Source organism: Phragmites australis, chromosome 9 (assembly GCF_958298935.1).
Source record: "Phragmites australis chromosome 9, lpPhrAust1.1, whole genome shotgun sequence".
NCBI classification, from domain to species: Eukaryota; Viridiplantae; Streptophyta; class Magnoliopsida; order Poales; family Poaceae; genus Phragmites; species Phragmites australis.
This window is the reverse complement of record NC_084929.1, coordinates 23,086,045-23,230,223: the sequence shown is the minus strand read 5'-3', so window position 1 is coordinate 23,230,223 and position 144,179 is coordinate 23,086,045. Positions and strand designations below refer to the sequence as shown.

At 44.9% G+C, this 144,179-nt stretch overlaps 5 protein-coding genes and 2 pseudogenes across 6 annotated transcripts; 3 read left to right on the top strand and 4 right to left on the bottom strand.

Annotated features, from left to right (window-relative positions):
- Nucleotides 1-20,390: 20,390 nt before the first annotated feature.
- LOC133928830 (protein ROLLING AND ERECT LEAF 2-like) lies at nucleotides 20,391-27,747 on the bottom strand. Its single transcript, XM_062375327.1, has 4 exons — nucleotides 26,475-27,747; nucleotides 23,998-24,173; nucleotides 21,858-22,081; nucleotides 20,391-21,454 (listed from the first exon to the last, which is right to left on the bottom strand). The coding sequence occupies exons 1-4, from the start codon at nucleotides 27,595-27,597 to the stop codon at nucleotides 20,662-20,664; spliced, it is 2,316 nt and encodes a 771-aa protein (XP_062231311.1). The 5' UTR covers nucleotides 27,598-27,747; the 3' UTR covers nucleotides 20,391-20,661.
- A 24,501-nt stretch (nucleotides 27,748-52,248) lies between these two features.
- LOC133928074 (glutathione S-transferase T3-like) lies at nucleotides 52,249-82,155 on the top strand. The gene is made up of 3 exons (XM_062374356.1): nucleotides 52,249-52,320; nucleotides 81,077-81,511; nucleotides 81,589-82,155. Exons 1-3 carry the CDS (start codon nucleotides 52,249-52,251, stop codon nucleotides 82,153-82,155), a joined length of 1,074 nt encoding a protein of 357 aa, XP_062230340.1.
- A 3,211-nt stretch (nucleotides 82,156-85,366) lies between these two features.
- Nucleotides 85,367-87,004, top strand: LOC133928073 (pentatricopeptide repeat-containing protein At3g22470, mitochondrial-like). Its single transcript, XM_062374355.1, has one exon. It carries the CDS (start codon nucleotides 85,367-85,369, stop codon nucleotides 87,002-87,004), a length of 1,638 nt encoding a protein of 545 aa, XP_062230339.1.
- A 626-nt stretch (nucleotides 87,005-87,630) lies between these two features.
- On the bottom strand, nucleotides 87,631-94,305 carry LOC133928829 (CSC1-like protein At4g02900; annotated as a pseudogene).
- A 9,096-nt stretch (nucleotides 94,306-103,401) lies between these two features.
- On the top strand, nucleotides 103,402-106,410 carry LOC133928828 (isoamylase 2, chloroplastic-like). Its single transcript, XM_062375326.1, has one exon. The coding sequence runs from the start codon at nucleotides 103,789-103,791 to the stop codon at nucleotides 106,171-106,173; it is 2,385 nt and encodes a 794-aa protein (XP_062231310.1). The 5' UTR covers nucleotides 103,402-103,788; the 3' UTR covers nucleotides 106,174-106,410.
- Nucleotides 106,411-132,219: 25,809 nt separating this feature from the next.
- Nucleotides 132,220-135,036, bottom strand: LOC133929784 (acyl transferase 5-like; annotated as a pseudogene).
- Nucleotides 135,037-135,623: 587 nt separating this feature from the next.
- LOC133928827 (protein PALE CRESS, chloroplastic) lies at nucleotides 135,624-139,393 on the bottom strand. 2 transcript variants are annotated; one of them, XM_062375323.1, is made up of 7 exons: nucleotides 139,030-139,390; nucleotides 138,835-138,914; nucleotides 138,332-138,526; nucleotides 137,415-137,501; nucleotides 136,943-136,993; nucleotides 136,619-136,798; nucleotides 135,624-136,099 (listed from the first exon to the last, which is right to left on the bottom strand). In XM_062375323.1, the coding sequence occupies exons 1-7, from the start codon at nucleotides 139,190-139,192 to the stop codon at nucleotides 135,866-135,868; spliced, it is 990 nt and encodes a 329-aa protein (XP_062231307.1). In that variant the 5' UTR covers nucleotides 139,193-139,390; the 3' UTR covers nucleotides 135,624-135,865. The 2 variants fall into 2 exon arrangements, with proteins under 2 accessions (XP_062231307.1, XP_062231308.1); XM_062375324.1 differs by lacking the exon at nucleotides 136,619-136,798 and having other exon boundaries at nucleotides 139,030-139,393.
- Between the last annotated feature and the right edge of the window lie 4,786 nt (nucleotides 139,394-144,179).

The window sequence follows — 144,179 nt, the reverse complement described above, 5'->3', positions numbered from 1 at the left end:
ATCTCCCTACGACAAGGAAAGCACTTGAGTGGATGTCAAAAAAAGCGTCTGGACAGGTTGTGTCAGATCCAGCCCTGCGACCAGTGAGGCCGGTCGCAGGTTTATGCGATGGTGTAGGGAGATTGGTTGCATATGCCTTGTACTAGTCGCGGGAACCAAACCCTGGTTGCGCGACTAACCTGTTTTAGGAAATATATGCCTCTGGCTGTTATATCCCTCACGGGGCCCATTTGCAGGGTACCCCTTTACTCAATACACCGACAGTATGTTTGCCTATTGCCATTGTTGTCATAGAAATCGATAGGTACACCACTATTTTTGTTGGGCTCTTTTCATCGTGTGCTTTCGTATAAAATGTATATCCATTGATGTCATATCCTTTTTATGTCAATTGTCGTTAAAGGTCCATGAGCATACAGTTTCAACTTGGCATCCTATGCATCCTTACCCATCATGTGTCTACATAACCAATCAATGAAATGATCTCAGTGCTCTCTCGCGATCCAATCCTCTAACTTTGTCAGGTTTTTGGTGCGTAGCATGTTCAGATGCATATTGACATATGGGCCCACTACAACTGATTGTTGCAGAACTGTGAAGTGTTCTTGAGTGAAGGAAACACAATCGGTTGTACAGACTAATTTCGTACCTATCATCCCTATCCTCTGCAGCTGTCACATCCCAAATCCGTCAACATGACATTAAACATAACCATGCATCATGAGCATGATGTTTATTGGCTAAGCATTTTATGAGTGCATGTTAATTCTAATGGTGATTTAATAATTGCTATGTGTTTTGAAAATACTCGATGTTAGAGTTTTCGTTAGTTTTTATTCCACATAGGTGTTGTGGGTGAATCCAATTTAAATTTGGGTTCATCTCGTTTTGTAATCGCAGCCCATAGATCCTAGAATTATTGGAGCACTAGAGCACCTCATGTTGTATTTTAAAATCAAGAGAGAGGGAAATGTTTTTCAGCTATTTTAGCTTGTCTCTCTAGCATGTGTGTCGGTGTAAAGAATAGTGGGGTCCCCTCGTGGGTGGACCCACGCCGGTAAGATATTAGCAGGTGTTGTATGCCACGTTTGTCCGGAACCGTGGTCACCCCGCGCGACCAGTCAGCGACCATGCGACTAGCCAGTGACCACGCAACGAGGCTCTCTGACCAAGCTTCGCGACCAGTCACCAGGTCGCAGGAGCAAACCCCGCGACCAGTCTTCTCTGGTCGAGGGACAGGTATGTGTCTAAACAGTCTAATCACAGTAAATATTTTTTCACTCAAGTATTTCCCTTCCCTGGGTCCTCTTTCTGGTCGACCAAGGAGTGGTCGGCGTAGAGCTGCTGTGTCTTGTCCCATAGCATTAGACGCTACGGGACGGCCTCACAGGCATGTCAGGAGGTTTTTTGCAGGTGAGCAGGCGGCGCGTGGGGACAAGACAGGGCAGTCCAGGCGATCGGGATGACGCAAGCAGTGGAGCGATGGGACAGGCTCTGTAGTGCCGTAGAGCAAGTGGGATACGTCTGCTCTTAGTGATGATAGGCCTAGGTGGGAAGCTCTAGCTAGGCCTAGGTTTATGTCTTGACTCACGTGTAAATCCTCTCTCCCTCTGATATATAAAGGGGGGAGTATCAGGCTGAGAAGAAAACCGGGCAAGAACATCATCTGTAACCAACTTAGACCACAAGAAAAGAATACACAAGATGTAGGGCTATTACCCTAAGGGGTGCATGAACCTGGATAATCCTCGGGGTTCTTGAGTTGCACATACACAAACAAATTCAGTAGGCACTCCCCAAACAAAGATCACGCACCCGTCGTCCAATACACTCCGGAATCATTGTCTAGGATTTTTTTCCCCTGACATTTGGCGCGCCAGGTAGGGGGTGCGTTTCCGAGTTCAGGATTCGAGTTTCTGTGACGTGTTCTTCATTGGGTATGACCTAGACGGAGCCGATATGTCCCAAACTCTGGACATTGGATCAGGATCTGAAGGCTTCGGGAGGCGACGAGAGGCAACAGAGGCATCCATGCTCCCAGCGCCAAGGAGAGCTCACGGACTGCAAGCTCTGGGGGAACGGGCTTCTTCGGTGGCAGCCCCACCCAGAAGAGTGCTCACCGCGCCGGGACTACCACGCCCCAGCCCGTGACGTGAACCGAAATCATCGGGCAGGTATGATTCGATCCAGCAAAAGAGTATCAAGGAACTAATCGCGTGTGTCATTTCTCCAAGTAGGTTCAACCCAAAGACTAACAAAAGGGTCTACACCTCAAACTTTTGGCATGAGTAACGACCACTCCCCGTTGGGTACTAGTAAGGAAGGTAGCTTACCAGAATCTTAGAAAGGTAACCCTCTCCTTTCTCGATGCTGACCACCTTTTGATTAGAAGGGGGAATCCTTGTCCTACCTTGCAGGATTTCAAAGGGCCACGAACGCAGTATTGGTTGCTAAGCAAGGTAGGCTTTCCCTTGACCAGGAAGGAATGAGCACATGACCATGCATCGCCAGGTACATGGTTCAATTCTGTTTTTTTCCAATTATTAAATGCGAAGCGGAGTATGAGAGCCTGTTAACTAGAACACGAGCATCACCTGCGCAAGGGAAAAACGCCTACTAGCGATGAGGGACACGCTACTAGGTATAACCCAATCGCCGAGGGGTTTTTAGTACTCGGACCAGACGATGGCGACATACCTCTCCGAAGTGAGAAAACTAGAGCAACGCTCCGTCGGCCTGGAAGTCACACACGTCCCTCGCAAGGATTTCTTCCCTAGCCCACGGGCTAGCCCGTCTAGCCTCTTCTTGCAAACCTATCCCGGTCGGAGTCTTTGAGAAAAAGACTCACACAACCAACCGCTATGGTCTCGGGCTGGCGCGGAAGGGATGCTCCGCTTAGAAACAGAACACCAGAGGCAACACCTTTGGAGGCAACGCCTCCCTTGGTTCCATCGACCTCGGGTGGCCATCATGTGGTCGCCCTGCTCGATTCGAGTACGACCTGGATGGATCAGATCTCGGACTACCTTCAGAATCAAGCAATCCTTGACGATGATGTGTTAGCAGAAAAGGTCACATGGGCTAACCGCAAGAATCCTCCTTGGTAGAGGGACACCTCTACCACCAAGGGAGCAATGACCCTTTACTGAAATACATTGCTCAGGATGGGGGGAGCACAGCGCTCCCTAACATCCTCGAAGATAGACGTGGAGGTCGAACCTCCCACCACCCTCTAGGATGCTCTCGAGCATGTGAAAAGGTGCGAGTCGTGCCAGCACCATGACCGGAATACCAACCTACCAGCCCGGGCACTGCAAACCATACCACTCTCTCGATTTTTCGTTGTCTAGGGGCTGGACATCGTGGGACCATTATCTAAAGCCCATGTAGTCCTAAATTCCTACCCTCAGGCACGACGGTGATCACCACGCACAAAACTGGTCGCATGTCACTGGCGACCTCCAGTTTCCCAGCCTCATGCTGTCGGGTTTGCTAGGGTGGTCGGCCGCCGATCATACTGCTCGTGGAGCACCAGCTCTGTGTATGAGGCTGCTCGGAGACGAGCCTATTTGTCTATTTTGCAGGACCTTCCGGACGAGCGTGGACATGACTTGTAAGTTTTTCCAAATCCAAGTAATCGAACTCTCTATGTTGCAAGACTCCACGGACAAACGCGGTCTCCCGCCAAATTCCAAGATTTGTTTAGCCCGCTCGCTCGTGTTGATGGGATGAGATCTAAAGCTAACCCACTCGCATGATGACAGGGTAAAGGTGTCCGAGGGTTAATGACCACAAGGCCGCAAGTCCTCAATAGGGTCGAGCGCTGGTCGCCACAGAAAGGCTCATCATTCTAAGGGTCTCCCTCAGCACCAGGAATGTTGCTCGCGAGCGGTTTGATGTGATCCTCCCTAAGTGATACAGGCACTCCGAAGGCTGTTCATCATCAAAACACGGAAAGACCCACATAAAGGCTAATGCCTGTCATTACAAAGCCCGAGGACTGGTTCCAGACAAACCTACGATATTCTTCCTAGGACCCAAAAATACCCCTGAGAGGGTCAAACCAGACGGTCCAAAGATAGGAATGAACGGCATACAAAAATGAATCAGCCCGGACGCTGAGTTCCTCCGTGGTCATCTGAGTACCCTCAAAACTGGCGCCAACTGCCGGTAAGAGGTCCAGGTCGGGGAAGTGGTCGTGGACGTAGGCAAGGGCAAGGCAGGTGCTGGAGACTCCGACCTCCAAAAGATGGTCTCCGACGGTCTCACGAATCCTCTGCTCGAGGCCACCTACCTCCTCGGAGGCCGCCAAAAACCACTCGATATGACCGGTCACAGTGTTCCCAGGGGTCGAATGAACTTGAACACCGGCAGACCGAAGCAATGAGTCAAAAGGGGTAAAAGCTCGGCTGAGTTGGTCGTAGAACGCCACTCGTCGCTCGTTGATCTCCTTGGTCAACCGCCTGAGTTCTTTTCGCACCGCATGCATATCTTCCAGGCAGCGGTGAAGGTGGTCATAGAACTCCTCTCTCTGCTGGGTGCTTTCCCTGGTCACCCATTCCAGGTCCCTCTGCGCCCCGAGTAACTCCTCCCAATAGGCTAGTCAAAAAAACAGAGCGTAAGCCACACCGGTGTCAGTCGGTCGAATCCTACATGTGTAACCTAGGACCATCATGTGATGCGAGTGGTCGGTGCAACGCACCTTGAAGGTCGCTCGACGTACTCGCCCGCTCAGCCACAGATCCACACACACATCTGGCCGCCGCCTCCAAGGAATGTCGGTCGGAAGGGTGCTCGACGGATATGGTCGGGGATTTGATGAGGGCTGGGGGTCAATCAACGTAGGCAGGGGATCAGTTCGGGTAGAAGGCTCAGACACTCCAGGAACTCTACGACCACAACGACACAAACTTGTCAGGAAACAAAGGCGTGGGGGCTCCATTAAAAAATGTTACATAACAAAGGTTACAATCGAGTTTTCTACTCCTCGGCGGCCTCCACCTGAAAGATGGACGTCATGTAGTCCACCGCCCCCTGGCACTCCCGCTGAAGTCTCTCCTCGGCTTCGGGTCCAGCAACCACGACCTCTTCTCAGACCAAGTCCAGGTTGAACTTAGGGTCACGACTACGGAAGCACTGAAAGATATACTCCACGGTCGCCCTCACCGCTTGCGAGACATCTTCTGCGACCCTCAATGCCAGGGTGGCTGGGAGCTCATAGAAGTGCTCCGCAAGGACCCGGAGGGCATAGGCCCAGGCTCGGGTGATGCGGTCATCTTTTGGCTCGATCACCCCCAGCCCGAGGCTACCCAGGGGATCCGCCAGCACTCCGAAGGCTTTTCGGAGGATGCTGAGGGTAGTGCGTTCATCCTTCTTGAGTTGAGAGCGCTCGGCATACAACGCAGCCTTCTCTTGGGAGAGCTCACCACACCTCCACTGTAGCTCATCCAGCTGCTTCTCCAGTTCATCGCATCTGCTGGTCGCCGTCTCCTTCTCTTTGACCAGCTGGTGGATGACAGTCGGAAAACATCCGACCCATGAGAGCAATTCAAGAGTCAAAATGGACTCCTCGACCGAGCCCGTGGGGCCTGGAGTAGCCGTCGGTGCATCAAGGGTCAAAGCCAATGCCAGTAGAGGGGCCGGGGCACCGTCGGAGGGGTTGTCATGGTGCTTGCCGAGGGCCTACGACAAACGAGCAAAGTTACGGAATCAAGAAGAAAAGAGCAATTCAAAGTATCTACATCGGCCCAGAAAAGCTTATCTCAGTGACGGAGGACGGAGTACCAGCTTGGCCCTCACGAAACCGCCAGATCGACCGGTCGGAGAGGACAACCCCGCGAGTAGGCCGCCGGCGCCCAGGGTCCCGTGGGGATGTTTTGACACCTCCGCATCCGACGATCCTTCCGCTGCCCTCTTCCCATGCTGTGAGGATGCTAGGCCCGCGGCGGTGGGGTCAGACCGTGCTTGGTCGGTATCGATTTGGTCGCGGGACGCCTAGTCGATCCCGGTCTGGTTACGGGACACTGGGTCGGTCCTGGACCAGTCATGGGGCATCTGGTTGGCCTCCTGCTGACTGGCATCACTCACGAGACCACCTCCCTCGACCACCACCTGACCCTGAGGAGATTAGCTGCCTCCCGGCCCTGTTAGGTGCGAAGCGCAACCAGGATGGGGGACGTCTGGGGCGGGGGCAGACACTTCCCGATTGATCTCCCGGATGGCCTCATTGACCTCGTCAATTATTGGCCTCAGGGCATCGACCTCGGGAAGATGCTGAAGATTGCTCAAAAAATAAAACTCTGACCAAGGAAAAAACTTGAATAGGAAATTTTGGGAAAATACTAAACATACCACCCTAACCCGGGCCCTCTCCACCAGAGGGAGCTAGCATAGAGGGACACACAGAGGACCTCCTTTCCTGGTGGCCGCTGCCATCAGCGATCTAACCCGTAGGTCGATGACCTCATCAGGAAGATCTGAAAATAATGATAGTAAAACAACACTCGATCAAGCCTCTCGAGGCAAGAGGATGGCTGTAATATTACCTGCAGAGCTCTCCCGGGTATCATCATCGCTTCTATGTACAGGTAGGCCAGGCGCGCCCTTTGCAGTAAGGGGCAGAGCCGGCACTTGATGAAGTTCCGGACGACATCTGACCCCAACAGACCGGCTTTCGCTAGTGCCCTGACCCGATCGGTGAGGGATAGTAGCTCGGCGGTCGGCGTGGGAGAGCTTGCCCAACTCTCTACAAGGCGCGCCGGTGCTTCAGGCATGCAAAGGTTATCGAAGGAGTCATCGATCGTGAGGTAGAACCACTCCTCCATCCAATCCGACCACGACGATTTAAGATTCATCTCCAAATAGGAGCTGGCAACACCATCTCAGAGACGAAAACCGCAGCTCCTAGTGGCCGGCCCTGGCTGCAGCCGGGCCACATAGAAAAACCTGAAGAGATCAAGACATGGCTCGACCCCGATGAAGTTCTCGCACATGTGAGCGAAGACGCTCAGTATGATGATGGAATTGGGGTTCAGATGAAGATGGCGGATGTCATAGAAGGAAATGACGGTGCAGAAAAACTCGAAGAAGGAGGGGACGAGACCCACCAAGAAAAACAAAGCGAAGATTACAATCTTCCCCTGGCGGGGAGTAGGAACTTTTCCACCAGGGCGGTACCCGGAGAACAAACAATGCGAAAGCAGTCGATTCTCGTATATCTGCTTCAGCTTTGCGGCAGTGCATTTGGACTTAGGGAAGTCAGCCTCCTTTCCGGTGCGCGGCGCCATGGGGATGCAGTGGTGGTTGTTTGAAAGACTCTGGAGGCGATGATCTCTAGCGCAAGGGCTCGGATGGCGGAGAGATTTCTGGGGCTTTCTATCCTCCCATTTATAGGATCGATTCGGTTCCGCCGCCCCGGCTCTCGAGGATCCATCTGGGGAACTAAAACTCCCTCGAAATCCAGCGTCCATTAAGGTTTCTCTCTCACACGATTCTCTCCCTTGCGCACGCTTCCCTATTTTCTCTCTCCCACTATCCTTTTTCTATGGACGATTAACCTCCCCTCGAGATACGGTTTTCTGAGCTAAACATGAAAGTGGACCGTATTGCTGACCACTCCCCGGGTGAACTCATGTTTACAAGGGGCCCATGTGGTTCGACTAGGTCTAGCCATGACCAATTGACAAATTGCTTAGCCTACCGCATCCACGAGGGGGCTTGGGGGCTACTGTCAGTGTAAAGAATAGTGGGGTCCCCTCGCAGGTGGACCCACACCGGTAAGATATCAGTAGGTGTTGTATGCCACATTTGTCTGAAATTGTGGTCACCCCGCGCGACCAGCCAGCGACCACGCAACCAGGCTCTCTGACCAAGCTCCACGACTAGTCACCAGGTCGCAGGAGCAAACCCCACAACCAGTCTCCTCTGGTCGTGGGGTAGGTATGTGTCTAAATAGTCTAATCACAGTAAATATTTTTTCACTCGAGTATTTCCCTTCCCTGGGTCCTCTTTCTGATCGACCAAGGCGTGGTCGGCGCAGAGCTGCCGTGTCCCGTCCTGTAGCATTAGACGCTACGGGACGGCCTGACGGTATGTCAGGAGGTTTTTTGCAAGTGTGCAGGCGGCACGTGGAGACGGGATAGGGCAGTCTAGGTGACCGGGATGACACAGGCGGTGGAGCGATGGGACAGGCTCTGTAGTGCCGTAGAGCAAGTGGGATACGTCTGCTCTTAGTAATAATGGGCCTAGGTGGGAAGCTCTAGCTAGGTCTCGGTCTATGTCTTGACTCACGTGTAAATCCTCTCTCCCTCTGATATATAAAGGGAGGAGTACGAAGTCGAGAAGAAGGCTGGGCAAGAACATCATCTGTAACCAACTTAGACCACAAGAAAAGAATACACATGATGTAGGGCTATTACCCTAAGGGGGGCCTGAACCTGGATAATCCTCGGTGTTCTTGAGTTGCACATACACAAACAAATTTAGTAGGCACTCCCCGAACAAAGATCACGCACCCGTCGTCCAATATACCCTGGAATCGTTGTCTGGGATTTTTCCCCCGATAATGTGGGACCCACTAGCTAGCACCACCACCTCACCCCTCCCTCTCACTCAGTTGCACTCCACCAGCAGCTCCCTCTCCCTCACTCCATCTCACTCACTCTCTTCTCTCCCCAACCGGACAGCACAAGGGGCAAGAACAGCTATCACCCCTCCTCCCTCAAGCTCTCTCCATTCTCCACCCAAATCCTACTTCTAGAAGCAAAAGAAAGGTATGCATGTGTTGTCATGATGTTCTCCACCTCTCTAGCTCTCCATCCATCCTAGAATTTTGTGCATGCATGAAGATTTGGAGGATTTGCAAATCATTTTCGTCGCCCCTCTCTTCTTTGAAATTTGCAGCACCTTGGCCTCTCTACCACAAGCCTTTTTCCATCTAATTTCTCCTTCGCCGACGGTCATTAACCTTGTCAAAGAACCTTGGGTAAGTCCCTAGGGTTTCCATAGAAGCAATGCACGTTCTTAGTTCGGTTTTGGATAGGTTTGTGGGCTGCCGTTGAGGAATGGTGAAGAACCATCGTGTTCTTGAGGCAATAAAGCTAGAAGGAATGTTTGGATGAGTAGAGAAAGTGATTTATTTTTGTGGAGTGAGTAAATTAGGTTTAGAACCAACGCTTTAGTGCCTATACATGCTTATGTGGGTTGGATCGAGACATGCAAATTGAATCAGCCCTGGTTCCTTCATGAAGTTAGGCAATCTGGGGGGATCAGAAGTTCTGATTTTTGTATCAGAACTTCCAGTTAAACTCGAGTTAACCCAACCGAGAGCCTCATTTTTGTATTAGTCTGGAGTATCCAACCAACACCGGAAGTTTCGACCCTAATACCAGAATTTCTGATTTAAGTAGAATTTGCCAACTTAAGAACCTATGTACATAAGGAAACCCGGAGAAGCTGACCAGATTGGAAGTTCTGGTCTTTTATATCATAACTTCCAATTAAATCAAAATTGCTAACCGAGAGCCCATATTTTCAAAGGTTTGAAAGGTCCGACTGATCGGAAGTTCTGACTTCCACGTCGGAAGTTACAATTTAAGTCGAAAGTCTTGACCGTCAGTCAAAAGTTCCGATATTACCCAGATCGTAAACTTCTTTGTTCTTTCGTGTGCTATTGTACTCTTAGCTTATTATACTGCATCATAATTCTTTACGCATCATGTGACATATCTCATTGCACCTCATTAATGGTCATCGTATTGCATACGCTTTTCTTTAGAGAATGAAGGACCGAAGCGTGATGTGGGCATGATTGAGGACTGTCACACCCGGTTTTAACGGCCAAAACCAGATGCGGCTTATGTGTGCCCAGGATGTTCAACACACATAAGGACGTCATAGGTGAAGTAACAAAAGCAATACTTTTATTAAATAAACGTTAAACTCTTACTGCAATTGACATATATTGTCTTCTATGAAGATATCTACAGCGGAACAGAAGCACTGGTGCCCAACAACACCGCAGGCAACCGACCGGGAGACACGCGCCTAGAACGTCACAACCTCATCTTGATAGTCTTCAACATCTTCACTCACTGAGCAACATCACACATGTCGCATGGTATAGGGAAAATAGCAAGTGTGAGCACATGACGCGCTCAGCAAGTGTGGGAAGATAATGATATGTAAGCTTGTATCAAGAATAGGCTAACACATGGTATATTTGCGTAAATGCGAGTAATGAAAACATATTTGGACTCAAAAGCATTAAGCAATTACTAAGTGAATGTAACTCATATAGTGCAATACCCAGCATACAAGGCTCCTCACCTTGCATACGGTAACCATATAGTATTCTCTGTACTATAACCAAAACCACAACCATCTAGTACTCAATGTACCAGAACCATAACCACAACCAAACTCATAACCACAACCATCTAATATTCCCTGTACCAGAACCATAACCACAACCATCTAATCATGTGAGGATCCAACTCTCTCATAACCGTGAACACGGCTGTTATAACAGTTTTTACACTCTGCAGAGGTTGTCCAGCTTTCCCCACAAGTCGTGATTTCTATATTGCTGTGTTAGCTAGACACTTAACACACGCTAGTGGTGTGTCGCCCGGAAAGCCACTACAAAGTCGTTACAAAGTTTCATCCAATATGTGCATGCCCGCTAGGTTTCACCGCCGTCAAAGTGGCATTCACACCACCCAGAAGCCCCCTTTTGCGCCTTGTAGCTCCGAAAAGTTTTCACCATTCCCTTCCACTACACATCTCATACCACTAAGCAAATGGTTCGGGCCTTTGCCGTCCCCACACATCCACTCTTCCGTTTGGCACACACAAAAACTGGACTCCACTAATTAATATGCTAGGCCTGTCCCATACCAGGTCTCATGGTTGGTACGATATTTCTTGGGTTGTCGCTCTATGAACGGGTCCTTACTTACGTCACTTGAGCAAACACTAAACCAATATCATAATCATGACAACCATCAAAACCACTTTGCTCAAGGCCTAAGGTTCCATGTTGCTAGACCATTAATACATAAACGACCATTGTTGCATAAGTTCATTAATCAAGTATATGACACTTCTCAATATCCCAAAAGCATAGCTAAGCAATCTACCCACCAAAGATACCTAACCATAAACCATCTAGGTTTCAAGGGATGATAAGGGAAAATCTAGGAAAAACCATAACATAGGTGACAACCCATCATATTGACACACATTGCATGCAATTTTGTAAAACAAAACATTTAAAAACATAGGTTCAAGATGATCAAGGACACTTGCCTTTTACCCAATACTGCTCAGTGTTGTCAAAATCTTGGTCTTGAAGTCCCTCGAACTGCTCCGGAACATTATCGACTAATTGCGAGAACTACCGACAAACAACACAAAGGAAAACACTAAGAATAACATACCAAACATCATTAAAAACATTATAGTTGGATAGGGATGATTTTAGAAACATTTAAACACAAGAATCGCTTAAATTAGAGTTAAGATGAAAAGAGAACGGGCTTTCGCAAGATGGATTCGACTAGAAAGGAAATACTGATATTCCGGAACTATCTTCCTATGGGAAAGTTTTTACCGCACAATCACTGTGTCAGGCTTGACAACATCATTGCGCAAGATTCAAGAAGTGTAGGACAGACTAGACTTCACTGACTAGGCTAAGAAGAATGATGTGGCGCTGACTTGGTATACTATGCAAGTACCATCTTGGATTAAAGAAGGGATACGCTGAGATCTAGTATCTACCACCTATGATGGATCAAAAAGGCCAAAGGTTGCACTTCTAGGTTAAGGATACTACGGGTGACTCTATGTAGCGGTGGTGGTTCGGGTTTCGTCGGAGATGACGATCGGGTACGTGGCCACAAACATCAATGTCGGGCTTCAGTGGTATTTCAGTGAAATGAGGGAAGCACGGCGTAGAACGTGAAAATACTAACTCAACGGTATGGTTGTTTTTGGAAGGGGTCATTCGAGGTAGCAGCAAAACAACAATGACCGCTTCTAGGTTTGGTGGTGACCGCGAACAGATGCAGGAACGAAGACGCTCGCGTTCCAGGAGATTGGCTATGAAATTTGAGAAACCGTTTGAACAAAGATGTTCATATATCCTGGGAACACAATGCTACGGTATAGTTTTGGGTAGATCATCCACTAAGAGGAAGAACGATCAACGGACATGAGACGGGTGATGGCTGCGATGTGCTGTGGTTGGCAATGGCATCCTAGTCGTGTCGCTACACAAACATGGATGGGTTTCTAGGGTCACGTAGAAGACTCCATGGGACACACCGTGACGCAGTTGGTGCATCCATATAGCTTTTGGATTGACTGGGAACGCGAATACAAATCCGGTGCGCACGCAGAACGCGTCCAGAAACCGGACAGCAGGTATGTCGACCTTGATTACGGTGGTTTGGCTACTCTACTGGACGAACTGGTTGGTGAGGGTGTTGGGAACATCATGGGACATGTAGCGGTGAAAGGGCTTGGTGATTTGACCTCTGGTCGGTTAGGAACATTGATGCCAATCAGCTACAGTGCGGCTGTCTCGCGACTGTCCGCGACGGCAACGACCGTGGCTGCGTAGATCGGGCATTGGCCGGGGCTAGGGCTTGGCTAGGGACTTAGTATGATTTTAAAACAGTAGTAAGGGAGGAGAAGAAGCGGTCCTCACCTTACTTTGATGGTCAAAGAAGGAGGATTCACAGAGAAGACGACGTAGCGCATCACAGGAAGCGGCGGCGGCGGCTCTGGCGAACGGCGGCGCTCCGGCGACGCACGGACAGGGCAGCAGTGACTTCTACGGTTTGGAGGCATGAAATAGGGGTAGGAGAGGGCGTGCAACTCATATTTATAGGGCTAGGGGCGGCTGGTTGCGGTGGAGTCCAAACCGAACACGAATCGGATTCGAGTTCGAGTCGGTTACGATTTCCTTTTTCGCAGCTCTCTATTCTGATAATGATATCTCTATCGTCCGTACTCCAAATTAGACGTTTCTTGATTCTAAATTGTAGTACTCAAAAAGATCTACAACTTTTGTAGTCATTGGAAATTCTGAAAACGTTATCTAGATTTCCAAAAATGTGCCACAAGATAAACTGTTTAAACTCGGAATTATCTGCACAGTACTGATTTCGGGGGCCATAACTCCTAGCTCCATTATCCAAAAGAGGACTTCCATATATTCAAATCGAAGCGCTCGATGAGGCCTACAATTTTGGTATTGTCAAGATTTACATTTGAGGTCGTTTTGAACTCCAAAACTTCATGTAAAGAAGATGAGGCTGTACAGGACTCCGCGAAAATTTACAGATTTCATGGATCTTTTGTTGGGCCATCTAGAAGACTTGGCTAAGGGTTTGGACTTAAGCAAGATTGAGCTCAAAGACACTTCAGGTATATCTAAGGTTTATAAAAGAAACTTTTGCAGAGAAATTTGAATAGGGTTTGAATTTGAATTGAGTTTGGAGTGAATTTAAGAGAAACAAAAAATGAGGTTGAACAAGAATAGGAGTAGATAAGAAATTTGAATTTAGATTTGGGTAGAATTTGAGAAAGAGAAGAGATTGGCTTTAAACAAGGATTTGGATAAGATTTGAATTGAACTAGAGAATGATTAGGTATAATCAAGGATTGAATAGATGATGAATTCAAAGATTTTGAATTCCAACCATTAAGATCCTTAACTTATTCACTACTGAGTTTTGTAAAAACCTTTTCAAAAAAATTTCACTCAAAATGCCAAAAAAAAAGAATAACCTATATTGATTGATTGATTAAGAAAATAGGTTTTAAACCTATACTACTGTTGAAGCTATTCAATAATCATGGAAATTTTTAAAAAGTTGTAAATTCTGAAAATCAGGGTGTTACAAGGACGATCCAGAGTTGGTGGTTGTTGATTGTGAATCTGAGCACCAAGGCAAGCATCTAAGTACATTCCACCTTTTATTTTGGATCATGTTGAGTCTAAATGATAAATTATGCTATATGTATGTTATGCATGTTAGCGAATCTGTGTTGGGAGTCGTGTGTAAAACCTATATTACTGCATTACTCCTGCCTTGACTTATTGATGTTTCCATCCTTGCAACCTGGGTCTTACATTGTTACTGTCTAACTTAAAAGAGTATCCGAGATGCTTAACAATGTATAGGTCCTCGGTAGAAGTCAAATGGTGGTTCAATAATTGTTCGGGAGCTTAGGTCTTATTTATTGTTCACAAGGATAATGATGATATTCGGAAGTATGAGTTATGAGGATGAGGCAAGATGTGGGCGGTGCTAGGGGTAGGTCGGGAGAGGAACCCTGATGCCATAGACCGCTTGCATCAATGAAGCACCGACCGTTGTTACAGTTGGCTCTAGCACTTTCCATACTAACCACATATCAGATTATTGAAGGATGAATCGATTGCCTTGTGTAGCTGCGACCCTTTGGCTCTCACGTCTCGGGTGTTGTGGGCATAATAGGCTTGTAGAAGTATCTAGTTTGATCTAGTAGTTCTAGATGACCCCTGCACCTAAAGGCGTCTGCTCAAATGATTTGGGCTTACTTGAAAAGGTTGACACGAGTACCCCCTTGTGTGGACCTGTGTAGTCACACAAGCCGAATGGTCCTCATGATGTATGGGTAAAGGAGTACCCCCTGCAGGGTGTAAGATCAAATTGACTTACCGCGCTCTCGGTTCTGAGCATGCTTCTTTTCATTTTCATCAAATGTAGAATTCGATATCGGGATGTTGTGCTGGTATGTTGGGAAGTAGATGGGGATGTTGATGAAGAGTTGATATGGTTCAAGTTATAGTTATATTATGTTGATGATCTCAGGATGAAAAGGTATATGTGGTTAGGTGTAGATGCTCACACATTTGGGTCAAATACTACTTTGCTTATGGAATCACTTAACCTTGTGGTTTGTAATAAAAACTATCAGTGATAGTACTTATCACTATGGTTCTCAATTTCTCACTGATTGATCAGCGGTTGGACCTTGTGAAGCACCATTGATACCTTATCACTGCAGGTTATTTTTGAACCGACTGTGAGGAGAGGGCATAAATGACCTTTTCTGTAGTAGTGTTGCAACAAAGATATATGCCCAGGGTTCCAATCCTAGCAACTACACACTACTACAAAATCCTTTATACAGACGGTTCAAAATCCCTGTGCGGGACACTTTTTCGAACCACATATAGCAAAGAGTCTATATAAATCAAATTTGTACCAAAGATTTCAAATTAGACCCGTCTTTTCTAATCGGTAAGCACAAACGGTTCTAGTTTGAAACCATATGTACTAATCGATGTGTACATACGGATAACAACTGAAACCGTCTGGACTATTCTATTATCACATACAGCTCCAGTATGAAATCGTTTGTACCGATCCTTTAGGATAGACAGTTCCAGTTTGGACCCGTCTGGACTATTTGATTAGTACAAATGGTTCATGTACTAAATTTACACAACCATACCAAATAGCAGATCAAACATCTTAATTCATTAAGCAATACAACACATATAGAAGTCATATACAGGTTAAACATCTTTATTCAAGAGTCCATACACAGATCTTGCATGTTTCAATAAAAAATCATGATTTTGATCACCAGGCAAAGAAGTCGCCTCAAGGATTTCAATTTCATTTTACAATTTTTTTTGTTCACCGGCGAAAAGACCAAAATTAGTGAAATTTTGGTCATTTTTTGTCATCTTCTCTGTGGGTCCCACATGTCAGTGAAAGAAAATTCTAAAATTAGATATTTTGTTCCCCACCAAAATTCATGGAATTTCACCAAAAATTCAGCAAAATTTTAATCTCTACCTACAACCAGTCTATAACATGTCCACAAGTCAAAACTAAGAACATGTAAGTTAACCAAACTATGAAAAAATGGAGAAATGATTTAGTGTAGCCTTTAAGAAGGTAAATCTTAAAGGGTCGATAGGAGGATTAATTTGGAGCAATGTTCGCTCCTTGAGCAGATCCTAGTTCTTCTATGACTGATTCATGAGCAGCTGCAAGTGCTTCTGTGTAGCGATGGTGATGGTAGTCGACGCCTTATCCACTTATTGATGATGGGAAACTCTCGGCCATCCAAGGCCACAACAGCTGTAGGTAAGGAGTCTCAGGGAGGCGTGCAAATAGCCATGAGCAAATAAAAGAACAATAGGGTTGGAGACCAGTGAACCAGAGAGCAAGGACCAAAGAGGCCAACCATATCGGAACTAGAGGGATCCTCATTAGGCAGCTCTGCACGCTCCAGTTGGTTGGCCACATGCGCCAGCCACAGCTTGATAGTAGAAGCCTCATCCCTGAGAGGGCGCATCCCTTCCTCCAAGCAAGTTGCAATCAGCTGTTGGAGCTTAGAGCATAGTGACTACACTAGAGGTGCAAGAACAGACTGAAGGTCCAGCGTGGTTTGAGCCCTGAGGGGCATGGTAGTAGCATCTGCACCTATCACCCCTTATCACAGCAAACAGAGTCGGTGTCCTTGCCACACCTAGCAAAGGGTCAAGATGAAACCAGCGATGGGGAACGACGTCCATGCTACGAATTCGTAGCCATGATCCCAGCTCTAAGCTAGCTACAATCGGTGAGGTTGGGCGGATGTGTAGGGAGCGTGCGAGTCAAGAGGAGTAATGGATCGAAAGTGGCATTTCCGCTCCCGAAGCCCAGGGCACCGTCAGCAAATGCAATGGAAGATGTCTCGATAGGAACCGACTTGATGCTCACGTGCAAGGCAACGATAACATCAGGCCCGAGCCCATCTTTTGAAAGCAAGACCGTGTTATGATTGAGCTGTGAACAATAGTGGCAACTGTTGATCGGCATGGCGTGGAGAAGGATCCTGTCTAAGGTGACCCTTTGAGCCCACCAACACCCACAGCACCTCAACAAAGTTGGTGGGTAGAGTCGGTGAAGGTGGAGCCAATTGATTTTTTGTCACCGTCAAGATTGAGTTTCGACAATTTGCCACCGTCAACATGCACCACTTCAAATTGCCACTCACTTAATTGCCGCATTGATCATTTGACATTATCACCTATTTTAGTTCATTTCTTTTTCTTTTTCCACTGTGCGAGTTGCCATTTACTCATCTCTTCTCTCCCATCGACAGTTGCCCTATCCCCCTGGTCGTTCTCTCTCCTTCTCCGACCGCCGCCCCATCATTGTTGGCCTTCTCCCCTTCCTCCAACCTCAAGCCTTCTAATCCAGCCTCATGTGAATGATGAGCACGACCTCGTCGGGCATGGCTCACGCGCCATCAAGCATGTCATCAGGGGTCGGAATCCAAAGCCATCCAGCTTGATCTTATCGGATTTGGCCACCGACGACATTGATGTTGGTGGGGCAAAGTGGGTGAGGGGAAGATAAGCGGGGGAGATTGAGAGGAGGAGGATGGCTACCAATGTGATTGGGGACAGAGGCAAACTAGTGGGAGAGAGGTCGACGGTGGTGCAGAGAGGGCAACTATCGACGGGAGGGAAGAGAGAAGGGGTAATTTGGTCCTTTCACATGGCTACAAGTTGAAAAGAAAATAAAATGAATTAAAATATGCCATAATGTCAAATAATCAAAGTGGCAATGAAGCGAGTGGCAATATGAAGTGTTGCATGTTGAGGGTGGTAAATTGTCGAAGCCTAATCTTGGCGATGGCAAAAAATCAATTTTCTCGTGAAGGTGAAGGTGGCGACTTTACTGGCGATGGCAGGGGAGACGACAACAAAGGCGGAGGTACCGCCCACAACTTGAGGGACGCCGAGGAGCCCATGAGAAACCCAGTGGCGCTCAGGGCCCTTAGATCGGCCTATCTAGATCAGTGGTGGATCTAGACGGCGGCAATTTGACCTAATAGCCTTGGCTACTCTAAAAGGAGGTACGACAGCCAGCTTGAGGGCGTGGCCCAATGGGAGGTACGATGGAAAGTCAGCCCTAGCGGTGTGCAGCTCCCTAGCTATTGCTGCTTGGGTGGCTTAAGGCAGCTTGGATCTGTTTAGCGATGATAACATCATGCACGAGTCGGGCAACGATTGATGCCTCAGGGTAGTAACGGCTTGAGGCTGTGTCGGGGCGCGGATTCAGGTGGCGGCGACAGGCTGTATCGCATGAAACTATCACTCCCACATGTGGCCCCCTGTTAGCGTCACGCTCCTAGATCTAGTCTCAATGCCCCTTGAATTCGAGGTAGAGACGGTGGTAGCTCGGGACGGCATGGATCCGAGGCGACGGTGGCTCAAGACAGAGTCAGGGCAGCGGATCCAAGGTGGTGGTTGCTCAGGGTTACGTTGGGTCAACGAATCCGGATGTTAGCAACTTGGTGTGGCGTTGCCTCAAGCAGCATTAGGCCTGATCCTCAACGGCTCGAGACGGTAACGAGGCAGGGGATCCAGGGTTGCGACGGCTCAAGGCTGCGTCAAGGTGGTGACTCCAGACGTTGGCGACTTGGGGCAGTGTCGGGCGACGTCACATGGCTCAAGCTTGTGGAGTTTTGGAAATATCTGGCACTCTTGATATTGTCTTTACCAATAGTTGGGGTTGTTATTAAATCTATGCTCATTTTGTTTTTCTTCAGGCAGATGCAAAATATTCATGGTTTGAATTGAAATAGCTTCCTGTGTTTTGGCAGCAAAAATCAAATTACTTTTCTGAAGGAAGACACCAATTATTTAGAATATGGATGTCGCGTTTGAAAGTTATATTGGAATAGGCCCTTAACGCGAGATGTGGCGACATTGACTTATCAGCTTTTTATCCTTTTTCGCCAGATTCACCGTATGAAATGGCGACAGAGGCTTGTCACCCTTTCATTGGGTGATTTTATAAATAAAGAATCACAAAAAATGTTAAGAAAGAAGTCCATGTGGCCAAACGAAGCAACCAGTCACATGGACGGCACCACCAAATGAAATGGCGACTCGGGGCCTCATCGCCACTGCACCGCCTCGTGAATATTTTTATTTTTATTTTTTGAAAATAAAAAATGCAAAATTAGATGTTTGTTTAAAAAATTATAAAAATAGGCTATTATTGTCGTCCATCCAACGAGCGATAAATTTTAAAAATAAAGATATCGCCCTTTCAACAGACGACAGGTTAAAAAATAAAAAATATTGCGTTCCATTGCTCTTAAATTTGAAACTCTGTTGAAATAGTCATAAAGAATTCTGAAAAAAAATTATGTTATAGAGGATACTATGATCTACGTAAAAAAATTCAGACAGAAATGTAATTTGTATAATGAGAAAAAAAAGAAAAAAATTATTGTACATTTTTTCTTTTTGTAAAAATAATTATTTGAGTAGAAATTTTTTAGAGAGATGGATTATAGCATCCCTCTACAACATATTTTTTTAGAATTTTCTTGATTATATTAATAGTATTTTAAATTTTGAGAGCAATAAAACATACTATTTTTTTACATAGCCTATTTTTGCAAAATCAAATGGATACCTAATTTTACAATTTTTTATTTTCGAAATATAAAAATAAAAAACACTCCCGCCTGGCACCACAGGAATATGGTTTGCGTATTGAGAGTGCCTCGTAGGCAGAGGCAAACGGCCGATAGGGTGGGGCGGACAGAGATCGTCTGACTTCACAGTGGAGTGAAGCCAGATAATTTCGCCCCACCGGCCGTAAGTCGTTGGATGGTGAATGGAGATATCAGATTTGATACTACCATAAACCGACGTCAGAACACGTATCTCTCCACACAATTTGCTGTTCGCCTCTAACTTCGCGTGTGGCCCGTCAGTGGGCAGGGTTAGCGGCCAGTACTGAGAACCATAACTACACTGAAGGCCGCGATGATCCGAAGGCACAACTAGATCAGCTTCAGGCCTCAACTCGTTAAAAGAAAACAATGTGAATACTAGGGCGAAAAGATACAGCCAACATGCAGTTTTACCTCGATGTATATTTTTGAGAACTTTTACAGTACATCTAAATAAGTGTATATCATCCATTTTCTTCATCCGGTGGTTTAGATTAGCTCAATAATACTCTATCGTCCATTAGTATCATGAGTATCATTAAAGAGTATCATGGGTATCATAAGGGTAGGATTAGAAAAAAAAACAATGATAAACTTGTAAATTATATGTTTAATTAGGGAAGATCAAAATGTTAGTTTATTCTTCGGATAAACTTTCACTTATTCTGTTCATTTCATTTATTAGGGTTTTCACCCTCCGTCGGTTGATCGATGATGGATAGCGAAGGTCCGAAGTCCGATCAGTTAATGACGTAATTACCCCTAAGAGTATCAAAATAATTACAATAATACCTACTAAAATAGACGGTTAGATCACAACAATAATACTCTCTACTTACGCACATGTGAAACGAAGAAAACTGCAGATCGGAGAATATCACAACAAAATTTGCCATGGACAGGCTTTCTTCTGCCATCACCACAGGCTATATACCTAACTTCAGCAAGCCAACGATCCATGCCTGAAGAATTCAAAAATAAATAAAGAACAGCCGCCATCCCTAACTGTCCTCATCTAAAGAGCTACACATACCGCAAAGAGGCAGGTTAACAGCATAAGCGTTACAACATTTGAAGAGGGGGGGGGGGGGGTATTACTTCCTAACTCCTGTACATATGCATGAGCTAGTTGTTGCCCTGGTCTTGCATCAACGACATCAACCTCAGCTTCGAGTACATATCGAAAGTAGCATTAGAGAAGTCGGCCAGCCCTCGGAATAGCTCTGGCAGGTGCGCCTTCAGGATCGAAAGGGATTTTTCCCTGACCTGCTTTGATAACTTATTGTGGGTTTCAATCTCATCGTCGAGCTTGCTCTTTAAACTCTCCACCGCGAATTTCCTTTCTGTAACTGCATCCTTGTGGCCTGTTCCCTCACTGCTCTCTGGATCAACATCGAATGATCTGCGCTGTGAATGTTTGTGATACCAATCCTCAAAAGCCCGAGCCTTCCGCGAGTATTCCCTGCGAGTTTGCTCGCAGATCTCCTTCTGTTTCAACTCCTCGTCTTGAACACCTAATATGGTGTCAAGTACTGCTCGGAAACTGACAATGGCAGTCTTGGCAAGATCATCAGGCAGCTTAGTTAGGTGCTCATTCCACGCTTGAAGAACGGCTTTAATATGAGGTTGCTGCATCCTGGGTGGTGATGCTACCTTCTCCTTTAAGCTGCTCTCTATGGGTACAAGGTTCAGCTTCAACCAGCTATAGAGAGCATTTATGTATTCCTTTTGATGACTCATGAGGTCACTAAAGTTTGTGTTCCATTTTTCTACAATATTACGTAGCTGACGTGTGTGGCTGTGATGATAATCACTTGTTTCAATATTGGAATCAGAAATGTCAACTGACTTCAGATTTAAAACAGTTTTCAGCTGGTTTGCATGATGTATGTGCATGTCCTCCCACATTTTTGCCATCCTGAAAAGAGCAGAAAATAAAGATTATAAAAGGTGGTAGCTCTCCCAGATCGCTTCATTTAACAGACCAAAAGCGCATAAACCAAACAAAACCAGCAACAGTATGTAATGCCACTAAATATCATAATTCCTAACCATGCATAGGAAGACAGGTTTAGGCAATAAAACTGTTGATGTTGTGGCCCAAGCCCTACATTGACTGATTACTGAATCGGAAAAGGCTAAAGAAGGGTGCTGCATTCAGGTGTGCCATCAACAGTGCATGCAACCAAATCACAGAACAGGAAAGAATCAATCAGGTAGATCAATCTATTAGTGTTGTAAAACACATCTGAAAAGCCACTTGTCACAGTAATTAGCAATATCACGCATGATTAGAAAAAAAGAATGCAGAGATAAATTACCTGTCAGCAAGATCCAATAGTCTTGGGTAAAGTTGTTTATCACGGAGATGCTGAATTTCTGACACGGTTGAATCCATTGATTGCATATCAACTATGTATCTCGTATGCAAGTGGGTTACAGCAGCTTTTGTTTTCTCCAGGACCTCAATAGCAGCATTGTGTTTCTTTTGTCTATTTAACAAAGCAACCTTCCGCTGATACTCAAGCTTCATAAGCTCACCAGCCTGTGCAAACGGAGACAAATTTTAACAAGGGTCAGGTGGAATCCATACGATTTTAATGCTTCAATTGAAACAAGCATCCATGTCAGGAGTATGACTATATCAGAGTTTGCTATTTACATCTATTTGCCTGATCCTTTTGTAATCAAACATAAATGATTCAGAAAACCTATGCATGCTCACTTTATACAACATTTGTTCTCAAAAAAACTTTGTGATACATTTTGTTTTATATAGTAGGAAGAATGTAAAATAACCATATTAAAGTAACCATGTGGACAAGTACGATGTAGCAATTGCAAACTTGCCAATCTTATGCAAACTTTGAAACAAGCATCCATGTCAGGCGTATGACTATGTCAGAGTTTGCTATTTACATCTATTTGCCTGATCCTTTTGTAATCAAACATAAATGATTCAGAAAACCTATGCATGCTCACTTTATACAACATTTGTTCTCAAAAAAACTTTGTGATACATTTTGTTTTAGATAGTAGGAAGAATGTAAAATAACCATATTAAAGTAACCATGTGGACAAGTACGATGTAGCAATTGCAAACTTGCCAATCTTATGCAAACTTTGAATTTTAAGATTAGAATAGATGCATAGAACTTTGGACAGCAAATCAATATGACAATATGCATTTGATTGACCATATGTTCCATTCATATTGAGATAACAAGTTTTGTTTGCTTCAATTCCCTGCAGTAATTTTTTTCATACTTCAATACTAAAAAGTACACTACTACATATTCCTTGCTCCCATATGGCCATATATGTGTATGCGTAGTTATTACAGCGGTGTGGTGAGGCGCTGCGACCCATCACCTTCATACCTTTATATGGTGCGGCAATGCCATGCACACATCACTCGTTCACACATGTTTTCGAACTTAGTCCACCCGTTCATGTGGAAGCAACCCCGTCCCCCGTTCACCCAATGTCACCTCAAAACAAATGTTGTAGGCATGGTAGTTTTTGGCTTGTCTCTCCATAGATTGGACCAATAATTTTTTATTCTTTCACTGGCCCACAGCCCACCACATCCATCGTCTTCCCTCCCCACCCATCCTTGCCAAAGCTGCAGAGGACAGCTCCGTCCGCATCCAGTTGCGCGCGTGCGCGTGCGCACACACACACACACAGAGAGAGAGAGAGGAAAATGGATAAATAAGGAAGCCCAAGCCCCACCTCCTTTCCTTCCCCTACCTCCGCGCCGGCCACCCAGCGCGCGCCGCCATCGGGGAGCTCAACGGCTATCGCACTCCCCTCCCAGCGCGGATCTGCCGCAACTGCCGTCGGATCTGCTGCTCTCGACCACCGGATCCGGACGGGGAGGCGGACAGGCGAGGCAGACGAAGGGCGACTGTCTCGGCGGCGGTGGCAGCGAAGGTGGCTCAACTAGGCTCGAGCCGTGGCATCGCCGTGGCGAGCCACGATTCACCGCCACACCAATATAGCGTCGTTATGGCGACGATTTCTCGACACCCTAATAACTATGTATGTATGTACTCCATGATTACACATGAAAGATTTTCGCACTAGGTGTTCCTAATAAGGCACCAAGAGGAACCAAAACCAGTACATCCTGGCAACAGCTCACATCATTTCAGCTACTACTATAGTAAAGAAACTCCACTGTCTTGCTAGTTTCCTGTAAAACCATTTTTGCAGGTGTACCAGACCAAACTCTGCATGTTCTTCCATTTTGATAGTAAATATACTTTGAAGTAAATGGGAAGTTTTCTGAACCTCCAACTTTTCATCTCTTTCAGAAAATAGCTAAATAGGTATAGCCTCGACAGCTGTAGAATGAATGTTTCAATAGTATCATCATAAAACTTCTGCAGCACCAGTCAAGAATATAGAAGTTCATGTTGCTAGCTAAAAAAACTAAGAGGAAAGAATGAGATGTACCTTCACTTCATCATAGAGCTTTTTCTCCCATGCTAAGATTTTATCGACTACAGTTGCCAAGGTCTCCAATTCATCATTTTCAAAGTCATCCTTCCCATCATCACCATTTTGCATGCTTTTGAAAGATCTATTCCATGTTATTATTTTCATGACTCTCGCAGAATGATCGATATGCCCTGTAAAAGTAATTGTGGACATGATTAAAAGAGGAAACAAAGTAGTCAGATATTTTACACTTGTGTTTATATATAAGTGCAAGTGAGGCATTGCAGAAAGTTTTTTTATCATTTGAATGATGCCTGAGTAACTTTAAAGCACACAGTGTAACTATTTAATCAGATGGCAAAGTTTTTTTATATAATTAACAAAAGAGGCTAAGTACTCTTAAGAATCACACTTGGATGTAAATTAATAAAAAGACATCTAGTCTTTTGCTGGCAGCAGTGGCATTATTTAGTACATCGGCTCAACATAGGAGAATATGTAATAACATAACCAAAAGGCCTTTCTTACCTATGTAACTTTGGTTTTATTTCTATAAATAATTAATTCTAAGCTAAATTTGACAGTTTTTTAATTCTGTATGCCGATAGAACAATTTTGTATCTACAACTTTTAGTTTCTTCCAAATTTCCTTATGTTTGTTTACATAATGTTTTGGCACTGGGAGTGCAGGGGAACCAAAGGGGGGAAGCAGTGTTCTCTAATCTGCTAGGCAGAAATCAGTTGCTACACAAGAGAGTGGCGCCTAGTGCCTAGGCAGCTAGGCAGCCGACTTTCGAAACAGTCAAAATGTCAAAACAAAGAAAGCACAGGTGGTCCAGATGGCATGCACCACCTTGTGCCCAAAATGCAACAGAAGACAAAAATTGTTACAATATTAGCATCAACAATACCCAGATTGTGTGTACAAAGCATATCATGCAAATTGCATGGAATTTCCATGAAACAAAGGAAGAATTTCCATCTATCCAGCTTATATGAGCTGATAGAAGCCAACCACGGAGGTGCCTTTTGCACATGTGAACCTAAAAATGATGTGATGCCGCATTATGCGGATAATTAAGGAAGCGCCGCTTAGTTACATAATTAAGACACGTATTTTGAATGCCAAGTTTAAACTGATAGTTCTTAACTCTTCCCTGTTAGGGCATGAACGATGCTAGGTGCTTATAGCTAGGTGCTTAAGGAAAGAGAGTGTTAAGCACCTACTAATATAAGCAGTGATGCTTAAGTAAGCACATTGCCCTCCGTCTAAGCACATATGCTACTACAGTTAAGAAAAAAAACCCGGTTTTTTTCCATAAGCACCTCCTCAAAGCGCCCCATTGTACATGCCCTTAGTATGCTAAAAGGAATGCACAGCAGCTTTCCATTCTTGGCTCACAATTAAGAACATATATTTCACATGTTAAGCATAAACAAACCTGTAACCCAATCATTGCTGCTAATATGGTTACTGTCCACAATTCTAAAAATTTTAAAGCACTGGAATCCAGTTGAGAAACTGAACACCCAGGCTCAAACCCGGATGCTCGCAGATTGTGTGAGTACCTCCCTAAAGAGTTCGGTACTCTCCTGTAAAAAGTTCGGTACTCCCCTCTCTTAAGACAAAGCCAGGAGGACGTATTCTCCCCCTGGTCAAGATTTTTTATTCAAATTTAAAACGTATATTTCATTCTTATCAAGTATCAACACAACAATTTCAGAGGTATTTTCATGTTTGTTCAAGAATTTGATGTCTTCTTCAGCAAATATCCCTTGTTTAGTTCTCTTCTTTGTTATCAACTTTAGTAGCACCTCACTTCACCCTTGGCGTAATTTTTTTTATGGGGGGGGGGGGGGGTACATATCAGGACCCTTGGTGTAATCTGGTATTACCAATATGTGCGCTTTGCCATATCATGCGCATTCAATGCAAACCAAGGTTGCAAAGCGAACACAGAATAAACATATCAGAACAATTTAAATTGCAGGTTGAACAGGCTATACATTAGAATCAAGATCGTATTATAAGTCCAGTATGTAGTTAGAACATGCCATCAAATGTGTTCCTTACACCCACATAACCATAATTGATCAAGATATACACCATGTCTAATTTATAATACAAAACAATAATCAAGGTGATGTATTTACAGTCCACACCAATAATTGTGCTGAAAACCTCTTTTAGTGACAGGGGCCTAGTTGCTACAAGAACCTCTGCACCTGCATGTTACCGGTTGGGGTAAATGGGATAGTGGAGTGCGGGGAGCTCTCTTGGCTTTTGTAGCAACCCTACCACCACCAACAACAACCTCTGAGACACTAGTTCTTGACCTCTATCTACCATAGAATCCATCACATCACTGTCGCCATCAGCAAAAAAGATCAAAATTTTATGACAAATCCAAAATAACAAACACAAAAGCCCACCACCTGGAAGCCTAAAATATCCAAAATTGCAAGTATCAAGGCACAATCAAGTCACAGACCTCGGTTGTCGGCGAAGTTGGAGTGGTAATGCATCCTGTTGGCCTCCAGCACCTTGGATACCTCCCCGGCGCTCTCCGACGCCTTCAAGAACCTCTCGTCGATCTCCGCAAGCACCCGGAGAAGGTCCACGCGGGGCATCTCGGCGGGGACCACCTTCCCTGCCTTCCCACCGGCGACTAGCGTTATCGGTGGCGCCGACTCTGTGTGCTGATGGTGCGCCCCCTTCAGCTTCCCTTTCCCCTTCTTCTTCTTGGACGAATGCATCGGGGGCTTTGGCGGCAGCGACGGAGGCGGCGTGACCATCTCCGGCGTCCGCGGCTCCTCCTCAAACTCCTCCGACAGAGGCACTGGAGCTGGTGGAGGAGGGGAGGGAGGCGGCCGCGGTGGCGATGCCGGGACGTACTTCTCCTCTTCCGGCTCCGCCACGATCTCGTCATCGTCGGGGGCGATGGAGGCCATTCCCTCGTCCATGGAGAAGAAATAGTCCCAAGTGTCGATGCCGGGCCTCGGCACCAGCGGGGGCGGAGGAGGAGGCGGGGGCTGAGGAGTCACCGGCGTCTCCGGCGGAGGCGGCGACACGGGCGGCGGAACCGGCAGGCGGTGGCGCAGCAGCTGCCGCCGCCGGTCGTCGAGGTGCCCATCCTCTTCCTCCTCTTCATCCTCCCTCTCCACCTCGTCCTCGTCCTCCTCCCTAATGGAGTCGCTGTGCAGCACGGCAGGACCCTTTGCGGCCGTCGAAGGCGGCAGCGGCATGCTGATGGACCGATGGATCTTCGCCGGCGACGGCGAGAACTCGGGCAGAGGCGGCGGCGGCGGGGGCAGCGAGTCAAGGGGCGGCGGCGGTGGCATTATCGCGTCGGGCCCCGCCGCCGAGGGACCCGCCACTCCGGCCGCAGCCGCGCCGATCCCACCCGACGCGGCCCCGGGCGGCGGCGGGGGCACGCCCTCCCCGTGCGCGAACTCGGAGAGCGCGGCGCCCGTGTCCCTGAGCGAGAAGGCGTAGGCCGAGTGCGCGGCCGCGAAGGCGTTCCTCGCCGCCACGGCCGCCTTCATCAGCTGCCGCCGCTCCTTGCACCGCGCCACCGCCTCCTCGTTCTCGATCCGCGACTGCGCGCACCCCATCTCCTCTCCCCTTTCCCCACCTCACCGTCACCGCATTGCGCAGCAGCAGCCGCCCAAACCCCCAAGCTTAGCAAAGCAAAACAAAGGCAGAGAAGAGCAGAAGAAGGTGGAGTGGCTGAGCGGGCGGGTGGATCTAACAATAGTTGTTGTCTGTCCTGCCCTGCTGGTGCTCGCCCCGAGGCGTGATGGCAGCGAGCGCTCGCTCGGCGTGACGAGGGGCTCGGTGGAGTTCCACCGCTCCCTCCCACTGACATGCGTCCCCTCTTTGATTAGGGCCGGCGCGTCAGTGACAGGTAGGGTGGCATCACGAGGGCCGGATGGGCGCGGTGGACCGTGGTCAGTGGTGGCAGTGCCCCCGCGCGTGCTGCGCCTGTGCTGTGTTTTGTCTCCTCCGTCCTCTCTCTCGCTTTGGGAAGGTGGCGCGGCTGGGCAGTACCGGGAGGGAATTTCCAGTGGCTTTTTCGTTGTTTAGCCGCTCCTTTTTGTTTGCTTCTCTGCTTTTCCGTCGGCCTGTGGGGCCGGCATGTCATCGAGGAAGAGGTAGACGTTGGGGTTCGCTCCGTTGTTATGTTGCGGGACAGCTTTGCTCCCAGGTTGCTATTCCTTTTTTACAGTACCTTCTTTTTTGCTTAGTGTCGTGTGCCTGTGGGGTGGGGTGGGCTGGGCTGGCCCACGTGACAGCCGCTGGCGGGGGCGCGTATTTCTTTGACCCACACGTCATTGCTTCAGGTTTCAAAAGAGAGAGCGGAGGGCGTCCAACAACCTCAACGGCTCGTCGGAGTAGATAGCCCGATGCAACCGCTCGGTGCGGTACACGGCGACCAGTCGGCAATGGGTAGCGGAGGTTTTTCAAAGAACGAGAGCCGGTTGGTGGCAGTGGCGGAGCAGGATTTTATCACTGGATAGGCCGGTTGGACACTCTAAAATTTAAAATCTAATATGTAAGTATAAAATTTGCTAAATATAATATAAATATATCAAAAATTCTCAACATCATAAAATCAATAAATAAGTTTAAATTTTACAAAAACTACAATATAAGTAGTTCAAATATGAAGTAAAGTTTTTATAAATAGAAGATTACAATATTTATTCTATCACTCTATTTTACGCTTTCTCGTGTCCATGTGTTGAGACCGGTTTAAAACACAAATCATTCTCATCCACGTGCTGAGCTAGAAATCAATTGCAACACATAGTGGCTTCATTAATAATAATTATTATAATATTCATACTTTAATCGAATAACTTGTTTTACAAAAGTGACCTTAGAATGTCAAGATCCAAATAAAATTTTATAGCGTAGCTACGTATGCTCGGTCGACGTAAAATGCATCATAAAACGATCCATCCTTAACGAAATATTTGATTCCTTCTTCAAATGAGTGTTTGGTGATAGCAAGAACTTATCGTACTCAGCAAATTGTGAAGAAATAATATGGATATGCAGGATTGACAATGATATAGCAATATGGCTCTTTTGCACAAAACAACATTTAGGTAAAAGCATTTGAAAAAGTAATAGAAATTAAGTAAATCGCTGCAAATAATCATCTACCACAAGATTCCAACTATCTTGACATAACCAACTTTTTAACATCTCAACCAAAATTCTTACCATCAAGGTTGACCAATTACCAAAACCAAATCAACCATAGTTCCCACCACTATGATTGACGACACATCAACTATGGTTCCCACCACTATAATCGACTAAATCATTAAATTCTAATCATGTTAGGTTTTACATGCCACTCATAACCATGAATACGGATAATTAACCAGTTTTACAATCTATAGATGTCATATACTTTACCCACAAGACGTTTCATCCTGTTTTACCGAGCATCTATTGGCCGATGAAAAAGTCTTACACACTTTTGATGTGTGCGCTAAGAATCCACTGCAAAACTTTTATAATATCACTCTCAACAAGTGTCTACTGCTAAGGTTTTCACGGCTGTGGAAGTACACCCTCCACTTTAGAAGCCCCCTCTTGCGCCAATAGAACACCCTAGAAGTACACCTTTCTGTTTCACACAACCGGATAGTCTACACAATACTGAGAGTATTGAAATTAATTGGCTAGACCCGTCCTATACTAGACTTGTGGTTACACTGCTTATAGGGAAAGAACACTCCATGAACCGGTTCTTAGATTTGAGCAAGATTGCCACATTCTAACAGTACAACCTGTACCAGTCTCATCATACCACATGTTCAAATCCCTATATCATATTGCTAAAAAATTATACCATCATCTTTTATCACTGTTGCATAGGACCATTATCAAGTTTTGTAGAGCAATATATATCATGATCACCATACCGAAATAAGGCTAAGCATTATCTACCATAACCCAAACTATAACCATAGCGACAAGGATGATAAGGAAAAACTAGGGTAAAATCTAACTCTTGAGATTCTTGATAAAATATTAGCTTGCATGTTTATAAAATAAAACATTTGTAAAATAGGGATAAATATGTTAAAGAACACAACTTACCTTCACTGTACTCAGTTGGGTCTTCAAAGTCTTGATCCTGCAGTCCTTCTAACTCATCTGGAACGTTGGCATCTTGTAACACCCTACTTTACAACTAAGCCTAATTATTTGAAAATAGAAAATTTTGACAGCATTTCCTCTATAGGACGGTATAACTGACCACAAGAAAAAGATAACAGGCAGACAAAATAAGATATAACCAACATATATAGCAATCCTCACGACGCTACCAGCGTCTCACCACAACATATACCAAAACAAAGGACAGACCACCAAAACCATAACTTATAAACACCGGTTAAGTTATCGACATTGTGATGAGGTAGTGCGTGCAACTACCAAGATCCATCCCCAAAATGCAAGTCAACATCTAAACATACCTGTAAAAGATTTAACAGGGGTGAGACAAGCTCAGCAAGTAACGGCTATGAATATAAACATATCTCACTAGATTAAAGAGTATTTCAGATACAATCATTTTTCTCACCACGAAAAGCCAAAACATATGAGTTTTAAGCCATAACAATCTTGATTCACCTGTCCACGGAAACACAACAACAAACTCCAATATGGTCTCCCATATATCATGGCACTAACCCCTTTCAGATTATGTATTCTTCAAATATTATAATAAATGTATGAATGCCATGATGCAACTCCATTTGAGAGTTTTGCGCTGGACGATGCCAACCTCTCATGCAACTCCATGTACTGGTACGAATCACGCACGATGACAGTGATCGGCCTTTATCACCATATGAAGTGCATAAATGCATATGTATGCATGTGAATTGACGTCAATTCTTATTTTCTTTTGATGATTCTTTTCCATGAGTATCACCACTACTAGCTCATAACATCAACGATATACTCAAAATCAATGAAATGACATTGATTTAATTCGTCAAATGCGACATCATTCATCATATGAATAAATTGAAAAAAATATCAGATATTTCAATTTTATCTGTGAAAGAAGTAAGACATGAATATAAACATAGCATTGAATTACACCCCCCACGTTACTTGCCTTTTACCAAAAGCGACGAAGAAATTTCGATCAAGAACGTCCGAAAATAGTACCACCTGTACAGGTATATTATTAGCACTAAAACACATTAAAACACATAAAATATAAAGCGTCAAACCTACGTCTGAAAACGTTGCAGATACGCCTATATTTCGAAAAACTGAACAGAAAACTGTATCACATGAAATGATACACTATTTCCAATTCAGAGTCGAGCCAAAAATTCTCACTAATTAGACTTCGCTCCGATGAACGAAAATAATACTTCGACTCGGATGTCGTATCTTCGAACCAATAATGATTATCGAAACGAATCAGACTATTGATCACATAAAATGATACGACAGGAATTGATTGATTCGATTCAACCATAAACGTCCAGGAATTACCGAGGAATCACCTTCGAAGGGTTGACGATGAATCCGACAAAATTACAAAATTTCCAACTTTTCCCTTTTCCTTTTTTTTTTTCCTTTTTTTTCTTTCTTTCTTCTTCTTTTTTTTCTTTTTCCTTTTCTTTTCTTTTCTTTTCTCCTTTTTTTTCCTGGCTTCTTTGCTCGGCTGGCAGCTTGCTTGCTTCTTCGGTGCTGGCTGCTGCTTGCTTCTTCACGGCGGCCAGCACAGAGCAGGTGGCGACGGCGCGCACGGCGGCGCGATGGCGGTGGCGCGGCGCACGCGGCAGTGGCGCGCAGGCGCACGACGGCGTGCAGGCGGACGGCAGTGCGGCAGCACGCGGCACGGCGAGACGGCGAGCAGCAACGGCGCGGCGGCGAGGCACGCGGGCGGCGCGTCGGAGAGCAGGCGCACGGCGACGCGGCAGCGGCATGCGGGCGACACGCACAGTGACGAGGAGAGAGAGAGAGAGAGACGAACGCGAGAGGCTCGAAGTGTCTGGATGGATCGGGTTGAGGGCCGATCCATCCGATACTTATCTTTTTTTTTAACAACGAACGGTCTAAATTTATTGGGCTTGCTACGGGTCACAAAGTGCCCGGAACAGACATATGAATAGCAAAATGGGTTCGTCTCAACGAGATGAACGCAACCACGGTCTTCGATCGTCCATACGAGCAACGGATAAAAAGTCAAAATTTTGGTCAAAACTCTTTTTTTTTTCTCAAAAAAATCGGTATTACACATCTACTCGTAAACATAGGTGAAAAGGAAACACATAAACATCAAGATCCAAAAAAAAATCAAATAATACACAATATCACACTTTTTTTTGACAATTCGACGAAAGAACGGGTCAAAACGGAGCTACGGTTAACAAGTTACATCTTTTGAAAGATTAAAATAGGTCCAAAAAGATTATCTACAGATGAAATTATATTGCTAGAAATTTTCTAGAATATTTCCAGAGTCATCTATGATTTTCTAGGATTTTCTATGATTTTTTGGATTTTTATAGTATTTATTTAAATTATAAAATTATATTAAACTATTAAATAGAATTAAATAAATCTATAAAAATTATTGATATTAATAAAATATATTTTCCTAATTATTCCAATTTTTAGAGTTATTTTGCTAAAGAAAAACATTATTTAAACATATATATGGCATCATTATTCCTATTTATGATGTCATTAGATCACAAAATAATTAAAAGAAAAAGAAACGCTAACGAGGCTTGCCAGTTGTGCACATCTGCTGATGTGGCACTGCCACATGAGCGAAACCGTCGACGTGGCCCACTAACATGGCGACTGACGTGGCCTAACGGCGTTAACCGGCCAACTTTGACTGCATCGTTAACGTTTTTTCCCAAGTCGTCCATCTCAGGTTGATCGGTCACTATCTATTGGCTCGAAAGCGTATCGCGAGTTCTAATCTTAACTGTTGAAATTGGATCGGACATCGGTTGCTTACCCCTCTTCACTCTGGCACTCGGGACGATGTCATGCAAAGTTCCCGCAGCGGTGCTCGGCCGAAGACTCACTGGATTGGTGATATGACAAACGAGACACCCCGACGATCGCACGGAAGATGAACGTTAACTCCTTGCGATCTCGTTTATGGCACACGTCGACGTCGGCGAGTTGCGTTGTGAGCTGGCGACGGTCGTGGGTGGTGGAAGCTCTCGGTGCTCGATGCTAGGGGGTCTCGGCGTCGAACCCATAGCTCAAAAGGTGGGGAAACGTTTGGGATGGCTTGGCCAAGGTCGCGTCCCTCCAATTTATACCTAGGGCCAGTAGGAGTCCTGATTTGACATGAATTGGAGTTGCAGTCGGATAGGACGGTGAAACCCTAATCCAAGCTCTATCTCCTCTATTCAAACATCAACTAGCTATAGATAGAGAGGGATTTAGAGGTATAGTCCTTGATTCACCCGAGTCCAGCTTCTAGAAGCTTTATCCTCCGATGATTGTCTCGAATATGGGCACTCTCTCATAGCCATGCCATACTGTGCACAAAGAAGGGGGTGATAGGAGGAAGACGAAGGCAACATAATGGCAAGCGGCGTTTGACTCAGTGGGTTGTTTCGGCTCACACGGGAGAATGGGTTGGGGTGAGACGCGTGCCCAAGAGGAGAGAGTGAGGGAGTAGCCGACTTGGCTGTCGGGCTAGAAAAGAAGAGAGGGGAGAGGACAATGGACGTGGCTACCAACCAGATTTGGCCCGAAAAGATTTTCTCCCTTTTCTATTTCTTTTCTATCCTATTTCTTGTATTACCTTTTATATACTATCTATATATACATATATAGTATATACACTATACATATATCTGTATTAGCTCACATAAGCAATCAGCAAGCAATCAAACAATTATTGATATATATATATATATAGGAAAACTAATCTATACTCTTGGGAGTACATACTTTCGGCTCGATCCATAGTTGATTTTAGTTATAACTAAAGTATATACTACTTTCTGAGATGTATATACTTCTTTATAAGTGAAATATTTTTAAGATGTATATACTACTTTTTAAGATATACATATTCCTTTCTGAACACCCATTAGAAGGGGAGTATGTACACCCGAAAGTACATAATATATATACACACACTTATATTAGAAAATAACTATATATATATATATATGCTTATACTTAAATACACACATACACATATATACATGTATGTATACATATATGCATATATACACTTAGGGTTTACTTAGTTCTGCAACGCTTTGGAATTTACTTTATAAAAATGTTTAGTTCTTTTAGTTTTAGAATTTGTGATGTTACATTATGAAAGTTTCGATTATGTCATCCTCACTCACCTTAGAGAAAACATCACGTTCAATAAATATGACTAAACAATCATTCAATAATTTATCACGCATACTATTTATCAACTTATTCTTCATTAAACTCATTACTGAAAATACTCTTTCAACACTTGTTGTTGCCACTAGTAAGATCAATACCAATTTAAGAAACAAATACACAAAATCATAAAGAACATGCGTATTTTTTGTCCACTAAGTTGAGCAATCAACAATGCAATTCTTAACAATGGGATTCATTTCTTTCTTTACCAAAAGTATTTGATACGTGTTATTGACAATTTACCTTAATTATAGCTTTTAGGATCCTCATGATAAGATCATCAATTGTTAGTCAACTTAACATGCACCATGGATCAATTAGTGATCAAATTGGCCTAATAGATTAGTCCATCCATGACGAACATGGCAGCCAAGTGGCCACATGAGTTATCAAAAAGTCAATCTCGACTCATATGATTACCCAAATTCAATGCAATCTCAAAAGCTAGTCCAAGAACACCTTGGATTGAATAGTGACATTCAACACCAAATTCAACATTTTGAGTTACCCAAAAGTTCTACCGGCTCAATTGTATGAACAATGACATTAAAAAGGAAGTATTATGTGACCCAAAAATATGGAGGTCCATAGATTATTCTCATCAACAAATCCATGATTCTTAAGAGACCAGAATTTTGGTCCCTCACTAGAAAAAGAGAAAGAAAAAAATGGAAAAAGTAGTGAAGTGCGTACCCTCAATGCTCCCATCTTCTCTTCTCCTTATTCATCACCAAGAACTGCGAGATCCCCCAAAAATTTGAGGAGCACAGCGTGTCATGATGCTCTCGTCGCCTCCTACCCCCTTTGTGTGTCTGTCTCGTGCCACTGTGCACTAGCCTACTTGTAAGACCTCGAACCCGGGATTTCTTATGTCTCATGTATCAGTCCATGAATCAAGTAGCTGATACGCATAGTATAACAGTTATAGTATCACAGTTAAACTTCGTACATAAATACTAAGGTTCAAAGTCCAAAAGGTTTACAAACCATACCATATATTACAAACCTAGCAGAACGGCCAACAAAACATAGCGGAAAGCAAAGACCTAAGCCACAAGTAGCTAGGGTGCGAACGTGACTTCTAAGACTATTCTTCATCCTCGCCTTCACCTCCGGCGAAGTCGCCATCGGTTTCCTCATCTGAATGATAGCAAGAGTGAGTACAGAAGGTACTCAGCAAGCCCTATACTACTTCAATGTGTTGATAGATGCATAAAGGGAGGGGGTAATTCAAGGATGATTCTTTACGGTTTAGTTTTAAGCATAAAACAGTTTATGCAGGTATTCAATTGAATCATCTACGATTGACTTTAAAATAGTTTAAATAGTTCAAAACTAGGTAACAAGCTATATTTGGGGGGTTTTGGTCATGGAAGGGACAACACCTCACTTCGCAGTCCCTATCATTACCTCTGATGTACCTCTACTACAACACAGTTTCTAGCGGATTGAGCCAGTAACCTCATCACATGGACATCTCGTCCACATACTCACTCATCAAGACACACGCAACCGAGTCTAGTCAACGCGATTGCTCCTATCACATGTCCATGACCATGGACATAGCTATTTGAATAGGTTTACAATCTGCAGACGTTGTACATTATACCCATGCAATATGCTTAGCCTTCAACTGTTGCGAGCGGAGGATCGAATCATACCGAGACACTCTAATCACCTTTCCTGCCGGGCTTCTCTACGAGATACCGCAAGTACTAGAGTCATTGGACTGAACACTAGATTGGCTATGCCGTCTCTCAAAATATTCAAACAGAGGGATAAATGGTCACCTGACTCCTCACTGCTCCCCAGCCTCCTAGTATGATACCCAATTCGGTCCGGTGAAGGAGAAGTCAAGTCCTGCCCATTCAGGATGCATGGTTGTATGGGGTGGCTAGGCCAGACAGCGCAATAACTCGGTCCTTAAGTGGCCAGACCATGCATCTTCATTGGCAATAAATACCACCAAGTTACTCAAGCCCCCAAGAGCATCCTCCCCAGGGGACCACTCTAATTGCCCTCGCTAAAATAATTTTCAGTCATTTTTAGACATCGCCCTCAATATCCCACACAACATCAAGGATTTCACAACCATCACAGAGTTCACAATCGTCAAGGATTCATGGTATATAAGTTAACATTGATAATAGTAAATTGTTATCTCAGAAAAGATGTATTTTAAATGCGACATCTCTAAGGAGATGTATTCAATCCTAAGCATGCTAGATGTCAATGCGTCGTTCAATATTAATATAGATAACGACAGGTAAATACTAGAGTGATACGTATTCCGGATGATAATATTTAAGGCATGACAAGTGTTTTATAGGAATAACTACCATAAATAGTTTGTAAAAGCGTGATACATAGCACATGTGATAATAAGTCAAGTTTTAGTTGATCATGTGAATTATCTGAAGACATAGGTTCAATATGATCAAGGAGATATGACTTGCCTTCTTTGAGGTTTTCTTCAAGATCTTGGTTGTAGTCAGGATCTTCCTCGCTCCTGACGTTTTGCAGCACTCACAGAATTCTAGCGGTTTTGCAATGTTGACTATGATCATTAATGGGCTATACTAGAGAAAAATCAAATAACACCAAGTGAAAAGCCAAATGACCCCTAATGGATATCACACTATGATATATAGGTAGATCTTGAATTTAGATCAATTTCAGTGAAAGAATCAACGAAATCAGAGACAAAACAAAAAAGTTATGACTCCAGAAGATTTAATATAACGAAATGGCACTATTAATGGGTGGGACCCACATATAACAGTAACATGTGCCCACAAGAACAGAAGCCGAGATTGGGCTGAAATGGGCTTGGACTGGGTCAGGCTTGGGCTTCGACCGCATAGTACTCAGTGCAGTCGGGTTGGGCTGGCCAGTTTAGCGGGCTACAGAGCTGGGTCGGCCCATTGGGGCATGTCCTTTGGGTGGCTGGGTCGGCCTTCCCGGCCAAGCCACGGCCTGCTAAGCCGGCTGCGCGGCACGCGACGGGCCCAACCACGTGCGAGCTTGCACACGGGTGCGCTGGCTGAGGGGAGCGGCAAAAGGGGATTGGCCGGTGGCGAGCAATGGCAATGGTGGCGACACAGTGGTGCAGCGAAGGCGAAGGGGGGAAACAGAGAGAGACCGGGATGCTCTATTTATAGTGGGAGGGGGATGAGGAGAGAGGCGGTGCGAAATCCGTGACATCGCACGGTCGTCGACGAGTAGTGCAGCGGTGAGGTGGCGGGGCAGCGCCACCTTAATTCGGGCGGCATGGCCGCATTGCACCAACCACGGGCGTGTGTAGGTGGGAAGTCGTGGGTGTCAGGCAGGTCGACTGGGCGCAGAGAGAGCAGAGAGACATGATAGAGAGCGAGAGTGCGGAGGCATGGAGAGAAAGTAGCTAGTGCATTGAATGTGTCGGCCGCCACGGTGGTGGGGCGGACAACTCGGTGGCATTGCGTTGGCAAGGGAGAAAGCACGGTGACGGGCCATCGGATGGGCAACGCATGGATGGCGCGGCCCTTGCGAGGGCGCGAACGAGCGGGCTGTCGTGCGCGGGCGAAGCTGGGCCGATGGTGCGTGTGCAGCCCAAGCACTGGAGAGTGGAGAGGAAAAAGAAGTCAGGCTGGTTGGGCCGCAGGTTGGGCTACGCAAAGAGAGAGGGAGAGAGATTTAGCTTGGGTAAGAAAAAGAAAAGGGAAAAGGGAAAATACTTTTGCGATAATTCAAAAGAGATATTTGAATTTGGATTTGACTTTGGACATGGTATACATTCAAATGGGTATATTTGAATTATGACTTGGATTGGACTTGTGATTTGAGAGAGGATTTGAATTCAAATAATTTGAATCTAGTCCAACTTGAGCTAAATGAAAACTAAGAGTAGATTCAAATTTAAGAGATATTAAAATTCAAACCTCCACTCAAAGAACCATAAGAACAATAAACAAAGCACACGAATCAATTTAATGCAGGGGTTACTTTTGGAAATAATTGCATTTTGGAATACCTAGCCAACTGAATATATTTGAATATGTATTTTTTTCTTGATTTTAGTTGGCTTAATTAATTACAATTTTTTTTTTAATTTAGAGTGAACTTTGCAATTAATTAGTATGCTAAAACTCATGATGTTACACTATTCGCCCGCCATCGCCAGAGGAAGAGGGATGATAGACAAGGGTTACAAAAGGTTATGGAGATTTTTTTTCTTCTTGTTTTGTTTTCTTCTCATTTGTAATTGGCTTGGGACTTGGGCTACATAGTTAGGATTTTTTGACCAAAATTCAATATAGTTCTAGGCTTATCCAGACTACCCTTTGAATCTGTCCATGTTTGGTAACATCTAGATTCTTCCAGTTTCGGTTCTTCATTCTCTCAAATATTCTCTGGTAAATAAGAATCACACTAAAAATCATTTGGCTAGCTGGTTGGATTCGGTTTCTTGAAAGAGATTATAGTTATGCAATTGACTATTTTAACCACGTCCTCATTTGCTTTTCTTCAATGAGTATTTCATGGTGTAACCAATAATCCCATTTTGCCTTTTTTGGGTTAAATTGAATACTAAACACTCTAAATATTTTTTGCACAGGAGAAAACCTAGCCATAAAGATGAAAGTGGGCCAGGCCATGGCCATGGATGTACAGTAGCATAGAGGCATGGATGGCAATGTGCGGTCCTGTATTTTTTAATATTACATTTTTTACGGATATTACAAAAATAATACCGAAAATGAGGAAACTCTAAAAATAATACCCGTTCGCCCAACGGTTTGGTGAAAACTTGTTTTCTCCCTCCTGTATGGCGAAAACACTATTTTTGCCATACCGTATGGTGAAAATAGGTGACATGGAACTGACAGCAGTTTAGGGGTGTACGGCTGCGGCATTGAGGCAATTTTCGCCAAACCGTTTAGCGAAATTAAATTTTCGCCAAACCGTATGGTGAAAAATAAATTTCGCTAAACCGTTGAACGAAAAAAATCCCGAGCATGGACTGTACCTCCTACGTGCGCCCGTGAACCCTGTCTCCTGTGTCGAAATGGCCGAAATTTTTTCTTCTGTCGACAAAATATTGCATCGCTTTTTTATTTTGCAATTGAATTTATTTCTGGAACAGAATGGAAAGATATAAAATAAATCATAGAATCATTTGTCTGACAATGGGAGGTAGCTGATAGATATTACATTGTAGGCTACAAGTAGAACCCGGTAAAGAGGTTACATAAGCTGATGAACATTACATGTGATATGCGGTTTTTTATCGTAACGCGAATAGACCCTAACCATAAAGACGTGCCGACAACAAACATTGGTATGTACGGTATGTCTAAAGAGTAACCGAACATCGTGTCACTACTAAATCAAACATGCCTTAGGGAATGGAAATAGGTTGGGGTACAATAGATGCTCTCTACTGAGTGCACCTAGTATATTTGCTCTTTATTTGGCATCGGGTCCCACCGTCTTAGCACGATGGGGCCTCTCTCGCTTCCTTTCCCTCTTTGTTTCACTTGCTTGAGCCACGACGCGCTCCTTCGTAGCGTTCCTGATGCGCTCCTCCTCCTGTTGCTTCATCCGTAGTTCCTCTTGACGTCACTCGTACTTTCGGCGTTGGTAAACTTCCCTCCTCCACCACATCTCCATCTCCACCCACCGCTTCTGGCCCTCATTTTACTCCATGTCGAGTTATTTCCCGAAGTCGCAGATAGGTGGAGGAGACTGGGTAAAAGAAACAAGATGAGAGATTAGTAAGTGAGTACATGAAATCATATGAAAATGCCTACATGAGTGATCTATGTCGCTATACCGGTGGGTACTCGTATGATCCATATTGAGGCATGTCGTACTTGTAGTTGGCACACATGAAGAAGTGTAAGCCATAGGTGTAGGATATGTCCAGGGACTCGCGAAGCCTACAAGGGTGGCCACACCATTGGTGGTTCAACCCCCTAGGGGATGAAAATCCTCCAATGTTTCTTTAGTGGATTTGGTGGAGCTGAGAAAGACATTTCGGTTGAGGGAGTTGAGGAAGGAGTGGTCTATCCGTGGATGATGGTGGGGTTATTTATAATAAATGGGGGCTGGTGCATGGACTGAGTGCACATGCTTGGCTGTGGGGTGGAGCATAGGATGCCATGTGGAAGCTGAAAAAGTTATGGCATTAATGTGTGGCAGAGATTCCCTTTGGTGCCTCTTGCTTAGTGTGGTCATTTCTGTCGGTGGATCAGGAACCAGGGGTCCCCGAATCCCGAGGCCAGGCCAGTAATCCGCCACGTGGCACCTTCCCACGGGGTTCATCTCCGCGAGGTACGAAAAGACTAAGTCCCGGGAGAGGGCGCTCGGGGCCACAAGTAGTGGTCTCCGAGTACCCGGGTTCCCCGATGACCTGCGAAGACTAAGTGACCGGGAAGAGAGTGCTCGGGGAGGTGAACAGTGACCTCCGAGCACCCAAGTCCCCCGACGACTAGGACAGCCGAGTAACGGGAAGGGTGTGCCCGGGGCCGCGAGCAGTGGCCCCCGAGCACCCGAGTCTCCCGAGGACCCAACGAAGGTAGTTCCGGGAGAGAGTGCTCGGGGCTGCGAGCAGCAGCCCCCGAGCACTCGGTTCCCCGAGGACTCGAACAGTCAAATCCGGGAGAGAGTGCTCGGGGAGGTGAACAGTGACCCCCGAGCACTCGGTTCCCCGAGGACCAAGAGAGGGCGTTTTCAGGAGAGAGTGCCCGGGGAGGTGAACAGTGACCCCAAAACACTCGGTTCCCCGACGGCCCAGGAAGCCCCCCGTCAGTGGCCCCCACAGGGGTCCAGCGATGAGATGTCAGCCAGTGAATGGTCCGATGCCGCATTTAAGGGCGCACGTGGCCTGTCACCTCCAACTGCTCCCGCCACGATCAGTGTCAGTCCCTGCCATACTCTGGCAGAAGGGCGTGGGAACATTTAATGCACAGGTCCCATCCCGCGCCATTCGGCGCGCCTCGGGATAGCATTGCGAGGCCCGAGGCGTTCCGTCTGTCGCGCTGCTGTGGCAGGCGTACAAGACAGAACGGGCACGCCGGGCAGCTCCGCGGCTGCCCGGTGGGCCCTCTCCATGGCGCACGTTGCCATCGCCATGATGACGACCGAAGACTGGGCGGGGGGCACGTTTCCAACCTCCTGTCACTTCGCGCAGAGGCCATGGTGACGCCCTTTCCATTTATGGTGCCTTGGAACTCGTGCCCTCCCTTTCAGGGCACGCTACTGTCGCCGGGTACTTAAAGCAGCCGGTAGGCACAGATAAAAGGGGGGGGGGGGAGTTGGAGCAATCCAAGGTGAATCTCAGTAAAGCAAGAACAGAGAAGAACATCTTCGTACAATGATAGAAGCTGAGACCACCAAGAACAAGGAGTCTGAGGCTCCAGGATAGACAGACATTCTTGTAACCAGCACATTCCTGAGAGACATTCTTTGGGCATTTATAGCATCCACACAGGAGTAGGGTGTTACGCGCAGTGCGGCCCGAACCTGTCTAAAAATTCCCCAGTGCATTTACTCTTTTCTGCATTAGATCATTCCACCCCACCTGCCATCGCATTTACATCCATTTATTTCTCCAGCAAACATATTCAGAATCATCTCCCTGGCCGAATCTCTAAAAAGGGGTCTCTCAGGATCCCTGCGACAGGAGCTAACCCTCCGACAGCTGGCGCGCCAAGTAGGGGGGTTGCATCCCTGAATTTGTTTGCTTATTTTTTCCTGCAGAAAAAATGGCAGGAGGCCATCGTCTCCGGCGCACCGGCTCCGGCTCCAGTGAGGAAATGGAGCCCCTCGCGCAGGAGGCCCCAGTCACCGCTGCTTCCCAGCATCAGCCATGGTCCGCACGCACAGCGTTCCCCTCTCAGGGGGACCTTGGCGCTGGGCCCAGCAGGGCTGCCGCCGCCGTCGCTAGGACAGATCCACGTCTGGACAGCGTCGGGCGCCGTTGCGATGTAGGCTCGCCTTCGGCGAGGCCAGTCCTGGGAGTGCGCTGCTTGCGGCGCAAGCTCTCCTCAGGCACCCGCCAGTCTAGGCGGCGGGGGAAACCCCAGAAGGCCGCTGGCTCCTGGAGGTGGCCGCTTGGTCGGCACGACTCACCGCCAAGTGCTGGCCGAAAGTTCTCACGCTATCTCCAATCGCGGCGCAGCTAAGACCGGCCCATCGTCAGGTGGCGGTCGCACTGGCCGGGGGGCCTCCAGGCGGACCGTCGCCCCCTGGCCACTACCGGAGCTCAGGACCTCTGCTTGCACCTCAATGAGCGGAGGGCCATCGAAGACGCGTGCGTTACCCTCATTCACCGCCTAAGGGCGCCGCCCGCGCAGCAGGGTACGGCACAGGCTGTCGTGCCTTCACCAGCGAGCTCCGCCGGGTCAAATGGCCCACCAAGTTCCGGCCAGAACTGCCGAAGAAGTACGACAGGTCCATCGACCCTGTCGAGTTCCTCCAAATCTACACCACCGCTGTCTAAGCGGCCGGCGGCAGTGAAAAGGTGATGCCTAACTATTTCCATGTTGCCTTGAGGGGCTCTGCCCGCTCTTGGCTTATGAACTTACCCCCAGGATCCATCGGCTCCTGGGATGACCTCTGCCATCAGTTTGTGGCAAACTTTCAGGGCACATTCACGCGCCCCGGCCTGGAGTGCGACCTCCACGCCGTCAAACAACAGGAGGGGGAGACGCTGCGGTGCTTCAGCCAGGTCCGCAACAACATCCCACAGATAAGCCCCCACGCTATCATTATCGCATTCTGGCAGGGTGTCCGCGACGAGCGGATGCTCGTGAAGCTGGGCACGCACGAGGTCAAAACCATCGCGGAACTCTTCACGCTGGCCGACAAGTGCGCCAAGGCGGTGGAGGCTCGGGCATGGCACGTTCCGCGCCCTGAGCATCCCGCCGCCGATCAGCCAGGTCCTTCTCGCTCCGACAGGCGGGAAAAGAAGAAGAGAAGGAGGCGTGATGCTGTCCCTATCGAGCCTGCCCAGGGTCCTGCACCTGGGCTGGCTCAGGAACGGGACCACCGGCCAGCACGCCTGGCGGCCGCCGACAAACGGCCCGCGCCCGCGAGGGCTTTGGCCCAAGCCCCTCCTAGGGCTCCAACTCCCGCGAGGGCTCCCGCTGCCGTAAGGGCCCCCGCTCCCGCGGGGCTTGAGCCGGGGAAGTGGTGCCAGATCCACCAGACCAGGTGGCAAGACCTCACGGAGTGCCGCACGGTCAAGGGCCTCATTGAGCAGCGCCAGAGGGACCGTGAGGAGCCCCGCAGAGGCGACGACGACAGAGCCACCCTCGACAACCAAGAGCTCGGCTTCCAGGAGCCTGAGCATACCGTCGCCTTCATCGATGGAGGTGCGTACACGCCCTCCTCCCGCCGCAGCATCAAGACCATGCGGCGCGAGGTGTGCTCGGCGACCCCGAGCGAAGTGGTCGGACGCCCCGATCACGTTCAGCTTGGCCGACCACCCCACCAGTACTGCAGGCGTGGGGCGACTACCCTGGTAGTGTCCCCCACCATCTGCAACGTGAAGGTCAGCAGGGTGCTGATCGACGGGGGCGCAGGCCTGAACCTCCATTCCCGGGGGGCCTTCGAGAAGCTGCAGGTGCCTTCCAAGCGCCTAAAGCCGTCGCTCCCCTTTTACGGGGTGACAACCGGGCACTCCCTGCCCCTCGGGCAGGTCGAGCTGCCCGTGACATTCGGGAGCCGGGATAACTTCCGGACGGAGAACGTCATCTTCGACGTCGTGGAGCTTCCCCTCCCCTATAACGCCATCCTCGGGCGCCCGGCGCTTCCTCGGTTCATGGTGGCCACCCACTACGCGTACCTCACGGTTAAGATGCTGGGCCCTGTGGGCCCTATCTCCATGTCCGTCGAGACCAGCAGCGCCATCTCCTGCGCCGAGCAGTTATACTCGGCCTTGGTCTTAGCTCGGGCCGAGGTCGAAGGTCATCCAGGGGGCCCGGGACCCTCTTCATCCAAACCCCGACTCGTTGCTGACGCCTCCGTTCCTACGAAGGAGGTTGTGGTGGGCGAAGACACTTCCCAGGTCGTCCGAATCGGCGGTGACCTGGGCAGTAAATAGGAAAGCGCGCTTGTCGCCTTCCTCTGGGCTAACGTCAACGTGATTGCTTGGCAGGCATCCGATATGCCCGGGATCCCTAGGGAGGTGATCGAGCACCACCTGGCTGTGCGCCTGGACGCACGGCCGGTGAAGTAGAAAGTCCGGCGCCAGGCGCCCGAGCTCCAGGAGTTCATCAGGGAGCAAGTCAGTAAGCACCTTGACACCGGATTCATCCGAGAAGTCCTCCACCCCGAGTGGTTGGCGAACCCAGTCATCATCCCGAAGGCCAATGGCAAGCTGCGCATGTGCGTGGACTACACCGACTTAAACAAGGTTTGCCCAAAAGATCCTTTTCCTTTACCCCGCATAGATCAGATTGTAGATGCAACCGCAGGGTGCGATCTTTTATGTTTTCTAGATGCAAACTCTGGTTATCACCAAATTCGCATGGCCATAGAGGATGAAGAAAAAACTTTTTTACCACTCCGGTGGGGACTTATTGCTATGTATCAATGCCATTCGGTTTGCGCAACGCTGGGTCGTCTTTCCAGCGCGCTGTGCGTATTACCCTTGACTCACAGGTTGGCCGCAACATCGAGGCCTACATCGACGATCTCGTGGTCAAATCCCGGGACCTCGCCACCCTTTTTGAAGATCTAGCCGAGACTTTCGACAGTCTCCGCACTACCCGCTTGAAGCTCAACCCCGAGAAGTGCATCTTTGGGGTACCTGCGGGCAAGCTCCTCGGTTTCTTGGTCTCTAGCCGATGGATCGAGGCCAACCCAGAGAAGATCCGGACCATCGAGCAGATGCGCCCCCCGGCTCGACTCAAGGAAGTTCAGCGCCTCGCCGGCTGCATGGTGGCCCTCGGGCGCTTCATCTCAAAGCTCGGGGAGCGAGGACTCCCCCTCTTCAAACTCCTGAAGAAGACCGGTCACTTCGACTGGACGCCGGAGGTCGAGCAGGCCGCCCGTACTGGTCTACGTCTCGGCCACTCCTCTGGTCGTGAGCATAGTACTGGTGGTAGAGCACGATGAGTGCTCGGGGCAAGGTGCTGGGTCCCAGCTCCCGACCACCCCCGAGCACTCCCCAGTCCTCGCGGCTCCCCCCGAGCAGGGGGTCGAGTCCGAGCACCTGGCTCCTCCCGATCAGGGAGTCGAGCCCGAGCACTCGGCCAGCCCCGACCGCGCCGCAGAGCTGTGACAGGCCCCCCGGGTGAAGCCGCAGTCCGGGCCCGCCGTGTACAACGACTGGTGTACTTCGTCAGTGAAGTCCTCCGGGACGCCAAGATAAGGTACCCCCAAGCCCAGAAGCTGCTCTATGCCGTGCTCGTTGCTTCCCGGAAGCTGCGCCACTACTTCCAGGCGCAAAAGGTTTTGGTGGTTACCACGTACCCACTGGGGCCCATCCTCGGGAACCGAGAAGGCACCGGGTGCATCGTCAAGTGGGCGGTGGAGCTGGCGGAGTTCGACCTGCACTTTGTCAGCCGCCAGGCGATCAAAAGCCAGGCGCTCTCTGACTTCGTGGCAGAGTGGACGCCTGTCCCCGAGATCGACCAAGAAGAGATCTCCGCCTATCCCGGGCACGATGCGCCCGGGTACTGGATTATGCACTTCGACGGTTCCCTCACGCTGAAAGGCGCGGGGGCCGGAGTGGTTCTCACCTCCCCAACAGGTGAAGAACTCCGGTACGTCGTGCAGTTGCAGTTCCGAGCAACCAACAACATGGCGGAATATGAGGGCCTCATCGCTGGCCTCCAGGCCGCGGTAGGCCTCGGGATTCGTCGCCTCCTGGTCAAGGGAGACTCACAGCTGGTGGTCAACCAGGTGTCGAAAGAGTACCAGTTCACAGATCCTCAAATGGCGGCGTATGTGGCGGAAGTTAGGAAGCTGGAGAGGCACTTCGACGGCTTGGAGCTGTGGTACATCTCTCGCCGCGACAACGCTCTGGACGATGACCTTTCTCGCCTGGCCTCTTCTCGTGCGCGCTTCCCTGCCAGAGTCTTTGAAGAAAGGCTCACATGGCCTTCCGTCCTGCCTACCGAACAGGATGAAGGGGACCCCAGCGGTGCCCTCAGTGGGAAGCCCCGACAGGGTGCCACCGCCCAGCGAGTGCACTGCGCTTGCTGGCTGTTCTCAAGATGCCTCATGGATGGACGAGATCCGAGGGTACTTGAAAGAAAAGTTCCTCCCCGAGGATGATTCCTCTGCTGAAAGAATTGTTCGGCAGTCCAAACGCTATGCCATAGTAGATGTGGATCTCTATCGTTGCGGCGCAGGCGGCGTCCTCCTGAAATGCATCACCCGGGCAGAAGGCGGCGAGCTTCTCGCTGAGATCTACGAGGGCGAGTGCGGTGGCCATGCATCGTTCCGCACGCTGGTCGGGAAGGCCTTCCGGCAAGGTTTCTACTGGCCTACAGCTCTCCAGGATGCTTTCGAGTTGGTTCGGCGCTCCAGGGCGTGCCAGTTCCACGCAGAGCAGATTCACCAGCTAGCTCAGGCTCTTCAAACCATCCCCGTGTCATGGCCTTTCGCGGTCTGGGGGCTGGACATTCTGGGTCCATTCCCCCGAGCAATCGGGGGCTATGAGTATCTCTACGTCGCCATCGACAAGTTTACCAAGTGGCCGGAGGCGGTTCTAGTTGTCAAGGTAACCAAAAACACGGTACTTCAGTTCATCCGCGGTATCACAAGTCACTTCGGTGTCCTGAACAGGATCATCACCGACATTGGCATTTAGTTCACCAGAGACCTGCTCGGCATCAAGCTCTGCTTCGCCTCTGTCGCTCATCCTCGGAGCAATGGGCAGGTCAAGCGCGCCAATGCTGAGATACTGAAGGGGCTCAAAACCCGGACCTACAACGTGCTCACAAAGCACGAGAAAGGGTGGATCGACGAGCTGCCCGCTGTGCTATGGGCCAATTGGACTACGCCAAGTCGCGCTACCAGGGAGACTCCTTTCTTCCTGGTGTACGGCGCTGAGGCGGTTCTCCCCTCCGAGCTCACTCTGGGCTCCCCTCAGGTGCATGCCTACTCCGAAGGCGAACAGGAGCAGCGAAGGCGCGACGACGTCAACTACTTGGAAGAGCGCCGGCGGCGTGCCACCGTCCGAGCAGCCCGCTACCAGCAAAGCCTGCGGCGCTATCATCAGTGCCACATCCGGGCCCGGTCTCTCGAGGTGGGGGATCTAGTTCTCTTACGCGTCCAATCGCGCGAAGGAAGGAATAAGCTGTCCCCTATGTGGGAAGGCCCCTTTACCGTGATCGGTGTCCCGCGAGAAGGCTCCTTTCGGCTAGCTGCGGAGGACGGACAGCCGCTACCCAATGCGTGAAATATCGAGCATCTGCGCAAGTTTTATCCGTAGGTGGCATATGCGTGCTCAGGCCAACCAGGCCGAGGGCTCCACCCCCGCCCAAGTTGGCCGGGGGCTACCACTAACCGGGTAAGTCACCTAGTCTTGTAAAAAATTATCAATATATATATATATATATATTATCATTGTCCAGATCTTGTTTCAAATTTTATTTTTTCTGGAATCCGTATGTTTAATCTGTCTGGTGAGATGCTCGACTGTGCGAGAAAAACTTGCTCTCTCATTTTCCCCGTTGATAAAAGAATCCCGATCGGTATACGCGCGGGCAGTCGCCGCTGGCATATGTCTGTCGTGGTAGGCTATGGTGTTCGGTGTCGTGGCAGTGCCCCGGGCATCACCGAGCCCCTGGGGTTCTCGGGTAATCCGATCGCTCGAGCAAAGAGTAGTCCAGAGCCTAGGCCTCGGGGGCAGGCTGTCGGTGCTCGGTCTGGTCTGTTATACCCGGACGCCACCAAACCATAGGACCTCTGGGTTATGCCTCTGTCCGGGTATTCAAGAGGTCTCGGGTCGAAAACGAGAGCAGTTCATAATGAGTATCGCACTAACAGAGCGCACCAAACAAAGAATCTTTCTATTTTCTTAAGTTACAGGTCAACAACCGAGAACAAAAGCAGCTCGACCGCGAGGGCCTCAGTGCCCAGGTCGCTGCTCGGGCCTAGGGTTCCTCGGGTGGTCCTACCGCTCGGGCATGAGTGCTCGGGACCGCCTGGCCCCGGGCTCCCTCTCACGCTTTCCAGTGCTCGGGCGCTGCGACCGAAGGAACCAAGTTCCCGGGCACCCCGAGCTCGGAGCGCATACCTCTCCTGGATCGGTCGACCGAAAAGCTGACAGCTGTCCGGTGAGTGGTTAAGTCATACGAATTTACATTCAGCAACCTATTGTTCCCGAGTTATCCTCGGGGCCCTCATATTCTAATCTGTTCGGCGAGATGGTCTCCTCGCGCACAAAACCCTGCCCACGTGTCTGCTTTTCCCGGAACGACAGAACAGACAGTAGAAAGGTGTACCGTACTAACGGCAATGTCTGACCGAAGTCCTTCATGGTGGCCGTGGTGCTCGGTCCGCTTAAAAGTACCCCAGGCACTACCGAGCAAAGAGCGGTCGGGAGCCTAGATCGGTGCTCAGTCCGATCCGTTCTAGCCCGGGCACCACCAAACCGTGGGGACTCTTGGTCGCATTTCTGCCCGCACGTGTCTTCGGTCTGCTTGTTTGAGTGGTCGCAAAATGGGAGATCGTTCACTGGTTATGGCATGCTGGATCGACCTATCTCTCGAGCAAGGAGGTTCGGGCCTTTGTCTCTTGACTTAGCTGCTGCGGACTCGCGAGGGCTCGGGGGCTGAATGCGCGAAGAAGGCCTCACTACTCAGGCGATGAGTGGTTGGGGCGACTTCGTTCTCGGGGAGGGAAAGGTCGGGCTCGGTCCAACTGAGTACTCCTCGAGACATCAAGTGAAAAGAACACAGACTTCATCAAGCATCGAAGAGAACACTGGAGTTGCGACCCCAAAGAAAGGCTTCCATTATATTAAAAAAAGGACAGCTATTCTGAGGGATCACTCCTATATTTACATCAAGTCAAAGAAAAAGAAAAGTACAAAAGCCTAATCTGAATCTGAGTCGGCGGGCTCAGGAGGTGGCGAGGACTCCTCGCCACTGCTGCCAGCGTCCGGTGGCGATGGCGGCTCCCGCATGAAGCTAGCAGCCACCTCGGCAGCGACGCCCCGGATAGCCTCCCGGGCGGCATCCTCCTCGGCCTCGACCACCCCTTCCCGAGCTGGTTCTAGCGAGAAGTTTGGATCCCGGCTCCGGTACCAGGCCAGGACGTGCTCGGCCACCGCTTGGGCCAGACCACGCCCTTCCCGGGCGGCTAACTCCTGCATGGCCTGGGGAAGCGCCTTGAGTCACCGGCTGACCTCCTCGAAGCCGAGGGCGATGTGGCCGATGGTTGCTTGCTCCATCCCCTTCTCGCCCACGTAGACTCGCCCGAGCCCGGCCACCCTCATGGCCCTCCGTGCTTGACAAAGGATGTCTCCCATCATCAGCTTCACGTTGGTTCGCTCGGCATTAACGGTCTCGAGCTCGTCCTTCAGGATCTGCAGCCGCTCCTCCAAGCTTAGTCCCTCGGCCGTGCTGGTCAAGACGACGACGAGCGCCGAGACTTCGGCTTGCTTCTGCTTCACCTGCTCGGCGAGGGCAGAGAGGGCCTGCTCCCGAGTAGTCAGCTCCGACTCCCATTTGGCGGCCTGCACCTCCCGAACATTTAAAGCCGCCGATGCCTCGGCAGCCTCCGCCTCCCGGTGAGTCAGCTGCTCCTCTTGGGCATCCAGAGCCATCGCTGTGATGCCGACGTCGGCCTCACGGATCGCAACATCCTCCTCCCGACGAAGGACTTCAGCGCGGCCCCGCTCGACCTCGTCCTTCTGGTGGGCTAAATCTGCCTTGGAGGCCTCCACCGCCTTCTCGCGCGGTAGTATGGCGTCCTCCCGAGCCCGCATCCATCGTTCCCTGGTGAGCAGCTCCGTGGCCCACCGCCGCGATATCTCACCCTGGCGGCCGGCTTCCTCTTGCGCGGCGACGCCTCCTCGCGTATTTCATCCAGGGTTTGCCTCTCCGTGTCTATCGTGCGCCGCTCCCTCTCGTGGGCAGCGCGCGTCGCAGCGACGCGGGCCTCCAAAAGGTGGCTGACCTCGGCCAGCCGCTCCCTCTCCTCAACAAGGGCGGCGTGGCCCGTCGCAAGTTGCTCCCGCTCCCCTGCCACGGCCGCCTCCAGCCGCTCGATCACCTTCCGGGCGCTTCCTACCACGTCCGGGAGGGGTTCCGTGGCCCGGCTGGACGACGACCGGGCGCTGGGTCCCCTGCGAGCCCCCTCTTCCGAGGTGCTCGGGGTCCCCGAATGCTGCCACGACGGCACCGCCCTCGACAAGGCCATCCGCCATGCACTTGAAGTGCTCGGGGCGGGCTCGGCCGGCGCCGGCTGCGCGGGCGCAGCCTCTGCCCTCGGCTCAGGACAGGGCGGCGCCTGCGGCTCCGGCTCGGTCAGCGCGCCCTACGGCTCTGGCTCGACCGGCGTGCTCGGCTCGGGGGCTGGAGCCGGCCTCGGCGCCTCTGGCCGTCCCTGGTCTCCGGCGGCGTCCTTAGGCGGCCTGAAAGCAAAAATAGGTCAGTGTCCTAATCCACTCCGGGTGAAGCATGCTCGGGGAAAAGAGGAAACTTACGCAGTCTTAGGTCTTCGGTATTGCCATCGCGATTCCGGGATCTTGTATTCCGGACCCGACGGCTTCGGCCCGGAATCTTCCCTCCTCCTCTTCGGCGGGGGGGGGGGGGGGTCTGCGGGGCCACTGCGGAGTCCGTCTCTGGCGGCGGGTCGGCTTGGGCACTCGCTGTAGACACGCTCCCGTGCTGGCCTTGGTCTCTGGGCTCCGGCGCCCGGGGCCTCGCCTCCGCCGAGGTGCCCGTCACCAGCGGTGGGCCGGCTTGGGCACTCGCTGTAGACCCGCTCGAGTGCAAGCCATGGTCTCCGAGTTCCAGAACCGTAGATGTCTCCTCCATCGTGGAACCCGCGCTGGACGACTAGCCGCCCCGGCCGCCCTCCTTCGCGCCGCCCGCCGGCGGCCGCTACCGCGGAGGCAACAACGACGACGAGGACGTCGGCGTGGGCACGAACGTCCGGGGGCGTTTCCCTTTGTCCCCCGGCGCTGTCGCCGCTCCACTGCCGGCGGCGCCTCCACTGTCGGCCTGGCGGCTACTGCCTGCGGCAGCCCCACGGCCGCCCTGCGGCCAGATGCTCGCGGGGCCCACGCTACTGGTCTGCGGCCTGCCGCCCGCGGTGCCCGCGGCGCTGGCTTGCGGCCTGCCACCCGTGGCGCTCGCGCCACCGGTCTGCGCCGGGCCGCCCGCGGCCCCCTTGTCGCTCGTCTGCGTCCTGCTGCTGGCGGCGTCCCCGCCGGAGGCCCTCAGAGCGCGGCTGGTCGTCTCGTCCACCCCGGGAATCTGGATAGTCCCGGGGTTCCGGTGCCCTGGCTGGTCGACCAGCCCCTGGGCGTCGAACTCGGGTAGCGTCGCTTGCAGCGCCACCCGGTCCGGGTCGGCGCAGAGCGCCAGCTACTCCTGGGGAAGCACCGCCCGGGTCAGGTCCTCCACGGCGGTCACCACCCGGAGCAGGCCCGCCAGCGCTGCATCGTCCAGGTCCCATTCCGCGCCGATCTGTGTCCTGGTGATGTCCTGGGAGCCTATGTACATCCAGCAGGGGCAGACCCGCTCCCGCAGAGGTGCCAGGCGGCGGCGTAGGTAGTCGATGCGGTCCAGGACAGGCTGCATCCGCTTGTCCGTCGGCGGCGACGCCTCCCAGATTGACCTCTGGGGCTCCACCACCATCTCCGGTAACGTAAGGCGGTCATGGGGACTGACGTCGACATAGAACCAGTTGCACCGCCAGTCGTCCCAATTGCTCCGCAGCACTTGAGGAATGTACTGCTCCGCCAGGCCGTCCCGCAACCGGAAGTTGCAGCAGCCGGTGACATTAGCGGTGGAGAAGCCCCTCTTCTTCCCGGCCGGCCGTAGCACGAAGAAGTGTCGGAAGAGCGACACCGACGGTGGCACCTTGACGAACATCTCGCAGAAGTGGGTGAAGATCGCCAAGGCGACGACCGAGTTCGGGCTGAGGTGCACCAGTTGGATCCCGAACGTGTCGAGGATCTGGCGGAAGAAAGTCGAGAACGGCGGCACCAGCCCGACCATCACGAAGGAGCCGAAGAGAACGATGCACCCCGGCCGGTCTGTCACCGGCGGGAAGCTCGCCGACCTCACCACCAAGGCCTCCCGTTGCACTTCGGGCACCATCATCTTCCGCACTTTATCCGTCGCCTCCTCGTTGACGAACCGGGACTCCGGCAGCACGCTGTCGGGTGTCTTGTCACGGCGGCTACCTCCTTCTCTCGGCATTGTGTCGAGGTGGGGGATGTGTTGGACGGAGGGGGGAGAAAGGTGTACTGATCGCCTAAAGGAGGGCGAGAGATCAGGAGCGCAAGGAAGAAGAAGAAGGAGAATGACTTGATCGCAAAGACGGCATGAAAAAGGGGGGCGTTTCGCTCCCCTCCCCCTTTTATACCCCAAGAATTTCAAATGTCGCCTGCTGTGGCGCGCCCGGCAAAATAACTTCCTTGGCCAGGGCAACCGCCAGGCGAATCTCCTCGGGCCGCACGGTTGTCAGCGGTTGCCAGGCGCACTACCCTCGATCTGCGCGGTTGCCACGCGCGCCGCCCGTCTCGTTATCACGCGCCTCGGGAGTTGGCTGGACGCGCGTCCGTTCGGCTCCCCGTTGGGCCGTACCAGAAACCTGGGCCGGAGAGGCCAGCACCTAAAAGCGCGTCGCGTGGCGTCGGTGCTGGGTTTGGCCTCGATGACGACGAAGGCCCCATCCGCAGTCTCTAGGCCATCGCCTGCCAATGGGCCCGGGGGCTGCTGTCGGTGAATCAGGAACCAGGGGTCCCCGAATCCCGAGGCCAGGACAGCAATCCGCCACGTGGCACCCTCCCGCGGGGTTCATCTCCGCAAGGTACGAAAAGACTAAGTCCCGGGAGAGGGCGCTCGGGGCCACAAGCAGTGGTCCCCGAGTACCCAGGTTCCCCGATGATCTGCGAAGACTAAGTGACCGGGAAGAAAGTGCTCGGGGAGGCGAACAGTGACCCCCGAGCACCCAAGTCCCCCGACGACCAGGAGAGCTGAGTATCGGAAAGGGTCTGCCCGGGGCTGCGAGCAATGGCCCCCGAGCACCTGAGTCTCCCGAGGACCCAAGGAAGGTAGTTCCGGGAGAGAGTGCTAGGGGCTGCGAGCAGCGGCCCCTGAGTACTCGGTTCCCCGAGGACCAAGAGAGGGCGTTTTTGGGAGAGAGTGCCCGGGGAGGTGAACAGTGACCCCCGAACACTCGGTTCCCCGACGGCCCAGGAAGCCCCCCGTCAGTGGCCCCCAGAGGGGTCCAGCGATGAGGTGTCAGCTAGTGAAAGGCCCGATGCCGCATTTAAGGGCGCGCGTGGCCTGTCACCTCCAACTGCTCCCGCCACGATCGGTGTCAGTCCTTGCCATACTCTGGCAGAAGGGCGTAGGGACATTTAATGCACAGGTCCCATCACGCGCCATCCGGCGCGCCTCAGGATAGTATTGCGAGGCCCGAGGTGTTCCGTCTGCTGCGCTGCTGTGGAAGGCGTACAAGACAGAACGGGCACGCCGGGCCGCTCCGCGGCTGCCCGGTGGGCCCTCTCCACGGCGCCCGTTGCCATCGCCATGATGACGACCGAAGACCGGGCGGGGGGCGCGTTTTCAACCTCCCGTCACTTCGCGCAGAGGCCATGATGACGCCCTTTCCATTTATGGTGCCTTGGAACTCGTGCCCTCCCTTTCAGGGCACGCTACCGCCGGCGAGTACTTAAAGCAGCCGGCAGGCACGGACAAAGGGGGGGGGGAAGTTGGAGCAATCCAAGGTGAATCTCAGTAAACCAAGAACAGAGAAGAACATCTTCGTACAAGGATAGAAGCTGAGACCACCAAGAACAAGGAGTCCAAGGCTCCAGGATAGACAGACATTCTTGTAACCAGCACATTCCTGAGAGACATTCTCAGGGCATTTATAGCATCCACACAGGAGTAGGGTGTTACGCGCAGTGCGGCCCGAACCTGTCTAAAAATCCCCCAGTGCATTTACTCTTTTTTGCATTAGATCATTCCACCTCACCTGCCATCGCATTTACATCCATTTATTTCTCCAGCAAACATATTCAGAATCATCCTCCCGGCCGAATCTCTAGAAAGGGGTCCCTCAGGATCCCTGCGACAGGAGCTAACCCTCCGACAATTTCATTATGCAAAAGTTGAAATCCACCATATGCAAAGGTAAAATTCACCATACTAACATAGTAGAATATGATAGCAGAATAATGTAGTAGCATCATAAGATAGTAGCATGAGAGTAATTAAACTACTTCGTAAACTAGCAGTTTGAATTAATGAAATGGAAAGCTGAACAAATAATAATTATTAATCGTAAAAGCAACACAGACTACTCCAGACCCAACCCCGACCCCTTCCTTGCGCCCTGCCTTTGGCACGCTTGCGCCTACGTGCTGACGCTGGAACGTCGGTCTCCTCCTCTTCCTGAGGATGCTCGTAGGCGGAAGGTGTGTACCAAGCGCGTGGCGCTCACATCTAGGCAACTGGGGACCATAGATGCCTTCTACCTCTTGCTGCGTAGTCTGAGTGGAAGGTGGTGCACTGTACAACTGCGATAAGCCCAGCACTTACGATGCCCCTGCATAGCCAAAGAATGGGTTCCCGCTAGACTACGGCGTACCCCCGGAAACTAGTGTGGTTGTATCGATGCGGATCAAACCTGCATTTATATCATGCACAAACAACTGTATTGGCAGAGAATGCGTAATAAGTCAAACATTATGGAAAAAAGAGCCGCGACTTATCTGGCGTGGAAATACACACGGGCATGGCAAAACCAGATCCTCCTGCATGCACAGGAAGCGGAGGCTGAGGAGTATCGTAGCCATGCCCGGTCCAACCAGGGCCTCCTATGAACTGGGGGCCGGCCCATCCAAAGCCTCCTGCAAAGTGGGGGCCGGCTCATGCAGATCCTCCTGTGAACTGGGGGGCGGCCCATCTAGAGCCTCCTGAGAACTGCGGGGCAGCCCATCTAGAGAAAATGCCTGCACAATTAGTCAAATCGACACTATATGGACCATTATGCATTTAACCATTTGCATAGAAAATTATAAGATTTCTAGCGTTTGAAATAAAATATTCTCAGACTAAATAAAAAATTCTTATAGTAATAAAATTACCTTATCCGGGGGCGGAGGCTGAGGACTAGCATATTGCTGGTGGACGAAGGCGGAGGAAGGTCGTGGGGGCTGCTGAGTTGGATGCGTGGCCGAAGGGTCGTACAACAACGTCGGGCTGCCGTCATGATGTGCACTCCACGATACGTCAGGTCTTTGTGGAAAGGCGGGAGAATACTTCAATGATATCATCGATCGTCATACCACATGTGCCTTGCTCGTGCAGTCTTGTAGCTTAACTCTAAGATTTGACCATTTTTATAGAATACTTTAAGATTTATAGAGTTTGACAAAATTGAATAACGCAATGGCCATGCTGACCCACCGTTTCTTGTCCTACAATAAAAAGTACTATAGTCTTCGTTTCCTAAAATCTAATCCATATTACTATCCTAAATCTACATCGAGGATATCATTATTAAATAAATATATTACTAGCACCAACAAATTTAATATAATTAATTCACAACAGCTTATTAATTAATACCATTTGATACTATGAGTCTTGTGAATTTTTTAAAAATAATGTTTATTGAATTTTAAAATTTTAACATAAATACTTCGGTGCTGCATTGCTTTTTGGATTCTCTCTTTATTTTATTGTTTTCTGTTGCAAACCACTAGTTCTAAGTTAAAAATAATTTAATAAATATTATACTTTAGTGTAACATATAATAATACAATCCTTTAATATAATCTTACATATATCATCTTAACTATAGTACTGATAACTAATTTTTGCACGCATATATATTTTATTTTCTTAATCTAATACTAAAATAATATAATACAAAGATTTCTACCTAAAATAAACATTTACAAACGACAAATTATATTTCTACTCCCTAATTCAATCTAAATACACATAAATTGATAGACATACATCTACAAACAGAATTATAAAGGAAAAAAACTTTACCTCAAGGATTCTTCTTCCTCCTTCCCTTGTCCTTCCTCCTCCTCCTCCTCCTTCTCCTACCTCCTCCCTTCTTCCTCTTTTCTCTTCTCTCTTCTCCTCTCTGCTGGCGTGCAGCCTCTCTGCTCGCTCGCGCGACTCGCAAATGAAACAGCGTAGCCGTGCGGGCGCAGAGGCGGGGTGATATAGGGGGCATGGAATTTTCGTCATCCCGTTCAGCAAAAATAAAGTTTTCGCCATACAATTTGGCGACAACTAATTTTTGCCAAACCGTATGGCGAAAATTACCTCAAAACTGCAGCCGTGCGCCCTAGGCCTTCCGTCGGCGCAACGTCACCTATTTTCGCCATACGGTTTGGTGAAAATAATGTTTTCGCCGTACGGTATGGCTAAAATATGCTTTCGTCAAACTGTTGGGTGAATATGTAATATTTTTTAGTTTCCTCATTTTCGATATTATTTCTATAATATCCGTAAAAAATGTAGTATTAAAAAAAATTCCGGTCCTTGCCAGCGACGGATGGCTCTACCGGGGAAGATAGCAGCAGCTCTAGCTCGAGGAGGGGAATCCGTTTGAGGGAGAGCTGATGGCAGGGGCAGGTGGCGGCATCAACGAGGTTGGTGCGGGTGGTGATTTAGGGGCGGGTAGTAGATCTGGCCGGGAGAAGTTGCGAACTAGTGATATTAGACCATCTTCAACCATATTCCCTTCATTTCATTCCTTTTTTATTCTCTTTCCCATTCTCATTCCCTTTATTTTCTCTCATCTCCAACAGCTTTCATTCGAGGGGAAATACGAAGGGAAAGGAGAGAGAATCCTATCCTGAAGGGAATAACCTTAGGAATCCCTTCGTGACTGGAACCGTGAAGGAAAACCGTTGAAGCACTGAAGGAAACGAACATCCCTTCACGACGGGATTTTTATCCCCGAAGGGAAATCGTTGGCCATGATCTTAGACCATCACCAACCATATTCCCTTCATTTCGTTTCCTTTCCGATTTTCTTCTTCATTCTCATTCTCTTTATTTTTTCTCATATCCAACAGCTTCCTTTCGAGAGGAATCGCGAAAGGAAATAAGAGATAATCTTGTTCCGAAGAGAATGATCTTAGAAATCCTTTAGTAACAAAAATTATAAAAAGAAACTGTTGAAACACTGAAAAAAACAAAAATCGTTTTATAATAAAAATCTAGGTACCGAAGAGAATCCCTTCACCATGATCTTAGTGGGTAAATTAAACACAACCTGACAGGAAGGCTGCGAACCCGTCAGTCGTTTCCCTAGAGAAACACATGTCCGTCCGTTTCTGGATTCCAAGCCTAAACAAGAAAAACATTTCACGCTGGCACGTTTGGTTTGCCTGGCCCCGATTCCGAGGAGAAACGGGGGTCGATTCTCCGAACCAAATGCGCCCTCAAATGGCAGAAGTTTTGAAATATCAAAATGATTGAAATTCATCATTTCTTGACATAATTAAATCTAATATTTTTATCTCATTCGCACATGAAGATGTACTTGACAAACTAAACACCACAGGATCGAAAACAAAATATCTCGAACATTACTGCCACAATGACAAATATAAGAAGCAATGATTTTTTTTTAAAGAAAAGTGAAGTAATGTTTATGTTTGAAGGAAATATTTTGAATATTTAGTTCAATAACCCCCGAAACGAATCCCGAATCTCAATGATGTAATGGTGGTCAAGATATGTTCAAATGTGGTTTGAAAGGAGCAACGTTCTCCAATATTTTTTAAAAAAATTTAGAACAAAGAAATCGGCCCTGGATTGGCTAGCCCAGTACCCCGTGGTTGTAGTGCTAGCTAATTAGCCGCGGAAGGCTCTCATGGTTAGAACATCTGTAGTAACGCTCTATATTGCACCTATGGTATCTTTATATTAAGTGTCCTTTAAAAAGATTTTTTATATCTCTTCGTACTTTAATAGACTATCTATATTTCATCCTTTATATTTTAATAATAACTTGTAACTAACCTATGGTTATATTTTCAACGACTTTATTTTGACGGCTAAATTTCTAACGGCTATATTTCGAACGACAAAATGAACAGAGTATACATGATTTTATCTTTTATCTATAGAAGAAATAAAATACAATATAAACTCAACCTAAGCCAATCTAGACTAGAACTAGAAAATAGCATGCCGTATGATCCTTAGTTGCGCTTTTCTTCAATCTTAAACAGTAGCAATCACAAACAGATAAGCAACAACTTGGTTCAGAGCATAGAACATGATCCACGAAAACACAAATTTGGAAATGCTTCAAATGATTTCTGTAACTAAAAGGAATTTTTAGAAACCTATACATCACCAAGATGTGCAAGTGCTTACCTGGTTGTATTTGGCGAGACACTCATACAGGTACGGAGCTCCTGTCTCGATTTGACCCAGAAATCAAGGCATAAGAAACAATACTTGAAAAACATAAATAAAACACAATTTAGAAAATATAATTTAGTGACGGGTGATTATACGACCCGCCACTTATATCGTCTCAGATCATGACATGGTATAGATCAGTCACAGATATCAGGTAAAATGTGATGAGTCATAATATTACCCATCACCTAAGATATGAGTGACGTGCAATGACTACATCTGTCACTTATAATATGATCATAAGTGACAGGTCCTCCTGCACCAGTCATAAGTGACGGGTTGTGTTACAAACATTCACTTATGACTTGGCATAGGTGACAGATTGAAGGGATCGGTGACGTTATAAAATAGGAGGTGAATTAGGACACTTAGAACTATTTCGGTTCCAAAAACAACACGAGATAAACTAATATCAAATTCTATCTAGATATACTCTAGGTTTATCTACTGTATCTACTCTACCGATCAAAATGCCTACAACCTATCTAAGAAAGTAAATTGCAAGAATGTAAATGCGGAAACGTAAATAAGGTAGAGAGAGCAAACTCAGCATAAGGATTTTTTTCTGTGGTGTCAATGACATGAATGCCACCTCTAGTCTATGTTGGAACTCCACAAAAGATATGTTTTCGGTCGGCACCTGGTCACGGCTCTTGAGCCACCAAGTCATAAAGACAAGGCCTCCATCCGCATGAGCCACCAAACCAAGGTCTCACCACTAGTCTCTCTTCCGGTTCCTTACCGCTGTGATCATTTCGGAGCTTGAACCATCAAGGCAAGGGTCTCCGCGTCCCCGTACACACTTCTCGTCGCCGCTCCACACCAAGCTGGAGGGTCAACAAGCTTGCCGGCGAGTCACCAAGACTCTAAGGTACCGGCATACCACTTAGTATAAGGTTAGATCACTCCTTAATCCACTCTCTAGGCAGTAATCACCTAACAACACTCTCTCTATGCCTATAAGTACTAATCACTCACTAATCTTGGATAATCACATTAAGCACTTTGGTGGCTTTCTCTAGATTCCAGCAACATGCCACACCTTCAAATGACTGAGTGGAGGGGTTATAGCTTTAAACCCGCACACTAGCCGTTAACCCAATGACTCAGAAAAATTGTTAATACTAAATGATCCGGTGATAACAATAGTACTAACACTGGATCATCTGGTGAGTACACTCTCATAAGCTAGCCGTTAGAACCCCCACTCAAGCCTTTGTGGACACCATACACTACGGTGCATACTTCATCTCCATCACTGGACTATCCGGTGAGTTATCCTGAGCCATCTGGGCCTTTCCTTTTTCTCTGTGTAAAGTGCTCCGATGAAAGCATCCGGTGCACATCACTTCATCACCGGACTATCCTGTGAGTTGACTTCAGCCAACCAAGTCAATGCAACCCTCTCTACAAATATTGCTCCGGTATGCACAACTTTCATCACTAGACCATCCGATGAGTTGAACTTCGTTCTGCCTCTTTACACTGTTCATTGTCCCATGTGTGCAACACATTGATCACTGGACCATCCGGAACTTTGATCTTTAACTTCAATGGTTGCAACCTTCTCTCAACAAAATGCTACAGTGTGTATCTTCTCTGATCACCGGACCTTCCAGTGAGGTCTTTAGGCCTCTCTCCCCTTTGTCAAATATGCTATGGTGAGTTCAACACCCAGAGCACTGGACCATCCGGTAAGACAAATCTTCTAAGAATTTCTCCAATTCAGTCCAACTTTGTCCCAACTACGGTGGCTTCTTCATGTATTACATCTATGAGACTTACTAACATATATTCTTGGTAAACATGTTAGTCATATTGACTATTTTATCATTAATCACTTAAATCACAATCATGACCTAATAGGGCTATTTTTGCTACAATATCCATTTTTTAGTGATTAATGACAACACTATCAAAACAAGTAGCAAATAATAAATAATATCAAATGTAAAGATCATAAGCGAGCACAAAGTCTTACCACATTGTTTGGATGCATGTTTTTACCACTTAATCCCCTTTATTGTGGCTCTCTCTTTCTTTATTGCCACTATCTCCCTTGAATGACCTATACAAGAGCTTCTCTTTTATCAATCTAGGTGTCTAGCATCTTTTTTCTCCCCCTTGTCAATTTTGGTATTCCTAGACATCTTGCTAGTTGCTACAATCTCCCCCATATTATTCATCTTACAAACTTGCATCTTGCTTTAGTCATTAAAATTTTCCTTCTTTGTTAACAATCTCCAAAAAGAACTATAAACACATGTTAAACTCAAGGGAAAAACATTAGAGTACATGAGAGAGAGCTTCACAAATCATGATCCAATAAAAGGATACTAATTGTATGCATGTCATTACAAATGAATGACACCAATTGTATGCTATGAAAGCACATGGATCATAATTTATGAAACTCACATAATATAGTCAAACTCCCCCTATATGTGTGCATACATACAATGAGAAAGAAATATATGCACAACTAGATAATATGTCAACATAGGAAGTTTAAATTATATTATGCATGGAGGTAGCTTAAATAAATAAAAGATTTGACAATGATACCAATTGAAGTATTTAAGCATTGCATACCTTCGGGGACATGTTGATTGCTCTATGAGGACTACAAGAGATACAAAACTTACAACATATGTTAATCTCAAAATCACAACCTATAGGATATACTCCCACTGAAAGTGTGCATACAAGTGTTGAATACTTGTGATATATATGCATTTGTTATTGATAACAATAAGAATTTATCCTATAGATTGGATCATGGCACATGAAAGATACCAATTGTAAAAACTAGTGCCATATAAGGAACCTACAACTAATAAACTATGTAGGTTTCTTATGGGTTAGAGATAAACACAAACAACCTACCATATAAAAATCTACAATAGACATTGCAATAAATTGAAATAAGTATATGCAATCCTAGACGAGGTAAATAATCTAGAAGAAAAAACAAAATGTATGAACATAACTCTAGCTACCATTTATCTCTTTTATCTTTAGAATGGGATTTGAGTATGTGATAATCATAATCTTCATCAATGCACCTATCTTGTATACTTGGCTTCTTTGCTTGAACCTTCACTTCATCTTGTGAGCCAAGTCTACAAATCCCCATAGCCGCTTTGGGCTTCAAGTATTCTTTGGAACCCAAACTGATTGGGGCCCCTTCATGTTGGTGATGACTTCCTTTGGCACCTAAATGGGCTGGTTCCACCTCCAATCTTTTCTCCCAACTATTTGTGCAACCACCTTGACATTGTCCTTCTTCTTGAACATATAGTAGTTGCTCTTAGTCTTGATCTTGTAGTTGAACTTGGTGTAGAGGTTGGAGATCTTGTTAGAGAACTTCGCCATCTTCTTCTTTTCCTTGATCTCCTTCTTCACTGGTTTGCATTGGAAAGACTTGTGGCATTCTTGATGGCATTTGAAGCATATCATGGTCGACCCCTCCATAAGATTCTTCACTATGAAAGCACAGTTATCTTAAGGAGGTTGGACAGGTCCTTTGCCCTTTAAACTCGTTAAGTCCTTCTTGAGATTCTCCACTTATTGCTTAAGCTCATCATTCTCATGTGTAATAAGGTTGTTAGATGATTCTACAATAATATTCTCAACACAAATCTCATTGCAAAAGGGTGAGCTAGATATGTCAATTAAATCATTGTAAGAAGTAGAAGCATCTATCTTAGGCTTGAAATTAAATAGAGAGGTAGATTGCTTCAAAGAGATCTTAGTTTGAGATTCAATGCACTCAAATTTAGTTTTAAGCTCATCATACCCCTTATTTAGCAAATTGAATTTGCATAATAATTGTTCATAGTTAGAAACATAGAATGAATGTCATTAAATGTATTAAATTTCTTAAGCTCTTTAGATTGTTTCTTAAGAGTCATTTGTTGCTCATTGATTAAATGAAAGAGTTCATCATAGGAAGGATAATCCTCATCGAATTCATCATTACTTACATCGCTATTCATACCTTTGGCCATGAGGTACTTGTGTGATGATCTACGCGATAACGACTTTGAGGAAGTGCTTCTCTTGAAGGAATGGATGATAATACTCTCATCACTTGAGCTTAAATCTTCATCATCACTCACCCATCTTCCTATACTACCAAGTACCTTGGCTCTCCCATTTGTCTCCCTCTTCTTGATCTTGGTCTTCTTCTCCTTCTTGATGTAATCAATTGTTTGGACCAAGTCCTTCATGGTGATTGGATGATCAATCTTGGCATTGATCTTCTTAATATTCTTTTTCGCTTGTGAGATGAGCTTGATGACTTCGGGATCCATCTCTTCATCGCTTGAGGTGCTTTGCTCATCTTCTTCATAGCTCTCTTCATCTTTATCTCTATCATCTTCACTTGAGCTTGACTCTTGCTCTTGTCTCCTCATCCTTATCTTTATGTGTTGGCATTGATCTTGCTTGCTTCTGAGAGTAAGGTTCTTAGTGTCTAATGAGGAAGAAGCTTCCACCCCCATGTTCATTGTCATCTTATAGGTGGTGATAATGCTGAGCACTTAACTTGAAGTCATCTTCTTGATGTCATTGTTGTCGTAGATGATAGAGATTATCAACTTGTACTTTGGAAGAAGAGCTTGAAATATTTTCTCATCACTTGAACATCTTCAATTGCCATCAAACCTAACCCATTGATCTTTTAACAAAAATGTCTAAATGAGAATACATATCATTAGCACTTTTATGGGGTAGTTGCTTGATGCCATTGAACTTAGTAATAAGCATGTGATATTTCTCATTACGTACATCCTTTGTGCCTTCATGTATTTCAATGATACTATTCCAAATATCATGTGTATTAGTGAGACAATAAATACAATTAAATACATCAACACATATAGATGATAAAATGATACTATTTGCCAATGCATCTAATTGCCTCTCCATATTGGTGATGCATTGCCTCATTCCTTCCTTGGTGACTTTCCAAACATCTAACCGTTGAGCTTGCAAATAACAAGTCATTAGAATTTTTCACTAGGAAAGTTTGTGCCATCAAAAAGTGAAGCACTATAGGAATCCATCACAACCCCGAATGTCACAACTCACTAGGCAGTGAAGCCTAACCGATCACAATGAGACTAAGGTTCAAATGCTACTTGAATTGGCGAAACCTTATGAAAGGTTTGAAGCTCTAACACAAATTGTAGAGCTAGACGTGAGTCCTGGCTCTGATACCAATTGAAGGGATCGGTGATGTTCTAAGAGTGGGATGAATTTGGACAGTTAGAACTATTTTAGCTCCAAAAACAACACAAAGTAAACTTATATCAAAATCTATCTAGATGAGTTCTACGTTTATCTAGTGTGTCTACTCTAGTGATTAAAGTGCATGCAACCTATCTAAGAAGGTAAATTGTAAAAATGAAAATACAGAAACATAAATAAGGTAGAGAGATCAAACTCGGCACAAGGATTTTTTTCCTATAGTATTGATGGCATGAATGCCACCCCTAGTCCACATTGGAGCTCTACAAAGGATATGCTCCCAGTCGACATCAGCCATAGCTATTGAGCCACCAAGTGACAAAGACAATGTCTCCACCCGAATGAGCCACCAAGCCACCAAGGCAAGATCTCACCACTAGCCTCTCTTCCGGTTCCTTGCCGCTGTGATCACTTCATAGTTTGAGCCACCAAAGCAAGGGTCTCCGTGTCCCTGTACATGTTTCTCGTCGCCGCTCCACACCAAGTCAGAGGGTCAACAAGCTTGCCGGCGAGTCTCTAAGACTCTAAATGCCGAGATACCACTTTAGTACAAGGTTGGATCACTCCTTGATCCACTCTCTAGGCAGCAATCACCTAGCAACACTCCCTCTAGGCTTATAAGCACTAATCACTTACTAATCTTGTGCTTAATCGCCTTGAATAATCATATTAAGCACTTTGGTGGCTTGGATGTCTTCTTAAGTATGTATGAGTTTCCTCTAGACTCCAGCAGCATGCCACACCTTCAAATGACTAAGTGAAGAGATATTTATAGCCCCAAACTCGCGCACTAGCCGTTAACCCAATGGCTCATAAAAGTTGTTAACACTGGATAATCCGGTGAGAATAATAGTACTAACACCGGATCATCCAGTGAGTACAATCTCACAAATTAGCTGTTGGAACCCCCACTTAAGCCTCTCTGAACACCGGACACTACGGTGCATACTTCATCTCCGTCACTGGACTATCCAGTGAGTTATCATGAGCTATCCGAGCCTTTCATTCTTCTCTGTGTAAATTGCTCTGGTGAAAGCATCTGTGCACATCACTTCATCACTGGACTATCCGGTGAGTTCACTTCAACCAACCGAGTTAATGCAACCCTCTCTAGAAATAATGCTTCGGTGTGCACAGCCTTCATCACCGGACCATCCGATGCGTTGAACTTTGTTTGGCCTCTTTTGCACTATTCATTATCTGGTGTGTGCAACACATTAATCACTAGACTATCCGTGCTTTGATCTTCAACTTCAATGGCTACAACCTTCTCTGGACAAATTGTTACGATGTGTATCTTCTCTAATCACCGGACCTTTCGGTGAGGTCTTCAGGCCTCTCTCCTCTTTGTCAAATATGCTCCAGTGAGTTCAACACCCAGAGCACCGGGCCATCCGATGTGGCAAATCTTCCTGGGACTTCTCCAATTCAGTCCAACTTTGTCCCCGCTGCGATGATTTCTTTATGTATTGCATCCATGAGACCTACTAACATATATTCTTGACAAACATGTTAGTCCCATTGACTATATTGTCATTAATCACTAAAATCACAATTATAGCCTAATAGGGCTATGTTCGCTACACGGGTCTCCCTGAGCCTGTCATAATATGACTCATCACTTATGACCAGTAATAAGTGAAGGGTCATAACACGATCCTTCACTTATTCAATGGATCTATTTTAAGAGCTTGCCAGCCACTGTGCGGGTGAATAGTTACTCAATGGTGCTCCGGCACAGTGCTAGCGATTTTCACCAGCTCCGCTAGAGATTTTCTAATATCTTGTTGATTTGAAGTTTGAATTGATGCTAGCTCTTTGAAGGTTTGCATCGCTCCAATTCCTCCTCTAATCCCTATTTGGTAGATTTATTATGCTTTGAGTTGTAATTGGTCATTTTGTATCTTTATCCAAAATCTTAGAACAAGTGAGTTATATTTATATTAGATTTGATACTAGGTTTGCCCAATCTATTGTGAGATCCCACATATCTAGTGTATTTGTATGAAATTTTTAATTGCATGCTTAACCACAAAATTAAGATAATTGTTAATAAAGAATGAATGTTTTTACATTAATTGTAGATAACGGATAGAAGTTGGATATACCTTGAGACCTGGACTTGTCCGAAGTACCTGAGCCGGGTGCATTTCATGAGTGCTGCTTTGGCAGATTTGAAAGATCGTGGTAAAACGACAATGTATTATCCATGTTGCTACTGCAAGAATGACAAGAAGTTCTCAAAACCAGACAATATTCATGCACAATTGGTCATGCGTAGATTTAAAGAGAATTATACATATTGGAACAAATATGGCGAGGAAGGCCTTAACAAGGGAGAGATGGATCGGGCCCTCCATGCCAATAGTGTGGATTACTTACACCTGGTGAAATGGATCATGATCTGAGGGATGAGGATATATTAGGTTTCAATGATAATGATCTCGAGGATTTTGTAGAGAATGTGGACCAGATGGTGCAGGATGTCGAGTGGCACAACGAGTATAAAAGTGGTGAGTTTGCTAAATTCCAGAAATTTGTGTGGGATCCCAAGACATCCCTTTATCCCAACTGTAAGGAGAAGTACACGCAGTTATTTGGGAACCTAAAGTTTCTATAGCTGAAGGTAACCCATGGTTGGACAAACAAGAGTTTCGAAGTATTGCTAGATCTACTAAGGGTCATGCTACCAGAGGAGAACTTGGTGCTTAAGGGTGTCTACAATGCAAAGAAGATAATTTGTCCTTTAGGACTAGAAATAGAAAAAATATATGCATGTAAGTAGGATTTTATCATGTTTCGTGGAGAGTATGCAGAGCTGGATCAATGTCCTGTTTGTAGAACCCATCGATATAAGCGTAGAAAAGTAAAAGGCCTCCTAGAAAGGTGGTGTGGTATTTTCCTATAATTCTCTATCTGAAGCATTTGTTTGCCAATAGAAATAAAGCTCAATTGGTGCGTCGGCATAAGGAGGGTCGTAAGAACGAAGAAATGATACAGCACCTGGTGGATTCCGCTCAGTGGCGAATCGTTGATTCCACATTTAGTTGGTTTGCTGAAGAATCGAGAAATATTAGGTTTGCTATGAGAATAGACGGTATGAATCCTTTCGGTAACATGAGTACCTCACATAGCACCTAGCATATTGTATTGTCGATTTACAACCTTCCACCATGGCTTTATAATAAGCGAAAATACATGATGATATCGATTTTGATATCAGTACCTAAATAACCTAGCAACGATATCGATGTGTACCTCATGCCTTTAGTTGATGATCTTAAGAAACTCTGGTCGGAAGGCGTCGAGGTTTGGGATCAGTACAAGCAAGAGTACTTTACCTTGCACGCCATATTGTTCGTCACCATCAATGATCTGCCAGAACTTCGTAACTTGTTAGGTCAGAGCAAAATAAAAGGTGAAGTTTGCCCTTATTGCTTAGATGACACATGCAGTTTGAGGTTGAACAATTCAAAGAAAATAGTGTATATGCGGCATCGACGTTTCCTTCCTAGAAAGCACCCATACTGAAACATGGATAAGCAGTTCAATGGCACAAGGGAGAAAGCATTACCTCCGAGGCATTTCAGTGGGGAAGATGTCAACAATCAGGTTAAAAATATCAATATTGTCCTTAGCAAGAGAAAATAATCCTCCAAGGATGATAACCATTTAGGAATGTTGAACAAGAAATCAATATTATTCAAGCTAGAGTATTAGGAAAAATTAGATGTTCGCCACATAATCGATAATATGCATGTAAAGAAGAATATCTGTGAGAGTCTGATTGGTACATTGCTCCAAATGAAGGGAAAAGGAAAGGATCATGAGAACGCACGAGCTAACCATGAAGAAATGGACTTAAGGCTGGAGCTCCATGCACATGATATGGACAAAGGAAAACACTACCCCTGACAGCTATCACTCTCTCCAAGAAAGAGAAAAAAGAATTTTGCGAGTTCTTGCAAGTGTGAAAGTTCCCTTCGGTTACTCGTCCAACATCACTAGACTTGTTTCAGTGAAAGAGCTGAAAATGAATTTCGCCTTAATGAAGCCACATGATTGCCATATGATGATGACATCATTGCTTGCAGTAGCTATTTGGAACATCCTCCCATTTAAAGTTCGCGAGGCTATCCCGAGCCTACGCTTTTTCTTCAACCCAATTGAATAAAAGGTGCTCGATCCAGACTCGCTGGAGGAGCTAGATATGCATTCTTGTGGTGTATTTCTCACCATCCTTTTTTGATATCATGGTACATCTCACTGCTCACCTTGTGAAGGAGATACACTACCTTGGCCCCGTGTTCCTGCATCACATGTTTCCATGTGAGAGATATATGGAAGTTCTCAAGTCGTACGTAAGGAATCGAGTCTTTCCTGAGGGATGCATCATGCAAGGTTACGCGATGGAGGAGGCATTAGAGTGATCTGTTAATTACATTGACCCAAATAACCCAATTGACTTACCTAAGTCTTACCCTGAGGGGAGGCTTGCAGGTGTATGGGTCCTGGGGATGATGCCAATAACTCCTGATCAAAAGGTATACAACCAAGCTCATTTTCTCGTGCTGCAACAAATGAGCAAAGTATGCCCATATGTCGATGAGCACAAGCAGATGCTACTTGAAGAGAATCCAGGGCAGATCGAAGCTTGGGTTGCGAGGCAACATATGCAAAGGTTCATGACTTGGTTCTGAGATCGAATCAGGCAATCAAATACTCCTACAAGTGCTCTGATAAAAAAAACTAGCATCTAACCCTATATACACAATTATAACATATAAAGGGTACGATATAAACGGATACATATTTTCCAAGATGAGAAGAGCATATACCAGAACAGTGGTGTCCGTATAGATGCTTATAACAACGACATGCAGACGGGCACATACTACGATCAAATAGAGGAGATCTGGGAGCCGAACTATTTGGGATTTAAGGTAGCCTTGTTTTGGTGTTGTTGGATACATGGGGCAAATGGTGTCACAAATGACAAGTATGGATTCACTAGTGTTGATCTCAAACATGTCGAATACAAATCTGAACCCTTCGTACTCGTTAAAGATGTTCGCTAAGTCTCTTATGTGACCGACACAACAAAGAAGAAACGTCATGTGGTTCTCGCTAGGAAAAGACGCATCGTCGGAGTTGCAAATGTTGTTGATGAGGAGGAGTTCAATCAATTCGATAAAATCCCTCCTTTTGCTACTGCAATCGTGCCACGTCTTTCGCCGATCGAGAAAACTCCATACATGCGCTCCAACCATAATGAAGGGATCCATGTCAAGAAAGCACGAAAATGGTGAATTTGAATTTGAGTGTCAAATTTGTAATATTAGTGTCATAGTTGAATTTTAGGTTTCAAGTTATTTGAATTTGTAATATTAATATCAAATTTGAATTTTAGGTTTCAAGTTATTTGAATTTCGTTTAGCTAATTTTTTTTTCTCTTTGAAAAGTAAAATATGATGGGTGAAATTAATCAAATGTCACTTATTATAATAGGTGAAGGGTAAATAATGTTACCCTTCATTTATTGTAACTCATAGGAGATGGGTTAACATTATTACCTGCCGCTGACGCTCTAAAATAAGTGATGGGTCATTGTAATAGGTGAAGGGTAAAATGTATCACCCGTAACCTATTAATTGTATGTATATATTGGTTGCATCCCCACGCACATCATCTAAGTCATTTCCCAATTGCGTGACTAAGTCATTTCGCGATAGGGTTTGCCGCCACCCTCCATCGAGCCCGTCGCCGTCGCCTACGAGCCCATCGACATCGCCACCATCAGATCCCATCACTGTCGCCACCGTCGCCCCCAAGCCCTTTGCCGCCCCTGCCAATGACGCCCTCTCCGCCTTTGTCAGAGCCCCGTCGCACTTGGAGCACTGCTGCCACCCCCGAGCTCACCATGATATCCTCCACACCGAGGTACGCCTCCGTCTCTGTTCCTCCCCCCCCCCATCTCTACTCGATGTTGAATATTTCAACTGCAGTGGAAAGAAACCTTCGAGTCTTGTGTTCTTGCACCAAGACCTTGACCTTGGACAAGTTGGTTCAGTGAATAGATCAGCACATCATGCTACTATTTGTTCATTTGTTCTTGCTAATCTTGTAGCCAGTCCAGTGGGCTATCTGCTGCTATCTTGCTGATCTTGTTACCAGTACAGTGGGATATCTATTCAGTAATGTATCACCCGTCACCTATTTGTTCTTGCTAATCTTGTAGCCAGTCCAGTGGGTTCGAAATATGGTCATTCATAATTTCATAGCATGTGTTATCTGAAATATGGCCATTCATAATTTTATAGCATGTGTTATCTGAAATATGGCCATTCATAATTTTGGGTACTTTGAAATATGGTCATTCATAATTTCATAGCATGTGTTATCTAAAATATGGCCATTCATAATTTTGGGTACTTTGAAATATGGTCATTAATAATTTCACAGCATGTGTTATGTGAAATATGGTCATTAATAATTTCATGGCATGTGTTATCTGAAATATGACCATTCATAATTTCATAGCATGTGTTATCTGAAATATGGCCATTCATAATTTTGGGTACTTTGAGATATGGTCATTCATAATTTTATAGCATGTGTTATCTGAAATATGGCCATTCATAATTTTGGATACTTTGAAATATGGTCATTCATAATTTCATAGAATGTGTTATCTGAAATATGGCCATTCATAATTTCATAACATGTGTTATCTGAAATATGGCCATTCATAATTTCATAGCATGTGTTATCTAAAATATGACCATTCATAATTATGGGTACTTTGAAATATGGTCATTCATAATTTCATAGCATGTGTTATCTAAATAATCTCTTACTTTGTGAGTTTTCTCCTCTTTCTGTTCTGGACATCACTGTTACATACTCTAGTTGTTTGATAATGAGTTGACAATCTGAGATTGGGTAATTTATTAAGTACATTAGTTAGACCTGTGATACACTAGTTCTGTGATTTGTGTGATAGCCCCTGGTGATTTACTTTAGTGGCTCTCACTGCCTTCCGAATTTGAGTACTAAGAAACATTTCATATATTGATTGTCTAGTGGGCTATCTGTTGTGGTTCCAATGACTAGTTTGTGTGCTGCTGCTGTTATTCCATATATAGCTTACCACTTTTGATTCTGGATAATAAAGATGGTTCATCTTATTTTGGTATTATCAATACTTGATTTGAATCTTGATGTCCTTTTGATTGTCTCTGACTCGGCAGCTATCATATAGGTTTAGTATATGTGCTATTTCTGCTTTGGCACAGCAACACAACTTCTGATGATGTTCTTTAATTATTGAGAACTCGGTCCAGGGTCTAAGAACTAATTGAGAACTTGATAAATTGTCCAGTGAATGATGTTTTCAATAGGACAATTAGGGGGCATGACCTTGTTAGTCCTAAGGCCAATTGTCATTCATTTTCTAAGAGCACTATTATGCATAATATGTATATGCTGTCTGGAATACTCTATATACATGATTGTGGAAACTAATTTTTGTGCTTTGATTCATTCTATTATTTCTTTATCTATGTTTATGTAAGATGAGATCCATGCTCATATTGTTTGTCATTTTCTGAAAGCAATTATACTTACAATAGCCATGTGTAGCTCCTTGGATGCTTTAAACATGATGACAGATACTTGTGTTTTTTAAACCGTCCAGTAAATGATGAAAGGAGATAACTATTTACCGTACATATGAGTGAAAAGCTCTACTGGGATGGTTATTACGCATCCACCTTGCATGTCTTTTCACTTTCCCAGTCGAGCTTGCACTTATATATTATTATCTCCATAACCTGATTCGTCATTTTCCAATTCAATACATCCATCCCTATAATGAGGCTACTAATATTTGTCTTCTACCATGTTCTTAACCTTGATTCCTTTTCTTTCCTCTAAGAAACCGTGGGGCAAAAGAGAGGCAATGTGTATGTTGATATCTTAATGGGTATGCTTAGAGTTCTTCGATATGTTGGCATTCTTGGGATGATGTTATTGCAGTCAGCTGGTTCTTGCTAGTACATTGTTAGTAGAAGCGTGATATAGTTAATGTGTGTAGTTCTTAATCCTAGTTCTTGCTAGTTTGCTGTTAATAGAAGCGTGAGAATTTGGCTTATCTGTTTGTGTTTTTCCGCTACCTCTTTTGAGCGATGACATCTTAAGGTGCAAGTTTGTAGTAATATGAACATTTTGTAGTAACCTTGATTCCTTTCCTCTATTGAGAATAGAATATACTACACTTGATTTTCATGGGGCAGAAGAGACTGTCACCCCTAAGAAACCAAAAGCACAGAGGATGCTGGCACTAGAGGCTGCCCCGGCACAAGATGGGGCGGATAGGAGCCCAAGCCCGCACGCGTCGTCCTTCTCTGGCAGCAGCGAAAGCTAGTATCGCAACCTAAGTCCTGACTCGTCACCAATGCGGGAGAGCTGACGTCGGGCAAGTGATGAAGAATAAAATCCCACTGAAGAGGTATTGATATGAGTCAATGTATTTTATACTTGTTAAATGGAGGAATATTTTTTGTTTATGTCAACTCCCCTTGGTTTCATCTCTAGATGGCGGTAGCGTAATCTCCAAGCCAGACAATTGGTAGTTGTGCACAAGCCCAAAAGGCAAGGTCACAAACACAATGGTTGACGGACAAGGTTACCATCATGGGAATTGATGTTGACGGGCTTCCTATGGATGAAAAGGCCCTGAAAAGATTTTATAGGGTCACATGGCTCATTGCTCGGGAGAGGGTGCCAATAACGACTAAGTTTGAAGAACTAAGTGACGAAGCTAAAAGGGAGTTGTTTGATAATGTCGTCAAGGAGTATCTGGAGTAAGGGCAAGCTTATGAATTAGTATTTGGCTAAAGGGGCGGCGCCCTTCGAGAGCTACAAGCACTTGAAAGAGGAAGATTTGGATGATTTTGTGCAGATGAAGAACTTAGAGCAGCTCAAAAATGAGAGTGAGGAGAAAAAGCAGCTTCAGGCTAGGAACAAGCACAACCATAGGACCGGTGCAACCGGGTACGCTGGGAAAAGGCTGAAATGACCGGCAGAGGACGAAAAGTTAGCTAGAAAAGGCCATGAGAATCCTTAGTTGCAATTCTTGGGATGATCGCGGTCATATTTTTGTGTAAGGGGTGAGCTGTCCAAAAGTAGGGGAATCACATTCAGAAACAGCGAAACCCAGTGAATCGCAGAAAAAGTAAAAGAAAAGGTAGTCGAAGCTAGACTAGGTTCTTTTACAGAGATCAGGGAATATGATGTTCTCTCAGCGGTGCTGGAAAACCCAAAGCACCAAGGTCGAGTGTGAGTGTGAGGTGTATCAAGTTTCTAGGGCTGGAAATATGGATTTCTCGAAGACCTCAGGATGTACAAGAAGAGGAAGAGGTCTATAGTGGACGTGGATGCATTGACACAAGCATTGACACATGACATCACCCAGAAAGTTTACGCAAACGTCATGGAACAACTTGCATCATAGGGAAGAGTAGTTGCGCCTCTAAGGAGATCGACCAACAAGTAGTTGTTGTCATGACTGAGATGGATACAATTGACCTGCTAGAAGGGCCCATACCCTGCAGCCTTGTAATCAGGCCTAGCGGGTATCACATCGAGGTTGCAAGGAGACATGTGCTTCCAAGTGTTCGTATCTTACATATGTTCCCGATACGTGCAGGCTATGTCGTGGTTATAATGGACATGGTACATAGCAACACCACTGATCATGTGCTGGAGCTCCCCCCAAAATGATGAAGTCATAACTCTGGTTGAAGCTCTTCATCAAAGGATCTAGTGGAAGAGTGGCTACATCATGGTCTCTAATGCATCTGAGTCTGGACGAGCTCCAAGTGCACCGTCGTCACGCCCCCCCCCCCCCCCACTTCCAGAGACTCCTCCTCCAGAGATGCTGGCTTCACTGTCTTTTCCTCCGCATCCGGCAACCTCACTTCAAGATCCAATTCTGTCTCCCTAGACAAGAAAGGGTCTAAGAAGCAACTGCCGAAGATGTCGAAGGCCATTGTATCAACAAAGAACTCCACGGACATTGGAGCAGTGTGGACTAGTGCCAACCCAAAATTCCAATATGGGAAGCCCATGATGATAGTAGATAGCTTAGCAAGGGCGGGAAAAGCATGTGTCGACCTGTATAATTACTACATGCAAGCTTCTAGAGACAGTAATGTCACATCCATAGTCGTACAATATAAATAACGACACCTCTTAAGTAATATCGATAGCTATTTATTGTGGGTTTCAATGACTCATACGACCTCTTCAACCTTGATGGTCTGAACGTTTCGTTATTACAGATCTTCACATTGTAAGTCTCTTAAAACTGAATATTCATGAATTAATACCACTAAGTCTTGAATCTAACTATGTTCTTATCTATAGACACTTGATGAAAGCAACAAAGAAGAACAAGGATTCCATTGCATGTCTTGATCCTAAGGCCATTACAATATCGGTCATCCAACTTCACCTCGACACGCTATGGACCATGTGGCCAGGGCAATGCAACAATTCCAAAATACAGTACCTGATGGGCATCTACAACACCGGTGGTCTTTAGATCTTACTGGTCACTTGCCTCAAGTGGGACTTGGTCTTCTACCATGACTCGTCAAGATCAGTGGGACCAAAAGGCAAACTTAGACAACATGGTTACAACGCTATAAAAGGAATCATCGACGTATAAGTTATGCCTGACTTAGTTTACATATTTAACTTTTCTAACATTTGAATGCTCCCTAATCGATCTATCTTTATGCAGGGCTTTTGACAAATACCTTCGAGCTCAACCTAACTACAACTAGAAAGACGGCCGTAGACTGACACACAAGACAGACTTTGTGGTAAGTTCTACCAAACAGATTACCAAATGCTCTTTATTGCTTTTTTTTTCCTTTTAATCTAACGCTAAATTTTCTTTCTAGCAATGCCACCAACAACCACCAGACAACACTTGCAGATTCTATATTGTGTGGAACATGCTCATCACGCTCCGCATGAAGGATATCAAATCCTCCAATGTAACTTCAATACGAGATTATTCGTAACTAATTTCAATAATTAGTTTAATTCCATGGTAACATGATATTGGTTATGCATCAAATTATGTAGAAATTTGATATTCTTTTTTTTGATGATGGTACACTCTCGGAGATTCGACAACGGATCGCCGAGTTCTTGGTGTCTGAAGTCATTAGCCCACATGGCGAGTTCCACTATAGAACCCCTAGGTTGTGAGATCTTGTGTAATATGAGTTGATCAAAACTTTGTAATATTTGTGATTATGTAATGAATTGATTGAAACTTTGTAACTTTTACTATTCTATGATCAATACTATTCGAGCTAGTGTTTGTCGATATGGATTTGGATGCGTTGCTATTGTTTGCAGGAAGAAGACGGCTGCCAAATCCTGGCTACGCTCTGGAATACAGCTAGAAAGCAGGTCAATCCAGTATGATAACCTACACATAAGTGACGGGTAACTAAATTACTCGTCACTTATATATTCCTCCTGGCACGTGGATGACAGATATAAGTGATAGGTAATCTAGTTACCGGTCATTTATGTTAAGATATAAGTGATGGGTGAAAAGGTTATCTGTCACTTCTGTCTGTCAATCCAACATATGAGATACGCTTATAGATGATGGGTCACAGTTATGACCCGTCACCGATGATCCTATTGGTGATGGATCCTTATCCATCACTAATGACTAATTATTAGTGACGTATTCAGGTGACAAGTGTAAAACCCGTTATCCATATCTGTTATGATCTATCACTCTTGATGTTTTTTCACGTAGTGAAATGCTATTTCAACTGAAGGCATGGAAAAGAATCTGACGATTGTGTTCGACGTTGGCAGACTGTAGTACCGTAGTCAGAACAACTCAAAAGTCAGCTATGAAGGTATCTTTTGTCTCACCCCTGAGCAAAGAGAAGATAGAATAGTTAAGTAAAAAAAACTCAGATAGAAAACTCTAATGGTACAAAAGTGAACAAATCATTAAAATGATTATCTTCTGTGGCCTCTTTTACAGGTGAAGGAATCAAGGTAGCTCTGTGATCGATCGATCGTCCCCCTAGCAAGATCGATGGTGATGGTTTTATACATGTAGCGATCGATGCATATAAAACACTGGTGTCAGCAAGTTAGGTGGAAAACACTGGTGATGGTATGGTAAACATCTTCAAACCAATTCACTTAAAAAAATGGTGAGGTACGGTGTTGAGCTATAGTAAAATAGGTAATCATAAAGGTGGCATATATGCATTTATATAAAAACATAAGAGAAGTGGTCATGAACATATATGCTGATAAGTATATACATAAACAACATATATGTTGTCTCTAGTGCTAACTGTCCCTCAGTAATTTTGTTTGTTACTACGAAACTATTTTCAGTTGATCTTGGCAGTACTCAGTGAATACGCTCCAAGGTTATCGGTGCAGTCATCGATTCGAGCTTGAATATTGGAGGTTCTGCATTTTATATAGGTTCAAGTCGCTAGGAACTGTCTAACTAATTTAGACTGATTTAAGACCTGGTTTAAATTGATCTACACTAGTTCAGGATTTGATTTAAAATGGGTTAGATTGGTCTAGGACCTAAGTCTAGACTGGTCTAACTAATCTTGAAAATAGTCTAGACTAGCTGGAACTGATCTAACTAGCTAATCTAGAAACTGGTTTAGATTGATCTAGACTGGTTTAAACTAGTCTAGGACCTGATATAAGCTGATTTAATTGGTGTAGAAACTGATCTAGACTGATCTAGGTGATGATCTAAACTAGTTTAGATTGATCTAACTGGTCTTGAAACTGATCTAGATTGGTCAGAATTAGACCAATCTAATCTGGTATAGACTGTGGTCTTAAGTGATCGGAATTGATCTAGGCTGATTTAGGAACTGGTCTAATTAATCTTAAAACTAATCTAGACTGACCGAAACTAATTAAAAACTGATATAATTAATCTAAAACTAATCTAGACTGATCTAAACTAGTTTAGACTGTCTATGACTTAGTCCTGACTGGTCTAAACCAGTCTATATGGCCAGGAGTGTTATTTACATGTATCTTTCCTGATCACTACAGTTCTGAGGTTATCAATGCAGCACCTCTAATCTTAAAACTGATCTAGACTGACCGAAACTAATTAAAAACTGATAGTCTAAAACTAATCTAGACTGATCTAAACTAGTTTAGACTCGTCTATGACTTAGTCCTGACTGGTCTAAACCAGTCTATATGGTCAGGAGTGTTATTTACATGTATCTTTCCTGATCACTAAAGTTCTGAGGTTATCGATGCAGCATCTCCAGGTTCAGTCAAAGGAGAGCACAAGTCACCATCATTTTTCACTGTTTTTTCTTAAAAAGACAAATAGAAAAATGACATAGGTTTGCTGGAGATACTTTTAAGATATATAGTGTTTTATGTATGTGGTGTGTTAGCCACATGAGAGTGTTCTTATTGTATGCTCTCACACACTATTCTCATAGAGATTGCAAATCATCAAATGACATAGGTTTTGAAATGTCAAAATGATTGAAAATTCACCATTTATGGACGTAATTAATTTAGGACCTGTTTGTTTCAACTGAAGATTGTGAAAATCAGCTTATAGATTGTGGATTGTAAAATCTAGATTGTAAAAGTTGGATTATGGATTGTTACAATGTAGTGGAATGCGGATTGCTGGATTGTTACAATCTAGGTGTTAGATTGTAATAATCCAGCTTTTACAACCAGCTATTTGTTTCAGCTTTTGGATTGTGATCACGATCCAACTTTTACAATCCAACTGTTTGTTTCAACTTTTTGATTATGATTACAATCCAGTTTTTACAATTCAAAACAAACAGGATCTTAATTATTTTTATCTATTTCCAAACATGAAGATGTAGTTGACAAACTAAATACTAGAAGTTCAAAAATAAGATACCTTGAACATTACTGCCATAAAGGATAAATACAAGAACTAAAGAAACGAATAAAATACTTATTGCACGAAATTAAAAAAGACATCCAAGGAAAAAACATACCTACTACAACGTGTGTCAAAACATTGGTAACAACCAGCATAAATGCCTGCAGCAGCATGCAATTGTAGAGGGATCACGATCAGATCTTGCTTATGGAGACGGAGGTGAAACAGACCAGGAAGAATAGAGGCAAAACGCAAAATATCGCAAAGAGAAGTCGTGTGATTTTTCCGGAGGAGCATGAGAGGTAAGAGTCTTCACGAGAGGTGCTTGGAAAGTTGCTCAATGTTAGCTAGCTATAATAAGCGGACTTAGAGCATCTCTAACCGGATCCTTTTCTCATCCCTTACCCCTATTATTTAGCAAAAAAACACTCAAATCCTTCTCTAACCGGTCCCTCAACCGGACCCCTATTTTTAAGGACCCCCTTCTTCGTATCGTTCGATCCTCAGATGTAGGGGCTCCCTATCCGTCAACGAACGCGTCTTCCCGCCGCCACGGACATCTCCTTCGCGCCACCGTAGGTTTGTTCCCCTCCCCGTTGCTCTTCCGTTTTGAGGTGGATTTGCTGTCGATGGTGGTTGTTTCCCGGATGTGTGAGAGAGAGGGGCTGTCGGAGGGTTAACTCCTATCGCAGGGATCCTGAGGGACCCCTTTTTGAGATTTAGCCGAGGGATGATTCTGAATATGTTTGCGGGAGAAATAATTGGGTGTAAATGCGATGGCAGGTGGGGTGGAATGATCTAATGCAGAAAGGAGTAAATGCACTAGAGGGATTTTTAGACAGGTTCGGGCCGCACTGAGCGTAATACCCTACTCCTGTGTGGATGCTATAAATGCCCTGAGAATGTCTCTCAGGAATATTGCTGGTTACAAGAATGTTGTCTATCCTAGAGCTTCGGGCTCCTTGTTCTTCGGTGGTCTCAGCTTCTATGCCTGTACGAAGATGTTCTTCGGTTTCTGGGTAAGTGTCTCTGAGTTCTTCTGTTGTCCTTGAACCGACTCAACTATCTTTGTCCGTGCCCGCCGGCTCCCTTAAATACTCGCCAGCGGTAGCATGCCCCGAAAGGGAGGGCACGAGTTCCAAGGCGCTATAAATAGAAAGGCAGTCATCATGGCCTCTGCGCGAAGTGACGGGGGGTTGAAAATGCGCCCCCCGCCCGGTCTTCGGTCGTCATGATGGCGCTGGCAAAGGGCGCCGTGGAGAGGGCCCACCGGGCAGTCGCAGAGCGGCCCGGCGTGCCCGTTCGGTCTTGTATGCCTATCACAGTAGGACGGCAGGCGGGGGCCTCGGGCCTTGCGATGCTATCCCCAGGCGCGCCGGATGACGCGAGATGGGACCCGTGCATTAAATGTCCCCATGCCCTTCTGCCAGAATGTGGCATGGACTGACACCGAGCGTGGCGGGAGCAGTTGGAGGTGATAGGCCACGCGCCCTCTTAAATGCGGCATCGGGCCTTTCACAGGCTGACACCTCATCACTGGACCCCTATGGGGGCCACCGACGAATGACTTCTTGGGCCGTCGGGGAACCGAGCGCTCGGGGGTCACTGTTCATCTCCCCGAGCACTCTCTCTCGGAAACGCCCTCTCTTGGTCCACGGGGAACCGAGTGCTCGGGGGCCGCTGTTCGCAGCCCCGAGCACTCTCTCCCGGAACTACCTTCCTTGGGTCCTCGGGGTACTCGGGTGCTCGGGGGCCACTGCTTGCGGCCCCGAGCACATCCTTCCCGGTACTCGGTGTTTCTGGTCGTCGGGGGACTTGGGTGCTCGGGGGGCTACTGTTCATGACCCCGAGCACTATCTTCCCGGTCACTTGGTCTTCGCAGATCATCACGGAACCCGGGTACTCGGGGACCACTGTTTATGGCCCCGAGCGCCCTCTCCCGGGACTTAGTCTTTTCGTACCTCACGGAGATGAACCCCGCGGGAAGGTGCCACATGGCGGATTGCTGGCCTGGCCTCGGGATTCGGGGACCCCTGGTTCCTGATTCACCGATAGGGGCGGTAGAGGAGGAGACTATACCGAAGGTCACCGCTGGCCTCGGATCCAACGCTCCCTGGCTGTCCTACCGTAGGTACCGACCTGCTGCACGTTAGTTGCCCGAGCGCAGCGCCCTCCCGCGTCGCCGGCGCGCTCGCGCTCGCACGACCGAGCGCCCGCCTACTCGCTTCGTCGATGCCGCCACATGGAACTCGCGCCCAAATCGACGTAGCGCTTGGCCGAATCGAGCTCCGCCGCCGCTCCAATCAAAGTCGTGCCACCCAAATCGAGCTTTACCGCCTCCCAAATCGAGCTCTTGCTGCCAAAATTGAGGCCATCCACCGCCCAAATCAACTCAGCGGTCAATTTCACCCGCCGCCATCCCAAGTTCGTACGGTGTAGACTCGATTTGGCTGACCACTGGCTTGATTTTGTTGGGGGCGTCACTAGCAGGGGAGGAGGACACATCCAGGCTGCCGTATTGTCTCTCATAGCTCAGCTCACTTGGATCGAGCTTTCTTGGATAGAGCTGAGCTCACTTGATTCAAGCTCCAGGCTGTTGTATTGTCTCTCACAGGAATGAAGGGGGAAGAAGGCAGCTGAGCTAGCAAGCTTTTTTAGCCGCAGAACCAAACACACACGCCCTTTCTTGCCCAGCTAGACAGAGAGATGATTCGGCCAGCCGCTGTGATGTTCAATTTAATTGTAGAAATTTTACAATACTAGAAATTAGGTAACTGTATATTTTACAATGCTAGAAATTAGTATCATGGTTCAAATTGTGTTATGCAGGTGCAGGTTACAACAATGGATGGTTTTTTGGAATTGATGAGTGAGCAAAATATTGAAGACAATAGACCATATTGGGATGATAGTCAATTTGTAAGCCCGCCTGAGGAGCAACAACTGTCACATGTAGAAGCTGGTGCATCCCAAAAAGCAAAAAAGGCCAGATCAAAAAATTTCAGTGTAAAAGAAGATAACATATTGGTGTCGACATGGCTAGAAGTTAGTTTGGATGCTATACAAGGGAATGAACAATCCCATGCTACGTATTGGCAAAGAATTATTGATTATTTTCACGAGCACAAGGACTTTGCATCTGATCGTAATTCCAATTCTCTCCAGCACCGTTGGTCTGTCATACTAGAAGGTGTTAACCGGTTTTATGGATGTTATGTCCAGATTCAAAACAAGAGGCAAAGCGGGGTGACAGAACAAGATAAGGTATAATGTTCTCTTCTTTATTTGATTGTCATTTCATATGGTGGTGCAAGTCTAATAAAGTGTATTTACATGTGTAGGTAATGCATGCATGTGAATTGTATAAGTCAAAAGATCCGAATGGCAGATCGTTCGGATTGTTGCATTGTTGGAATATCTTGCAACACGAGCAAAAGTGGAAGGATACGTGTATCCAGAAAAAACAGAAAACATCCACCACTGGAAGTCCGTCGTCCACTCCTGAGACCAACGAGAGTCATCTAGGGGATGATGGGGAGGATCATACTTCAGAGCCCGTGGTTAGGCCAGGAGGTAGGAAGGCGGAGAAAGAGCGACAGCGGCGAGGTAAAAATCTTGTCTCTCCTGGAGATAATCTTTACATGGAAGCATTGGAAAATATGTGGGCTAAGAAGAAAGAGGCAGAAGCCTTGAAAGAGGTTGCAAAAAAAGAGCGCTATGATGAAAGACTTGCACTTGAGAAGAAAAGGATTGAACTGAAGGAACAAGATATTGAGTTAAGGAGAAGGATTGAAGATGATAAGGTGATGAATATGGATCTTACTGGTATGAGTGAGCGACAACGACAATACTATACGAGCTTGCAGGATGAGATCATCGCTCGGCGGTTTGGCATAGGCTCAGGTTGAGCTACTTCATATATGGAACTTTAAGTATTTTGTTGGCACTTTAAGTATGTTGTATGAACTTTAAGAATTTTGTTTGTATTTTAAGTATGTTGTATGAACTTTAAGTGTGTTGTACGAAATCTATGTTAGTTGTATGGACTATCTATGTTAGTTGTATGCACTTGTAGTGTTGTTGTGTGATGAAAAAACTATATACATTACCATACGTTATTACAACTACATACATAGTTAAAAACGTTACATGATAGGTACTGACTACATTATTACAAGTGTAGACATAATTAAAACAGTAAATGATAGGTACCGACTATATTGGTACAACTACATACACTACACCCCTCCATATTGTTCCCACAGGTGCTCGACTAGATCATCGCGAAGCTGTGAGTGAGTTTCCCTGTTAGTAATGGCTTGATGAGTTTGAAGAAATGCTTGCAGTTCAGCCGTAGGACGATGGGAAACTGTCACAACTTCTCCCATCCCATCAAAATGGTGGTCACCTTCTGCATCTCGCTCATCTTCAACGATCATATTATGCATGATGATACAAGCTGTCATGATTTGTCCTAGTGTGTCTTGATCCCAAAATCTTGCTGGCCCACGAACAATGGCAAAACGAGCTTGCATAACTCCAAATGCTCGTTCCACCTCCTTCCTCACTGCTGCTTGTACTTTCGTAAAATATTTCCTCTTATTCCCTTGTGGAGATGGTATTGGCTTAACAAATGTGGCCCATTGAGGATATATGTCATCTGCAAGGTAATATCCCATTGTATAATTATGACTATTGATGGTGTAGTTCACTTCTGGAGCGTGCCCTTCAGCTAGCTTTGCAAATAGATGAGAACGGTGAAGAACATTAATATCATTGTGAGATCCTGGTAAACCAAAGAAGGCATGCCAAATCCAAAGATCATGTGAAGCAACGGCTTCTAGAATAATGGTGGGTTCGTGCACATGGTCGGTAAACTGACCTTGCCATACTGCAGGGCAATTCTTCCACTTCCAATGCATGCAATCTATGCTTCCAAGCATACCGGGAAAACCCTTTTGCTCTCCAATTGCAAGTAATCTAGCTGTATCATTATTATTTGGGGATCTCAGGTACTCATCACCGAAGACTTCAATAATAGCTTTCACAAACCTTTTAAGACTCTCTATAGCAGTACTTTCTCCAATCCGAATATAATCATCAGTAGCATCTGCTGTTAATCCATAAGTTAGCATCCTAAATGATGCGGTTATCTTCTGCAAAGGAGATAACCCAAGACGTCCGTTTCTATCTCTTTTCTGCACAAAATAATTATCATGTTGTTCCACAGCTTGCAGTATGCGAAAAAATAAAGAATGAGCCATTCTAAACCTGAAGAAAGTAATAAGAATCAGCCGAACCCAAGAGGATGAACCAAAATGACGAACAAACAAAAACAGACCATTTACAAACCTGCGACGAAAGAAAGTTGGACCGTAGGTAGGAGCATCTGAAAAGTAGTCTTTGTATAGCCTCCAATGCCCGACTTCTCTGTTGCGGTTGATATACTGACGTCCAGGCACGGAACCGCCAGGTCGTGCAGCATTCATAAGCGCATATTGAGTGTGTGCTTGGTGTAGTGTAGCAAGAATGAGTTCGTCGTCATCATCCTCTAACGACGACAATGAATCTAAGAAAAAACGATGACTCATTTCGATCAGAGAGGGAACTACAAGGGAGTGAGACTTGTGAATGGCAACAGGGGACTGGCTGGGTATATGTAGAGTTGTAAGTAGCCATTAGAAAAAAAAAAGCCGTTGGAAAAAAATAGTCGCTGAAAAAAAAATAGCTGTTAGAAAAAAATAGCTGTTGGAAAAATAGCCGTTGAAAAAAAAAGCCGTTGAAAAAAATAGCCGTTGGAAAAAAAAATCGTTACAAATATAGCCGTTAGAATTAATTTGGTAGTTACAAGATAGTATTAAAATATAGGTGAGTGAAATATAGGGGGTCAAATTTAGAGGACCGGTTGGAGCGAAAAAAATAAGAGGTCGGTCTGGATATATAAAGATATAAGGGGTTAAATATAAGGACTCACTTAAAAATACTCTTAGATCCTCTATATTAAAGGACCGAATATTGAGGATGAATAGTTCTCTACATTAGCTCCGATATGAGACACTCATTCCGTGATCCATGAGTTAGATCAAATGCTACAATAGTGCTACAGTGTATAGCTATTACACTAAATTTGGTGGACAGTAAACTAGAGAACTGATCTACAGTAACAGATAATTAATTAGTGCAGACTACTGTATCATCAGACTTATCACTATACAAACATTGATCCTCTGCATTGAACCACTGAGGTAAGCATATTTACATTGGATTTATGCTTATTGGGAAAACGATAAATTCATTCGGTAGCTAATAAGGGATGTTTTAGGTTACGTACAGGCTGTTACAAATTTTAGTTATAAATTATTTTTTACACAATGAGTTTGGATGTTTATAAATAACGTTAGTATATTTATCTAAAAAGTACTTTTAATAATATATATTTTAAATATGTTATATAAAAATAATAATTAAAGTTGTATTTTAAAAATAATGTCGCTGTCAAAACACCATTTATATTTATTAAGGGTGGTAGTACTATTTAGTGTATAGTCTATTCACAGGCCTAACACCCTTAAAACCTGTAGCATCCTGTTCGATTGTGAGTCGACAGCGAGAAGCAGATGACAATGCGAGATATGGTTCGTATGAAATAACTATTGAGAAATAATGGTTTAAGTATAATGTTTTATTGGGATTGCATTTTACTTAATACATGCTTTATTGTTTAAACTTTATCCTAACCATGGTCCAGTGCCCTTTAGGGGCTGACTAGAATGAATAGTTCTTAATAGTTGCAGGAGTGTTTTTATCAACGAGGTCAAATCCTACATAAATTTTAAAACAATCATTTCCCCAAAACTTGTATTGATTTTTCCAATGGAAAATGGAGAAGAAACGTGCTTCAAACAGGGAAGGAAAATAGAAAATGTTTTTTCCTGGAAAAGAAATTCTAAATACGAAGTGATAACACTGCGTAGCACAATTCGGAGCCACATTTGAATCCTTCCGGCCTTCCTGCCCTTTAGGCCATTTCCCACCTCCGGAAAAGCAAGGCTGCAACCCGCCGCCGCCGCCACCGCCGTCGCCGTTCTCAGATGTCGCCGCCTCCTTCCCCACCACCTTATGCCCTCCCCCTCCCGTCCCATAACCAGCCTCCTCTTCCTCCGCTCCCTCTCAACCTCCCCCCGAGATCACCTCCTCCGCTTCGCAGCCCTCGCGAAGGAGCTCACCGACCAGCCCCCGCCTCCGCCTCCCCCGACCCGGCCACGGTCGCCGCACCCGTACGACTACAACCGCCTCATGTCGGCGCACGCAGCGTCCGGTGATAGCGCTGGCGCCAACCGCGCCCTCCGCCTGCTCGACGAAATGCGCAGCCTCCTCCATCGCCGCCCCGACGCCGCCTGCTTCACCACGGCCGCCGCGGCGCTGTCGTCCGCGTCCCGACCCGGCGCCGCGCTCGCGGTGCTCGAAGCCATGGACGCGGACGGCGTCGCGCCCGACGCCGCCGCCTGCACGGTGCTCGTCCGGGTGTACGCCTGCCGCCTGCGGCTGTTCGACAAGGCCTACGAGGTCGTGCGGTGGATGGCGGCGAGTGGTGTGGCCCCAGACGTGGTCACTTACTCTACGCTGATCTCTGGGCTGTGCAGTGCCGGCCGGGTGGCTGAGGCTCTGGGCGTGCTGGACTTGATGCTGGAAGAAGGATGCCAGCCCAATGCTCACACGTATACGCCCATCATGCACGCCTACTGTGTGAGTGGGAGGATACATGAGGCCAAGGAGCTCTTGGAAACGATGATGGCCGCTGGATTTGCGCCAAGCACTGCCACCTACAATGTGTTGGTTGAAGCTCAATGCAAGGTTGGTGCTTTCAAGGAAGTAGATGCGCTTGTTGAGGAGAGCAGCACAAAAGGGTGGACGCCAGATATAATCACATACAGTACTTACATGGACGGGTTATGCAAAGCCGGCAGAATAGATAAGAGCTTTGCATTGGTAGATAAGATGCTGTCCAATGGGTTGCGCCCCAACGTGGTTACTCTGAATATCCTTCTTGATGGGATTTGCCGTGGATCAACTGCTTTGGCTGCGAAGTGCCTCTTGGAGTGCAGTGCAGAGATTGGGTGGCATGTTAATGTTGTCAACTATAACACAGTGATGAGGAGGCTTTGCGACGAACGGAGATGGTTGGCTGTTGTCAAGCTCTTCGCTGACATGGTCCAAAAGGGCATTGCTCCAAATAGCTGGACTTTCAGCATTGTAGTCCACAGTCTCTGTAAACTCGGGAAGCTTCATAAAGCGCTTTGCCTGCTGCGAAACAATGAGTTTGTCGCAAATGTTGTGACATACAATACTTTGATCCGTCATCTCAGTTTCTTAGGGAAAGCTAGTGAGGCCTACCTCTTACTTCACGAGATGGCTGAGGAAGGCATTGCTCCCAATGATGTCACCTATGGTCTTGTGATTGATTGTCTCTGTAGAGAAGAGAAATTCTTGGTCGCACTTAGCTGTTTCTACCGCTCACTGGACGATGGCCTCTCTCCATCTGCACTATCGAGTATTGTTCGAGGTCTCATTGCTGGTGGTAAGCTTCGTGAATTGCATACTCTGGTCAGATGGTTTCTTGGACAAGGTTTCATAATAGATGTGTATATGTATATGTGCCAGGAACTGATCATTGCTTTTTGTAAGAAAGGGTACTGTCGAGGTGTTGACATGTACAAAATGTCTCACATATTGGAAAGAATGCTCGGATTGAAATGACTTTGTCCCAAAGTTAACACAAAAGATAAATTTTACTTTTGGAGCTAATGTTGTACCTTGCATGGTACCTGTAGGATAGCCTTTTACAGTTTTACTCTACCTTTTCTCGGCTGATGTTTCTGTCTTCTATTCTTTTCTATTTTTGAAAAAAAAAATGTTAAAGTTCTGTAGAAAAAAAATACAGATTTAACTATGCTTTTGCTTTGTTATTTCAGTTGGATTTTGTCACCAATATGACGCATGCAGTTGCCATAAGGTCCTATGATAGGATCTCAAGTTTGAAATATCTTGATTTATAAGCTATTTTATCATTCTTATACATCACGATGTCACCTGTGCTAACATCATAATTGTCAAACTGAATTCATAGTAAGTATAGATTCGTTTTTATGATAAAATCTGAGTGGTTGGTTTGGCAAGCTCAAGTTCTTATTGGCTCAAATCAGCCTCTTTGCAACAGTTCTGTCTGCTTACTTTAGATGATTTAAGCAACAAGTCCTAATGTTGTAATGCAATTGATGGTCATGTATTGTTCTACTACCTCTTATAGGCTTATAGCTCCAAATTAATCTTTTTCAATTCCTTTCTACCTAAACATGTACATGATTACCAAACTCGAAAAAAAAATTACATTTGCTCATGAAACAACAGGGCTTCAGGTAGGAGACATCCAACGGAACTCTCCTTCATTATTACAGAACTGGAATTGAATTTGCTTCCCACTGGTGTGTTCATGCGAGACTGCCGCTTTGTCACAACGAGGGGGTTCTTCTCTTCCTCATCGATGGTGACAAGCTCGTATATGTCATTTCTTTTGAAGACTGGGTGCACATAAGCACCCTTCAGGTACTCTCTCAAATTTAAAGTTGGGTCATGTGCCCGTTCCATTGTGTCCTTTACCATGGCATCTTGCAAAAAAAATGAGAAGTATATGCCATTTTATGTCCTAGAATAGATCACATTCTTCTACTTCGATACTGTTCTAGCTTAATATTGACTTATTGTGACACTATGCAAACATAACCTGTTTTCAGTCTCACCTGCAAGGGGAACTTCACAAACGCTGGCTCAAACCGGCCCTTGCAAACATAGTGGAACCATATGGAGAGGACAGGAAGCGGGAGAAGAACAATGGTGGACTTCTCTGCTTCCTGTGTACTCAACAGTCACAGTAGGAGGATTGGTGATACTATCAATGCTATGAGCAGTCGCATTTGCACATCTGGCCAGAATTGTGCACCACTCTCATAGTGCTGATTATAGACATTGATTATCTTGCAACAAAAAAAGACGGAAAGGATATTAGCGATATTTTGGTAAGATAAAGATGAAGTCTAATAGGCTTGTCATTTGTTGAACCACAGGAATTCACTAGATTACTTAGTAGGGCAAGAACATTCGTGGGCAGAAATTTGTATTTCGGTGCCATTGTGAACTTGATGCCAACATACCTGATGTCTGAAAACAAGATAGGCGAGACTGAAGAACACTATGATGAATGAAAGAAGAATTGGTGTGACAACTGCATATACAAGCCCAAGAAGAAAGTAGAGCTGTAATTGTGCCTCTGAGTTGTAAAAGTCCAGGCTTCCAGGGTCCATGGCCTGCTCACGGTCTAGCTCAGTTCTGACCAAGAAAGCATTCTTTATATGGAACATGACCAACGGCTTCAACCGAAGAACTTCAGCAGCGACACCAGCCCAGCCATCAACCATTATGAATGACATGAAAAATGTTGCCTTCATGGGAATGGACTCTCCAACAATCTCTGGAATTCTTGAGACGAGAGAAGGGAAAAATGAGATAGTATAAGGCATTGAATATTTTTAGGTAGATAGTAAAGATTGACCGCACTGTTATAACCAAAATATCATAATGCAAGAAGCAATTGGTAGATTCACCGTGCTTGTTAGCAGATTGATGGATAAAATTATCAAGCTGTTGGAATGCTGTTCCAGTTATTAAAAAAAAAAACTCAATCCAAGTGGAGAGACATCCTGAAAGCATTGCATGAAGGTTAAGAAAAGATCTCGAAAGTTGGCTACAACCTACACACTATCGTAAGCGATCTCGCCACGACCACGGGGAATACATAACGAGAGGCTTTTTTTTTTGTGAGAACCAGAATTCGAGTTCTGGTTGAGTCTCATACCTAGAGGTCTTTTACACGTTCTCATAAAAACTCGACCGGTCTAGGAGGAACTAGGTGGTATTATCTTAAAAAGAAATAGACATCAAATTCAAGTTGAAGAGGACTCGATTATATTAAAAAGAAATAGACATCAAATTCAAGTTGAAGATGACTCGAATCTAGATAGTAGAGGTGTACATCCACACCTCCCACCAATTGAGCTAGGCTCGGTTCTGTTCCAGTTATTACACTCCCCAAGAACACATTCACGAAGAGGAACATATAGTATTTCGATGCTGTCCTCCTGTCCAATCCAGAGAGTGAAATGTGGCCTTCTATCTTGCTCATGGTCATGAGAATTGTTGGAAGAAGTATAAGGAAGATTTTCAATACATTCCTGGCAAGAAACCTTCGATAACTGACTTAAGAGATTTTCTGCAGGACATTGCACGATGAAATTTAGATCCAGAAAGACAATTTTTTATGTTCCACAACTATAACATGGAAGGTACTGGATATTTTTTATCCACTCGATTATCAAACAAGGAAAAACTTCCTTTAGTTGAAGCATGCGACCAGTCATGCATTTATATAAATTAAAAATCCGTCGTGACACCAAAATTGTCATTCATTTTAATCTAACTTTGGCAGCTCTTTATCGAAGATGAAAAAAAATCTTTTGTAATCAATTCACAAGGGCACTGCGGTGAATCAATTATTCCAGCAGTGAAAAAAATAGACCCTGTTTGTAACTAAAGGAAAGAAGATTGTGAGTATTCACTTCATAACATTTTCAACAAATGTAATGTTATTATACTAACTCTTCTTTACCCTCCTCACCAATTTTTTTCCTAAAACAGGTTTGTCAGTTTGTGCACTACATAAAAAGGCCCCCGTAGAATGATGTGAACACTTCCTACTAATGAATTTCAAATATTGACCGTTTAAACTGAAATTAGAAATTTGTACATAATTGTGAGGACACAAACAAGTGTCACTTCGACATGGTACTGGTAACGAGTCTCTGGAAGTCAGATATGACGTACAATTGTTTAATTAGTAATATGACAGGATTTACTAGATGCTACATGCAAAATAAAATGTAGCGAATGCTTTTTATAAAATTTAATTGTAAACAAAGAAATAAGAACACCCACCTTTCTATTATAGGTTTCAAGAAAGGAAACAGCCTCTCAATATCGTCTAGATTTGCCAAGGATTGGACAATTGCAGTTGGTACCATGAAGGAAAAAGTCAGAAGAGGAAAACAGCCATAAGAAGCCTCCTTAATGAGAGCCCAACATAAGCTATTGCGAGATTAGCCCAGTAAACATCACGAGGTTCCGGAGCCCACTCGGTTAACCACACGGTCGGATTACTTGTCTGCTGTGTTTGAGCACAAACAGCAGCCCCCCACCGTGTTTTGAAAGACACAAATGCCGCTGGCATAATAGAATTGGGATCAGTGATCACCTTTTATCTCTCCTCATCTTCCTGCAACGCAAGAGAGAAAACATTGCTCAGTGTTATGAATGTTATGAGGTAAATTTGCAGTAGAATTAATCAAAGGAAGGACGGTTCTTGACAGTCTGACGACACGATCAAGATGATGAAAAAGTGACTATTCCTTCCAAGAAACTATACCTTTTTACATAGCTCCTCAATTGCTTTTTTGTAGTATTCTATAGCATCAACTCTTTGTCCCCAAAGACCCCACAATCCTGTCTATAAGAAATGTAATGGAGCTGTCTGTCGGGTTGTACCTTTTGTGTAGTAGTCCGTCTCGGGTTGAGATCGGGGTTGTTCAGTTGTGAGGTTTTCGGGCCTAATTTCCGTTATAAACTGAGCCAGCTTGGCTATTTTGGCATTTCTTCTTCTTAATGCAATGATACGTAGATCTCCCGCGTATTCCAAAAAAAAAATGTAATGGAGTCATACCACTTGAACATTTTAGGCATCCATTGAATAGCATTTTAGATAATAATAAGCTTTTAGTGCACGAGGATATATTTGCAACGGAGAAGCTGTACCTTCATTGTTGGCTTTTTTGCAGGGTTTTTGGCATGCTTGTTTTCGTAGTAGATTAACTAGTTTTGCAAGAATTTCTTCGTCTCAACCAAATCGGAAAGGTGGTTTGCATTGTATACAATCTGTTGACCAAATTTAGAAAATTACTCCATATGGGAAGAAAAATTTAAATTGGAATTAGCTTTCATTTTGTTATAGAAGTGCAGTCAAAGAATAAAGAACACAATGAAATATAAAGATCTTCTTATTTGAATTTTCCTATTGCCTAATCATATAAGTTAATAAAAAAGACAGTACCACAGTGGAAATAAAATAAGAAAAATTAGAACCTGGTGACTGAGGTAATGATCACGGTGATTCACAGCAAAGAAGTGCTCAACATGCTCACTAACTAATTCATCTGAGTCCGATGGTATATTTCGCACAAGGACCTAAATAAAGTAGGAAAAGAGTTAGGAAATTTTACACATCAACACGTGTTTCTTAAATAAAATAATTTTTTTAATAAGATGCAAAATTAACAAATAAATCTAGTGAAAAAGATTGACTCACTAAATGAAACTGTATGAAAAATCATCTACCGTGTATTGATCAGGTCGACGATTTTGATTAGCAAAAAAGCATAATCTCATAGTTGTGACAACCATATATTCATGATACAACACGTAGAACGTCCAAAATGTAAACACATAGGCCATTACTATGTGTGCCCAAAACCTAAATAAAAATCCAACAAATTCAGTGCATAATTTATCAGGAAAATCATTGGTGACCAGGGGGTTTTGGTGTCCCCATTTGCGAAAATATGATAATCCAACATGTTGCAATGTTTTAAAAAAATCCATAAAAACATGTATGGAGTACACATAAAGTTAGGCAAACCTACAAAAATTCAACTTCAAATTCATCTTTGATATTGAGATTCAAAAAATACAAGTCTTAGTTTGTAAGCACTGGAGTGACCATAACAAATTTAAAAATTTATTTGCAGGTAATCCTTTTCATTCTTTTATGTGGATCAAGATCTTGCACCAGTCTTAATTTAGAAGAGTTTCGGTTAGTTATAATCATCATTGTATAAATATTTCCGTGGTCTTTCTGGCCACCAACCATTTTCCCTTATCAAAAGTGTGCATCCACATTGTGCTCTAAAAACAGGTAAATGCCCAATAATAGAAAAAAATATGCTTGCTAAATTCTAAATATCTGACCGTCAACTTATAAGAATACTTAGAAAAATCAAAAGCTTCTAATTAGGACTCTATGCCAATCTAAAAAAACTGAGAATATATATATATGATATCTGAAAACGAGAAGTTAGGTCTAGCGTCATTGGAATGCACTGTAATATGAAAGAAATAACTATTCAAATAAACAGGAGGCATATCCAAGCTGGTGATGTATCAACATATTAAACAACTAGCCCCTCCGTGGCTGGGGGGTGGGCAGAGCTCCCACTAGCCCCTCTCTGGCTCCCTGCAGCACGTAGCTTTAGTAAATAGATATAGAATTATTTATATCTTTTTGAACCTTTTCCAAGATTTGATATTGAAAGCTTGTCAATCTGATCGTAACTTAGTCCCTTTTCATTTTCCAATGTTCCACTAGTCCAATTGACGGGAACTAGAACAATGAATGCTAGCACAGCAATTGGCACAAATATTTTTAAACTGCAAAGCAAGAACATGATGCACCATCAGGAAACATAATATAGTTCTTCTGTTCACATACTGATGTACCAGTGTATATGTTGAAATAATGCGATGAATGATCATGTTTTATCATCGAAGTAACAGTCCAAAGAATATCTTTTTAAACACTGAAGACATGAAACTAAAAGCAATGCAGTGTTCCTAGCCAAGAAGATAGATTGGAATTAGAACAATGAATGCTTTAGTTGCTAGCAGAGCAATTGGCACAAATATTTTTAAACTGCAAAGCAAGGAAATGGCATCCTATTTTTCCTAGAACACGCAGAAGAACTATGTGTCATTATATTATAGGAAGGAAAAAAAGGAAACTATTTACATCCGAAACACCACGTGGAGAGACGCACACAGGCGCACACCGACACAAAACCCTATCAACGATTACAAACAAACATACACGCCACGGACTAAAAAGAAAGACGACCACAAACTAGACAAAAAAAAGAAGGAAAGAAAAGCATGTCAAACCGACGACGGCCAAACAACGCTCAACCCTTTAGCTCCTGCCATACACTAGAGCTTGGCATCTTCTGTGATGTTTCACAGCACCGTCCAGACATTTGAAGACGTGCCATCGAACACACAAGAATTTCGATGTTGCCATAGTTGCCAAATCACCAAGATGATGAGCAAGTTAAAACCTTTCCGCGTAAGCTTAGGCAGCTGACGTTGCATGCGACGCCACCAGTCCTTTAGCAGCTCGTCCTCCGGCTAGAGGGTCAGAACCTGAAGGACAACGAGCGACAGGGCCGTGAACCACACGTCCCGGGCAAACACACAAAGCACAGGGAGGTGGTGCACAATTTCATCCTCCTGGTCGTACAAAGGGCAACATGCCGGATGCAAAAGGTCACGCTTCGCAAGCCAATCTGCCGTCCAGCATCGGCCGAAATGGCGTCCCATGATGAAACGTAATACGGATCTTCTGCAAAAACACTGATTTAGCAGTGTATATGTTAAAAAAACGAGTCAAATGATCATGTTTTATCGTCAAACTCTTTCATTAATGCTCAATCAATTCAGCGATGATTTACCAGTGTATATGGTAAAACATACATATTCTTATCATGTAAATATAATACAGATGTAAAAATTGAGGAACATGAAAATCATACTCACCCGAGAAGATAGATGCGGACATATACCGCAGAGTCAAGTCCTGCATGCTCAATCAATTCAGGTTCTGGCATTTTCAGTGCTGCAGGCATCCAGTTCAGAAACCAGAAATATGTTGACAGATCAGCATTGACAAACTTTGAGAAAATAGTTCCCAGGTGCCTCGGGCTGCTTCTTGTCCCTTTGAGGTACCATTTTGGAAAGTATACCCTGTCGTTGATAGGCTGTATCCTCAGAACCGCAAATGCAAGAAGAAAACCCAATGCAGATAGTATGTTTATTCCCGCAGAAACACCAATGTCAGTGAGGGAACCCATATCGCTCTAGTGGGATTTACTCCAGAACATTCATCATACGATAGTGGCTAGCTGTCGGAGCGGAAATCTGCATATAAATCGAACAATTGGTCAAAGGAAGTTGTCAGTTGGAATCAAGAAACATGTCCATTGTTAGGATGCGCATCCTCTAACATTGCTTCACCGGAATGCACAGTAAAATAAGTCAGTGAATAATATTCTGGTATTATTCAACTGTAGCAATTTACTGTATTATTCTACTATTTACAGAGTTACTGTAGCATTTAATTGGTGCATTCATTCCAGATCTAATGGTTAAAAAAATCCAATATCACAGCAGTGTTTATCCTGTGACTTTGCAGAAGCAAACTCAGAAGCAAACTCAGAGGATACGATTCCTCGTTGTTGGGTCAACTCGGACGAAACTAGCTCTTAGGATCTACAATTTTTTGCTCTAGACTTTTAAAGAAATATAATGCAATTCAGATGCCCATGCACAAACTCTTGCAAAACTAGAGGAACCGTACATTGGTCAAGAAAATGTCTTCGGCTGTTCGTTATGGGATACTTGAAATCAATCGCATGCTATACTAGAATCCTCTTATTTCCTTGAGCCATCTCTAAAACCCAGCTAGTTTGCTAGTCGTGTTTAAAAGTCAATTAGTTATCGAAACCTGGATCTGAGTTTTTTCCCAAGCAAATAACGGCTTCATGCGCCAAAAATGAAGGACACAACGGCGACGATCTATTACACTACCCCGGTGATAACAGAGGAACTAGTTCCGACGATGTAATTGGTTCAAGGGGTAATTTGCTAAGTATTATTATAAAAATTGTAAAAGTTAAAAAATATCATCGATTGTGAGGATATATTTTCTAATATTTTTCTAATAATACTCATCTAATTTTACCTTTGTTCAAAGAGCTAGGACTAAACAACAATTTAAAACATGAAACGAAAGAAGAATCCAAGACGTGCACAAAATTCACGTCATTCAACAGCGAACGCATTGCCCCTAGCGCAACTCCAGAATCATCTCGAGCAAGCGCCTGTCGGAGGAATGAGAACGCCCGCATTAATCGACGCAAGGCATGCTGGAAATGCGGGTTACCTAGAGGCGACAGGACCAAGGCCGCACGCGTCGCCTCGACCTCGACGCGCGACCCCAGCCAGAGCCAGGGCCGGCCACAGGTGCCGATGGCGCTCGCTCGCCTTGTTGCCCTGCGCTTTTCTGGCAGGAAGTCGACGGGAACGAGGCACGCGGGAGGATCGGTTACCGCGATACATGACGTTTTCTTCCTTCCTGCCGCTGTTGGCTGGCTTGTCGATGGCCTTCGGCTCGGCCGGCTCCGCCAATCGGCTCGGCGCGATTTAGGGCTGGACTAACTTTCCCGAGCCCAAGAAGTAACTAGTTGGGCCAACGATATGAACTCAGTTCCACTTCCACATGGAACCCTCCAGGTATGGCGTCCGAAAGTGCTTCGGGATAGCGCGGTGTTTGAGATTTGGGCGGGCTGAGATGGACGTCTGAAATTCAAGCGCCTAGAGCAGAGATGGTCAAATAGGCTATTCGGATCGGCCCGAACGATCCATCTACAGTAACAGGTCATGTCGTGTCGATTCATGTGCCTCTTCCTTGGTCTACGGTATAACCCGTCGGTCACCGTGTCGTGCCGAGTCGGCTCGGGCATAATTTTGGCTCGGTGGTACGGTCGGCCCGGCGGGCACGATCGGCCCGATGGGCACAGTGCTACGGGTGGCCCGTTGGCACAGTCAACTCGAAAGCATAAAAAAAATAGCCACAAAATTAAAAATATATATAGAAAATAGATAAAAATATAAAAAATAGATACAAAATTAAAAATATATAAAAAAATAAAAAATAACTGGGTATATGCGTGCCGGGCTGTGCCGGTCTGGACTGGACCGTGCCCGTGCCGACCCGACTTGGCCGGGCCGTGCCGTGCCGCGCGCTCGGCCCAGGCACGGCCCGTGGCCTCGTGCCATGCCGGCCCGGCCCATCTTGACTCAGACTGTGCCTACAGTGCCGTGCCTCGGGCCAGCCCAGTAGGCACGGCCCATTTGGACATCTTTAGCCTAGAGCCACGGAACAACATGACAGCTGGGGTGGACACATGGCATTTGTTGATTGGCTAGGGATGGTGGGTGGTAATTGTACCTTGAGTTTGAAACTTTAAACACATTTTTTTTCTCGAGTCCGTCTTTCATTCTGTTTGAACCACAATAATATTTGTAAGACAAAGATTTCTTTCTGAGTGTCGAGCACACGTTCCTTTTCTCTCTACCTCTCTCCATCAGATATTTCTAGAGGCAAGCTATTGCTAGCTAGATAGAGTTTCGTTGTGGTGAAGAGGAAGGCATAGTTGATCCACGAAGAGGATCCGAGCTACTCCGTGCAGAATCGAGTAGGTCGCTCTTTGGATCGAGCTGTTCCAAGCGGGATTAGCTCCTAATCATTAGGATTAGGTTCCTCCGTGAGGGATCAAGCTCCTCATTGTCGGATCCGGGTACCTCAGCATCGGGATTGGGCCCCTCCACGCGGGATTGATTCCTTATTACTTAGGCCAGGCTCCCCCCATAGGATCAAGCTTCTCCTCATTCATGCAAGGCTCTTCCATGAGGGATTGAGCTCCTAGTCATCTAGGATGACCTCCTCCTTGCGAGGTGAGTTCTGCAACTTTTCTTTGAATTTTTTCTCCCCTATGTCTAGATTGGGTTGCAAATATGTAGCGAGTTGCCTCAAGGATTGCATTGATCTGCTTGTAGAGATGCAACAAATTGCTTATGATTTTCACCGATTTGTTTTTTTACTACATGCTCCCCAATTTTTTAAAAAATGCTTGCATATATGCAATAATTTGCTTTCCAAATTGTATGAATTTCCATTCAAACAGACAACAATTTGCTCATGAATTTTTCAACAATTTTTGCTCTCAAATTTGATTTTGCAGAATCTGCTCCCCCAAATTCTAACGATGTGAAAATATGGAACATATCTGTCTGATTTTCTTTCGTGTGCTCTATTTTTGCTTTTTGAATCCTTACTTATTTGCTTACAATCTTTTTAAAGATGCTTATTGTAGTTCATATATGATCTTGTGCATCAATCAGGCAGCAAAACTATGCTGAAACTATTTTGCTCTACTTTATATCTTGTGCACCTATCTATAGCTATTCTAGTTTATATGTGATGCATTGGCAATATAGATGAAACTTTTGCGACATTTTGCTATTTTCCATAATAGTAGAGTTCATCTGTTCAGATGTATATATAAAATTTTGTTCAGATCTACAATGTTTTAAGAAAATTTATGTTTAGATCTAGAGTTTCTCAATATTATGTGATGGCTTGCTGTTGGGAAAAAATTGGACCACAAAAAAAAGTGGTACAGGGATGATTGTTGGGCAAACATTAAACAATAAAGAAGTGCCAGCCAAATTTTACTTTCCATTTATATATTTTATGTCTTGTACGCACTGTCAGGCAAATTTGGTGATTCAATTAGGCTACTTAAGTGGTTCAGAGAATTATATTTTGTGAACTAATAAGCAAAATTTCTACCAAATGTGTAGTAGAAAGTAAATAGATAGGTAGATTGCAAAGCTAATTGCTCACACTATTTTTTAATCTGTTTGCAATGCAGGACTCAAATTTTAGTGCAATGCTTGTTGTATATACATTCGGTTAGAGAAGAAGAATTTGCTCATGTGGGATCAAGCAAGTTGTGCAGATTTTCGGTGATCTGGATGTGCGATCTTTTTTTACCTTGTCTGGTTATGTTTTGCTTTTGTAGTTCAAACTCTATTACGTGATATGTGCGCCTACCTTCTCATGTGTTTTGCCAGCTCAAACTATAGTGATATGTGTAGCACAGGTTAGGTATGTGGATATATGCAGATATATGGTCAGGATATGTAAGGCAACCTTTTGAAATTGTGCCCAGATTCATATGCAGCGTGTCATATGCATGAAAACTTGCATTTACAAGAATATGTGATCATATCATGTTCATATGTGATGCATACCATGTTAATCTATTATGCATGTGAATTGAAACAATTTGTGCAGATTAAAGAGATGAAAAATGAATATGTAGTGTTTTTTCCACATTTTTCCTACAAAAACCAACTAATCCGATCAATTATGACGGGGGAGTGGAGGAGGTAGGGATTTTTGGATTCTTAGTTCTGAAATGCGTACATGTGTGTTTTCCTAGTGAAGGATTTGATTATTCAGCAATAGCGATCTAGAAAAACTCAGTTGCTTTCCAACCAAAGAAGCGGCGATGCAGCTAGAGGAGATGTGCTGGTGTAGGTTTCATCGGCTAGTGTAGACGCGGGGGTCCCTAATCTGGGTAGTTGGCCTAATTAGGAAAGCAATTAATTAGGGAATTTCCTAATTAGGGGTGTACGGGCGGTTTGGCATTAGCATGCACGTGCATACATAATTAATAAAAGAAAATGAGATTCAATATTAATATTATTTTATTTTTTAAATTTGACATTTCAAATGTACCGTTTTGTCATTTTTAATATACTGTTTCAACATTTTTTTGATAATTTGAACTAGTGTTTCAAAATTGTTGAACTAGATTTAAAAAAAAATTGAATCAAGTTTTTCTAAATACTGAACCAAGTCTTTTAAGAATGTTGATCGCCAGCTTTTCAAAATACTAAACACCTCTCCCTTTATTGCCAACTTTGGAGCTGGTAGTACGCAAGCGGTAGTAATAGCTAGGTGGCTATCATTGCCGGGCTTTTCCGACCGGCAGTGATGCTATTTTCAGAAAAAAAAACAAAAACAAAAAGACAACTGGAGCTGCTCTGACCAGTTCACCAGTGCCGTTCTGACCAAATCGCTGGCGGATGCCCTCCATGGCCTTTTGCTCCCCTCTACTCCTCCCAAACAATCCCAAGAACCTAGTTCTTTAGCACAAAACTGAACAAAATAACTCACAAAGGCAGGAACCAGATTATACACCAAACAAGAAAACTTAGGGAAACAGAAACAATAGATAGAGATTAATATGCTTAAATTACTTAAACTTGCATCCCGAATACATACATCACATGATCTACGAGCAAGAAGGTGTTGAACACTTACCTTACAAACCAGGCAGGAAGAAGCACGAACTGCAATGCAAGAAACACAGCCACAATTCCCTCTACAACCATGATGTGAGGTCTGTGGATCCTCTCGACGCAGTGGATGTGGAGGAGGAGGTGCTGTCGTGACTGAATTAGGGAAATCCTCGGGGATGACTCCTTCATCCGTGTGCCATGAATGAACCATTGGCCTCGCCGCACCAATGGAGAAACCGAGGGCCTTTCCCATGGTGAGATCGAGGTGAGGAGATCACCCAGGAGCCCCCGCTCTACCACTCATCACGCCGCCATGACCGCCCAGGCGTCATTGCTCCGCTCCGCCATGCCCCGCCAGAGGAGGAGGTGCACGGCTGGAGGACACGCTCAACGAGAGGAGGTGCGTAGTCAGAGGAGGAGGGGCACAGCCAGAGGCGTCACTCAAGGGTGGGAGAGAGAAAGGAGAAAGGATAAGGGAGAGAGAAAAGTCCGGACTTAGATTTTTTAGGCCCGCAGGGATGAGCGGACGTGAACGCGTGACTAAAGTGGATCCAATGGAAAATTCGGGTTTGGCTCCTGTTTCACTGCCGGTTCGTAACAAAAATCGGAAGTGATAGTATCACTGTTGATTTTTATGAACCGACGGTAATAATAACCTATCACTATTGGTTGTTTTCTAAAACAAGTATTGATATTGTTTTTCTTATAAACCGATAGTGATGAGCTGACATATAAGGCTTGTTCTGTAGTAGTGTAGTCTAAAACTAGACTAAATTGTTTCTAATTTGGTGGCTCTCGAATCCAGGATATGATCATGGATATGCATTGGGGGGTGGCACTCCTTAGGTTATATTTATAGTTGCGGAGGACCTAGGGCATGCTCCATCATGGTCATCATGAAATCAATTGAGCAAGCAAGTAGAATTCGTCCGGTTAGGACTTTCCTTTTTGCAACCCTTGCTTCCAAAGATGGTATCTCCCTTGTCTGGACTCCGAATTAGATAATTTTGGACACTAAATTTGTATCCCATGAAAAGATCTATAATTTGCCTATTATGAGATTTACAGAAAATATTGTATTCATTTCCAACAAATGCGTTGCAAATTGAACTATCTCGTCTCCGACTCTTCTCCACAACCTGTATTTCAGGGGCAATATCTCCTATCTCCGGAGTCCAAAATAGGTCTTCTATGTATGCAAATCTACGAGATCCACAACTTCCATATTATTAAGATTTCATTTGAATATGTCTTAGATTTTGAGTCCGCGTTGAAAATTGTTGTTGTCCTGGACTCCGCAAATAATTCAAGATTTAGGGATGCATTGGTTGGATCTTATAGAAGACATGTATGCCAAGTCTTGAGCTTGCCCCTAGAGTCTTGTGGTTCATTATGGGACATTCCAGATTGATGGGCTGGCACACTGGCCCGTATTTGGATGGAGAAATTGAGCCTCTTTTATGCATTGTCCTTTTTCATCGTTTTGAGCTACTTTTCAGTGTATTTCTAAAAACAAGTTCTAACAACATTATATTACAAAATCATAAATATTAGTAATAATAAGAATCTATAATCATGGTGATTATTCCATCATATATTGAGAGAAGTTTATGCTAAAATAGTACAATAACTGGCATTAACAGTTTCACAAAACATTGAACCAAGCCTTTTAAACATTGTACCAAGTTGTAAACTAGTACATGGTTATTACCTAGATTTGAACAAAAAAGTTAGAAAAAGAAAAATAAAACAAACAAACATGGATTGCAAGTCGGGTTAACCTCTCCGCTCCATGGGCTGACTTGAGCTTATTTTGGTGGGTTGCTAGGCCGTGCTACTCAGAAGCATCTTTTGGTTGATCTTCATATAAGGGCTCCCCAATACCACCAAGTCGATCCTATATATCCGTCACTTATTTTTGGCTTTCGCATAGGTTGGTGTTTGAGATTCGTGCTATAAAGGATGTATAGCGGAGATGAAGGTGAGTGTGAAGAGAGTGTATGATTACTGGATGGTAGAGGGCTCGTTTTTCTATAGGGTTGGCCGAGGCAAGATTTTGTTTACAATTAACACAACAATAAGAGATCCAATATGAGTATATTTTTCTTTTTTCATTTTTTAAAAATTCAACATTTTGAATGTACCAGTTCAACATTTTATATATAGAGATAATTCCCTATGTGCTACTGAATATTACGAAATTCTCGATTTGCCACTGAAAAAATCATGATCCTTTTCATACCACCAATTTAGTTTTTTCATCCCCTAAGTGCTATTACCATCATAACGGAGGTGACAACATTGGCACACATGGGATGAAAAATTAAGTTTTTTCATCCCCTGTGTGCCACTGCCGTCAATTCTGTTATGACGACGATGACACATAGGAAAAGAAAAAAATTAAGTGATGGCATGGAAGATACCATGATTTTTCAATGGTAAATCGAGAATTTTGTTAACATTCAGTGGTACACAGGAAATTATTTCTTATAGATATTGTTTCAACATTTTCACATAAATGTTGAAGCAGTGTTTCAAAATTATTGAACTAGCTTTTGACAAATGTTGGATCAAGTCATTCAAAATGTTGAACTAGTGTATTCAAAATGTCGAAAGAAATTTTTTAAAAATGTTGAATCAAGTTCCGTAAGTTCATTTTCGAGTCCGTTTGAACCACCATGATGTATTCAATCTATATATTGTACTACTTCGACGTTTTAAATATACAATTTCAACATTTTTACATAAAATGTTAAACTACTGCATTCAAAATGTTGAACAATTTTTTAAAAAATTCTGAACTAGGATTTGCAAAGTCTTGAATCAAGTTCTGTAAGTCCATTTTCGAGTCTGTTTGCACCACCATGCTGTATTCAACCTATCTAATGTACTCGTTCAACATTTCAAATATACAATTTAATCATTTTTACATAAAATGTTGAACCGGATTTTGAAAAGTATTGAATCAACTATTTTGAATTGTTGAATTCATATAATGACACAAAATTGTAAAATCTAGATAAATTACAAGGATTAGAAAATAAGAAAAAGAAAAAACTGATACTTCTTTTTTTGGGCCGACTCTCCTGGCCCGACCTCTTCCTCTCGTGCGCTGAGCCTCTATTGAGCTGTGCTACTTGGTGGGCTACTTTGGGATGCCCTGTCCTATGCCTAAGCTAATTTCGGACGGGTTATGTATAGGTGCTCCAGTACCACCGGTGGTGGCATGGTGCCACGGCAAGAAAATTGCACACAAAATCTAGCATCAGCCAACGTTTTTTTCGTGCGAGGAATATCAACCAATAAAGTTTTCCACGAGGTTGCTCTCTTCATATTTCCTGAGTCTAGCTCCTTCGATCCTTTCGCTAACTTATCCGACGAGTCATTCGTAGGACATATTTACTAGTGGTGCTTTTCGTTGTGCCTTTGTAGGCCATGCCTATTTACATAGAAACGACAATGATGCCTCCTACAATAACAATTTAACATGACGCGTCCACCCAAGAAAAAAAAAGAACATGAGGTGGCAAAAAATCCCATGGACAAACCTAGGTGGCCACCCAACTTGCCTCGACGCTGAATTAGACCCCAATTGCAGCAGGGAACCCATTCGTGTGCCTGTTCTAGTTAGGCCCCATTGAAAACAGAGAATTCACACGATAATTTTCGGCAACTGACTGCTTTCAGATAAATGACCGTGAGATTCCATTGCTCCAAAGAATGGCTTAATAGAAATTAGAGAAAACATCAACAGGAAATGATATCTAATCTCTAAATGTACCACCGACCCTATTTAATTTAATTAATTACACTAGTTTTCTAAAAAAACATTTAATTTGGAAAAAAGGTTTGGTGGGCACCCTAGCTGAGACCGACACCACCGGCACACATGACACGCCCGCAAATCTGCAAGCCGTGAAGCGCACACTGAAACATTTCCGCCGAGCCCACACTCTCCTAATTTCCTTCGAACCGAAAGCAACACCACCGGTGGTCAGGCGAGGGGAGAGGACAGCGACGCACGTAGCCATCGCGTGATGTGAGCCGTCCGCGCGTCGCCCGCCCTGATCCTCCCGTGGGCCGCGCCGTGCGTCGCCAACCAAACCCACCCGCCCGCCTCCGCCTCCGCCTACGCCTCCGCCTCGTCCTCCCCGCGCCCGCCTCTCCAGTTTCCAGCTCCACGTGCCTGCCGCGCCTCGGCTCCCCCCCTCCACTCCACCACACTCGAGTCCTCTGCAGTTACTGCAGGCGAGTCCTGTCGACCACACTCACCACTCCACAGCCCTCGTGCCCGGTGCCCCCTTCCTCAGACACTTCCCTTAGAAGGAACCAGCACGCGATGCCCATCGACTGCTCCGCGCAATTCCCCACCCGCTGATCTCGCCGCGCCCCCGCTCCTCATGGCCTCCTCCCTCCCCGCGCCGACGGCCCCTCGGGCCTCCTGGCGCGGCCTTCTGCCCCGCCGCCCTCTGGCCCGCATCGGTCCCCTCGCCCGTGCGGCGCGCTCTTGTTACCGCTTCCGGACCGACGACGACAGCGTGGTGGACGTGGCCGTCGTCGGGAAAGACAGCGGCGGCGGGGGGTACGTGGTCGCCGTTGAGGTCCCGGCCCGCGCGGGGGAGGGCGGGCTGGTGCTCCTCCCCGCGGGCTCCACTGGCGAGGGCGTCCCGCTGGCGCTGTCCGCGTCGGGAGGCGCGCTTGCGGCCGAGCTGTCCTTCGACGCGGACGCAGCCCGCGCACCGTTCCACGTCTCGTTCCTGTTGGCCGACGCGGCGGGGGCGGAGATACGGACGCACCGCGGGACGAGCTTCCGCGTGCCGGTCGGCATCGGGCGGGGCCGCTCCGCGCCGCTCGGCCTGTCACTGTCTGAGGACGGGGCCGCCAACTTCGCGGTGTACAGCAAGAGCGCCAAGGGCGTTGTGCTCTGCCTGCACGGCGGCGGCAACGAGCCCGCGCTGGAGATCGAGCTCGACCCGTACGTCCACAGAACGGGCGATGTCTGGCACGTCTCGCTGGAAAGCGTGGAGGGATACGCCAGCTACGGCTTCCGCTGCGGGCTTTTCGGCATTGACCGCCCGCTGCTCGACCCGTACGCTAAGGTGATCACGGATTTCGTCCCTGGCAACTCTGTTTATGACGAGGTGGCTACTGTGCCGTCCATGGGGTGCCTCGCGTCCTTGGCGAATGCGCCGACGTACAACTGGGGCAGGGACAAGCACCCACTCTTGCCATTGGAGAAGCTGGTGGTGTACCGGGCGAATGTGGCTTTGTTCACCAAGGACAAGTCGAGCGGGCTGCCAGGCAATGTAGCCGGTACTTTCTCGGGGTTGGCTGCAAAGTTAGAGCACTTCAGGCGTCTTGGTGTCAATGCTGTTTTGCTGGAGCCTGTGTTCCCATTCCATCAGGAGAAGGGAGCCTATTTCCCATACCATTTCTTTTCACCGATGAATTTGTATAGCAGTGAATGTTGCAGTGTTTCAGCTATCAAGTCTATGAAGAATATGATCAAGACAATGCACAAAAGTGGAATAGAGGTCCTCTTGGAGGTTGTTTTCACGCATACTGCTGAAGGAGCAGCAGAGTGTCAGATGATATCAATCCGTGGCATCGATAGTTCCTCGTATTACATTGCCGATGGGGTTGTTGGATCCAAGGCAAGTGTATTGAATTGCAATCATCCGGTGACTCAGAAGCTGATTTTGGACAGCCTCCGCCATTGGGTGCTTGACTTCCATGTTGATGGGTTTTGCTTCATCAATGCCCCTTTCCTTGTCAGAGGTCCAGGTGGTGAGGGCCTATCGCGGCCTCCCCTTCTTGAAGCCATAGCATTTGACCCGGTTCTTTCAAAGACAAAGATCATTGCAGATCCTTGGTCTCCACTTGACATATCTAATGTACAATTTCCATTCCCTCACTGGAAAAGATGGGCTGAGATGAATACGAGATTCTCTATTGATGTGCGCAAGTTTTTGAAGGGAGAAGCACTTATTAGTGATCTTGCTACCCGTTTGTGTGGTAGTGGGGATCTATTTTCCTCTAGGGGTCCAGCATTTTCTTTCAATTATGTATCCAGGAATTCTGGACTTACTCTTGTTGATCTAGTGAGTTTCAGCAGTGATGAGCTTGCTTCTGAGTTCAGTTGGAATTGTGGTGAAGAAGGACTGTCGGAGAACAATGCAGTCCTTCAAACGAGGCTAAGGCAGATACGCAATTTTTTGTTTATTCTATTTGTTTCCCTTGGTATTCCTGTTCTGAACATGGGAGATGAATGCGGACACTCTGCTGCTGGTTCAACATCATACAAGGATAGAGGGCCTCTGAAATGGAAAGCCTTGAAGACCACTTTTGTTGAGGAAGTTACCGGTTTTATTTCATTTCTAACTGCACTCAGGAGTCAACGAGGGGACGTCTTTCAGAGAAGAGAATTCCTAAAATTGGAAAATATACATTGGTATGGGAGCGATCTATCTGAGCCACGATGGGAGGATCCTACTAGCAACTTTCTTTGCATGCACATAAATGCAGAGGTGGACGAAAATGTGCCAGATTCAGTCAGAGGTGATTTGTATATCTGTTTCAATGCAAGCGAGAAATCAGTTAGTGCTACTTTACCAGCTCTTGCAGAAGGATCTGTGTGGCTACGCTTGGTTGATACATCACTTGCATTTCCAGGTTTCTTTTCAAGCGAGTCTAATCCTGAGGTACACCAAGTGCTAGGATTGTCCTCCCATCAAGTAAAAGCACATAGCTGTGTTTTATTTGAATCAAAGAGGGTTCTTTCCTAGTTCCTGATAGCAATATGAAGGCTGCGTAGTTTCAGTCGTAAGTAGAAACTTTGTGAATACCAACTCTGAGAGGCCCTTGGTTCCAATAAGTTGCAGCTTGCAACCCTACTGTAGATGAAAATGTTTGTGATAATAAAATCCTCATTTTCTCAACTTTCAGAAGCCCTCGGTTGCAACCTTATTGTAGATGAGAATGTTTATGATAATAATATCCCTCATTATCCCAGATGGTTGGTACATCTAGTTTCTTACTGCCTTTTTGTTACTTGAGCCCCTGATCTCCATTTTCTTTCCTTTGTTTGTGAAGATATATTTATTAAATTTGACAAATAGTGCAGTTTGTGTTGGTATTGGGGGAAATTGATACCGCAAAAAGAAACTTCAGAAGGGATTGAGATGCTGCCCTGAGTTCGATGATATTGTCTTCTTTGTGGGTTAGGTTCTCTTGCTTTTCTGTAACTACTGTCTCTTCTGTTGACGCATATGGACCCGACGCATATGTGCCCACATCAAGGAAATGGAATGCAAAATTTGTAGGACCATACTGATACTGTGCTCAGCTAGAAATTAGAAGGGCTCATGACACCAGTCATCGAAACATTATATGCACTAGTAGTACAGATCATAAATCGCCAGCCAACACTACAGGAGCTTAAAGCATAACTTGGACCACATTTGCTGCAAAGCCACATATAACATTTTGTATGGATAGGTTCCAGCGATTAGAGGCAGCAGAGTAGGACGATTAAACCACAGGGAAACATGTGTAACGTTGTCACATGTTCATAGTTGAAGTGAAAAATGTTCACAAGCATGAGAAACCAACAAACAAGAAAAAGAAGTGAAAAAAAAAGAAAGAAGTAAAAAAGTCAAGCACAAAAGATGGGTTGGATATGTGTCAAATAATTATACTGAGTTGGTTATATATAAGACTTAAATCTATATTAGCGGTACATGGTGGAGCTAAAGTATGACTCCAGGTAGAATTCTAGGACTCCTATAATCAGGCCTCTTCATAAATATGAGAGGAGGACTGCTATTGTAACCATAATGATACATTGACAGGTTTGTTGGGGGCGGCGACGGTTTTATCTTAACCCTAGAAGCGCCGATGTTGCTAGATGAGGAGGAGTGCACATAGTCATTCCCCGAGGATGTAGGCTTCGATTAAACCTCGTTAACAAATATCGTGCCTCTAGTGTCATCTATAATCGTGTGTATGATCTTGTTAGATCAATCTATTGTTTCTGTTGATGGCTAAATTTCCTAATAAGCGGTATTAGAGCCCAAGATCGGCAAATTCGGAACATCTCCAGGGTTACATGATTGCGGTGAGCCCGAAACATCTCCAGGGTCACACGAGTTGTGTGTGACGGGGGATTTAATGAGACACGATGTGTGACAGGGGAGATTGTTGAATTTAGTCCTATATAAAAAATTGATGATGGGAGAGCACAACTTAAAAGGTGGAGAGTCCATTACCTATAAGGCTAGTCTTTTGGGTTAATTTGGCTCAAGATCTTGGTAGTGATTTTAGTTGGATCTGTGCATATAACAGGCCCATTGAGATCTAAACTAGGGGTATCGGCTCGTAGGTATAGCGAGCTGGGCCGGGATGCTGCACACCCTAAAAAGATGCATTAAGGAAAAACTCTGCCCAAGGGGTAGCACATTACATTGATTTTTCCAAACTGGAGCATCCCATTTCCATTTTATTACAAAACAAAAATCCAGAGTTTGCAACAAAATGGGTTAAGATGGAGAAATAAAAGGCTAATAAAGAAATAGATACATAATTCACAGCTCATTATATTGACGAACATGCTTTTCTTGTTCTCATACAGTTCTAGACTCATAGGGGTGTAACTAATTCATGTTATTACATGAGAACACAATCACTACGTGAAAAACAGACAAATAAGACACAATTTAGTGATGGGTCATTATACAACTCGTCACTTATGTAGCCTTAGGTCGGGACCGGACATTGATTCATTACTGATAACATGTAATCAATGACGGGTCATAATATTACCTGTCACTAATCACATTGGTGACGAATTATAACTACATCCATCACTTATTACCTAGTCATATGTGACGGATCTACCTGTACCAGTCATAAGTGACGGGTCTCCTTGCATCCGTGAAATTTGTAATATTAATATCAAATTTAAATTTTAGGTTTCAAGTTATTTGAATTTGTAATATTCATATCAAATTTGAATTTTAGGTTTCAAGTTATTTAAATTTATAATATTAATGTCAAATTCGTAATATTAATGTCAAATTTGTAATGAGTGACGGACGATACTATTAATCCGTCACTTATTAAAATGAATAGGTGACTGGTGAATAATATCACCAGTCACCTTTAATTATATTCATCTGTCACTTATTATAAGTCATATGTGATGAGTTAATAGTATCATCTTTCACCTATGACTTATAATAAGTGATAGGTGGTTATTATAGGTGATAGGTGGTCTTTATAACCCATCACCTATGACCTATATGTATATATAGGCCGAGTCCCCGCGCACTCTCCTCTATGTCATTTTGCCTAAGTCATTTCCTTTGCCCGCGCTAGGGTTCGTTGTCGCACTCGAAGCCCCGCCTCCCAGAGCTTCTCCACCGCCCACAAAGCCCTACCGCCCTTTGGTCTCCACCGCTCTCAGAGCCCCGCCACCCTTCTCCCTCCACTGCGCGACCCCGAGCCACCTCCGAGCACCCGCTGCCCTCCGCCCTCCTCGACGTGCCCCAGCCTCCCCACACGCAGCCGTGCTTCCTCCTTGTCCCCGGCGCGTTGCCCAGTCTCCTCATCCCCGACGCCCCACCCTGGCCTCCTCCTTCCCCACGAGGTGTGTGCCTCAGCCTCCTCCTTCCCCACGATCGCTTGTCCTGGTCAGAATTGCTCGATTTGGGTATCGCTTGTCCTAGTCGTGGTCTTTGTTCTTCTGTGTGATGCTCCTTTGTGTGATGTTGGGCCCTCTATGTGATGCTCCCTAAACCCTAACCCCATTGTGTGATGCCCGTTGTTAAACCTGGGCTATCCCCTTTGTCAATCTCAGGCTACTGCATCGTAGATCGATCGCTATGTAATGCAAATGAAGATAAATGTTTTGGTAATTCTACTGGCAAATAATAATATATTGGTCAACTTCCTCTGTAGCTCAGGATTGTAGAATAAAGATGCAGGATAAATTCCTAAGAGATTGCTTCATAATCTACATTGAGAGGGTGACCGATCTAGAGTTCATGATTGACGCACCCATAGACGATGATTTCAATACAACGAATTGTCGGTAAGTACAGCTTAAGCCTACTAAAAAACGAGTATGACCTAAGCAGACACAGAATATTGTAGTTTCATTTAACTTGTATTTCGTGCCTTGTGCAACTATTTGGTTATCTGCTATATTATTATCTGAATATACAATTTGGTTCCATTGGCCCTCCTTATGTTAAGTTTCTGGCTCTATACCTGCTTATTACCAACTTGCACTTTAATTAATCATAAAAGAGTTAAAAGATGATATACTGCAAAGAGCCCATAGCTTAAAGTGTACAGAAAGGCAACACATAGACTTATTTCAAAAGATGAAACCACTTTATACTACCCCACAAAATCAATATTTGATTTCCCCACATCAACAATTGCATAATATAATCTCAAAGCAAAGTTAATCAATGATTCGGTAATAACCAATTATACCATCATCCTATCTTGAAACCTACTCAGCTCCCATGTCTTCTCCAAGTATCGGAGAACAATGTAAACCTTGTCTTATAAAGCATCCCATATTACATAACATGTCAAAATAACTCTCAGGAACCCATATTACATAACATGTCAAAATAACTCTCAGGAACCCACTAAGTGTACCCTAATGTGTAGCAAGATCATTAAAGATTCATTTGTTTGGCTTTATAGGGCCTCAATTCATATTCTTGTTTTTGAAGGAATATGCCCCTAAGAGATTAACCTTGTTTTATTGTGAGGCAAAGATAGTACACATTCCCAAGGAAGCTAGGCATTAGACACTACAACAGAAGTGACCTATTGTGACGAAGCTAAAATATCATGAAAAGTTTTTTTTTTGTCATGTAAACAAATTTGTGAAAAAAATAAATTGCAGGATAATAATATATTGGTCAACTTGCTCTGTAACTCTGCCATAGAAAATTTGACAGTCTTAAATACGTTATGGAACATGTTACATTGCAGTGATTAGTCAACTATGAAATGGTTGAGGGAAAGACACATGTTTCCTTGTTCTTAATATTGATTACTTTTCTTTCCTCTAAGAAACCATGGGGAAGAAGAGGACCATCACCCTTAAGAAATCACAAAGCACAGAGGGTGCTCATATTAGAGGCTGCCCTGGCACAAGATGGGGCGGATAGGATCCCAAGCCCGCACCCGTCAACCTCCTTCGATAGCAGTGAAAGCCAGTATCACAACCTGAGCCCTGTTCCGTGCGAGCGGGAGAGCTGACGTTGAGCAAGTAGCGAAGAATACGATCTCGCAGAAGAGGTATTGACATGCGTCAATTCATTTTATACTTCTTGAATGGAGGAATATTTTTGTTTATGTCAACTCCCTTTGTTTTCTCTCTAGATGGAGGAAGCACACACTCCAAGCCAAACAATTGGTAGTGGTGCACGAGTCCGAAGCCAAGGTCACAAACGAAGTGGCCGATAGACAAGGTTACTGTCTTGGTAATCGATGCTGACAGGCTGCCTATAGATGATAAGGCCTTGAACAGATTCCAGAGGGTTGCATGGCTAATTGCTTGGGAGAGGGTGCCAATAAAGACTAAGTTCAATAACCTCAGTGATGAAGCGAAGAGGGACTTATTCGATAATGTCTTTAAGGAGTATCTAGAGTACCCTAGAAATATGAGTGACCGTCAAACAATTGCCGTGGTCAATGCAGTAAAGAAAGCGATCACGAACTTCACCGAAGATTTAAGAGCAAGCTTGTTAATTGGTTCTTCACTAAATTTGTGGCGCCCTTTGAGAGCTACAAGCACTTTAAAGAGGAAGATTGTGATGCTTTTGTGCAGATGAAGAACTCAGAGTAATTCAAAAATGAAAGTGAGGAAAAGAAACAACTTTGGGTTAGGAACAAGGACAAACACAGGACCAGCGCATCCAAGTACGTGGGGAAAAGGGCAAAATGGCAGAAAGAGGATGAAAAATTAGCCAAAGAAGGCTGCGAGAATCTGTGGTTGCAATTCTCGGGATGAGCACAGTCATATTTGCGTGTAAGGGGTGAGCTGTTCGAAAGCGGACAAATCACATTTTGAAATAGCGTAACCCAGTCAATTGCAGACAAAGTAAAAGAAAAGGCAGCCGAAGCTAGGCAATATTCTTTCACTGGGGTCAGGGAACATGATGTTCTCTCAGTGACGCCGGGAAACCCGGAACATCCTGATCAAGTGTGAGGTGTATCTAGTTCCTAGGGCTGGAAATACGACTTTCCCAAAGACCTTGGAATGTACAAGAAGAGGAAGAGTTTGGGTGCAGTGGATGTGGATACATTGACATAGGACATCACCTGGAAAGTTTATGCAAGTATCATGGGGCAACTTGCAGCAAAGTGAATAGAGATTTCCATCCTAGAGGAAGCTAGCCCCGGAACTACATGGAAGAGTAGCTGTGCTTCCAAGGAGGTCGATCAACTAGTAACCACCATGACTGAGCCGGATACGATTGGCCTGCTAGAAGGGCCCACACCCAGTAGTCTTGTAATCAGGTCTGGTGGGTATTACATGGAGTTTTCAAGGGGCCAGGTGCATATAGACGTACATATCTTACATATGGTCCCGATACATGCCGGCTATGCTGTGGTTATGGTGAACATGGTACATAGCAATGCCACCGATCACATGTTGGAGCTCCCCCCAATAATGAAGTCACAACACTGTGTGAAGCTCTTCATCAAAGGATCTAGTGGAAGAGGGGTGACATCGTGATCTTTAGTGCACCCCAGTCTGGATGAGCTTCAAGTGCACCGCCTCCGCGCCCCTCACTTCTAGAGAAGACAGCTTCATTGCCTCTTCCTCCTCCAGAGAAGCCAGCTTCATTGCCTTCTCCTCCTCATCTGGCGGTCTCGCTTCCAGCCCCAATTCCATCTTCCCCAAAGAGCCCAAAGAAAAATGAAAAGGAAACCGCGAAGAAAGGCTCTAAGAAGCACCTGCCAAAGAGGTCAAAGGCCATTGTACCGGCAAAGAAATCCACGAATATTGGAGCAGTGCAGACTAGTGCCAACACAAAATTCCAATATGAGAAGCCCTTGATGATGGTAGATGACCTAACAAGGGTGGGACAAGCATGTGTCGACCTGTATAATTACTACATGTAAACTTCTAGAGACACCAATGCTCAATCCATAGTCGTATAGTACAAACGATGACACTTCTTAACTGAAGATGGCTACTTCCTTTTGGGTTTCAATGACCTATACAACCTCTTCAACCTTGATGCTTTGGATGTATCATTATTATGTATCTTCGTATTGTAAGTCCCTTAAAACTGTACATTCATTAATTAATTTCACTAAATCTTTAATCTAACTATATTCCTATATGTAGACACTTGATGAAAGAAACAAAAAAAGAATAAGGAGCCCATCAGATTTCTTGACACTGAGGCCATTACAATCTCAGTCGTCCAACTTCACCCTGACTACGCTGTGGACTATATGGTCAGTGCAATGCAACAACATTCAAAAATGGACTACCTATTGGGCACCCACAACACCGGTGGCCATTGGGTCATACTGTTCATTTGCCTCAAGTGAAACTTGATGTGGTACCTCGACTCATCAAGACCAATAGGACGAAAAGGCAAACCTAGAGAGCGTGATTACAGCGCTGTAAAAGGACTCCTCGACACATAAGTTCTGTCTGACTTAGTTTATATATTTAACTTTTCTATCATTCAAATGTTCTCTACCTCAGGTCGAATGAATGCAAAATGGAGATCAATCAAATCGTCTCAAAAGAGCTACCCTACCCAACAAATGGTAGGGGTTAGAACTGGCATTGAACATTTGCTCATTCACTTACAAAGTGACAAACTACACTGATTGAGTGAATTACCTTGCATTTTAGGAAGAAATCTTCTGAAGATGCCCCTCTTTATGCAGGGCTTTTGACAAGTACATTCGAATTGAATCTGACTACAACGCGAAAGACGGCTGCAGACTAACACATAAGAACAGGTTCACGGTAAATACTACCAAAAAAATTACCAAATGCTCTCTGTTGCTATTTTTTCCTTTTAATTTAACAGTAAAATTTCTTTTCAGTAGTGCCGCCAACAACCACCTAGCAATGTTTGTGGATTTTATGTTGCGTGGAACATGCTTCCACGCTCTGAGGAAATGATATCAAATCTCCCGATGTAAGTTCAATACAAGATTATTCGTAACTAATCTCAGTAATTAGTTTAATTCCATGATAACATGACATTGGTTACGCGTCAAATTATGTAGGTTTTTTTAGTTTCTTTTCTCGATGACGGTGCACTCCCAGAGATTCGACGACGGGTCACCGAGTTAATTCTATATAAAGCCATCATCCCACACGGCGAGTTACACTATAGAAACCCTATGTTGTGAGGTCTTATGTAGTATGAATTGATTGGAACTTTATAATCTTTGTGATTCTGTAATGAATTGATTGGAACTTTGTAACCTTTGTGATTCTGTGATGAAGTGAGTTCTTATATAAGTGTGTTTGTGAAAATGAATTTGGATGCATTGTTGTTGTTTGTAGAGAGAAGACGGCTGCTAAATTCTGGCTATTCTCTAGAATGCACTAGGAAATAGGACAATCCTGCATGACAACCTACACATAAGTAACGGGTAACCTCTTCACCCGTCACTTATATTAAGACATAAGTGATGGGAGAAGACGGTATCTGTCACTTGTGTCATAATATAAGTGACGGGTAATCTATTAACCTATCACTTATGTGGGAGATGTACTTCAGCGACATGTTACGGTTTTGACCCATCACCTATGGCCTCATTGGTGACAGGTCCTTAATGACGCATTTGGGGTGACAGGTGCGAGACTCGTCACCTGTCACCCATTGAAGGGATCGGTGATGTCCTAAGAGGGGGGAGGGTGAATTAGGACACTTAGAGCTATTTCGGCTCCAAAACAACACAAGACAAACCTATATCAAGTTCCATCTAAATGTGCTCTAGATTTATCTAGTGTGTCTACTCTATCGGTCAAAGCACTTGCAACCTATCTAAGAAGGTAAATTGCAAGAATGTAAATACGAAAACGTAAATAAGGTAGAGAGAGCAAACCCAGCATAAGGATTTTTTCCCTGTTATCGATGGCATGAATGCCACCCCTAGTCACGTTGGAGCTCCACAAAGAATATGCTCCCGGTCGGCACCCGGTCACGCCTCCTGAGCCACCAAGTCACAAAGACATGGCCTCCACCCGGATGAGGCACCAAGCCACCAAGGCAAGGTCTCATCACTAGCCTCTCTTCAGGTTTCTTGCCACCGTGATCACTTCGAAGCTTGAGCCACCAAGACAAGGGTCTCCATATCCCTGCACAATCGTCTTACCGTCGCTCCACATCAAGTCGGAGGGTCAACAAGCTTACTGGCGAGTCACAAAGACTCTAAGGTGTCAACGTACCACTTGGTACAAGGTTGGATCACTCCTTGATCCACTCTCTAGGCAGCAATCACGCAACAACACTCTCTCCAGGCCTATAAGCACTAATCACTCACTAATCTTGTGCTTAATTGCTTTGGATAATCACTTTAAGCACTTTGGTGGCTTGAATATCTTCTTAGGTGTACATGAACTTCTCTGGACTCTAGCAACACGCCACTCCTTCAATGACTGAGTGGAGGGGTATTTATAGCCTCAAACTCGCGCACTAGCCGTTAACCCAACAGCTCAGAAAAGTTGTTAACACTGGATGATCTAATTAGAATAATAGTATTAACACCGGATCATCCGGTGAGTACACTCTTACAAACTAGCCGTTGGAACCTCACTCGAGCCTCTGTTAACACCGGACACACCAATGTATACTTCATCTCCATCATCGAACTATCCGGTGAGTTATCCTGAGCTATCCAAACTTTTTCTTCTTCTTTGTGTAAATTACTCCGGTGTATGCATCCGGTGCATATTACTTTATCACCGGACTATCCGGTGAGTTGACTTCAGCCAACCGAGCCAATACAACCCTCTCCGGAAATAATGCTCTGGTGTTACACAGCCTTCATCACTGGACCATCCGATGCCCTGAACTTCGTTATGCTTCTTTGCACTGTTCATTATCTGGTGTGTACAATACTTTGATCATTAGACCATCCGGTGTTTTGATCTTTAACTTCAATAGTTGCAACCTTCTCTGGACAAAATGCTCCGGTGTGTGTCTTCTCTGATCACCGGATCTTTCGGTGAGGTCTTCAGGCCTCTCTCCTCTTTTGCCAAATATGCTCCAGTGAGTTCAACATACAAAGCACCGGACTGTCCGGTGAGATAAATCTTCCTGGGACTTCTCCAATTCAGTCCAACTTTGTCCCGACTGCGGTAGCTTCTTCATGTATTCCATCAATGAGTCCTAGTAACATATATTCTTGACAAACATGTTAGTCCTATTGACTATGTTGTTATTAATTACTAGAATCACAATCATGATCTAATGAGACTATTTTCGTTACAATTATGGAGCTTTTTCGTGTAATGAATCATAGTTGAAGTGAAATATATTTATGAATAGGAGAAACAAGAGAACAAGAAAAACAAAAAAGAAGCAGCGAAGAAAAATGAAGAAGTCAAGCACGAAAAGAAGCGTTAAGGTTTGAGGAAAAACTCTACCCAAGGTGCAGCACATTGCATCTCCGGGAGATCAATATCGTGGAGCATACTTTTCTTGTTCTCGTACAATTCAGAACTGATAATGGTGTAACTAAATTCCTAATGCCTCCAAATCCGAGTATCTATTACAAAATGAAGAAGCCATTGCATGAAAGTATCATGCATTGACTGGCCGAATGTTAACTGTTAGGAAATGTATAATGTTGCATCTGCCTATTACTCTACTCTATACATGTGTGCTCAGCCACTGTGAGTTATTTCCTATTTTCTTCAATTCAATGGCTTTGTTCATTGGTCTGTATCTACCACTTATGTAACTTCGAAGTTTCTTCGTTTGAAGAAAAATGGTCTGAGTTTTTTTCTTTTCTTTTCAGACTCGTTACTAGCTAAGATCTTTTGTTGTCTTCTAGTCAATGAAATAAGGTATTTGTACCTTGCAATAATGCCACCATTCAACCATGCCTAGTGGTCACATGACATGTAGCTCTGTCCACTATCTGTGCTTCCCGCACTCATCTCTCCTAAATGGCTGCGTGTTTTGTTTGGTGCAGTGGTGAGCATATATGTCTTCAACAATGGTTCAATAATAAAGGCAGTTGGTCTGTATTGAATCGTGCAGCTCCATATTTCTCTGTCTTTTTTCTTTTCCAAAAGGTCTTGTTGATTCCATTGTGCAAAAAATACTAATCACTATGTTGGTATGTTAAAACTCAATGATTTCTCTTATCAATATGAACCAAATTATGTCCCTATGGTCCAAATTGTGCCTAAAAGATGCTTATCCTCCGTATCTAGCAACTCCTTTCGACTTTCATACTTTCTTCGCTGATAATATTGCATTTAGGCAGGGCGTTGTGCATTCAATCCTGAACGGGCTGACACCCTGGGTAGCACTAGGCATATAAAATATCTATAACCACCATGTAGTATGTGTCTGTATCTTGTGCCGTCGGTTAAAATCCAAAAATAGCCTAATATAAGTTGTCATATTTACCAAAATAGATAACATGTTACCGTATTTATAAATTTAACATGTATATTCGGTACCTCGTTCACCGAATATGGGTTTTCGTTACTTCGTTCATTAAAAAAAAGGGACCCATAAGTATTCAACATCTCATTTACCGAATATGATATTGTGCACTGTATTCGATACATGAGTTGCCGAATATGTGTGTATTCAACCCATGAGATACCGAACATGATGCACAACGCCGAATACAGTCAGGCCCCTTGTGTTGGTGCTTTCGACGCGTCCTAATGCCGCTCATATCCCTAGTGCCGCATGTTGGTGAAGAGTGATACTTTTTCGTGCAATTTACTACTATGATCTTTATTTTGCGTAGAGAAAGTGCAGGGACTTGATTATTAGCTTGTGCCATGGGACATTCCCTAATTCTCTAAGTTGCTTTACATTGGGCTAGCAGATGCCAACGTGAGCCGTGGCATCCTGTGAACTAAATGGAAAACTTGCTTTTTGGAAGACTAGGTTTTCGCTCTTCCAGTGCACGAAAATTGAATTTTCTATTATTGAAAGCGCGAAAACTCAAATTTTTGTTGTTCTAATTTGTGAAAACTATATTTTCACAGAACCAATCTGCAAAAATTACATTTTCGCACAATGAAAACAGGAAAATTTATTTTTTCACTGATTGGTGAAGTGAAAATATGTTTTTTATATTTGTGTATGTAATGAAAATATGAATTAGTTATTTTTTATGATGTTTGTGCAAATAGTTGTCCAAACAGCATCACCGAGTGGCTTATTACTTGATGTAAATTTGTGTGAATAATTTTTTTAGTAAAGTAACGTTGAGAGGATACAAAATCTAATTTGTAGAACAATAGTAGTTGTGAAGTACAATTATCATATAAACCGACACGGATGTTACATATACTGATAAAATATTACATGTGACATTGGGTTTTTCATCGCTGCACGAATGGAGCCTAACCATAAAGATATAACAACAACAAATGTTGGCATGTACTGTTCACCTACAAACTAACCTAATAGCATACCGTTGCTAAACCTAACATGCCTTAGAGAATGAAAATAGGCAAGGTTACAATAGATGATCTCTACTGAGTGCATCTAAGATATTTGCCGTTTCTCAGGGCATCGAGGCCCTCCGCCTTAGCATGACGGGCCTTCTCTCGCTTCCTTTCCCTCTCTGCTTTGCGTACTTCAGCCACAGCGTGCTCCTCCGCTGCCTTCTTCATGCGCTCCTCCTTCTGACCCTTCAGCTGTAGTTCCTCCTGCTGTTGCTCGTACTCCTGGAATTCATAAGCTTGCCTCCTCCACTACATGTTCATGTCGACCCACCGCTTCTGGTGCTCATCTTGTCTGGCAGTCTCTTGTGCTGTTATGCCTTATGAGATGTAGTTGTTCGTTATCAACCCAACGCATGCCTCCATTAGTTCTATATAATGTAGTCAATGCATCGCTAGATAGAATTTTGTAAAAAAATATGTATTTACAGAATATGATATTACTATGTAGCCTCCAACCCTCTGCTCGATAAATAGATCGAGTGGATAGTAAAGCCGCATCATCAAAAGTATGAGATGTAGCCCTCGACTGTCTATTTGATGTGATAATCAAGACAGAGAGTAGAACTATAGCATCAAAAAATACCCGATGTGGCCCCTGACTCTGATGAGGACATCACTCTTTTGGATACACACACACCGAGTATTCCTCCAACAATAGGTCCATTGACACGAGCTCGTGCACGTCAACTAAATCATGAGGTGAGCTCGTTCCTTTGTGTTCCTTTATACTTTGATGAGAATGGGATGCTACTGAATAATCATGATGTATTGCTACTTAGGAACACGGGAGAAGAACAGCATGGGCGCCCAAGCCAAGGTGGAGGCCCAATCCAGTTCGAGTCCGTTTCGGAGTCCAGGACCAGTCCGCACTAAAATCGTCACCCAGGATGCATACATACGTCGTTTTTGACGTTCTACACATGGTTGGAAAGCTAAGGAGATAAGCTTTCCAACGGTACTGGTCCCATATCCAAATTCTTTCTAAGTCATCGGGAATCGTCAAAACAAGGCGACGTCCAGAATCTGTCAGGGTGCTGCGCCACCATCTTTTGGGCCGTTGGGCCGTGTAACGTGTTGGAGTCCATTAGGGATACGTCCAAGGGTCCTTGGCCGACCCTAGTCTTTTATATACAGTAGCCGCCGCCCTAATTAGGGTTGGATTTTGCTTAGATATTGATCTACACACAGTTGTGAGATTTTCGCTCTTGTTCCGGACCGACTAGGCCGCCGCAAGTGTTTGTGGAACCCCGACTTCGAGTGCTTGAATTCAATTCGCAATATTTCAGATTGCATCTTCTACGTTTTTGCTTGTATTTTCGGTACGCTTGCAGGGATTGAGCCTTCTTGGCGAGGTCAACCGCGCGACACGGTTGATAACCATCGGAGCTGTGGTGTAGTGATTGCAAGGGAGACGATCTGTTCGGGTCGAAGCCTTTGGATTATCAACGTCGAGTTCTCCACCCACCGACTTATCGCTACCTATCGGAAGATCAGGCCAACAGTACTCATCAACTGGTATCAGATTTTCAGGTTGCCCGTTAGGTAATTTTGTTTTTCCCTTTTAGATTAGTCTGTTTTTCATTACCTAGAGTCCAGAAAAGGCCAAAAAAATTCTGTCAATTTCCGCTGCCCTACAACCCTTTGTGCCTTTGCAATTTTTGTTTTCAGTTGCGTGTTGTTGAGTTTGTGTCCGTGGTCGAGTCTTGTTGCTGGTTTTAGAGTCGTGTTCTTAGTTTTTAGTCAACGCTCCGTGCTGTTTTGATCACGCCGCTATCCCATCGCCACCATCCCCACCAACAAGTCGAGCCACCACATTACTCGATTTGCCACCGCGAGCCGCCTTGTGTTACTTTCCGCCACACCAACCCTAGATAGGTCGCAAGCTGCCTTGTATCAATTGCCCTGCCACCGCTGCCATCCTTGTTCATCTCGCAATCCTATTGCTTGCAATACCTTAAAGAGGTCAATTTCTGCAAGAGTTGCTTAAAAAAAACCCTAACTCGACAGGGGTTCAGTAAAACGGCCATAACTTTCTCATACGGACTTGGAATCAGGCAAAAAAAAATTTTCACGGATATCTACAGAAAAAGTTACATCCGTTGCTCGACGCCTTGTCGGGTTCCGCCAAAATTTTTTTCCCAAATTCGGCTCGGAAGATTGAGTATTCGAGCCGCGAAGTTTCCGCACGCTTTTCAGAGAACGTGCTTGATTTTTTATAGGCCACATCTTGCATCCGTTTGAGCTGAAAATTTCTGTGGTGGTTGCTTGTGTGCTCCTAGTTCAGAAAAATACGAAAAAAAATTTCGTGATTCCTACTAGTGCTAAAAGACAAAAAGAGGAGCACATAAAGAACACCCAGATCATTGTGCTATTTGATGTGTCTTTCTCTGATCATCCTTTTTAGCTTTGTTTCAGCTGTTGTGCTAGGACTAGTGACACGTGATAGACCAGTAACTGTGATTCATACTTTGGACACTTATTTAGCTTTGCTCTTCTGATTATAATTATTGCTAATTCTTACTACCATATTGTACCTTCCAAGCTCCATCTCCTTTGATCCGAACAGGTTCACTCTTGCAATCATCCCACGCTTCCAGACTCGTCACCGGTTGTTCCTCCTTGCTGCGTTGGTAAGAACATTTGTAAGAGCGTGGTAATACGCTTGAGTGTGTGTGATTCCACCTTCCAGGGATAATATTGTGTTGTCCTTTGTTTCTACTAACTATGTCAGGTGATGGCTCTCCGTCGGATTTTAAGGATTGTGTGTCCAAGGAAGAACTCAACAAAGCCTTGCAGGATCATACTAGGCTATTGACAGACATTAGAACAAGCATTGCTAACCTCGTCACGCGAGTCAACGACCTTGAGTTGCGACAGCCACCACAGGATGATGAGTTTTCACATGATGATGATACTAATAATGGTGACCAAGAAGATGGTGAGGTTTTTGTTGGGCAAGATGCGCGTGCTGAGCAACGTCCTCAGGCTGAACAATTACGTCGTGGCCAACAACAACGTCGTCAAGGTAATGGAGGTAATAATGTTAATCGCAACGGTCGCGATGATCCTTATTCTAAGATTAAGTTTTCAATGCCTCCTTTTGATGGTGCATATGATGCTGATGCTTATTTGAATTAGCAAATGACGGTTGATCAAAAGTATAGTTCTCATATGGTTCCTGAAATGCATAGAGTTAGACTAGCCACTTGTGAGTTCACGAATTATGCTATTATTTGGTGGAATGGTCTAGTTTCTAGTGGCTTAGAACCTGAATCATGGCCTAGACTAAAGCGTGCCATGCGCAATAGATTTATTCCTCCTGATTATACACGTGAATTGAAAAAGAAATTGCAGCGCTTAAATCAAGGTTCTAAATCTGTGCATGATTAAATCAAGAGCTTCAAATTGCTATGCTTCGTTGTAGTATACAAGAGGATGATGAGGATACCATGATTCGTTTTTACTCCGGGTTGAGACGTGAAATTCAGGACCTTGTTGATTATAAAGATTACAATACTACCAATAGGTTGTTCCATTTTGATATCTTGGTAGAAAAAGAACTGCAGGGTCGACAACAGGTGCAGAAATTACGGAACAATTTTGGGAGTACATCTACTTCACGAGTACCACCGGGACAAGCAACAACATTCTCTTCTACATCTACACGATATGCTGCCCCCTCCTCCAACACTCGGGCGCGTTCAGCAGGAGCACCACAACCATCACGTGAGGTGAGTAAATCTACTGTTTCGCAGGATCCAATGCCACGCTCTTCTTCAGGTGCAGCTACCACGGGTCGTACAGCGGGCATTGTGTGCCGTCGCTGCCAAGGTATTGGTCACGTCATGAAGGATTGCCCAAGCCAACGAGCATACTCCGCAACAGCAGATGGTGGATATGTTAGTCATAGTGATGTCGAGGAAGAATATGTATTTAAAGCTAATCTTGCAGCCGATCATGACATGGATAGTGAGGGGGAGGAGATTAGTGGTACCGCTGCCACGGAGAGTTATGCAGCACGCACATTCATTGTGAAGCGAGTTTTGAGTTCTCAAATGGGGCAAGTGGAGCAGCTACAACGCCATAATCTATTCCAGACATTCCTCATTGTCAAAGATGCACGTGTTCATACCATAATTGATGGCGGGAGTTGCAACAACCTCTTGAGCTCCGATCTTATGAAGAATCTTTCCTTGCCAACACGTGCACATCCTCATCCATACTACATTCAGTGGTTCAATAACAGCGGTAAAGTTAAGGTAACACAATCTGTGAGAGTACATTTTTCTATTGGTTTCTACCATGATTATGCTGATTTTGATGTAGTGCCTATGCAAGCATGTTCACTTTTGTTAGGCCGTCCTTGGGAATTTGATACTGATGCTACACACCATGGTAGAAGTAATAAATACTCTCTCATGCACAAGGGAAAGAAAATCTCTTTGCTTCCTTTGACACCTGCTGAAATTGTGCAATGTGATAAAGCTTTAGCTAAAAAAGAAAAGAAAGAACGTGTTTTGGAATCTGAAAATCAGCAAGTAGCTCAATCTGTTTTTTCACCTAAGAAAGAGAAGAACACACCTAGGTCCGAAGGCATTAAGTTAAAGGGTGGTGTTATGCTTGCTACTAAATCTGACCTTGCTGAAATTCAAGATAATGATACTTTGTGCTATGCTTTCGTATGCAAAGAGGTTTTATTTTCAATTGATGATATACCTAGATCTTTGCCTGCTGCTGTCACTAACCTTTTGCAGGAGTATAAGGATGTCTTTCCAGCTGAGATACCCCCGGGGCTACCACCATTGAGAGGGATAGAGCACCAAATAGATTTGATCCCGGGAGCGACTTTGCCAAACCGCGCTGCATATAGGACCAATCCGGAGGAGACTAAAGAAATTCAGCGACAAGTCCAAAACCTTTTGGACCGTGGGTACGTACGAGAGAGCCTTAGTCCTTGTGTTGTTCCTATTCTTTTGGTTCCTAAGAAAGATGGTACATGGCGCATGTGTGTTGATTGTAGAGCAATTAATAATATCACAATAAGGTATCGTCACCCTATTCCTAGGCTAGACGACATACTTGATGAGTTGAGTGGTTCTATTATTTTCACGAAAATTGACTTGCGTAGTGTTTACCACCAAATAAGAATGAAATTGGGAGATGAATGGAAAACTGCTTTTAAAACTAAGTTCGGTCTATATGAGTGGTTAGTGATGCCTTTTGGTTTAACTAATGCACCTAGCACTTTCATGAGATTGATGAATGAGGTTTTACGTGCTTTCATAGGAAGATTTGTGGTGGTGTACTTTGATGATATTTTGATCTATAGCAAGTCATATGAAGAACACATTGATCATCTACGTGCTGTTTTTACTGCTTTGAGAGAGGCACGTTTGTTTGCTAACCTTGACAAGTGCACCTTTTGCACGAATAGAGTTACTTTTCTTGGCTATGTTGTTACTCCACAGGGAATTGAAGTGGATGAAGCTAAAATTGAAGCCATCAAGAGCTGGCTGACCCCTGGGACTATCACACAGGTGAGAAGCTTTCATGGCCTTGCAGGGTTCTATCGGCGTTTTGTGAGAGATTTCAGCACCATTGCTGCCCCACTCAATGAGTTGACAAAGAAGGGTGTTCCGTTCCAATAGGGGCCAGCACAAGAACAAGCTTTTAATACGCTGAAAGATAAGCTTACGCATGCACCTCTACTCCAACTTCCGGACTTTGGTAAGACTTTTGAGTTAGAATGTGATGCTAGCGGCATTGGAATTGGAGGAGTGCTACTACAAGGAGGTAAACCCGTTGCTTATTTTAGTGAGAAATTGAATGGGCCATCTCTTAATTATTCGACTTATGATAATGAGTTGTATGCTTTAGTGCGAGTTTTAGAAACATGGCAACATTATCTTTGGCCTAAGGAGTTTATTATTCATTCTGATCATGAAGCTTTGAAACATATTAGAAGCCAAGCCAAACCGAACAAACGTCATGCTAAATGGGTTGAATTTATAGAGTCTTTTCCTTATATCATTAAACACAAGAAAGGTAAAGACAATGTCATTGCAGATGCGTTATCTAGACGTTATACCATGTTGTCCCAACTCGATCATAAGATTTTTGGTTTAGAAACAATTAAAGGATTATATGCTACTGATTTGGACTTTAAAGATGCTTTCGAACATTGTAAAGAAGGAAGAACTTGGAATAAATATGTGCTGAATGATGGATTACTATACCGTGCTAACAGGCTATGCATCCCAGCTAGCTCTATTCGCCTATTGTTCTTGCAGGAAGCGCATGGAGGTGGTTTGATGGGACATTTTGGAGTGAAGAAGACCGAGGATGTACTGGCTACTCACTTCTTTTGGCCTAAGATGAGGCGCGATGTCGAGCGCTACGTGGCACGCTGCACTACTTGCAATAAAGCTAAGTCTCGCTTGAACCCACATGGACTTTATATGCCTCTTCCTGTTCCTAGTGTGCCTTGGGAGGATATTTCTATGGATTTTGTTTTAGGATTGCCTAGGACCAAGAGGGGGAGGGATAGTATATTTGTCGTTGTGGATCATTTTTCAAAAATAGCACATTTTATACCTTGTCACAAGAGTGATGATGCTACAAACATAGCTGATTTGTTTTTCAGGGAAATCATTCGCTTGCATGGAGTGCCTAACACCATTGTTTCAGATCGTGATGCAAAATTTTTGAGCCACTTTTGGAGGACACTTTGGAATAAACTTGGGACAAAGCTGCTGTTTTCGACGACATGTCACCCTCAAATCGACGGACAAACGGAGGTTGTGAACCGCACATTATCCACCATGTTGCGGGCTGTTTTGAAGAAAAATTTGAGGATGTGGGAAGAGTGTCTACCCCATATTGAGTTCGCTTACAACAGATCAGTTCACTTCACCACCAAGGTAAGTCCGTTTCAGGTAGTGTATGGTTTTAACCCCCATGCCCCTATTGATTTACTTCCTTTACCAACATCCAAGAAATTGAATTTTGATGCTAAGATACGTGCTGATTTGATTCTAAAAATGCATGAGTTGACTAAGCAAAATATTGAAAAGATGAATGAGAAGTATAGAACTTATGGTAGCCAAGGTCGGAAACATATTACTTTTGAAATTGGTGATCTTGTGTGGTTACATTTGCGCAAAGATAGGTTTCCTGATTTGAGAAAGTCTAAATTGCTGCCTCGAGCTGATGGTCCTTTTAAAATTGTGGAAAAGATCAATGATAATGCATATAAGCTTGAGTTGCCTCCAGATTATGGGGTTAGTCCCACATTTAACATTTCAGATTTAAAGCCTTACTTGGGAGAAGAAGATGACATTGCGTCGAGGACGACTCCAATTCAAGAGGGGGAGGATGATGAGGACATCACTCTTTCGGATACACACACACCGAGTATTCCTCCAACAATAGGTCCATTGACACGAGCTCGTGCACGTCAACTAAATCATGAGGTGAGCTCGTTCCTTAGTGTTCCTTTATACTTTGATGAGGATGGGATGCTACTGAATAGTTGTGATGTATTGCTACGTAGGAACACGGGAGAAGAACATTATGGGCGCCCAAGCCAAGGTGGAGGTCCAATCCAGTTCGAGTCCGTTTCGGAGTCCAGGACCAGTCCGCACTAAAATCATCGACCAGGACGCATACGGACTTCCTTTTTGACGTTCTACACATGGTTGGAAAGCTAAGGAGATAAGCTTTCCAACGGTACTGGTCCCATGTCCAAATTCTTTCTCAGTCAACGGGAATCATCAAAACAAGGCGACGTCCAGAATCTGTCAGGGTGCTGCACCACCATCTTTTGGGTCGTTGGGCCGTGTAACGTGTTGGAGTCCATTAGGGACACATCCAGGGGTCCTTGGCCGACCCTAGTCTTTTATATACAGTAGCCGCCACCCTAATTAGGGTTGGGTTTTGCGTAGATATTGATCTACACATAGTTGTGAGATTTTCGCTCTTGTTCCGGACCGACTAGGCCGCCGCAAGTGTTTGTGGAACCCCGACTTCGAGTGCTTGAATTCAATTCACAATATTTTAGATTGCATCTTCTACGTTCTTGTTTGTGTTCTCGGTACGCTTGCAGGGATTGAGCCTTCTTGGCGAGGTCAACCGCGCGACACGGTTGATAACCATCGGAGCTGTGGTGTAGTGATTGCAAGGGAGACGATCTGTTCGGGTCAAAGCCTTTGGATCATCAACATCGAGTTCTCCACCCACCGACTTATCGCTACCTATTAGAAGATCAGGCCAATAGTACTCATCAGACTCTTCACTCAATAATTGAGTTTGAGTAGAAAGCAGAGCATTATTGCTGACATTACACAATATAACTCTTGGTCCTCTGGTTAGCATGATATTTAAACAGAGCATGAAGCATAAGCATCGAAATTATACGATGTAGCCCCAAACACTCTGCTCGCTGACTAGAATGAGTGGAGAGTAGAGCGTAAGCATTGATTCATTATTCTCGACCACATGCTCGAAGGCGTAAACCTACGGGTGTATGGTTGTGGTTATGTCATGGTCATCGAGTGAATTCGAGCAATCGACAGGTGAATATTAATAACCCACTCCTGTTCGTGCTCGTTTTCACCACAACCTTTTACTTGAAGTGTCATAATGATGTGGCATCCCTCTACATGAAGATTGAATGCACCATAATACCTTGGTGATGTCTCGGATTCCACACCACACGTCAGCTTTGAATCACTGTGCACCCGAGGTGACCTCAAAATTTCAACCATTGTTATTGGATTTTGACTGCTCCTGTGACTATAAATTGGGGGACCCAAAGCCGTTCATTTTCACTCCAATATCCTTTCCTTCTCGCTACGTACTACTCAGTAGAACTCGTGGAACTTAAAACCATGGCTTCCACTCCACCGTCATCTCCCGAGTAATGTCCATAAATCAAAGAAGTAGGATCTCTCACTCCACAGCCTCTCTCCATGTTTCCGCCAGGAGTCATCGTCGTTTCCTCTGATGAAGAGGAATCGAGTGAGAGGCCTAAGAGGAGAGGGAACAAAATGTCCGTTGGAGGTCATCGACACTTCACTCGGCACCTCCGGTTCTTGCTCGACGCCAATTCCGCAGAGCGAACAGTGCAGGGGTCAATGACATGGGCTGCACAAGTGAGAGACGTCGATGGTGGTGATCTTGACAAGATCATCGACCAGGTCACCAACGAGGCCTTCGTTGATGGAGCCCCCGAGCCTTTGGTGGTGAAGAAAGCGCAGTCGTCTTCTCCATCCACAACCGCCAGATCACCTCCACATCCCGCAGAGGGTCACTCGGCATTGTTGGCGCTGATCAGCAGCTCTAGTAGGGTCTTCGCCTTGTCCACTCTCTCTGGCCTTTATGCTGGTCGACAGTCGGTTCCTAGGGTGATTAGTTGACGCCCCAAGGAGGAGTAAAAAAGGTTCCTCGACTCATTGAAGGGCAAATAGGGGTCTACATACTTCTGAACTCTTGGAGGTTGTGGATCTTCACTATTTGCAATAGTTAGGTGAATCCTTTTTATCAACTTTACGCTAGCTACATAGGTCAGAAAGAAAAATATGTAATAGGGTTGTCAGTCTGATCAAAATATAATCGACTTACCTTTAACTTACCTTATCTATGAATGAAACTGTCAGAGTTAATCGATGTTCCACAAGTTTTTTAGCTTTTCATCGTATGGAGTAGATAGTTGTACTGATCCAGGTCGAGTGGCTTTGACTACTATGTACGGTCCTTCCCACTTAGGTGATAACTTATAGCGCTTAGCATATTTCTGCACCTTTTGTAAAACAAGGTCCCCAGTAGTGAGTTTCCTAGGCTGAATTTTTTTTACTGTGATATCTACACAATACTTGTTGATACTTAGCCGCTTGTATGGACACTCGATCACGGTACTCCTCGAGTAGATTGATGTTGTTCACTCATAACTGCTTTTGCGTCTCTTCCGAGTAACTTTCCACTTGTAGTGATCTAAACCGCAATTCAGTCAGAAGCACTGCTTCTGCTCCGTAGACTAAAAACAAAGGAGTTTCACCGGAGGCCATGTTAGTCGAGGTACGAATAACCCATAGTACCGAGAGAAGTTATTTTACCCAACGTTTTGAGTAAGCTTTTAGCCTATCAAAAACCCGAGTTTTGATACCCTACAAGACTATACCATTGGCACGCCCAACTAGACCATTACTTTGAGGGTAAGATACTGAAGTGAAACAAGTTTTTATGTCAAATTATTCATAGAACATAGTAAGGTTCCACTTTTGAACTGGCCACTATATCTGTAATTATTTGATGCGGAATACCGTATTGAGTAATTATGCTCCTCATGAACTTTTAAGTCGCTTATGAGGTTATCTTTCCCACGGGTTTGGCCTCAATCCACTTAGTGAACGCATCGATAGCCATGAATAGGAATTTGAAACCACCAATGGTCTCAGGATATCCAAGCCTCACATAAAGAAAGCCAAGAAAGAAGAATTGTTTGTAGAGCTTGGGCCTGGTCATGTGGTTTGCCTTCTGAAAAATTGGTAGCTTTCACACTTTTTGACCAGCTCGAAAGCATTTTGGAGGGTAGTTGGCCAATAGAATCCTTAATAGAAAACCTTTCCAACCAAGGTGCAGTAAGACGCATGATTACCACACATGCCTCCATGTATATCAAGCAATATATTATTACCCTCTTCCTGAGTGATGCACTTCATCAAGATTCTGTTACTCACTTTTTGGAAGAGCTTGCCGCCTACCAAAGCACGTGGACTTATGAGCAATTTTCTCTGCAGATGCATCATCGTTAGAGATCTCTCGACCTTTGAGATAGACTCGGAATAGGGTCATCTAAGTCGGTTTGCGTTTGAGTAGTGCAGCTTCCGTATTTGCGGATTCTACCTTGCTGACCCGATTAGACTACTAGCTGAGTTGGGTAGCATATGTGCTCAAGGTTATCGAGACATATGGTTTGATGAGTTTCTCGATGAAGACTCCTATAGGTGTGAGAGAACAAGACGAAGCGAGCCTAACGAGTACATCAGTAGTGGAGTTTTCGCCTCTCCAAATGTGTGTGACTTTCAGCTAGGGGTTAAAACGGATTGGATACAGATGGATAATGGTCATTTCATTTCATTATCCTTACTTTTAATCGAAAACGAAAATGAATACAAAAATCTTGAATATAGAAACGAATATAGATAATATCGAAAACAAATATGGTGCGCATACGAATCGAATACAACTATGGATCTGGATATCTATCAAATGATAAGGACCCCTTAAATTATGCCTAAATTTGAATTACAACCATACCAAAATTTGAGGCAATTGAGAGTATGACATGTGGGGCCCACTTGTCATATAATTTTCTTCCTATCAAAATATAGCCAAGTGGGATCTTGTTTTGTAGATTTAATTACAAGGATAATAATGGTATAGTCAGATTGTAAATCAGACTTATAGTTTAGGAAATATAGTCATTTGAATCTTGTTATCTCTAAGTTATGAATCTGAAAAACTGAAAAACGGATATTATCCGTTTTGAATCTAATCGGATATCTGTTTCTGTATCTGTATTCGGCCTAAAAAGCGTTTCTGTATCCTTATCCGGATAAGGAATATCCGTAGCTATATCCTATCTGAAAATATTTGTATCTGTATCCGGATAAGACCATTCGTACCCCTTTTTTAGGATATGGAGCAGATATTTTCAAGCTTACTTTCAGCCCTTCGAACTTTTGCTTGAACTTTCTTACTTCACTCAGATAAGCTGTCATATTGTTGTCTAAGCACTGGTACTCTTTTTGCACTTAGTTTATGACTAGCTGTAAGTCCCCTTTTACGACGTTTGATTCCAAGTGATATATCTATACGGAGCCCGTTTACCACTCCTTCATATTCTGCAACATTATTGGAAGCTTTTAATTCTAATTGAACAGTGTACTTGAGTTTGTCACCCGTTGAAGATTTGAGCATGATGCCAGCCCCCGAGCCTTGAAGCGTTAGCGATCCATCAAAGAAGAGTGTCCAGTGGTCCTTAGGCACGTTTGGCTTTGTTTCCTCAACATTTGTCCACTCGACGATGAATTTTGCTAGTACTCTCAACTTAACGCTTGTATGTGATGTGTAGTTTATGTTGAACTCGTTGAGCTCGACTGCCCATTACGCGATTCGTCCAGTAGCCTCCCTATTGTGTATAACATCCTTCAGTGGATACATCATCATGACAGTAATCTTGTGTGCTTGAAAATAATGCCATAGCTTCTGGGAAGTCATTAGGACTACATACATCAACTTCTGCACTTGCGGGTACCATAGCTTAGCATCATGTAGGACTTAGCGCACATATCAAACCGGCTTCTAGATCTTGGCCTTCTTTTCGAGGCATTCCTGCTCATCACCAGGACCATGCTCACAACTTGTGGGGAAGCTGCAATGTACAAAAAGAGCTCATCTTTTCGTTAGGTGGGGTTATAATTAATGGAGACAATAAATACCTTTTTAAGTCTTGAAAAACCTTCTCTGCTTATTCTGTCCACTCGAACTGGTCGTGTTTCTTTAGGGGCTTGAAGAAAGGCATCACTCATTTGCCTATCTTGGATATGAATCGACTAAGAGCTGCTATGTATCATGTCAATTTTTGAACTTCCTTTAGTATCCAAGGTGACCGCATCTAGTCGAGAGCCTTGATTTTGCTTGGATTAGCCTCAATGCCTCGACTTAACACTAGGAACTGAGAAGCTTGCCAGACGGGACACCGAACGTGCACTTCTCGAGGTTAAGCATCATACTATACTTTCTAAGGTTGTTGAATGTTTCCTTGAGGTCATCAATCAATGCATATTTGGTTCTAGATTTGACTACAATATCATCAACATAAGCTTCAGCATTTCATCCAATTTGGAGCTATAAAAAATTCTGAATACATCATCAATGTGTAGCACTAGCACTCTTCAAACTAAAAGTCATCTTTACCTAGCAAAATACACCCAAAGGAGTAATAGAAGCAGTTTTTTCTTCATCCTCTATCCCCGTACTAATTTGGTGATACCCCGAATAGACATCTAGAAAACATAGCAATTCACAACCTACCGTAGAGTAGAATATCTGCTCAATGTGAGAAGAGGAAAATGATCTTTGGGACAAGCCTTGTTGAGGTCGGTGAAGTCGACATACATTCTTCACTTGTCGTTGGCTTTCCTCACGAGGACTAGATTCACGAGCCATGTAGGATGATGGACCTCTCGGATAAAGCTCGCCTTTAGGAGTTTTTCAACCTCCTCCTGGATGGCTTGCTTCCTATCCTCCGTAAATCTTTGCTGCTTTTGCACCACAGGTTTGGCGCTAAGTTTCATACCTAGTCGACGCTTAATCACCTCCCTAGGGACTCCAAGCATATCAAACGGTTGCCATACAAACACATCTTGGTTTTCCCAGAGGAAAGTGATGAGCTTAAGTTCCTATTTAGGATCAAGGCTGACTCCTATCTTGACCATCTTGACTGGTTCAGATAGGTTGAGGGGCACTGCCTTGACGCCACCACCAGCCTTCTTATCCTTAGCACCATCGTTGTTGTCACCTTTAGTGGTGGCAGCAGACATAGAGGCATCAGCGAGGCTCACGAGCTTGGAGTCCTTGACCTTGGTGACAGCTTGTTGCTTTTGGCACTTAAACTTCGTGCCTCTTGAAATAGTTGCCGTTCGATAGAAGTATTTGACCATATCAAGGCTCTGCTTATCGCACTTGACCGATGTGCATTGATCTCCCTTGATGGTTACCCCATTAGGGCCTGAGATCTTGAGCACCTGGTACGCGTAGTGAACTACGACCATGAACCTACCTAGCATTAGGTGATCTAGGATCACGTTGTTGGCCATCTCAAAATCCGCAACATCGAAGGTCAGTTTCTCTGTACAAAAGTTGTCAGGCTGGCCAAATGTGACCGGCAATTTGATCTAGCCAAGGGGCATGGTTGATGAGTTTTGAGTTATACCGCGGAAAGGCTTAGCTCCTGTCTTGAGCTCCGACCTTTGGATCCCCATCTTGTCTAACGTTTTGGTAAAGATGAGGTTGAGCGAGCTACCCCAGTCGACCAATGTCCTAAAGGCTTTGATGTTGAGGATAGTAGGCTGGACCATAACCGAATACCAACCCGGGTGTGGAACTACGGCTGGGTGGTCAGCTTGATCAAAGGTGATTGGGGACTTCTGACCACTTGAGGTACTAGGGAGGCCCGGTTAGAGCTAGGTTGATCTCTCTTTCGTCTGCCTTGTGTCGTCTCTTGGACTCGTATGAGGCGGACCCTCCAAGAGCCTCCATCGAATTCTTCATGAGGAGATGAGATAGGACTATTATGCCTATTCCTTCGAACAGGGAATATTAACTCTAGTATATTCCCAGGTATAGCATGAATAAAAGATAACATGCAACACACAGTAATTCTTGTGGCTAAGGAGATCATAGTGGCACATACATGTATTTATGGCTAAAACTATTATATTGCTGCCCTAATTTTCGAATATCACCATGTAGATATTATATGTTCAATGTATCAATTAACCTTGTCATGTGACATTATGCATATACATAAAGGTCAGGTGGGATCTCAGTTGGACACAGGATTTGCAAATTTTGTGACAGTTCAAAAACACAAAGATCAAATTTGTAACATCCATTTAGTATGGTGGACCTTTACATACATGTTGACCATGAATTGCAAAAGGAGAAATATTTTAAATCATAGCCCGAAAAGGATTAGTAGGTAGCCATATGTGAAGATGTCAATACATCAGATTACCTTTGTCCATTTTGGAAGATATAGCACTATGCTACATACACTGTAATTTTGAATTCATCTCGAGAAAGGCAGGCTCAAATTCTTTGACTTGCTATCTTCTACATTCTTGTGCAACATTTATGTTAAAAAAAGATAGAACTTTAGTAGCACACTGAAAAATGACATGGCAAAGGTGATCCCTTGAATGATGCTCACCAGAAAAAATTGAAGGAAGGCTGGAGATAGCTGTGATCCTGGGAGGGGCTTTTTGTCTTAGCCAATATCTTTACTTAATTATCATTTGTGTTCTGCAAAATACACATAAACAGACATGGTAAGAAGCTAAATCATCCCTAGAACCTACACCCGACAAATATCGTAAAAAAAGCTCCATTCATCCCAAACTTCTTAGGTCCTCGTACCTATGTCTTCCATTAATAAATAATCTATCAATGCATATATGAATTTTAGATTTACAGGCTTGCAATTTGTCCATGTAGCAAATTATAATTTTGAAACACATGAAACTATGAGTAACCCAGCACCATAATTAAGCTTACTCCATCAAAAGGTTGCACAAACTTGCAATTGATTCAAGAATACAATGACTATAAACAGATTTGGGCGCATAGGCGAGATATAACAAAAGTCCCAGAGTAAAATGGGCAAAACACATGAAGTCATGTATACATCCAGCGATAAAGATTCGGCAAATGGCACGCTAACAGTGCGTCGATGCCTCCAGTGGCCTCCAATTCCTTCCGTGATAAAGATCAAAATTAACAAACATGATAACCAGAACATTGGATGATTAGATCGAATCAAGCTAAGCAAGAAAACAGAATCAAAATTAACTCAACAAATCTGGAGTGCGCGCTCCCGTCCGACACTATCACCATGCCGTAGTCCAGTGGCACGTTATAGTGGTCATCGCCGGCGCCGGCGCGCATCCAGTCCATGAACCGCACGGTCAGTGCCTCCTTCGCCTCCCGCATCATGCTGACCACCTCCGCCAGCGATGCCTCATGCATGGCCTTGCTGATCCGGGTTATGCCCACTGGGTACACGCAATTGCCGTCGTAGCCATCCACTGACGGCAGCACGATGTGGAGCAGGTGCTGCGTGCTGGCTGCAAAATCAAGCCGAACCTCGGCGTCATCGGGGAGGCCCATGGCTAGCGCACATCACTTGAACACCACAGTCGTGATAGTGTCGAAGGTGGAGCAGGTTTGCCCCGTCGCGTCTTTGAACTCATATGTGATGCACACGATGCTCTCCGGCGAGATCTCAGCCACATGGGCCACGAAGCTGAACATCGTGAACGACAGTGGGGACCGCGCGGCAGCTTGGGAGGGCCTGGAATCGCATTGCGGCCCCAGACCAGTGCCAACGATGGCTCCGGCAGCCCTCGTGCCAGCTCGCCTGTCGCCTTGAGGAAATGCACCGCGCCCTGCCCGTCGAACCCAGGTGGCTGAAGCAGGTCCCAATCGCGAATCCGTCGCAGATGAACTTCGTCACCTGCAAAGCTCGAATTTTTTAGCACCTGAAGATTTCCTAGTTCTTGGATCAGATAAGGGAATCGAGAGGTGAACGAACCTGAGCCATGAGGATGAGGTCCTCGAGCTTCTCCTGGGGGGGGGGGGGGGGGGGGGGGCGAGGGAGCAGCTCCTCCTTGGGGATGAGGAGCGGGCACTCGAGGTAGTTCATGTCGGAGAGCATGCAGCTCGCGGTGGCCTCCACGAAGTAGACGCCCTGACCAGTGTAGTCCACCATAGGGTCACCAGGGGCAGGTTCACGATACAGCCGGCCACCAGGTAGTATGGCAGGGTCGAGGAAGAGGGGATCTACGGAGGCGGCTCCTTGGCTGAGCGACTGGGCGGTCGGATCCGAACGAACCGGGCCTAAGGTCGCGGCGGGGTTCGCCGGTGACCGAGCGACGACGGCGACGAGCAGTTGCGCGTGGATGCGGGGCGTTGAAGGGGTGAGGGAGGGCTTGAGGGGGCGGGTGGGGGTGGAGGAAGGAGAGGCGGAGATTGGAGAGGGCAGCGGTGTGGGAGGAGACGTCGAAGGGGTGCGGCAACTCGTCGATGGCGGCGTAGAGGGATGATGGGGAACGGGATGCGGGGAGAAGGGCTTGGCCATCGGGGAGCGATTTCGTCGCTCGCGTAGGGTCAGGGTAGGGGACACGCGGAAGGACGCAGTAATGCGTTCCACGTGTTGCGACGCGACTCGTGAAAATCCGACGGCTATTGTTGGCTGGGGGAGGGGGGCACGTGTCATGGGGAGGCGCCCGAGGCTCCAGATGGCCTTCGAATCCTTCGTCGATATGAAATAGTGTGTGTGTATATATATATAGATTGCCTGTGCAATAATTCAGGCATTGGACCATCAGGTCCAGTGAGCACATGGAGTACAGACAATGTATGATACCTCTGTAATGTTCCAACTTACTGCTGTTCAAAACACGCATAACACCATACACCTGTACAAGTTTTTGTATGTTCACTGTCTTGGTGCCTTTTTCGTGTGAACTCCTGACACTTGAAAACTCATAATCCACCTTCTCCGCAATTTCTCTCTGCGCATCAGATACAATAGAGCATGTTGGCTTGCAGCTTTGACCTGGTTCACGTTGGACTTGCCTCTCCTACCTTATCTATGATGGAACTGGATGCTATCTCCAGCAAGAGAGTTCAAAATGAGTGCAGTAGTGAAGATCCAATTGGAGTTGGACCATCAGGGGATGCAGATAGTCTTCTATTAATAGTGCAAACATACATCGATATATATCACTAGACATACAAATGTACATTGGTGCCGAAACAGATGGCATGACTCTACCTAGAACGGTTAATGGTGTCTAACTAGCAGACAACCAAGATTCACCTTGACGGCGGCGCTCTAATTGTTGAGTATCATGTGAAGTCAATGGTTTCTAGCTTCTATGCGGAGAGCATAATCATTCAATCATACTCTTCGGTGCTCACCATTTCAGGGAGGACGCCAGCTCCAGGAGAGATTCCACTTGACGTATAGCCTGCAGCTTCTCTTGCTGCTTTAACATGGTCACAACAGATTCTGGGTCATATCCAGTTTGTAGCTTATTCTTTTCTTGTTCAACTTTAACCTCTTTCAGCAGCTCATCGACTTCCCTCACAAAGTCAACTCTCAGAAGAACATCATCATCCTGAGGCGGCAGCTCAATCCGCCCTTCATGCTGACAAAATAAGGAGATAATATTGAAAACAAAACATTCAGAATTTTCAGAAAAGTAGTTTTAAAAGGCAGCAACACAAACTATTAACTAATATGTGGATAATTGATTTTCTCTAGACTCAGTGAGGGATGTGACAATGTCTTGCAATATTTTCTCTATAGTTTATCATGTATGCTTTGCTTCAAAAGAAATTATGTTGCTGTTGATGTCAATGAGTTAAAAACTAACTGCTAAACAAAGAGGTTCTGAATGACAAAATGCTCAACAATAATTATGTTAAATGCCATTAATGGGTGGCTTGTATTTTTTTTATTTACTAGATTATAATTTTGAACATAGCAAGGAGGTGATATTTCAGCACAAGACCATAACCGCAGCAGTTATATCTAAGAATGGTGCCATGTTAGTTAAAAGTTGTTAATGATTCTTGCATAAATTAGTCATTCTCAAGTCTTGGCAATTCTAGTACAGCAAGTCTTGTGAAGAAATGGGGAGATCACTTGTATTGAACTGACATACTTTCTCCAGGTTGAACCCAGCAGGAAAGACTATGGTGAATGGGTCCTCTCTTGGAAAAACTTGTAGCATGCGCTTTCTACATTTCTTTAACCATTTGTCATCATCAACTCCATCATGAAGATTAAGAAGTTCATCGAGTAATTTCATGGAAGGAGTTGCTTCACTCTTTAAAATCTCTGTCTGCATTCAGATTATGATTTCTAATTAGCCCATCACAGAAAAATTGAGGCAGTGAAGAAAAAAGAGAATTGATCTAAATACTCGATTCATATGAACACAGACTCATCTAACAATGATAAAGAAAAGAGCAGCTTTGGTGCATACCTCTACCCTTCTGTACAAGAGATCAAGGCTTCTGATGACATCCCTCTCATCCTGAGGTAGAACAGAATGTCAAATATCTAAAAAGTAGAGTCCCTTTACATTAACTTACAAGCAAAAGAACTTCTCAGACATCTCTCTGCTATTCTGAGAAATTTGGAAAGCATAAAGAACAATAGTTGAGAAAGAAGAGTAATAATATTAAAAGCACGAAATGAAGGGAGTTACATGTTACAGTATCAAGTAGTATGGTTGTGCAATAGAAATTAAAATAAGTGAAAATAAAAACATAACTCTAAAAAGATTAACAGAAACAGAAACACAAGAAATACAATGGGAAGTCTAGGAGCTCCAGCAGGTATTTCTATTTAAAAATTTCTTCAAAATCCAAACTATAAGAACTTGAAGTGTACTTAAGAATAAACAATCCACACAATCTATATGTGACGTGATTCAAAACAGAAACTTTACATACATCACGACGAGCAACATCAAGTCGATTCCAAATGACCATAAGAACAAGTTCAGTAAGCTCTCCTCTCTCAGCAGCCTTCTCAATTTCCTGCATATGAGTAAAGTAGCAATTCACAAATAAAATACACTATTCGGAAAATTATTTTTTGTACAAAAAATAGAAGTTGACCTTGGAAGCGAAATTCAATTTTAGGCAAAACTAACTCTAAACATCATGTCTGTGTTATCTTTTACTCTTGATGTATTAGCAGAAGAAAATATTGCAACAAAACTTTGACGCCCACTTGGAGTTAACTTGAGTCAGATGGTAATGTTTTGAGAAATAAAAGTAGCAAAGTAGCAGGGGAGAAATAAAAGTAGCAAAGTAGCAGGGATTATGGGCATGCATTGAGCAACAGCTATGGCCAATGGCCCTACCAGGTGCAGAGAGTAGATATTATGAGGCTGGACTCTGGAGCATGGTGCAGGATGCACATAACAGTGCTTGGTGCAGGTAGCAGTGAGTCACAATAAGTAAATCCTTAATATGTGCGCGATACCTAAGATACCCACTGTTACGATCATTTCCAATATCAAAGTGTTTTCTGGGTCACTGAAATTCCCAAGAAATCAAGAGCGCTTACTTTGTTGATTTGAATATAATATTTTCTTTTATACTTCAAGGATCTATATTTATATAGTAACATCATAACCCTGTAATGCTTTGTTAACAGAATATTTCTTAGAAAAACTTTGTACTGTGATTTAGCTGGTTTGCATTTGTCTCACCCTCTGTTCTAGTATCATGACTATCTTCTATGATTCTCGAAAACCACAGTTAGCTGCTCAATCAGAAAGAGAAAGAGGGAGAAACATGGAATAGCAGATTGGGAGAATGATTTGAACTTTTTAAGAAGGCACAATGAGGCATTTGGTTACCTCTTCAACATCTTCACCAGCTCTTATGAAAATTGAAACTAAAATCCTAGCTTTGCAAACTTCTTCCTGTGGGTAAGCTTTCAGCCGCATGCCTATCTCTCGGTATTCATTTGTTCTTTTTTCCTCCTCAGCTTCCTCTTTCTGCCGATATGTGTGCCATTCCTTAGTCCTCTCCCGCTGACCGGCTTGCCACTCCTGCATGTGGAAATACATGTAACATATGGTTGGAAGAAAAATAGGTGCTGCTACAGTTATGTAGAACCATAGATACCAACACCATTTGTCAACTCATATAAGCATAAACAATGAATGAAAATCGATGAAGATATGCCTATAGCATATTAGAAGGAACCAAGCAATTTGCAGAAGTCAGAGTACGGGTACAGGGTACAACTATCGGTTGCAGGATATCAGGGTTTACCAACAATGATTTTGGGTGAATGGAGGTGGATGGCATTGATTGTTGCAATTTTTTGTCAATCCAGTGTGAAGTGAGCATATACCTCGTCGTAGAACTCCGGCGGCATCCCCTCCAGCTCACCCTCCTCGGAAGCGCCGGCGGCAGCCTTGGTCTTTTCCACAGCTGCAGCGGACGAGGCGGTCGTTAGTCGCCAATGAGGCAGGGTCCCCCCACGCGAGTTCACCACAAAGGGGGCGAGCCGCGCCCGCAAGTACAAGAGGGAAAGCACCAGTCGAACCTGATATGGAGAGCAGGGGCCTCGGGAGGCGGAGAGGGCTCAAGCGAGACGGAGTGGGGCGCCGCGGGCCGCGGACGTGGGGAGCCGAGTCGGGGGAGGGCAGGAAGGGCGAGACCGGCCGCGGCCGGAGGAAGGTGGATAGCGCGAGCGCCGCGGCGGCCATTGCACGGACGAGACGCGGGCTCCGCCGACGAGTGAGCTGAGAGGTTTTGGGTCGTCAAGGATTTTGCTTGCGGGCAGGGCAGTGATAACTGATAAGGCGCAAAATTACTGCCAGCTCTGTCCAACTCCCAAGAAAATCGCGAAGCACCAGTCTCAACTCTCAAAACCCTCTCAGCTTGGTTTCCTGTTCGCCAGCCTTACGCCGTGTTTGCTCCACCTCCTTATCCTTAAATAGAAACATGGTTGTAACGTTTTATAAGTCGAAAAATCGTTTTTCCGGATTATCATTTCATTCTCCGGTTTTTTTACAGCAAATCGTGGGAAATAAATATCTTGGTAAAGTGTTTAGAATACAAAATTTTAATGTTTGGGCTGACTTCGGGGCTAGCCAACTCTTTTCCTCCTCTCGGATCTAACATGAGCCTAGACCATCATCCTACTTTAGGACCAAGGCTAGTGATAAATTTAGATCAAATATTTAGAAAAAACTTAATCTCCTCTTCTTCTTCGTTCCCCTCCTCTTTTTTCTCTCTTTCTTCTCATCTTATCCTCTTCTTCTTCCTCCTTCTACTCATCTTATCATTTTCTTCTTTATCTTTCATATCCAAAAATTATAGAGAAGATTGAAGGACTCTCAAGTGTTGTGAGGATAGAGAGGCAAAAGCCCCACTAGCCTCCTTATCCTCCACTGGCCAAGGTCAAAGCCGACGGGTTTTCCTTTTGTGTCTGTCTCCCCTCCTTTTCCTACTTGACCGTCACTCCTCCCCTGTCTGGCACCCAATCCCTGCTGGCCTGCTACTATTGTGTTTGACTAAAGAAAGGAGAAGAAAGGGGAAGGAAGAAGGAGAAAGGAACAAAGAAGAAGAAGAGAAGGAGGAAGGAGGAAATATGTCACCTAACATTACTCATCACATATGTAGCGTCCTATCAGTGCTAATTCAATAGTAACCGATGCTGAAAACGTATCAATGCCAGTTCTTAAACTCTCGCGCACGAACAATGACTGAGGAGCAAAGAACCGGTACTGATACAGTCACTATCAGTGTCGGTTCTTGGCTGGAACCGACACTAATACATCAGTATCGATTCTTAGCTGGAACCGATACTGCCGGTTGCATCTATGAACCAGCACTGATAGTGACTGTATCAGTGCCGGTTCTAACTACAAACCGACACTGATAATCAGTATCAGTGCCAGTTCTAGCCATGAACTGGTACTGATACTAGTTACGAACCATTTGCTACTGTCACAACTCATCTTAAAAATTCATAACTTTTTCACACGAAGTCGGATGGAAAAAAACTTTATGTGAAAATTATAGATCTCGATGAGATCTACAACTTTGTAGTTGAAAACTTTTTAATTTGAGATCATTTAAAGGCTCAAATAATTATAATAAAGTGCACCTATGATATTTGCTCTTTCTCATAGCATCAAGGTCACCCGCCTTAACATGACGAATCCTCTCTCGCTTCCTTGCCCTCTATGCTTCGCGTGCTTGAGCCGTGGTATGGTCCTGCGCTACCTTCCTCATGCGCTCCTCCTGCCGCTTCAGCGGTAGTTTCTTCTGCTGTTGCTCGTACTCCTAGCGTGCGTATGCTTCCCTCCTTCACCGCATGCTCATATCGACCCACCGCTCTTGGTCTTCATTTTGCTCCATGTCGAGCCATTCAATGAAATCACAGATAGGTGGAGGAGACTGGACAAATAAAATAAGATGTGAGATCAGTAAAACAGTGCGTGAAATCGTATGGAACAAGATGTGGAAAGTGCCACTTGACTGATTTATGTCGCTATACCGATGGATACTCATACGGTCCATACTGAGGCTTGCCATATTAGTAGTTGGCACATATGAAAAAATGTAGGCCATAGGTGTAGGAGATATCCTTAGACTCGCGAAGCCTACAAAGGTTGCCACAGAAGCACATCCACGGTTCAACCTCCTGTGGAATGAAAATCTTTCAATGTTTCTTGGGTGGGCTTGGTAGAGCTGAGGAAGACATTGTAGTTGAGAGAGGTGAGGAAGGAATGGTCCATCTATGGATGAGGGTGAGGTTAGTTATGGTGTCTGGGGCTGGTACATAGACTGAGTGTATGGGCTTGGCTGGAGGCTGGAGCATTGGATTCCTTGTGAAAGATGAAAAAGTTGTGGTATTGATGCTAGGCAGAGATTTCTTGTGTCAAGATAGATGTGTTGTGTGGTCACTTCAAGTCTACAGCTTGCGTCAGGACAGAGGTATTGTCATTTCATGGTTAAACTGAGTCATGTGGTCACTTCATGTCTACAGCCTGCGTCAGGACAGAGGTGTTGTCATTTCATGGTTAAAACTGAGTCCTGTGGTCACTTCGTGTCTAAAGCCAGAATCACGACAAAGGTGTCGTGTGGTCACTACGTGTATAAGTAGCTTTGTAAGAAATGCTTTTCTAGCTCTGTCGTGAACGGTTCATACAAAGCCGAGGATGAGGAATGAGACAACATGTTGAAGAAATGCAACTAACATGCGGTCACGTGGGATTAAGAAATGCGGTAATGACATGGTAAGTAGACCATAGAAAGTAGACACATCCGAATATGTAAGACTACGCGAATCGAAGATGCATCATGAAACAAACATGTAAGTTACAATAGCAAAGGTAAAATCCTACTACTGTCTCCCCTGCTGTCGTCGGTTGTTCCCACCATCATGGTTCCGAAGCCGCTGTCGCTGGTTTACCCTCATGTGGCCCCTAGAGTAGGTCAGGGCGTCCGGTGGACCAACCTGCCTGGTAGGCCTAGTAGCGATCACAGGTGTCGAGGCCTCCTCCAGGGTCTGCTGCGCTCGAAGTGGAGCATTGGGTAACTGGGACCGCGTGACGACGTCGTAGTCCAGTGTGGCCCCGAAGAAGTCCCCCATGAGGTCGAACGGCGGGTTTGGCCCAGGCTCATCCTCCTGACTCGGGTATGATGACTGCGATGGTTTCGCCATAGTCCATGTATAATCACTTGAGGGGCCTATGAACAGATAAATTTATTAGATATCATAAATGTGCAAATGAATGTATTAGTATAAAATACAATGTTGTACATGTATAGTATGTAGGTGCAGCAGTAGATGGCCCGTGAGTGTCGAAGTAGGGTGCGAACGGTGGAGGTCCGAACGGTGGACGTGTGAACGGTCGAGGTGCAGATGAAGATGTCTTAGCTTCATCACCGTAGTAACCTGCGGAATATATTAGATATACTATTGAATATATTGAATGCGGCAATGTATTGACGCCCATTACCTGAGAGGCCTGCGAACGGTGAAGGTGTCGGCACTGGGCTCCCCACAACCCTTAAAGGGGTAGCTAGAACATGGCTAATCAATTTGTCACCAGGAACAATCTACTCATAGGAGCGGCTCTATGATGTATTCCAAGCTAACTTCCAAGGTACGTATGTTCGCCCTGTCACGTAAAACGATCTCTATCATTGCGAGCAGATGGAGCAAGAAACCTTGCGTGAGTTTGTGCATCACTTCAGCAACATCTAGAACACCATCCCCAATATTAGTAGCTACGATGTCATCTAAGCATTCACTCAGGGGGTTAAGGGCTGGCAATACATTTAAGATGTCACCTGAAAGGAGCCCGAAACGGTCAAGAAGCTCATGAAGATCATCGATATGTCCACCATAGCCACAGATGCGCTCCTCTTCATCAAGGAGACGACCCAAGGCATCAAGCACCCTTAGCCCGAGCCCAACGGTGACATGGCCAAAAATAAACGTAAGAAGAACACCAAGGGAGGTAAGGGCAAGATAACCAAAGATAATGAAGCTTTTGAAGATCTGCCTGACACCCATCTCGGCAAGTGTTCCGGTTCATCTTGAAGCAAGAGCTTTACACCAGGCTCTGGTGAATGCAACGGTAAGCCTTGGTGCGATCTCCATCAGACTGACAACCATAGCCTCCACGAGTGCCACCTTTGGAAGAAGTTGGTCAAAATGGAGATTGAAAAAGTGACCAAAGGAAAGAAGACCTAGGTCACAGCCCAAAGAAGGGACTTTGGCTCCAACAACAGCGAGGATGACTCGGATTCGATGTCTTTCCAGTCAAACGAGAGGACCGTCAACCACATGTTCGATGGTTCTGCTTCTAATGAGTCCAAGCGACAATACAAGACGGTGGCCTAAGAACTCTTAGCTGTTGTCCTCAATGGTCACCAAGCCATCAAATGGTCGAATGTCAAGATTTCCTTCAGCTAGGACAACCGCCCAGAGAACTTCATATGGTCAAGCCTCTTCCCGATAGTGGTCGAGCCTACGATTAACAACTGTAAGGTCTCCCAAGTGCTTATCAATGAAAGGAGTTTCTTGAACATCCTCTTTGCAGGCACACTTGAAGCGATGCAGATCTCCCGATCTACCATCAAGCCGGTTATGCAAGCCTTCCACGGTATAGTACCTGAATCCTCAGCCACTCCCATCAGCCAGATATCTCTCCCTGTTACCTTCGAAAAGCATGACAACTTCCAGACATAAAAGATTATATTCGATGTGGTCCACTTTGAGACGGTGTACAATGCCATTTTGGGGCAACCAACTTTGGCCAAGTTCATGGCCGTCGTGCACTATGCTTACTAGTGCGTGAAGATCCAGAGAACTGAGGGAGTCATTACTGTCGGGGGCTGCCCTAAAGCAGACATACGTTATGACAAGCAGAGTCTAGATATTGTCACGTAGGATCAACCCGACAAGGAGACAAAAAAACTTGAGGCCTAAGGCAGCCATTGAGTCACACGATGAAGTAAAAACAATTCCTTTGGAACTAGTGTAGCCCTCCAAAACCATTCGGATTGGCTCCAATCTGGATCCTAAATAGGAACTCGCGCTCATCACGTTCCTCCGGGCAAATGCCGATGTGTTCGCATGGCAATCGTCCGACATACTCGGTATCCCCAGGGAGGTGATCGAGTACAAATTAGCTATCTGGCTCAATGCAAAGCCGGTCAAGCAAAAAATTC

Coding starts and splice junctions, on each gene's coding strand:
- LOC133928830 (XM_062375327.1), bottom strand. CDS start 27,597: ATGGGGTGCGCGCAGTCGCGGATCGAGAACGAGGAGGCGGTGGCGCGG. Junction 24,174..26,474: donor CAACTTCGCCGACAACCGAG/GTCTGTGACTTG, acceptor TTACTTTTACAG/GGCATATCGATCATTCTGCG. Junction 21,455..21,857: donor CTATTGGATCTTGCTGACAG/GTAATTTATCTC, acceptor TGCTCTTTTCAG/GATGGCAAAAATGTGGGAGG.
- LOC133928074 (XM_062374356.1), top strand. CDS start 52,249: ATGGGGACTGACGTCGACATAGAACCAGTTGCACCGCCAGTCGTCCCA. Junction 52,321..81,076: donor CTCCGCAGCACTTGAGGAAT/GTACTGCTCCGC, acceptor TGTGTTATGCAG/GTGCAGGTTACAACAATGGA. Junction 81,512..81,588: donor GGGTGACAGAACAAGATAAG/GTATAATGTTCT, acceptor TTACATGTGTAG/GTAATGCATGCATGTGAATT.
- LOC133928073 (XM_062374355.1), top strand. CDS start 85,367: ATGCCCTCCCCCTCCCGTCCCATAACCAGCCTCCTCTTCCTCCGCTCC.
- LOC133928828 (XM_062375326.1), top strand. CDS start 103,789: ATGGCCTCCTCCCTCCCCGCGCCGACGGCCCCTCGGGCCTCCTGGCGC.
- LOC133928827 (XM_062375323.1), bottom strand. CDS start 139,192: ATGGCCGCCGCGGCGCTCGCGCTATCCACCTTCCTCCGGCCGCGGCCG. Junction 136,994..137,414: donor TTGATGTTGCTCGTCGTGAT/GTATGTAAAGTT, acceptor GTTCTACCTCAG/GATGAGAGGGATGTCATCAG. Junction 136,799..136,942: donor TCTTGTACAGAAGGGTAGAG/GTATGCACCAAA, acceptor ATCTGAATGCAG/ACAGAGATTTTAAAGAGTGA.